Source organism: Scaptodrosophila lebanonensis, unplaced genomic scaffold (assembly GCF_003285725.1).
Source record: "Scaptodrosophila lebanonensis strain 11010-0011.00,11010-0021.00 unplaced genomic scaffold, SlebRS2 tig00000096-arrow-pilon, whole genome shotgun sequence".
NCBI lineage: Eukaryota > Metazoa > Arthropoda > Insecta > Diptera > Drosophilidae > Scaptodrosophila > Scaptodrosophila lebanonensis.
Window position 1 is genome coordinate 1,544,109 of NW_022060567.1, and position 142,844 is coordinate 1,686,952.

At 39.0% G+C, this 142,844-nt stretch overlaps 10 protein-coding genes across 11 annotated transcripts; 5 read left to right on the forward strand and 5 right to left on the reverse strand.

The window, feature by feature from the left end:
* Window positions 1-16,433: 16,433 nt before the first annotated feature.
* LOC115627619 lies at window positions 16,434-19,438 on the reverse strand. Its single transcript, XM_030523351.1, has 2 exons — window positions 19,258-19,438; window positions 16,434-17,025 (listed from the first exon to the last, which is right to left on the reverse strand). Exon 2 carries the CDS (start codon window positions 17,012-17,014, stop codon window positions 16,499-16,501), a length of 516 nt encoding a protein of 171 aa, XP_030379211.1. The 5' UTR covers window positions 17,015-17,025; window positions 19,258-19,438; the 3' UTR covers window positions 16,434-16,498.
* Window positions 19,439-23,151: 3,713 nt separating this feature from the next.
* On the forward strand, window positions 23,152-24,325 carry LOC115627678 (solute carrier family 35 member B1 homolog). The gene is made up of 3 exons (XM_030523420.1): window positions 23,152-23,356; window positions 23,413-23,874; window positions 23,940-24,325. The coding sequence occupies exons 1-3, from the start codon at window positions 23,152-23,154 to the stop codon at window positions 24,323-24,325; spliced, it is 1,053 nt and encodes a 350-aa protein (XP_030379280.1).
* An 8,813-nt stretch (window positions 24,326-33,138) lies between these two features.
* Window positions 33,139-33,959, reverse strand: LOC115627652 (ubiquitin-like protein SMT3). Its single transcript, XM_030523392.1, has 2 exons — window positions 33,841-33,959; window positions 33,139-33,643 (listed from the first exon to the last, which is right to left on the reverse strand). Exon 2 carries the CDS (start codon window positions 33,634-33,636, stop codon window positions 33,361-33,363), a length of 276 nt encoding a protein of 91 aa, XP_030379252.1. The 5' UTR covers window positions 33,637-33,643; window positions 33,841-33,959; the 3' UTR covers window positions 33,139-33,360.
* Window positions 33,960-45,347: 11,388 nt separating this feature from the next.
* LOC115627679 (serine/threonine-protein phosphatase PP1-like) lies at window positions 45,348-46,405 on the forward strand. The gene has a single exon (XM_030523422.1). It carries the CDS (start codon window positions 45,386-45,388, stop codon window positions 46,403-46,405), a length of 1,020 nt encoding a protein of 339 aa, XP_030379282.1. The 5' UTR covers window positions 45,348-45,385.
* A 2,706-nt stretch (window positions 46,406-49,111) lies between these two features.
* On the reverse strand, window positions 49,112-103,358 carry LOC115627680. Its single transcript, XM_030523423.1, has 17 exons — window positions 102,920-103,358; window positions 102,463-102,874; window positions 78,022-78,399; window positions 66,556-66,739; window positions 63,550-63,732; window positions 62,662-63,471; window positions 62,197-62,457; window positions 61,078-61,480; window positions 60,704-61,015; window positions 52,311-52,406; window positions 51,809-51,971; window positions 51,144-51,204; window positions 50,885-50,940; window positions 50,449-50,746; window positions 49,951-50,199; window positions 49,686-49,894; window positions 49,112-49,571 (listed from the first exon to the last, which is right to left on the reverse strand). The coding sequence occupies exons 1-17, from the start codon at window positions 103,356-103,358 to the stop codon at window positions 49,211-49,213; spliced, it is 4,875 nt and encodes a 1,624-aa protein (XP_030379283.1). The 3' UTR covers window positions 49,112-49,210.
* On the reverse strand, window positions 58,745-59,794 carry LOC115627553. Its single transcript, XM_030523271.1, has 2 exons — window positions 59,645-59,794; window positions 58,745-59,584 (listed from the first exon to the last, which is right to left on the reverse strand). Exons 1-2 carry the CDS (start codon window positions 59,682-59,684, stop codon window positions 59,010-59,012), a joined length of 615 nt encoding a protein of 204 aa, XP_030379131.1. The 5' UTR covers window positions 59,685-59,794; the 3' UTR covers window positions 58,745-59,009.
* Window positions 103,359-103,626: 268 nt separating the features above from the next.
* On the forward strand, window positions 103,627-104,778 carry LOC115627595 (uncharacterized protein C9orf85 homolog). Of its 2 annotated transcripts, none has more exons than XM_030523318.1 (2): window positions 103,627-103,771; window positions 103,843-104,778. In XM_030523318.1, exon 2 carries the CDS (start codon window positions 103,870-103,872, stop codon window positions 104,572-104,574), a length of 705 nt encoding a protein of 234 aa, XP_030379178.1. In that variant the 5' UTR covers window positions 103,627-103,771; window positions 103,843-103,869; the 3' UTR covers window positions 104,575-104,778. The 2 variants fall into 2 exon arrangements, with proteins under 2 accessions (XP_030379178.1, XP_030379179.1); XM_030523319.1 differs by having other exon boundaries at window positions 103,635-103,771; window positions 103,846-104,778.
* On the reverse strand, window positions 104,698-107,052 carry LOC115627594 (nuclear pore complex protein Nup75-like). Its single transcript, XM_030523317.1, has 3 exons — window positions 106,958-107,052; window positions 105,372-106,901; window positions 104,698-105,304 (listed from the first exon to the last, which is right to left on the reverse strand). The coding sequence occupies exons 1-3, from the start codon at window positions 106,976-106,978 to the stop codon at window positions 104,822-104,824; spliced, it is 2,034 nt and encodes a 677-aa protein (XP_030379177.1). The 5' UTR covers window positions 106,979-107,052; the 3' UTR covers window positions 104,698-104,821.
* Window positions 107,053-107,189: 137 nt separating this feature from the next.
* LOC115627526 (3'-5' RNA helicase YTHDC2) lies at window positions 107,190-111,185 on the forward strand. The gene is made up of 4 exons (XM_030523225.1): window positions 107,190-107,962; window positions 108,021-108,228; window positions 108,440-110,551; window positions 110,724-111,185. Exons 1-3 carry the CDS (start codon window positions 107,264-107,266, stop codon window positions 110,464-110,466), a joined length of 2,934 nt encoding a protein of 977 aa, XP_030379085.1. The 5' UTR covers window positions 107,190-107,263; the 3' UTR covers window positions 110,467-110,551; window positions 110,724-111,185.
* A 28,759-nt stretch (window positions 111,186-139,944) lies between these two features.
* Window positions 139,945-141,232, forward strand: LOC115627596 (mitochondrial glutamate carrier 1-like). Its single transcript, XM_030523320.1, has 4 exons — window positions 139,945-140,006; window positions 140,062-140,196; window positions 140,270-140,896; window positions 140,965-141,232. Exons 1-4 carry the CDS (start codon window positions 139,978-139,980, stop codon window positions 141,116-141,118), a joined length of 945 nt encoding a protein of 314 aa, XP_030379180.1. The 5' UTR covers window positions 139,945-139,977; the 3' UTR covers window positions 141,119-141,232.
* Window positions 141,233-142,844: the final 1,612 nt, after the last annotated feature.

The window sequence follows — 142,844 nt, forward strand, 5'->3', positions numbered from 1 at the left end:
TTTTTGTTTTTCAAGTGGCCCTTCAATTCAAACTTAAAGTTTATTCAAATGAATTTTACAACAAAAATATTCGTTAGTGCATTAAAGCTAAAGTTTAAAGGCATAATAAGTAGCTCTTGTTGTTGTTGTTGTTGTTGTTCTACTCCTGAAAAAGAATGTAATGAAAAGTTTCGGTCTTCATGCTGCTGGCACATTCATATTTCCATGGCTTATGGCCGCCTTCGCGGACGCCCACTTGCATATTCAATTCAGTTGGGGTCCTGCAGCCAAAGCGAAGGACTGTAACTTATTTGGGAGCGTGACAAGAACGATGGGGTCGACGACGTCATTACGAGCATTCATTTATTCATTCGCTCTTCTTACGCGTTACGCTTAATCAAGTTCAAAGCCATTTTGTGCGTCTTTGTTTTGTTTATTGGGGATTTCGGTTTGGCCAGCCCCGTTTATTTGATTCGCTTTTGTTTTTGTCAATTACAGCGCCAGACAGCGTGGGTGAGCAGCGTGCGTGAGTGGGTGGCTGTGGGTGGATATGGGTATGGGTGAGCTACATACTGCGCCATAATCCGTTTTGCTGCCCTGCTGCAAAAGCGAAAGTGTTAGTAGATTAATGAAAGTGGTATTTGGATTTTGGTCGGAGCCAGCAACAGCGCAAATGGAGCGAAACGCGTTGATTGGTCAGAGCAGCACAAATCCTTGCCATTTATTGGGTCCATTGAAGGGCAAGTGAGTAGTATATATGCATATTTATATATATATATACTATATATGCATCACCATTTAACCTTGAGTAATAATTTAGTTATTCTTGTTGAGCTTTGCACGAGCGACTTCGAGAGTTTAAAGTAATGTTTTCCAATTCCCTGAGCGCGCTGTAAGTATTAGCTTCGATTTAATGGATGGCCCATTAATTAAAGTCCTTCGCACTTGCCGAGGGTGCCAAATGAGCGAAACTATTTAAATATATGCATTATTCATTTGTATCTATGAATGTGCAGCACAGTTAATTAAATATAAATGAATCAACACAATTATAATGCGCGTACAAACACATACCCACATACACATCTATGTTTGTGTATGTGTGTGTGTGTGTGTGTGTGTGGGGGGGGGGGGGGGGGGGGGTTCGTCTATGAATCTTAAAAGTGTCTCTCCACTCTTCCTATCTGCGTCTGCGTTTATGTTTATTTTATGCAATTTGCTCATGTAAATTATATTTGCCTAATTTCGCGCATTTTTTGCATATGAATGAATAAAAGTGAATCTAAATGAGTGAGTGTGTGGGTATGTGTGAGTTTGTGGGTGTGTGGGTGTGTTGATATGCGGGTGTGGGACACTCACTTATGCGCGCAAAATTATGCGCCCATTCGTGCATACAATTAAAAGCGAGCTAGTATGTTGATTCTGGCGTTTTGTCTATGATGGCTCTCCCTCTCTGCTCCCTCTCTCTCCCGCTCTCTCTCTCTCCCTCTCTCTCTATGCGTTTGAGCATAGGACTACACGCCCTTTTATACATATTTATGTGTGTGTGGGTGTGTGTGCCTGCCGCCTAATTAATTCCATGCAGCACTGCCTTCATGTTTGACAAAATTGCGCACTTAAACAACAGCAGGGATTAACAATTTAAACCGTTTCCATTCCACTCCTCCACCTCCACCTCCACCAAACTCCACACCTTCTCTGCTTAAATATAACATTAAAACTCTGGAGTATATAATAAACATATACATTTATATCTAGTTGTATGTATTTATATATAAAATTGGAGTATGTGGACCCCTCTATTTTTGCATGTCTTCGCTTGTAACTGAAAACAGTCCCGAAATGTTGAATTGTTAAGTTGTTCGCAAACAAAAACATTTCCGATTTGGCAAAGGCTGAACAAGTTTCATTTGCAATCCATCGAAGGCACCTGCAGAAAGACGAACAAATTCAAAATTATAATAAACTTCACTACTTGTAAATCTTAATAAACTCATAAAGATGTCTTTTTCTCTCAAGTTGGGTTTCGAATTCTACCAAAATAGTTAACTGGCTGTATGGGGAAAAAGGGGGGCTACTTTATTATCTCTTTCATAAATATTTCCGGTATGACTATAAGTTACAAGTATTGTACGTGGCCTTAGTGTCTAACCTCTGTGTCCTTCGGATGTACAAAAGTACATACAAGTACATACATTTTCAGGGCTCGTTGTTGCTGCTGTTGTTGGCTTTGCTGTCTAGTGCCATTAATTTGCAATAAAATATTCCAAGTGAATTCTAATGCACATTTCAGGCCAATTGAAAGCAAATATGTGCGAGCACTTGCTTTGCTGGCCAACTTGATGGCTTCGGCTCTGCCATTGCCTTTGCCTTTCTACTGCTCTGGCATTTACATTTTTAAACGTCCTTTCACATCCACATGACAAGTGCACAAGGAGCAGCAGCAAAAACAACAGCAGCCCACCCCCACTGACCCTCCTGCATATCTACTATATAGCCATACATATATTGTATGTACATATAGTAGACGTATGTACATATATAGAGTGTCCTTACATGGAACACGCGCTCAAGTCTAAAATAATGTTGATTTTTGAACATGTGCCGGCAGCTGGGAGTCGACTTTAAGCGCCGTCAAGAGAAAAACCGCAAAAGGGGGGAGTGAAAAAAAAGGAACGACCAGTGCGCCTGGCCAGGTCCTTAGCCAACACTTGCAGCCAAAATGAAAGGCAACAATAACAACAACAATAACTATAGCTCAACTACAGCAGCAGAAACAACAATGGACACAGCTGGCGCATTTCTGAGCTCCTGCACTCTGACATTGAGCGCTCGGAGCAGCGAGAGCGAGAGGATAAGCGGGCCGAGGAAACGGGAGGATGGGCTTTTCTTTAGGTGTTGCACTGCCGGACTTTGATGACAGCCAAACATTTGTCAATGACAGCCAGCACTGAAAGCATCGGCAACAGTCCCAACATCCTGGCCGTGCTCTTTCTCTGCCTGTGCTTTCTGGGTTTTCTGTTGCCTTTCCTGCTTTGCCTCAGGCGGGCCGCTCAAGCCGGCGACCATGGCTGTCTAACGGGTTCCAGCAATCGTCATCATCAGCATGCCAAGGAAAACAGTGTGAAAGGCTGCCTTGATATGCACTTGACAGTACGCTCCATTTCCCCAGCCTGCGTTCGCTTCAAAGCCTCCGATTTGTTGGCACTCGTTCTATGTTCTTTTTCTTATTTGTTTTAATAAATCAACGGCTTTTCCTCAATCGACACTTCAAGCAATACATTGCCAATGCGTATACGTATTGTTTATTTTGTAGCCAGAACGACAATATTTTTAAATTGATATAAAAGAGAGAAGTGAAGCTGAATATTTCAAATAAATCGTGTATCTCCCCCACAAAGTGTATGTGAGCCATTATTTATATCATATCTAACAGAATTTTGTAACAATTTCGTATCAATTACCAAAAAAAATGATACTAGAAAGTTTGATTTTTTCAAATATTATTTCTTCGCCCTCTTTGAAAACAATCCTTGTACTTGGCTAAGAAAAAGTTTCCAAGAGTTGAAAGGGACCTAATACAAATTAAAAGCAAACGGAAGCTGTGTCCCATGACTCATGAATTCCCTGTACCCACGCCTTTATCAGGCTTCAGCCTTTTACTGATATAGCTTACCGATTTCTATAACACTTGCGGCGATGATGAGGTACTATTTAACCCTAGATGGTTGTTCGTATTTTACATACACTACTTGTAAGGTTGTTCTTGGTCGAAACGACTACGGCTGATTTGAAATTGTCCTTGTTTGATCCTTAAGTTCTAAATTCTCAGTTTATAAATGTTTTTGTCTTGTTTAATTTATTTATTATGAAATAAAATTATATTTCAATTCTTTAGACTTTAACATTATATAAAAAAATAAAATACAACAGCTTGATCTTATTTGATCGTGAAATATAAAAATATACAAAGTTCTACATTTTCAAAAGCGATTCGTCGAAGAACAACCATCTAGGGTTAAAGCTTACAAGTATAACAAAGCAGTTTGGTTAGGCACTATGCTAGACACTAGATTTACTTAAGATATCTGTATAAGCTAAAAAGTGTTCATTATAAGAGTGGCTTAAGCACCGATCTATGGAAGCTACTTCTATAAAATAAGGGAGCTATTATGGCTTGTCATAAGCTGTTATTTTTCAAGACTTCTCATATAAATGAACCTGATGATTTGTCCTTTAATCCTACCGGACTCTCACACTTCTCAAACTTCACTAATGGCCGCTCTTCTCAGACTTTTAGAATCATTTGTTGTAACTACAGCTAAATTTCACCTAACTTTGTATCGGTTATGGGTTTTTGTAAACTTGATAAGTATAAGAAAGCTAATTTTTGTGGAGGAATGGCTCTTGCCACACTGTGAAAGCCCGTCTGCCTTATCACTGTCAATGCTCGGTTCATCTGTCGAAGGACTCATCCAATTGACAGTTCATTCACAAATGTAGCCGCACAGTACTTGTATATGCTTCTGTTTGGCTCTGATTCTCTCTGTTCTATTTTGTTCTGTCCTGTTCTGCTCCCGCACCCCTCCCGCTTTCAATTGTCGCAATTACGTGGCAATGTCGATTGATTGCCACTTAACACGTGCGCCCACTTGAGTCAACATGTCAGAAGGCTGCCAGTCTAACAGTTTACCAGGCATCCTTGCTTTCGCTACTATTCCGCTCTCGCCCATGCATTAAGCCGGCCTGACCCTTTTCTTCCTTTTGTCATCATCGTCGATGTCGTTGTTGCGTCTGCCTTTGCTCTCCTAGTTGTTATTGTCAAATAAAAGTGAATGTGTAAGCACAGTTGCAAAAGTCAAGTGAAAATTGCCTACACTCTGGCCGCCCAACTGTCCAGTCGCCAATCCGCCCACAATTGCGCTGCAATTTGCAATTCGTTTGAGCCACAAATGTAACAAGACAGATGAAAAATTCCACACCAGCAACGACACAACATTTTTTGCGCTTAGATGGTTTTATATTTGCCTTTGGACCGCTGCCAGCACCACCTGCTGTTACTCGTCCTTTGTTCCACTTAGTGCACCCCCACTCACGGCCCTAGCCAGTCCCGAAGCGCTTTCATCAGATGGGGAAAGAGATATACAGGATGCCACACTATCAGGCCATCATCCTGACAGGGCCAAGTTCTCGCCACTTCTGCTTTAAATGCTCTCTCGTTTCGTCAAAGTGTCGAAAAATTGTACTTACCATATGGAAGTCGGCTTTCTTAGAAAACCCTTCAAATAAAATCTGCATACCTGTCGTAAAATTGTAAAACATACGAGTATTTTATACAGAGCTGGTGGTCTTTAGAAAATCGAAAAATTATTAACACACTGGCTATACTGGCAGCGCGCCTATTGAGCTGTTAAATGAAATGTCCTAAGATTTTTAAAAGCCTTGGAACAATGCTTGAAAAAATTGCTGCTGCTGGCTAAAAAATAAGAAGACTGAAGACTGATGTGTGGAGAGAGGAATTTTGCATTTGGTAACTGTTCCCCTAGTATATCTATATTTGGTGTAAGCAAGAGCCATAGTTTGGTACAAGATTTGTTTTGTTACTACTCCTTTCTTAACTACAGCCTGTTTGTTGTTTTAGCTTTTTAAATGTTATGTTATTATGAATCGGCCTGTAGATTTAGGCCATTGAACAACAATTCACATACATGTAGGAGAGCAAAGACAGCCTATTTGTGGCCCAAATTTCAATAATACTCTACTTAAATCCAACTTATTTAAAAATATATAACAAGAATATATGAATAATAACGCTGTGGCGATATAAGCATTTAATAATGAAAAATAAAAACAAGTAAAAAAGCTAAAGTCGGGTGTCCCGACTTTGAAATACTCTGTACATATGTTTACAATAATTATAGAAAATAAAAAAAATTAGGAAAAAAAAAAAAATTGATCGATTTTACCTCTCTCGGTATTCGCACTCACGTAAAGGGTGTATAATTGCACATTTACATAGCAATTGCGTCTGTGTGAGTGTATGTATGCCTATTCGCATCTATTCGTGTCTGTGTAAACATGTGTGCAGTCAACCAAAGCACCAGCATCAACAGCCGCGGGCAGCGCTGCAGCAGCAAATATATTTATGGCTATAACTTCTTGTTAAATCGGTCTATCATAGTGAAACTTGGCATACGGACACATAATAACTAACTGGGGTATTTGCTAAATTTTAGTTCGAAATTCCAAGAATTACGGGAGTTAGAGGGGGAGAGGAGGAAGGTAGGGAAATTCCAAAATATACATTTTCTGCGTATTCACACAAGGCATCTTGGACTAAAATTTGGTGTTCCTAGGTATTATAGTCTCCGATATATAGGCGATTATACAAATGGAAAATCGGGAAAACCCCCATAGGGGGGAAGTGGGGGGGGGGGGGGGGGGAAATCAAAAAAATAAAACAAACTCGTATAGCGTACACACATAACGTATCTTTGTGCAAAATTTTGTGTCTCTATCTCTTATAGTCTCTGAGATCCAGGTGTTCATACGGACGGACAGACTGACAGACGGACAGACGGATAGACAGACAGACAGACAGGGCTAGATCGACTCGTCTCGTCATGCTGATTAAGAATATATATACTTTGTGGGGTCTCCCACGCCTCCTTCTGCCTGTTACATTTTTCAGCTCCCGCAAACCTAATATACTCTTGTACATTTCATGTACAGAGTATAATAAAATTGTAACGCATTGTATGCAACAAATCTTTTAATTCGTGCAAAATATAATTTATCGTTTGCAGGAATAGCCTTGTCCAGCATATTGAACAAATCAAAGTAGTACAAGTATTTCTTTATTGGAAATGAATAATTTGTCTGCCTTTTAAAGGGGTTTTGGATGCAAAGACAGCTTGCTGCATTCGAAAAAAAATCATACAAATCTTCGGTTATTGGAGAACAGACCTCAATACGGTTCAGTTCGTTAAAATAGTCAATAATATTAATATACATACATATGTACATACATATACTCGTATGTATGTATGCATGTATAGAGCTGTGCAACAACTAATTATGGCAACATGGCACGGGCCTTTCGCATTGACTTCGACTATTGATTTTAAGTGTATAGCGTCGCGAATTCAATTCACGTGGTTGTCGTTGTTGCTGTTGCTGTAGTTGTTGTTGTTGCTGCTGTTGTTGTTGTTATTGTTGTTCTTGTGCGTTGCCTTCAAGCTGTCCCTGCTCACATACTATATGATTTATAGCCGAGCAGAGTCAAGTCATTTGGCTTCAGTCAAACATGAAATTGTTTGGTGGCTCTCACTTAATAGTGCATTAAATGTGCGCACTCACACTAAATCACATATACATAAATAAACACACACGCACACATAGTCAAAAGCAATCAACAATCACGCACATTATATTATTATTATATACATACATACACATATGTATATTTCTGGGGCTTTTTTTCTTTTTTGGCCGGCTGGCCGTGGCCCAAAGCAGCCATAATACATATCTTCATCAAATATTGACATATTGGCGGCATGCGCACACACAAGCACTTATGTTAGTGTACGTATACATGTGCATACATATGTATTTATATATGTACACATACACATAGTACATGGACATGCCCCGTCCAATGTAATAACTCAAAATCAATTGCATGCCATTAGAGGCGCGCTGAAATTTTTCATCACAACCAACAGTAAATTGAGGGCCTTAAATACAGACTGAATTCGGAGAACAGAAAATAAGAGCAGCGCTATTCGTAGTCGAGCATATCAGGCTTTCGTATACCCTACAGACAGCCCTTAATTTTAACAAACAACAGCTTGTCAATAAACTGGACAGGAAACGATATAAACTCTTTCGTAATTATATTTTAAGATGAATCCTCAATATTTATACTGGCTCTCTCATAAATAGTTCATAGCAAGACTGTTGTGAAGAAGTTTATTTTTGCTATATCTATATGAATTTATGATATCGGAAATCGGACAGAAGAGCTGTATTTTTCAAAACATATTTTCTGAAACCTTTACTATTCGAAAAGCTGTGCCGTTTAGTGACGGACCAAGGCAGGTAGTCTTCTAAAAATAATTATTTTCCAAGTAAAAAAATGATCAGTAAATAAACGTACGTTCTTTTGTTCAAGAAGTTTTTCGAGAAACGACTACACCTCTTGAGCATTCCAGACTTCATAACATATTTAACATGCAATACTTTAAAGAGTATTTAATAAAGTCAAATTGAAGAGCATATAATAATTTACAGTACACACACACACACAGAGAGAGAGAGAGAGAGAGAGACAGACAGTAGCAGTCATTATCGTTTTGCCAGCGTGCTTTTTAAGTCGAAATTATGGGCTGATTTTCTTTGAGTGCCCAACAGCTGCAATGGCTTTCAACTTTGCAACCGATGGTGAGGCATCATCGTCTTCATTGTTTTCAACCAAAAGATCGATGTATTGCCATTTATTGAGACTGCCCGTCTGTGGGCTAACAAAGCAACAGACCATCATTTTTTGCTGCCATAATCGTTGATGCAGCTGTCTTAAAACATGCGATGTTTATAAGTACATACACATATATCAACGGCACATCAACAATATGTATATACATGGCCGTACCGAGGGGGTGCAAAACGGGCAGCTGCCCCCTCCCCCCACCCCTCACATTCTAAACGGAACAAAAATTTGACAGACACATTTGAATTTGTGCCGCGTTGTACAAAAATCATGTAAAAATTACATCCATTTTATGGCTACGCTTAATTGATCAGCTAGATTACTGTGAAGATAATGTTGAGAATATATACCTATATATATATGGGCATGAAAACGAATCTTTAGTGTGTTAATAGGCTAAACCTATAACTCTTAACTAGCCCTATATTTGGAGCTAAGGTTGATTTTGGGCAACGGGACAAACGGGTCAAAGAAGTTGTTTTTGCGGGCACCAGTTGGTTGATTTATTTTTATTATATTTTCATACTTATAATAATATCAGACTTAACTTCATAACAAGCGAACACCCTTTATGTACTATAAATTAATAAAATTAAATGTAATAAACAGTAATAGATTTGTATGCGAATAATATTAGTAAAATTAAATATGTTTTCTTTTTTCACAAAATGCAGTCCTAACTACTTTCAGTTCAGTACTGTCGAAACAAAATGATTTTATATTTCTTTATCTGCTATAACTTCCCTTTGATAACTGTCTCGACCCCAGATACGGCTCGATGCGAGCTTGCAAAAAAAATTGCAAAAAAATTCCCCCCCCTGAACTAAATCCAGGCTACGCCCATGTGTAGATATACTAGCATTGCTATTTGAAACCTCTGAGGTACTTCGTCAGACGGTCTTAAATTCCGTTCAAAGGCATATCCTAAGCCATCTACAAAAGTCCAACCTTGAGAGCAGATGGAAGACCATTTGAAGCATGCGAGGGCAGGAGAACTTGAGCTCAAATTATAATTGAATTTGCTTCATAAAAATGTTAAATTAACAAGGACTCTATGCTCAAAATGTAGGCAAACGAGAGGTACAAATAACTTTAAAGAAAAAAGAACGCGCTTGCCATAATTAAGATCATCAAACAAAATACAAAAAGAAGAAGTGAAAAGCGTTCTCTTTCCAGGTCTGCAACAAGTGTATGAATGATACGATCAGGGGGTGTCATATGTATGTGCGATTATATTAGAGATAATAATTCAAATGTTGAGTTGTGGGTTGCATTTAAAATTGATCACAACATTATATATAGTATGTTTGTACATTAAGGTGATACTCTTTACAATACTCGTATAGCATTTTTATTTTTCAATTGAATTAATATTATTGTAAGGGTGTGAACAAAATGCGATATGGAAGCTACTTATGTCCAAATCCTGTGCCTGTGCCTGTGCTGCATGCCGCACTGCCCTGTCATGCCATCGCCATTATGGCTATCCGTGTCCATTCGCATTAAATTTGAAACGGATTTGGCAACTTATCATGCTTTATGCGCCAGTGCACGCCAACCTTGACTGGGCTTTAATAAATCAGTAAAACACATTGCCCACACACACATAGAAATGCTGGAGTGTACTTACATTTACGCTGCACACATACATACACACAGAGATCTGTCTGTAGGCATATTCAAGCAATTGTATATGTATGGCCATATTAATCTCTATATTTGAGCATATCTTCATTTTTTTATGCGGCCTGAACTAAAGAAGACGCCATAGACGCATACATCAAGCCAAAGGAGCGTTAAATGTGCTAGAGTCAATAACAACAATGCCGTCATTTGTATATACACCACCGCTCAACTGAATAGATCGCCTCTTCCTTAAATTCCATCCAATTAATAGCACGAAGTTGTAGGAATTAACTGTCTGCGGAACACCCAGTAATCACTAAGAGCTATTCGAATCGAATAGCTAAGTAGTGAACAATAATTAACAGTGATAAATAATCGTAACAGTGATAACTGATAGACGAATTTAATTGAGATTGACCAGCGACAAGAGAAGGACGTTTTGTGAAATATGAACTTAACCAGAAATTATAAATTGCTGTCAATTGTATTGGCTTAGTTCACAACAAACAACAAAGTGCTTACTTAATTATTGACTAGCTTGCAGAGATCCAACAAACTTTATTACAAAAGTATAGAACTAACAATTGAAATCAATAACTTCATCCTAAATCCAACTCGAATCTCGTAATCACTGGTGGCGATTTGTAACGATATAACAAATAGATGAATTCAACATATTTAAGCCACCATATGATATTAAATGTTTTAAGCAGTTCTGCAGCAAACGTTTCCATAAAATTCAATGAATATTTCTTCTCTCCCATATAGAAATTCTATCTTAATTCAAGATATAGGCATAACATATACTATTGTAATTGCACAAAACTGTTCAAATAGGTGGCCGTAAATAATACTTCCTTGTATACTTGTTTTTTACGCATTTGATCATGCTTCCCTGCAAAAAGATGATTGCCTTCATTGGGAGCAATTGTGTCTTTTCCAAAGGCAGAACTTATTCAGTTGAGAGGAGGTGTACGGGCTTTCGAATGCTGAAATGGCTGATTCGTTAAAAACTCGATGACAATTAATTACAGATGCGAGTGTGGCGTGAAAAAGGCAAATCAAAGAAGTAACGGCAGCAACGACAGACAACAACCGTAAAGGGCTGCATGAATAAGTGAGCGTCAACAAATTATAAATTAATTCAGGCAACGAATTTGATGAAAAAAAAAAAACAAAAAAAAAAAAAAAAACAGGATGAACGAATGCGAAAGCTGAAAACAAACAACTCCGTCGGCATCGAGGGCGCTAAATGCAAATTCTGGATGCTGGCGTCGTCGTCGTCGTCGTCGTCCTCCTCTAAACAGAGCAGACGTATAAATTAAATGAATTAAATACATAAATAAAAACTGGAGAACGCTCAAACCGCAAGCCCAACAACATCAGAATCAGAATCAGAATCAGCAACAGTCAGAGCCGAATGCGAGAGCGAAAACAAGAACAGGCCATACAAAAGGAAAGCGAAAACTGGAAACAACAACAAATAAAAATTGGAAACGGCACAACAAAAATGGAAGAAAACAAAAACCGAAAACAGGAAACAAAAAACGCAAAGTCTACCCCAGCAATTAATCAGTGAAATTTCAAGGCGTTGAGTGCGTTGAGAATACGAGGATGTGAGGATGCGAGGATGCAAGGATGCGACGACGAAAGCCAATTGACAGTGCGAAATTGTAAGTCCCTCGAGGAGAAGCATAAATGTAGGCAATGTTTTCTCTCAATTGCGCCCGAAACGAGTGCGAATCAAACAACAAACAATCCGTGTGATATTTCAGAAGCTTCATTTAATTAAAATTTCCTCTCACAACAAAAGTATGCCAACAAATTAACAACGCAACTTGAAGCCTCGAAGTCTTGAAGCTGGATCTACAATTTTGGTCTCTGTATCCTTGTGGATGGCGACGTTCAAAGGGAACAACAGCAGAGCAGACGCACTTTGGTCTTGAAGTATTCGTCATACTATACTATATAGGAAGCATCTGGCAATATTTAATTTATTTAAAATAAATATTTCACAAATCAGCCTTTCAAAGTTAATATATAACATACTAATTTATTAATATAATATTCAGTCAATAATTTCAATTGCATCAGCTCCTGCAAAATGCGCCTTTAAGTATCTGAACTGAAATTGAAATTAAAATTTTAGTACCTGCTTATTGAATAGTGAAGTGCAGATTAAAGCATTTAATCCGATTAGTGTCAAAGCAGACAATTTTGTTTCATGGCTCCTAAAAGCCTGCAAACTGTGACAATGATTAATTACTCTATGGCATACATATTTGCAATTTAGTAAGTATTTACTATAAGGACATTTTGTCTGAATAAGCGATGATTTCAAATACACACATGTGCGGCAATTATTAATATGTGTGCAACTTTAAGGAGTTCTCACTCCATCGTTATTCCCAGCTAATTTGAGACTTTGTTAGTTTTTAGCTTTCTGTAAATAATTTTGTATGCGAAAGGCTTAAGCAGCCTGCAATTTGACTTGAAGTTGACCTTAAACAATAAGTTTCAAATGCACATCCACACCCACACCCAGGCACACACACACAAGGCGCAAAGGAAAACTTTATTACACGAACTCATGCCTTTTCTTGTAGAAATACATATGTATGTAAGTATAAGGCCCCCAGGTCTCAGGCATGTTTATCAGAACAACTTCTTTATAATACAAGTAAGAGGAACTTAATTGTTTTCTCCTTTACTTCGATTCTGCACATGCGCCAATTTCCTTTGACGTACATTTCAAAAATTATTTGTAGGAATTAAGATAAAATAACAAAAATTTCATGAGAAAATAAACGACTACTTAATATATTATGTGTTATGTATACAAATTGTGCGACAAAATGCTTATTCAATAAGAAGAATGTTATTTATTAGGAAATTAAATCGTAATTAGAACAGTGTTATGATTTTATTTTAAACTTTGACAAGTAGTAATGTTGCAGGACTGAAATTTAAGCTAAAAATGAGCCGACTGAATTTTAATTAATTCAGCCCAATTAGAAAATAAATAAATGTATAACCAAAATAAATAACGTGCAGAATCATGTTTAAAGCACTGAATGAATTACAAATGACTTTAGATTATCCAAATTATATTAGGATTGAAACAAAAGTATCATTATTTTATTTATTGAAGAGAAATTTTGAAACGATGGAACATTTCAAAAGGGTGGAAGTCTCAGCTTTCAATGTTTGTCGAAAGTGAAATTGTAAGTGAAATTGTTTGTCCTATGAGTGCATTGCCGAATCGATTGCTCGTAATTATTCCGTTCTATACTTGAATCAATTAACGACGCGCAGTAATAAAAATTAGCATTAAACAAATACAAAACATAAAACACCAAGTGAACAGGAGCAACAACAAATATTCTAGCGGTATGGAATTACGAAAGCCTGGCACTGCTGGCTTATGAACATAAATCCAATCACAATTAAATGAGAATGGGAATTAGAATACGAATGCGAATGCGAATGAGAATGAAAACGATGCAAAATAGTATCTCTGTGGCTCATCAGGTCCCCTAAATGGGCAAATGGCAAGCGGCAAGAGCGCTCGTAAATCGTTTTTAGCTGTCGGCAATCATTTTTAGACTACGAGTCGCGGGTTACTGGGGAGCTCTGTAGTTCTGGGCTGTGTATTGTGGGCGTCTAGGTCGGTGTGAGTGCGGGTGTTGGTGTGGGCTTGGGGGCTTGGGGGAGGCGAGGCGAGGCGAGGCAAGGCAAGCGGCAAGCGACAAAAACACAGCCCATGGATTTATGATACAAAATCTCTGACCATTTTCCATTGCCATATTTGTGAGTTATAAAATGGCTGACAACGTTTTATGGTTGTTGTTATTATTCTTGTCGTTGTTCTTGTTGTCGTAGCTGCTGTCAGTTTTGTTTTTCAGCTCGTTTTTCAACGGTTGTCGTAGTTGCTGTTGTTTTCAACGCACTTTCGACAAAGTCAGCAATTCACGTTCGCCTCCTTCATACTACGAAAAAGATTCCCATTTTCCATCTGCTTCCGAATTTTCATTTTCTTGTACGCGCTTACATAACTCTTGTGTCGTTGTCTATCTCGTGTTGCTGTTGTTGCTTCAATCTTTATCATTTTGATTTTAATGTGCTCTGGCAAAACTTACAAATTTCCTCACATTTACATTTTGAGAGACATTCGCCAAATTGTCATGCCGATAAAAACGCTTGTTAAATACTTTGGGCCGTTTTTTCAATTAGCCTGAGAAATAAATTGAAAAACGCGCATTAATCAACTTTTCACTCGAATTGAAGCCGAATATTCAAGTCCATGTCCATTCATTTAATACTTTGCTGGCCAAAATAATTGCATGCTGGGCATTCGAGCTCGTAAATCAAGCGAAGGGAATGCCAAGCACCAAATGCCTGTGTTTTTTTTTCGCTTCATTCAGATACACACCCTCGCCCTCGCCCTAGCCCGCCTCCTCATCGTTTGTCTCATTAATGTGCCTTGAGGCAGGATAAAAAGTGCAAAAATATTTCATTATGCATAATTGCAATACACAACATGATGCAAGCATTTGTCAAGCAGACGGCAATAAAATTAATTAAGATAACGCCAAAGGCTGACACGACCCGCCCACCAAGCAAAAATTTATCAAAATGAAAATTGCAAAAATATGCATTCATGCAAGCAATGCAAGCAATCAGTCCAAGGAAAAGCACTGCTGCATACCGATAAAGGAAGACCGTCCTTTTAGAATGTCAAGCTCTAAAGGCTTCACTTACTTCTCGCTCTCAAGCAGCATTTTGGCTCTACTAAATATCAGACATATACTTTAACGATAAATATGTTATATGTACATAGGTGTGGGGAATAGTTTTCTGATTCAAAAAATGCACCCCAATGTGATATTATAACATGCCTTCTGAAAATCAATGTTGGGCAAAATTAGCGACTGCATTTGATTCAGAAATATACGTTACAATGGAATTCATAAAAGAGAGAGCACCACTTAACAAAACTTACATTTAACCTGTCGCCAATATGCTCTAGAACTGCAAGCCAACTCGGACTTCAAAAGCCAATGCATATCAAGACAAGTCCCTACCATTGTCTCACAGTTTCCTCACAGATCCCACCCTTATAAAAGCCCGTCATTAAAGTACAGCTTATATTTATTAATAATAAAGAGCAGTACCAAAAATGTTATATATGGTTGCACGATTTTATTTCATTTAGCACGATTCAAAATAACGTATGATCAATGTTTTTTTGTTAGATGGTTTTTTAACACGACTTTTCCTGAAACCAATCTACCGTGTAAAAGCAGATTTAAGTGTATATTACTTTGTCTAGTCTAGTTGTACATACTAACCTAAGTTTACTTACTTTTACCCGCCGTTCAACGTCACCGTCAAGTATGCGTGCACTTAAATGTACACGATTAATCGATACTCAACAAGCAAAATCGATGTTTAAATTCGATTAAATTAAATAGATTTTGCATCGATTTTTTTTCGCAGCTCTAATTGGGGATGTAAGTCGAAGGGAAAACATCGATGTTGATGTACATCGATGTCTCGTTATAAAAAATCGATGCATTAACTTTCCATAGAAAAAAAGCTATTATTAGGAAGCTAATCAGCAGAGAAGCTTGAAATAAAAAGTGTTTATATATCAAAAGAGACTGTCATAGCATTTTACTTAATGTAGTTAATCAAAATAGTACTCGTAATATTGACTTTTGATGAACTTGTAACTTATTATAACAGTTTTTAAAATAACGACGCGTTGCAGCTACACCTCTTAGGCATATTAAGTTTGACATTACATACGAAAAAAAGAAGATCAAATACTTAACAATCTAAAATTTATATTATAAAATACACATTTTAACAAAAACATCAAATAATTTATGATATAAATATACATACCATTTTCGGTAAGCCACACAAAGAAATGTGACCGTCAAACAAAACATTAATAATGTTCGATGTTTGGACAAACATCGATGGATCGACGATGCATCGTTAGCAAAAAAACATCGGAAAACATCGATGCATCGTGGTAAAAACATCGTCGATGCTCGATACATCGATGTTTTTTTACATCCCTAGCTCTAATATGTATAATTGTAAAGGCCTAACGTATACCGATATATATATCGATAATATTGTAACGTATATCTAATATTGGAAACTGGGTAATTATTGTACTGCGTGGGTGTATGGACACACTGATAGAAGAAGAAGCAGAGAATAGAAGCAAAGTGTGTGAGAATAATTTAAAATCGTGTTAAAGAAAACCGTCGCTATTAAAGCTTACAAAATATAAGAGGTTTACATAATAATAATACAAATATTATATTAATGCATACAACGCGTTTTCAATTTATTCAAATTCAAATAGAGATGGCAGTATCTGTCCTGCTATGTGTGGTCCATTACGTTCGGATTATTCAGCAAATGATGCATGAAGGTGCGCGAGGATTTGAGAATGGATCCATAAATAGCGGATAGCTTCAGGATCAGTATGGTCAGCATGAGGAAACAGTAAAAGTCCGCGTCAGCAACACGCCATCTGTACGGTATAACAAAGATGGCCCAGATGGGACTGTAACAGACCGAGGCAATTGTTGCCCCAAGGCACCAGGGCAGCACCCATACCCAAAAGCACAAATAGCTGCGTCGCAGAGACGGTATCTTAAGTACTGATGTATGATTGCACATATAGTTAGTGGCCAGAAACTTGAAGAACGTAAAACAGACAGATACATAATATTCCTTATCAGATGGCCATTCCACAGAGACCTGCAGGTTGGCACTTTCCTCATACCACATACCCCAAATGTTAAGTGGCTTGCTCATGGTGAGGGGTAGACGTATAAATGAGGTCCATATTATAGCAAAGTCGAGGATGTGGTAAAGCCATTTCCAATGATCCATTTTCGGTTCAACTATGGGTTAAAAAGAAAAGAGTGTTAGCAACCAAGAAAGGAATGCTACAGTTGAGCGGGCTGAACTCTTAAATACCCACTCCCACAAAAAAGAAAAATAAAAAACAATATTTTAAAACAAAATTCATGATGTTAAAAAAATAAAAAACTTATTCAATACATGCATTTACTATAGAATCGTGTCTATGTGTGTTTATGCGTATCTGGAGCATCACAAAACCTAGAATTGGCCTAGATTACATTTATGGCTACAACTTTCTTCACAGTTGATCTATCATGATAAAACTAGGCATACAGACTCATAATCACTAACTAAATGTAACTACCAAATTTGAATTCAATATTTCACGAATAACGGGACGAATCTGATATTTCTAATAGCGGGGTAGTAGGGGAGTGCACCGGAAAAAATGAACAAACCTGTCCTCCCTCGGGCTTAGCAGTTCCAAGCTTGGTTATTCTAGCTCTTATACTTAGATGTTTGCGTTCATACAGACAGACGGACATTTTCAAATCGACTCATCTTGTTATACTGATCAAGAATATATGTATATACTTTGTAGAATCTGCCACATCCCCTTCTGTGTGTGTATCCCCTTCTGTGTGTACACGCCCACAAAACTAATATACCCTTTTAACATTTGGGTACAGTCACTAACCATACAACATATGTATGTTGTACAAATTAGGAATTCTGTAAGCTTTTTAACATTTGTTAAGTTTAGTTAAAGGATTGCCATCTACCCATACATTTGTTCATTATAAGTCTGTATCGATAGCATGTATTGCAGCTACAAATTAGAAACTATCGATATGTAAGTAAAATACAAAGCACCGATGTTTCACACAATCGATCTATCGTCAAGTGCCATCGATTGTACTTCGATAAGTCGCGACAAAACACCGATGCATTGATTTATGTATTTTTCCGGTATTTATGTGAAATTTATAGTTAGTTTGAACTTTCTTTTGAATTCCTATTATGTAAAGGTCTAACGTACATCGATATGTATCGATGTTATCGTAACGTATAAGTAGTATTTAAATAAGTGTGTATATGGATTTGTCGTGGGGGTAGGGACGCACTGAATGAAGAAGAAGAAAAAAGGAGAAATATAAAGTGTGCACGAAGTTTAAAATCGCAATAAATATAAGCCATCCGTAGCGAATAAAGCTTAATAAATATACGAAGTTTAAAATTAAAATTAATGTTTGGATGTTTTTGCCTAATCGATGAACGACTGTGCAACGCGTTCAAAAAAAAAAAAAAAACAGCGGACAAATGTAATACTCATTATCAAAACATTGACGATCTATGTACATATGTACGTTTTTTACAATCCTAATTAGCACGCACTCTTTCTTGGTTCCGTTTCTGGTGGAAAAGTTGCGGAGACGCCTGCCTTTTACACACATACATATGTATGTATGTACGTATGTACGTGTTGTTGCTGAAGTCCTTTGGAAAAGTACAGCAACAAAAAAAGAGCACATTTATTTGATATAATTCCTGTTTCAGTGACTGGAACTTCATGCCTGACTGGTCCTGGCCATCCGTGCTTCACTGGCGCACCCAAAAACGGGTGCAACAGTGTCTCTCCCTCTGCGTGTGTGTGTGTGTGTGTGTGTGTGTCTGGTGCGGTTTGGCACTGCCTGCTGTCATCATGGCAACCATTGTCGTGATTGTAGTTGTTGTTGTTGGCAAGTTGGGCAACACCACTAATTTATGCGCATTCAGTTTAAATTGCAAATGCGTGCGACATGTGTGCTCGTCTATGCCCTGCACGCACATACATATACACACATACGCACTCTTCAACTGTCGCCAGCAATGAGTTGAAGCCAGCCAAATTGGCATTTGGAGACCGACCATGACCATGACAGCCTTTTGACCATCCCAATGGCAGACCCCAAAATTCATCGTTCTCTGCAATCACGCACACTTATGTACACACACGCACACCCACATTTACACATACATACATACATTGGTATGCATTCAAAAGTGTATTTCATGTTTATTGTATTGCATTTTGCTGTCGTTGTCACTATGCTCCAGTCCCCCCTCCCCGCTCCATTCGCCACCCTCTCCAAATAGAGCAACAACCAACAGACTTCAGCACAACACGACTTCAGCATTATACACACATACATACACACATACTATATGTATGTACAATATGTATTGCATTCTCGTTGAATGGCATTTTGTGGAACTGTGTAATTACGTACCCTAATTGTTGATGCTGCATTCGAATTTGTAGTTATTGTTGTTATTGCTCCTGTGTCCGTTACTCAGCGCACACTTTGCAGATCAAAACAATTGAAGCGCACACGCTGTAATTTGGTTTGGTCGAAAGTGCTCAAAAAGATTTTGAATTTGTTTTCTATCTTTTTACTTAGCCGAAAGCTGTTTGTGATATAACAAAAACTGACTGATAAAGGTGACAGATAAAGCGAAGCTTGCGTACAATACAGCCAGGACTGTCGAACATTCCAATCAAGCTAAATATTTGCAAACCAACTAGCTCCCATACCTATGCAAATATTTACTACCGACTATTATTGGAGGGCAGTCTGAGTTTGCATTGTAATTCCAAGGGTTTTCATTTAATGGTCTGTAGGCAGTTATTTCGATTGACAACACAGTAGTGTGAGTTCCTATTCGAATGCTCTGTAGCTACTTAGCTTGTGATGCTCGTGACATAATCATTCATTTTGAAGGCGTTTATTTATTATTTGTGGGACTGCATTTTCGAGCTTGTTATGGCAGGTGTGTTGCAAGTTGTTTGCCACAATTTAGTGATTGCTCGAACGTCCTACTATAATTGAATTTGTTCAGCCGCAAGCGATCTGGTTGGCTGGCTTTGATAAGCTTGCTGGGAATATGCAGATATTCATGTCGAACAAATTGACATATACAATAGGTAGTGAGCTGAAATACTGCCTAATTATTATTATTATTATCTTATTAGTAAATGGGCCTAGAGCCGTTTTGACTTGTTTCACTAACCATAAAACATATACATACGTGCATACATACTTGTAGATGCGTCATTGTGAGCAAATTTCATTTCATATGCAGAGAGGCATTTGAAATACTGAATGAAAGCTTCGGTTACGTTAATGGAAACCTTAAACGTAAAGCTCCATTAAAACACACTTTGATGTTTTTCTACCCTGTATCCGTAGGGTAATTAGGTTTGTGCAAAGTATGTAACATGCAGAAGGAGGTATCTCCGACCCCATAAAGTATATATATTCTGAATCAGCATGACGAGAGAAATCGATCTAGACATGTCCGTCTGTCCGTCTGGATGAACGCAAGGATCTCAGAAACTATAAAAGCTAGAATAACCAAAGTTGGCATCCAGATTCTCCTAGGTCCGAGAAAGGACGAGTTTATTTTTTTTATTCCCCCCCACCCCCCCCCCCCCCCTTCACCCCCTTCAAAATTTCGTCAATAGCGTTCACATTTCAAATGCTACCTAAACCAAACACACATAATTAATATATAATTATATACTGTTGTTTCAAATGTTATTCAATTCGGTCAATTCTAAGAAATTCTCGCCAGTACAATCCCCCCAAACTTCTTCTTCCTCTTTTTGCTGATGCTATGGGCGCATATACCTCAATGTCGGAAGTTTACCTGGGTACAGGGTATTTCACTGTCGGGCTTGCTCGACTGTAGCGTTCTCTCTTGTTTTTTTTTTTTGTAATTTTGGCAATATTTATGTGAAAAGCGTGGAAACGTGGCAGCTCGCTAAGTAGATAAAACCCTCTTTATTTCAAGTGTGCGTAATTTGCAAAGTTGTTTGGCTCACTTACAAAAAACAAACACGTTCTATTGTGTGGTATGTGCTATTAATGTTGCACTCTGTTCCATATTCTGAGTTAATTTATATTATTAGCGCAGGCCGCGTCTGGATATTTGAAACCACTGGAGCAGTAAAGAAATGCTGCCCGTATACTGAGTGCATGAAACTTATGTTGTGTATTTTTTAGCTACCAAGAAAGATTTTTGAATAAATGAAATCAGTCTGCACTCTGATTCCAAACGATCAAAACAAAAAAATGTTTTCTGTGAAGTAGAGTTCCACACGCGGCTTGTTTTTGGTCGTGGCACTTCGTGTTCGTGTTGCAAATTCCGATATCGTGCTCATGTTGAGCAAGCACGAACATAGCACGGAAAAAAATTAACAACCCAAGTAATAAAACAAAAAAGAAATACCTGATACCCTCATTATTTGATGGGGTTCAACTATTCGGAAACTGCCGCAAGCCAGACTAAACTAAAAGTCGCCTTCAACAGCATTGCGCGATATGTTTATGACATTAAAAGAAGAGACTCTATAACGACATACGCTAACAACCTTTTTAACCTGACCCTTCACTCGTGGATAAAACTTAGGACTCTAATTTTCTTGCATAGAACCATTAATCGTAAAGAACCGAATTATCTGTATGACGAAACTTCATTTAGTTCATCAAGAAGAACCAATAATATAGTTTGCGAAAGATATAGATCTGTATGACAAAATTTCATTTAGTTCATCAAGAAGAACCAAGAAAGATATACAAGTAGATTATCCAGTTCAGAAAGGCACTTTTTCATCTTTGCTCGTCTGTCGAACGAGCTACCACATAACTTAAAAATAATCAGTATAGAAACGCATTTTAGAACTAGGATTGAAATACATTGTCAAGAGTATAACTAATGAAAAACAGTAAAAAGCACCAAACATATACTAATACATTTATATTCAGTAGGCAATACTTATGTACTAATTATAATGATAACAATAAGATTAAAATAAATTAATAAACAAAAAAATAAAAAATATGCTAAAGTAGGGCTGAACTCTTAAGTACTCTGTACATTACTCTGAAATTAAAAAAACATAAACTCGTCCTTACTCGGACCTAGGAGAATCTGGGTGCCAACTTTGGTTATTCTAGCTTTTATAGTTTCTGAGATCCTCGCGTTCATCCAGACGGACGGACAGACGGACGGACATGTCTAGATCGATTTCTCTCGTCATGCTGATTCAGAATATATATACTTTATGGAGTCGGAGATGCTTCCTTCTGTATGTTACATACTTTGCAGAAACCTAATATACCCTTTTTACCCTACGGGTACAGGGTATAAAAATATAACTATATAAGTAGTGCTGGTTATCCAGGAATTGTGTGTTTGTGTACTGGAAAAAGTAAGAAGCCTTGAATTGCTAAGGCAAATATCAAGATATATACTCAATATGCCTGTCAGCTCTGCAAGCAAGTGAACGAGTTTTTTCCACTTCTGGCCACATTGGAATTGAGAGACAAGCTCGGCTTCTTAGCTAAAATATAGATAAGACAATCTACAAATTAATACAAATTTGAAGGTCTTAGAATGGATATATTTTTCGCTTTTACTTCTAATGGTTATAACAGGTCTGTGCTTACAAAAATTTCAATCGTGCGTGCGCGTGCGTGTCTCTAACAGTTAATTTAGTGGCCGTGGCCGAAGATAGCTGTGAAGCCATCGGAGCAACAAAGCAAAATGCGTGAATACTATTTTAAATGTTTACCAAAACAACTTGTAAATACCTTTTCTACGCGTTTTTTGAAAAAAGAAATTAGCATTTTTTTTTTAAATTTTTTTGTAAAATTTTTGCACTCTCCGTCCCATCAAAAACAGTTCTTTTTTCTCCTAAAAATTTTGCAGCACTGGATGTATTAAATGACGCATCTATGCATACAAGGGGGAAGGCAAAACATTAAAATTTCGACTCAATAATGCACGATGCGTTTAAACAATATTTTATACATACGTATGATCAATAAAAAAAACTTCAACAAATCCAGCTCGGTTCCTTTTCCAGGCGAAATAGTGCGCCATAATAATGAAAGTTTGGTTGGCTTCATACTTTAGGAAATTTTTCTAGCGTCCTTGAATGTATGTATGTACATATATGTTGTATGGTTAGTGGCGAAGACAAAAACGTGGTACTACAGTAATACCCGCGTAAAACGAAATAAACAATTTGAAATGTAATTTAAATGTTACAAGAAGCGTGAAAGTTGAAAGCAATTTGCAATCGAATACATACTTGTACTAAGTAAATGGGACACATCATGAACATGCCGGAGAATAGTCGTTTTGTTATATACGCAGCCGGCATCTTCTTCTGTTATTTTGTATATGGAATTGTGCAGGAGGATATAACACGCGGGCGGTATGGCGATCAGGTGCAGCCGGATGGGAGTATTGGCGAGAAATACACCCACGCCTTGGCGCTAGTCTGGATACAGTGCTTTTGTAATTCTCTGTTTGCTAAAGGTAAGAGCTGCTATAAATTGTTAAACGCCCGCCCACACTTCCATTGCCCGGAAAAGGTATGCTGATGGGGAAGCCGCAAAAGGAGGACACCACGCACACTGGTTCCTATGCAGCGAGCGCCCTCTCCTACTTGATTGGCATGGTATCCTCAAACATGGCGCTGCGTTGGGTTCCATATCCAACGCAAGTTGTGGGCAAGTCTGCCAAACCCATACCCATCATGATACTGGTCGTGTTGATTGGTCACAAGACTTATAGCTGGACAAGATACGCCTGTGTGCTGACCCTAGTTGTTGGCATCATTTTATTCATGTACAAGGAGAGTAAAGTTTCGGATTTGCCAACTGAAACAATGGGGCTGGGTGCGCTGCTGATCTTCCTTAGCTTGTCGATGGATGGCTTGTGTGGTGCTTTTCAGGAACGTATGCGTGCCGCCTCTGCGCCATCAGGCCAGCATATGATGTTGGCCATGAACTTCTGGAGCACTCTAATGTTGGGTGGTGCCATGATACTGACTGGTAAGATAATAACATACTAAGCATATATAAATATACTTGTATATATATTTACGTAATTGTTGCAGGTGAGGGCAAGGAGTTTCTACATTTTGCTACTCGCCATCCACAGCTGTGGGCTCACATCGCTTTGATTGCTTTATGTGGCGCTATGGGCCAATTATTTGTCTTCCTGATGGTTGCTGGGTTTGGGACACTGGCCTGCTCTATGGTGACTACTACGCGCAAGTTCTTTACTGTTCTATGGTCCGTGTTGATATTTGGTAACAGAGTTGTTCTTCGGCAATGGTTTGGTGTAGTTTTGGTATTTGCCGCGCTCTTCGCCGATATACTTGTACTGTACGGAAAAAAGCAAGTTCCTTCTCAGAATTCGCCTAGCGATGCCATTTTGGAGGGCAAAAAGGAGGCGTTGCAACCACCGGTTGCTATTCATAGTCCAATCAATATCCCATAGCACAGCTATGGCTCATGGTCACGTGGTTCACACATTTTGTTCAGTTCAGTCGCCAAATCTCGCCTCAAGCCAAGCAAGAGGTGCAATCGTCAGAGTTCTTGACAACCCAAAGGATGATTTGTGTACCGGGTGTAAAACTTCAGTGACCCACGAGTGGTTTATTATTCATATTATAATTAGGATAATATTATAATTAAGATGTTTTTCTTTTAAAGAATTTTTCAATTGTCGCACAAATAAATCAAACGAAATTAAATGAAGCCATTTGTCTTAAAAGGACGCGCTGGGCAATACCTGTGTAATACGCCCCAGTATGTATTTAAATTTCGTCTTTCTTCATTTAAAAAGGCACATGAGAAAGAACAAGAAAATTGTGTCCAAATAATTTACCTTCGGCTTCTGTCTATTTTTATTGATGCGGCTCGGCAAACCCCTTTTATACAAACAGAGCCATGGATAAGGCCCTTCGGCGAAACAAGGGTTCCATTCCGCATAATCGCGTCTAACAACGAGCAAGTGAATAAATGAAATATATAGATCGTGTCTCTCAATAAACAAAATAATATTAAAGGGCAGCCATTAAAAAAAGTGTTCGACCGTGTTTTCCACTTCCCCCCCCACTTACTGGCCAGCAAAAACATGTGCAACATTTTGTATATCACTTCCAAATAGGCTTCCTCAATAAATAACGAAACTGTCAAAGCGCTGCCGTTGTAAAATATTGCATATATGTATGTATAAATAAGGAACAAACCGAATAAACAACAACAGCAATAACAACGAGGAGTTGCCATATGAGTGCCGCTGTCAAATATGGCTTCGCACTTTCTGTCGCCAAGCAAGAAAAGATTTATGTTAAGCACCCCTTCCTATGGCCGTTATCCTTGAAGCTCCGCCTCAGCTATGGCTTTATGGTGGCCACCCTTCATTTCATTTCCCATTTGTTTTAATAACAATGAGTGAACAGGAGCGGCAACAAAAAACAATGCAAGGAAAGAGTAATGCAAAGTGCTTATTGAAAAGAAGCGGGCAGCGCGGAGAGGGGAAGTCCTTGCAACAACAATTCGTTAAAAACATAGTGCGTCCAAGTGGCTCAAGCTTGTCAGCGAGTGAGCGGAAATGCAGTACATTGATTCGCAATTGTTGTGTTTCCGTTCTGGGACACATGGTGCACACACACACACACACACATACACACAAACAGACGCTTGTAGGAGTGATTGATGTGGAGCATATCCTTTGACAGCGTCAGGTCCATTTATAAATTTTTCCTTGTGCTCGTTTGCCACTTGTCCAAAGTGCCCAAAGTCACTTGCGACATGCGGCACGCTCCTTACTGGGTCAGACCGTGGCCCGAATCGGCACTGACAAGTGGGTGAGGAGGAGCTGGCAGGGGATGGGGGCCGACAGTCCTTGCCCATCACTTAATCAATGCGAAAGCGCTGTGACAGTTGCCGGGACGTTTGCAAGTGCAAGACAAACACGCTGCAATTTTCACACAACTGTGGCCGAGGCGAAGGCTTCGGGACGCCAAAGCCAAAGCCAACGCCGCGCCGATGCCGATGTCGACGCCGACCCCAACCACAACCTCAGAGCCTCTGAAGGCTCCGCCTGAGCCTGTCTGCTTGCCCAAGTGGCCCATATGCAAATGCAAGGCAAACTGTTAGGCACACACAGGCACGACAGACGCTGATATTTTTCTTCGAGTGCACTCGTACGCAGGACTAACAGCAGGGTACTTGCGCACCACCGACAACTTGGCACTCTTGAGTCACTCCCGACAACGCTGAGGCTGCACTCTGACTTTCCAACTTTTCAAAATAGGTGCACAGTTCGTCAAAAGCGCAGCACCAGATATGGCTTGTAGTTTTTCAATATCTCTTTCAAGACTTAAATTTGGTCTCCGAGATAAAGGTGGTTATATGAATAAAAATCGAGAAATCCCCCATAGGGGCAAGTGGGGGAGTAAATCAAAAAAATAAAGCAAACTCATAAAGCGTACTCTCATTAGGCATCTTTCTGCAAAATTTGGTATCTCTACTTGTTATAATTAAATTAAAAAGTTTTATAGAAATATTGAATGTGTTTTTTTTTTGTTTTCTTTGAGAAGCGTTTATCAAGAATACCTTCCTGAAAAGGCAATACGAGTATCTAGTTTTGTTTATGACTTTATAAAAACATAATAGAAATCATTATTTGCGCCTCTTCTCAGCTCCCCATACAGTCATTAATGCAATCCGAGTTAGTCTGTTAATTAGTTGATTTAAAAAACTGAAACGTGTTTCTAAATGTTCCATGAAGCACTATTGAAGATTTCGTAATTTAATCCAGAAGCAATATCCTTAAGCAATAGGTAGTTCTAATTAAAGGCCCATTCAGACCTAGCCCCATAAGTTAATTCCATATATTCGCAACATAGAAGTTATACTTATATATAATGTCATTGTTTCAATACTCAATGAAGAATGCTCTTATTATAACTTATTATGGTTATAAGAAATATTTTGACATTTACATGTTATTATTAAAAAACATATTTCGGCTCTCGTATGCAGTTGAAATACTCGACATCCCTCCTTTTTACCTAAAATTCATGTTCCCCAAATACAATTTCAATCATCTATATCAAATTCTTGAAGAAATGAAGTAATAATTATTTACCAAAAACCAGCCAAGTAGTACTATAATGAATGAAATTGTATTATTTGAACGAAATATGAGATGGATTGCAACGAAAAACAAGTCGCTTACATAATTTTATAAACACAAATAGGAATCACAAAAATGGCCGAAAATAACTCTTATACTGGGTCTCTTATATCTGATATTTGGAGCAGCTACTGGAGTAACTGATGTGGTCCATCTCGTGTCTATTATCTATATAGTAATAGTACCGGAATCTCTACATACAACTTGCTACAGTGCAGTGTGTAAGGTTCGTCTCTCAAAACAGCGTCCCATTCAACAACATGGCGTATGAGCAATTTGGCGTTGATGAGCGTATTAGCAGTTGCTATAACACAATCACCGCCATAGAAGGACAGACACCCTCACACACGCACACGTACTCATATCATATTGGCGCATTGACACATTGACACACAATAGGATAGCTGAGTGTAGAGGAGAGAAGGAACTACTTGTAATGCTGACTGAGGGCCTGGCAGCAACCGCAGAAGATGTAACTCAACAGCTTCAGCTTGGCATTTGAGCAGCTGTTGCCAGCTCAACAAAGATGGTTGCATTGTTGTTGTAGCTTGTGTAGCTTTTGTGGCTGTTTTTGTTGTTGATGTTGTTGATGTTGCTATGCACACATAACTGTCTGTTTTCCATAATGCTGCTGCCCCCCCCCCCCACGCTATTGACAGCGCTCGAGAGCTGCGAAAATTAAACATACCCTGCACTCGCCTATCAAGTGCCCATCTTGAGTTGCAGTTACGCATACGCCATGTGTGCCCATCGATCCTTCAAGCATTCAAGTCTTCAAGCAGACGGCAATGAAGTGGAAAAAGTTCTAGCAAAATTATTTTATACAGCTAGCAAACGGGCAACGAAAACTGGGAAGGAAAGCGAAAGGAAAAATGCTGTGTGCGTGCGTATACTTAGCAGAACTTTTCCCGGGCATTTTCGTTTGCATTTTTTGCCCTGAACAGAAATTTGCAAGTCTCTCGGCAGCCAAACATGCCAAAACACTTGCTCCTCAGTTTACTGCTCAGTTTCGGCTAACGGGCTTCTAATGCAGCAACCACAACCACAGGCGTGGCACTACCAGCAGCGAAAGCGACGGCAACGCCTCTGGCTGTCAGCCACAACGGGCCAAAGATATTTTGCGAGGCGTGTGCGAAGCAACGAGCTGCATATCGCATATTTAAGAGTTCGAGAGAGTGTGTGTGTGTGTGTGTGTGTGGTTGTGTGCTGCGCTGTGGTTGTGTGGCTAGCTGCACATAATTATTGGCATTAAGGTGTGATTAAGGGCATTGTAAAAAACCTAACCACCAAATAGAGCGCTGCGCAAAGAAGCCTCGACAAGAATCTAGCAACAATGGAAGGACCGAGAAGAGCAAGGATACAAATTCAAATTCTGACAAACTTATAATTAGCACATGAGCACGCTTTATGATCTGTAAGTCGAGCTATACGTCTTTGGTATGATGTTTAATTCTCCACATTTGTGAGTTGACATCTGAAAAATCGTACCATTATGTGGCATTTGTGTATAATTGAGCAGAAAAAGGCATAGCTAGGCGCTGATCTGAGCGATCTTACAATTAATTTGCTGCTGCTGCGAACTTCCAGAAATAAAGCCAACAATTGAAAAATAACCTAGTCCATTTCCTTCATTGTTGGCGAGTATCTTTCTACAAGTATTCCCCAACAGTGTTTCCTATTCGGCCTTAAATATAAAACAAACAACACCATTAGGTGTTCTCTTTATTTATAAATAGTCTGTTGGATCGTTTTTGTTCTTAGCCAACACTCTCCGGTTTATAAAATGTCCTTCTCTTCTCTAATTTTCTTCTAGTGTTTCTTAAGCTAATCTCAGCCTTTTCACAGCCAATTTCAAATTGATTTGCAAGCAGCAGCAGTTAGCATCAATTTGCAGCCGCCCAACGAGCAAGTGGCAATCAAACTTCAACACCCCCACCCCATTTCTCGGCTCGTACACCTGGCCAAGATTAATCACTGGCCATAAATCAGAGCGCGTAGCTGTGGCTAGCCAACCGGCCAAGTGACTTGCATAAGTTAGTCAGCGTCCAAGTGGCTACTATTCTGACCCCACCACCACCACCCCCCCCCCTCCCCACCAACCATCACACTTTCAGAATCTCTCGTTCTCTTTATCTGGGCACTGGGCATCCATCCACTTTTTATGGGCCGCACTCTAATGAGCGAAGAGTGAGGCTGAGTTTGTGGCGTTCGCGCGGTCGCGCTTGTCATTTTTCAACTTTGCCCGCCACTGTCCGCTGCCATATTCGCCAGCGTCTGACAAATGACACTAATAAGTTGGAACCGGTGTAGGTGGAGAGAATAGGGATGGAGGTGGAAAGGCAGCGAGGCAGGCAACAACGATGGAAAAGGCAATGACAATGACGATGACGATGACGATGGCGGGGTTGCCTGCATGCTCGCTTGCCTTCATAACAAATTTTCCAATTACCAGGAGAAATCCATGTACTCGATAAAAGGCAATTAAAAATGACTTATGTTTTTGTTGTGCTCAATGCCTGGCCCTACAGGACTCATATGTAGAAATACATGTGGAGGAGTCGACGTAATTGATGCAACTAAGAGCACCGATGTAGCGAACTGAAAAAACCCATAGAGAGTAAGAAACAAAGACAGATAGAATTCTTTAGTGAAAGAACTCTAGTTGAGTACAAACAACAAATTGCTGTTGAGTTCTCTTTATTTTCATCCACTTGCGGTCTATTTTCACAGAACTCCGTTTGTAATCTCGCACCTAAATGTAGATTTGAACTTTTTGGAAATCAGATCAAATCAAATAGAGTGTCCCACCTACTACGTAGACGAATAAATAGCAATAATTAAATTGAAAAATTGCATTTCATTCTCGTAATCACTTCATCGTCGTCGCCCATAACCCATAGATTTCAGTGATGGTGAGCACCTTGCTGGCTGCTGGCTGCTGGCTGCTGTCGCTGCTATTGTTCATGTTTGATGACCCCGAGTCGAAGTTTTTGCAATTACCGACAGCTGTTGCTGGGTGCTCGCTGATTTGTTGCACAACTTGCTCGTAACTCAACGCTTTTAATAGAATCGAATTTATGAGAAGCGCTCACGGCTTTGGCTTTGGCTTTGGCTTTGATCGCAAAACGCGCATATTTATTTAATGGCACATCGTGCCATCTACACGGGCAGCCGCATAACCGAATACCATTAAATGCAAATGTTTATCGCAGTGGCTGACGCTGCACTTTGGCTTGCCATACTTGTATACGAGTATGTGCCATAGTTGCTACATGGTTGCCCATGGTTCAGGAGCCATCATATTGCAGCACGAGGCAAGCAGCCACTTTGCATTCACTTTAACAATTTACAATTTGCATTGCCGAATGATTGGCATTGCTCGTTTGTATTTATGAGTGAGCAGGTTAGCTGGCAACTTTGATATGCAACTCGCGCCACATCCACATGTAATGTGAGACAATTTGTCAGCCACAACCAATTAGTTGCCACCATCATCATCAGCATCATCATCAGCATCATCATCAGCATCAGCATCATCATAATAATCATCGTGTAAGCTACTTGTCCAGTCTCGAAGTGGAGCACCACCCTTCCCTACCAGACCTGCCCAGCCCGGCCGCTCAAACGACCCGATCATTGCATTTAACGCGCATTAATTGCGCATAATTAAATTTCTACAATTTTATTATGCACTCTGTAGCACGGGTTGGGATGTTGGTGATAAGGCCCGACTCGCCGACTCGCCGACTGGGCGGTGGACGGCCAGGTCGACGGACGTGTGAGTGTTGTTCAATGAAATGCTTGACATTAAATTCAGATTAAATGTTCGACAGCTTTTGAAACATGGCCAATTGGGGCGTTGCCGTCCATGGAATGAAATGCAAATGCAAGTTATGAGCCAATGAGCATTTTTATGGCCACCGCTTAATGCCAGCGATAAACTTCTGCTCAATTGCATATGCCATGCGATCCACTAGATTTTGGAGCACAAACAGTAGGAAATGAATGATAGTACCACAAGAATATACCATAGGCTAGGTATAGATAAATAATCGAGAAACTCAGAGAACGCAAGAAATGGGGATCGAACAAAATGGAAATAATATAACCTTTTCACTGCCGTTAGATAATTTTAGCAAACATTATTAATCTTTTATTTCATATTGAACATCATTGACATCAAGATATTATTATTCCACAACAACATCGGAGCCACTTGTATTTCAGAACCTGATATGTAGGATTTGTTTCTTGTTGCTAAAGCATGTAGACCTATATTTAGGTCGAAAAAAATGCATATAACAAACGGTTTATTTGAAAATTGCAAATAAATTGATTTTTCCACTTGCTATTGTCTGTTTCAAACAAAACCAATTTGAGTTTGTCAGTTGAAAAAATGGAAAAATATTTAAATCAATTGCAAAGGAAACACAATAGAATGTTGGTGCTACAAAAATTGTTGAACATTGCGATTCACAAGGATTCGTTTTCAATGTCGATACGACCTTTTGTTAGTTAGTATTTATTTAATGTTTACTATTTAAGTCCACACATACATACATATATACATAATATTTGACATTAATTATTGAAGGAGAAGGCGTACAAAAATGCATGAATCGATGAGGGATGGCTGATTTGGAGAAATTACTGCCTTAATTGGTTTTTAAGTCAACTCAACCGCTCTAATGCGCTTAGGAAAATGGAAAAAGTCTTCCAATGCTGTTGCAAGGATCTTTTTTTTTGTATGTGTGACCAGTACTAGTCGTACAACAACTACCATTTGATTGAATACACACTTGGCAGCATATCGCTTGAATTAATGACCATCTGGGCTTCTTAGCGCTCTCATGTTAAATTTTTAATTGGATTATTTATCTTTGCATTGCACACGCTCAGACCAGACCTCTAGATTTCCCTCCCTCTCTCCCCCCGCCCTCCGTCAAACTACTTCTCCGCCAGACACATATACACACACATACATATGTACATACCAACACTCTACACTCTCCCACTCGTTGTGTCGCCTAAGTTCCACAGCCAACCCGCCAATTGCCAGTCGCCATTTTGTTGCGTCTGTCCTGTCATTTTTTATCTGTCATTTAACAGCAATGACAGCCAGACAGTTGTTGTTATTTTTGTTGTTTTTATTGTTCTGATTATTATTGTTGTTGTTGTTGTTGTTGTTGCTTTTGTTCTTGCTGCTGCTGGCACTGCTGTTGTTTTGCAGTTAAACTTTGTATGAATATTTAATTTCATTTTAATGCGGTTTAAATGCCATGAAATTTTGCACGGAGAGGCATCAAATACACGCACACACATACACAACCCACACACACACACACACAGCTGAGTTGGAATGTGGGCGTGTGTTTAATTTATTGCATAAGCGCTTTTGCTGTAATGTTTCTTGTAATGACTAACAGGATTTAATTGGCTTATGCTGAAAAATAAAGAAGTGCCTTAAATTCAGCTTTGGGTCCTCAATAAATCAAAATTCCATAAATAAACCAAACTTAGAGCATCTGCAGCGATAAAGGACGCACATCCCGGACTTAATTCTGTGCATAAATATATACCTAATTACTAGGAGTCTTAAATGATGCTCGCTACTCAAGTGTTTCTCCAAATCAACGCATCTTAGCAGCCACAGATGAATATATGTACACACCTCTGGTCAGTTCTTTCCTTGCAAATTTTCATTCCATTAAACTTGGCAATAATAAATAAACTTGGCAACTCGATAGCTTACACATACTCGCACATACATTCATACTATATGTGCATATATAATAGCATATAAATATTGATGAATCATTTAAATCAATACGGGAACTCATGTACATGTACTATATACTCGTTAATTGGATCATGTGACACGGATATCAGAATTAATAATTTTCCCAACATTCGTTGCGGCTAGTAGTTAAGGATTGCAAGTGGGCATATTTCTTTGACTCATTGGTAGAGGAGTCATCATCAGACTTAGACTTAGAAAAATAAATAAACTACTACTATGAATAAATAGGTTCAGACGACCGGACGGGCAGACAGTCACAGTTGTCGAATATGAATAAATACACTTTGTACAATCCGCAACAAGTCCTTTTGGGTGTTATATTTTTCAGGTAGGGTATACAAAATTCAGTATCAGCTCTTCGTCATCCGTCTTTGAAATAAATTAAGCGCTTCTACACTCTTTGGGGACGAATTCAATTTAAATGTCTTCTTCTAAGACTGCAGAATATCGGTATTCTCCAAATCCAAAACTGATACTATTATTTTTTTATTTTGTCTGTTGTGCATATATAATAGTTGGAAGATATTTAAACAGACCCGCCGCCAACTTGAGGTTTGTGCACCTCAATGGTATCGCCATCGTTCATCTCTAACGACGCTGGCGAGTCTTCGGCGCGTACCGGAAGTCCGTGGTAGAGGAACCGCACTAGGCGCCGCTTATTGCCGCTAACGCAGCAAAAGGTGTCCATAAGGCCGAGCAAGGGATTTGTTTTCAAAACCAGAAAGCGAATGAGAAAATTATATCGGTCCAGCACGTTTAATTGAATGAATTGCGATCCGCTGTCATTGAGTCTGTCGGCCATCTTGATTCTGTATAATAAGAAATAATGCAACGCCGGTAATAGTTGATTACATTATGTCTGAATGTATGTATGTATGAATGTATGAATGTATGTATGTATGTATGCATGTATGTATGTATGCATGTATGTATGTATGCATGCAAGTATGTATGTATGTATGTATGTGTGCAGTTTCTTGCACCGCTTCACCAAGCTTTTGCACACCTTTCAAATTTTAATTAAATTTAATTCAGATATCAAATTCCAATAACACGTGCCTTCACTTTCGTTGATTGTCTCCGAGGATTGATATAATTAGACGGCGATTAAATATTACTTTTAAGTTCTTTGTGAAGTTTTCAGAAGAGAGTTCTGTCCAATGAAGAAGAAAAAGAAATCTGAAATGTATCGATGCGCATGCTGCGACATTTACTGATACATATGTCTTCAATTTTTAAGTGTGTGAAAATTGCGTAATTAACTTCGACTATCGATAACGAATTCTGGACAGCCAGAACAGGGTGTTCCCGAAATCGATGTTGTTTATTATTTACTGCAATACTGATGTCGCATATAAGTTGCTTGATCTATTGATCTTTAGCGCTGCACTATCAATGGCAGGTAAAACGGGAAAATATACTTTTAAATAAGGCGCACAAAAAAGAAATGTTGTGTCTTTATACCTCATTCAATTAAGGCATCAACCGCGATTACATAATCCTAAAAAACCGAAATAGATTTAAATAATTTCTTTTATAATCTACTATACGTTCTTCGAAATATCGAATGAAGCTGAAATAGAACAGCAAATCGAATACATAGTTACAGCAGATTTATAAGGGACAAAAAATACAAAGGTAAGTATTTCCTGGTCTGCCATTTTAAATTAAAAAACTCGAATCACATACATGTAGTTACGAGTATGTATGATGTCATATTTTGAAGCGCCCTTAGAAACACCGTGTAAAACATTTGGGCACTTGTTTGACATTTTACAAAATGCAACAAATTGTAAATGACTTCTAAAAACTATTGAAGACAAGACTATGTACTACTTATAATTAAGCTTCATTTCAATTGCTTAGGACATTTATAAATATATAAACATATTGCTAGAGAGTTTGACGTTGTGTTCCAATTGTGTAGTAAATTTGTTTTTATCTCCATAGAGATTTGCTCTGGTTTTGCATAAAAAATAAGTTTTGTGGGGCTATTAAAGAATGTAATATTAAATGCTTTCGCATCAATTATGTATTTGTTAACGAGAATTTGAACATTTTTAGCCCAGGATCACTTTTTCAAAGGCGTTGCTCAGACTTGTAAGCCACCGCACTATTCAAATGAAATCAAAAAATAAAAACATTGCACGAGTAGCCTGCGATGATGATGGGACGCCCAGCAGTCGTCGTTCGCCAGTGAGAGGCGAGGGAAATTCTCTCACGGGCACGAAGTGCAAAAAGCACCAGGCGCAGGAAATTTTGCTGGCCGATGGGAAATTAAGGTAGGGCGGCTGGTGGGAGCATGTTTCCGTTACTCTGCTTTTACGCATTTCTTGGCGCCGGTAAAAGTTTTGCTTTCAAAGTTGAATGTGTGTGTGTGAGTGTGTGTGTGAGTGTGTGTGTGTGCTTCCCTCTAGCTTGGGAAGCCTCGTTTGTCTCGTTCGCACGCATTCACGCATCATGCGTGTAGATTTCATGGCTAATTAGACATTAGCCAATTATTAATATACATACATTCTAGGAAAGGCAGCATCAACAGCAACAACAACAACAAAACAAACGCAATGTATGTACATATGTGGGAGTGGGCCCGGGGCTTCAAAGTGTTTGCCTGCTGCGTCATTAAAAGCGCCTGTCGCCAGTTTTTTTTTCTAATATATTTTTTATTTTATTTATGCATGTACACAAGTGTTGGGTTTTTACACTTTTCATTTATTTTTATCGCTTTTTTGTTTGCATTGTTGTTGGCTTCCGTCTTAATTGTTGCTGTTGTTGTTGCTGACACAAATCTCTCAGTCGGACGCTTCTGACAACGTGTGTCTCGTTTGCTTTGTCGTCAGTCTTGTTCATTTCAATAATGGCGACCCACATTGGCATTTCATCTTCTTCCGCCACTTCTTCTGCCTCCGCCACAGCCCCGCTTTAAAGCCCCACCACATGGACTCGGCATTGGGCACCATATGGCATTCATATTAGCCATTATGACGGCTGGCGCTAAGGATGTTGATGCTGGCTGTCATGGAAAGAGAAGGAAGCAAAATCGATAATTGCCTGGCATATGATATGGACGTTCAATTTGAGTTCATTGTTGTTGTTGTTGTTCAAAGTAATAACAAAACAATGTTTGAGACGACTATTTAAAAAGGAAACAAGCTTATCAAGTTGTGGTTCAAATGCAGGTATACGATGAAGCGTTTGATTTATCAAAACAAAAACTGACTCCTCATTTTAGTCCAACAGGGTGAATCTAATGGCTCAAGAGCATTGGAGCATTTGATTTTATCCTTTCCGTTACACTTGCGATTATACCGTTAAACAAACAACAACAACAACAACAACAACAACAACAAATATATATTTATACAATATACACAGTGGTGGAAAAAATAATAGAAACGACATTCCATTTTTAAATGAAAACTTCAGTCTGAAATTTCTGGCCAAGGTATAGGCAGTTGTCCTACTGTATATATGCATATATGTATGTTCTTTAAAACATCCTTATTTTTTTGAATATTCGATACTCGTATATTACTTGCACAATGGGGTTGGACATCCCCACAGTTTTTACCCCTTTCGGTATATCATATACAATTGTTTCGCCCGGATCATTGACTTTTGGCACACACTCTTAAAGAAACCCAAAATCGATTAGTAAAAAGGCTTTTGTAATTTTTTTGAAATATTTCATTAATATTTCCTGGTAATTCTAAAAGCTTCGTTCGATCCAAGCAACCGAACTTATTGACGACAATATTTGATATTTGGGTCATTTGTATTACACCCAGGTTCTCATACGAAATAATTTCCGTATCAAACGAACAGGAAACATCTTCCTTCATCGGACGAAAGGTGCTCCTAGGCTATGTTCTTGTTATGTGGTAAAGTTTTATATTTTATTGTCAACGAATGTATGTGGCATTTGCAACTTGACCATTGTCTCTGAATCTGAAACATTTTTTTACAGTTCTGGAATGGCTTGTGCTCTCCTCTAACTGGTGCCTTTTTAATCGTTAAAGCTTGAAGTTTGTGCAGGGCCAAGCCCTCATCTTGCCAGCTCGACTTCTCATCAGCTAAGGCCAATAAGTTTGAAGTCGCGCTCTTCATTCACACACTTAGACATACATATGCCAGCTAATCAAGCTAGGCAGCAAACAGGGCATGTCGAATAACAAAAGGAAATGAAAACTGGCAAGAGGCCCGAAACGGAACCTTCTCCAACCAAGGCAAAGACCCATAGTAGTGCCTTAAAATCGTTTTGTCAAGTATATGTCATGACCTTACACACACTTTCGCACACACACACACACACACACACAGCTCATATGCATAATGCAGACGGCTCTGATGGCAGACACACAAAGAGAAAAGTAAAAACTGTCAGTCAAGTGAAAAGTTATGGCAACATTTTGGTTGATGCTTTTTCTTTTTATGTTTTTTTGTACTAATTCAACGACAAATGTTTATATGAAAAACTAACAGCGGGCGACTAAAGGAAGCCAACCCTTTTACACACACACACACACACACACACCTACACACACGCATGGGGCTACATAATAAATGAAACACAGACACAATCAAATATTCAAATATGTTTCTTGCCAATCATTCACCCAAGTGTTCAACCGCAACTAAGACGCAGTCGAGGCTCATGACAAACAGCAAGCACACAATTACAAACGCACACATACGCATGTTTTGCTTCTGGGCCCCCATAAGTATGCTGCAATATATTCGCGTCAATCTAGCAACTCACAAAATGTTAATCAAATCGCATTGCGGTCTTTTTGTAGTTGTCTATGTCTAGCTGCTTAAATGCGTGCGTGTGTGTGTGTGTGTGTGTGTGTGTGTGTGTGTGTGTGTTGGTCTATACTCGTTGTCAATGTCGCAAGCTAGAAGCATGTGTTGATTTTTGTTTTATCCGTATATGTACGACAAAAAAAAATCCAAGCCAAGCCCTCAAGCTGCCTGCCACAACCAGCACGGCCCCCTCTTCCTTTCTATTCGCCAGCCATCGGCAAAGTGAAAAAAAGGAGGCAAAGCTGAGCCTCGCCTTGGAAAAATTCTTTTGCTCTTTGCCTCTTGCTAATGAAATAGTCGGCTAAAATTTTATGCGCATTTGATGTGTGAGGAGGACGTATGTGTGTGTGTGTGTGTGTGTGTGTACTTATGTGTGCATGTGTGTGTGTTCCAAGCATGACAGCAAACAAAACAAAACAAAAAGCATTGCAAGAAAAAAGGGTTCTTCTTCCTTCCTTCCTTCCTTTCCACCCACATTAAAATTCAAAATACGTTCGCCAAAAGGCAAAAGCCAATTTCAACCTTCGCTGACTGACAAAATTCATTTGGCAATCGACTCAACTCGTCTCAACACGACTCGACGACTACTGGTTCTGTTGCTGATACTGGCGCCGAGTACCGGGCACTGGGTATTGGCTATTGGGCAGTGATACCGACATCCAGGACTGTTTCGCCTTTTATCTGGAACTCGGACGCAATAGCCTCATGCATAGTCAAGCGCACCCACCAAATGTTGTTGGCAGCGTTGGTCGCTTTGGTTGTAGGCTTCGTTTGCCTCGCTTTGGTTTGATTCGCTTTGGTTGGGTTAGTCGACTGACAGCTGTAAGCTAAAAATTGCACGGCGCCAAGGAAGCTAAAATAAAAACCAAAAAATAGCGCCAACAAACACAAATTGTATGGGTGTGTGTGTGTGTGTGCGTCAGTTAGTGGAGGGAGGGGTGAGGGAAGCTTATCTGACATATACGCATTGCAAAATGCCATGCTTCATGTAGTTTTGTCATCAATATTCCACTGCCCGTAGCGTCGGGATCGGCGTCGGCGTTGGCGTTGACGTTGACGTCCGATGGTGTTATGGGCACGTTGTGGCGATAAATTTTCGTCATGCTGCGTTATTGAACTCTTGAACCATATAAAAATTTATAAATGTCAGTCAACTACTGAAGGTCAATTACTGAGGCAAACTTTAGCTTTATGCGCACCTACCGTACGAGCTTAACTTTCAAAATGCAGAATTCAGAAAAGCCACTAAAGACCTCATGGTTGACTTTAAGTTGCTGAAATAAATGGATATGTATTGTATATATTAAAGAGCTGCAGACTTACAATAATTTCGCATAATTTGTAGAGTTACTCTACATTAAGAATACAAAAAATATATGTAGTATAGGTAGTGGAATGTAAACTTACATGCAATAATTTCACATAATTTGTGTAACTTATACCGCCGGTACGACAACGAAGCCCAAAGGAAAATGAAGCTCAAACGTTTTTTTTTTTATCCCACATACATAACTCTCATCGGAAATTCTTGCGCTTCTCTTTCCAAACTCCCTAGCTGCTCTCCAAATGAGCCGAGACCTTGCACTTGAAGTCGGTTACACGTATATAGATATATAATTGCAATGTGATCGAATGAGGCAATAGTAAAAAGTTAATCTAGAGGTAATAAAAATTCCATTCATCATTCATCAATAAAAGAACAACAATATTTCTAAATTACCACACCTGTGGATAAAAGATATTTTCACTGCTACTCGGGAATTTATTTCATAATATCTAAACACATTCTATAGGCTTTTTAAACAAACAATATTGTATCACTTGATTTTACAATGCCGTCCGTTTGGGCTACCCTTAGAGCTGTGGCACCTCTTCCATTAATATGGGAAAACCATGGCCAACAAGTAACTTGATTATAATAGTATGAATGAATAAAAAATGTACAAATGAGAAGCTGCTGGCTTTACAGTATTTTCTATTTCAATTTATCCACTGAAATGAAAACAAATGAAATGTGTTTCTTATTTGCTTGGACCCTTAAGGACCCTTAGCCTTAAATCGCAGAAGGAAGTCGACTTCAACTTCGGGCAGTTCAGGTTGATCAGTCTTAGAGAGACCAACAAAAAAGAGACTAAAGGACATAACCATTAACTATTGCTTTTTGAATATATTCGTAAATGTACGACCAATCTGTGCTTTTCAGATTTATTTATAAGTTTGAATTTAAATTTTATACATATGCTACTCGTAAAGTTGAATAATATAAAAATAAATAAAGAAATAAAACAAATTTAAAGCTCATAAAAGCATGTTTAAATATTTGACTACGTTTTGAAACTCGAACGTTAAATAACTAAGACATTTGTACGAAAACGCTTAATAAATTGTTCCTCATGATGTTCCAGTTATATAATTTAAAATTGAAAAATATTAATCACCTCATATTTATTCCGAAGCTTTTTTCAACATCCCTTTTGTAGTGCTATAAATATTTATGCATTATCAAAGAATTTTCAGCTGCGAAACTAACACAGATTTCTCATCTTCTGAGCTCGTGTGTATGTGTGTGTGTCAGTTCCATGACTAGGACAGTTGCTTTGATCATCTAGTTTTTGTGCACCACAAATTCCAGTCACAGCTGCCGCATTCTAAGCTATTTAAAGGCTTTAAACTATAAATGTGAGAAACTGCTGTAGCGCAAAAAACTACTATATAGTATACATACATACATATGTATGTGTATATGAAAAAAAGGAGGAACTAAGCCCAGTTAAGAGACACACTGAAGAGGACCCGACGCACAGCTGTTGCTGTTGTTTTTGTTTTTGTTGCAGAAGCGGTGGCAGAGACAGACAGCAGAGGCGGCACTTGAATGCGCAAACACAAAGAGTCGCATATGAGCGAATTTTTAGCCAGGGCCAGCACGAGAACACAGTGAAAAAGAGTGAAGACTGATGGTGCCTACACACACACACACACACACAGACACACTCACACACATACATATGTACTCATATAAACTTGAACATAATTCGCTTGCGTTGTCCTTGACGGAATCCTCTTTTACTTTAAGCAGGCAGCCAGCAACGGCCTGTCCAGTCAGTCAGCCAGCCAGCTGTTTATACAAGTGCTGCTTTATGTACTATACCTCATACATAACTATATACAAACATACAAACACACACACACACACAACATACACGCAAAAACTCACACATGAGCGCTGGCTACAGTCAGAAGCGAATATTTAAAAAGGACAATACGTTTTTTGCTTTGTTTTTTTCCTGCCCCAATGCCTGCTCCATAGAGATGGGTCAGCCCCGCACTAGGTTCCCAACCCCATATGTTAGCCCCTTGGTTTTGGTTATTACAAATGGCTGGGCACGCATCTACACTCTACAAAAATCAACTAAATCCTTGGCAATCGTTTCTCAACTCAACAACTTTGTTGAGCATTTGCTAAGGAATCGAGTCTCTCATTCAAAGATCCCTCGGTTATGTTCAGATGCAATCTTCTGTAGCTCCAATGTTGGCCCTAACTTTAACAGAACAGGTCGCTAATACTCGAATAATAATAATAATGGCTCCAGTAGAAGAAAAGATCAGCAGAGCACTACCTTTTCATTTAAAATACACGTCTATATTTGCTTAACCTTTTCATATCGAACTCCAACCATTAAAATACTATATTGAAGAGCCCAGAAGTTGTTTATTAATAATTATAATATTTGGTTTATAGGCCAGCATTTTATAAGATTAAAAATATAATATAATTTCACAGCCTAACTAGCTACGAACATACTTATCTATTTTTAAGGATGATTTAAATAGAAGTTACATTCTCCATTCCGACATATTTGGGACTTCTACTGAAAGCAAATGGAAATAAGGAAGAGCAGTGATAAGAGAAAAAAAACACACACACAGAAGGAGGCGTGGCAGACCCCACGAAGCGTATATATTATTGAATAGGATGACAAGCCGAGTCCATATGTCCGTCCGTCTGTATGAGCGCAAGGATCTCAGAAGTTACAAGAGCTGGAACTACCAAAGTTTTTATTTATTGAATATTTGATATTTAATTGAATTAATTGAATTTTTATAAAGTTATTTTTATTTTTTATGGGTTGGTACAGGGTATTTAAGAGTTGAGTCCGCTCGACTTTAGCATTCCTTTCTTGTTTTATTTCGCTCAGTGTATTCCATAGGCAGCTCCAGGGACGCTGGCAACAATGAAATGGCTGCCCTTGTCCTGTGCCTAGTCGACTGTGGCGCATCGTTAAAGAAGTAAAACCGCCTAGCCAAGCTCATTCGAGTGAGAAATTTGAAAAAGTCGAGGAGAGGCGAAAAGACGCTGCAGACCCATTTGGCAGTTGGCAGTGTCCAGTTGGCAGTGACCAGTTGGCAGTGGCCAGTGGCCAGTGGCCATGTGTTGCCATTCATTTGCCATTTGGCAATGGAAGAGCACTAGTCGGAAGTAGTCGTGCCGCGCACGTACGGAATATTAAATAAATTGGCATTGCTATGTGCTGCGGTAAGACTACGACAAGGGCAACGATAACGACGCCGACCCCAACGAAGGGAGCTGGAAGGGTTTTTTGGGGGGTTTTTGGATACGGATTGGCGGATGGGAAGGCGGTAATGCTGATGGTGCTGGCGGATGCACGCGCGCAAAACGAACACGTTCCATAGACAGTGGCTTATAAAGTTGGGCAGCTGCGGCCTCTGCTGAGTGATTATGTGTTATGGTTTATTTATTTTTTTTTTTTTCTGTTCGGTTACAAAACTAATTGGCCACCCATTTATAAGTTGTAATTGCTTTTCACTTGTTGCTGCGCCTGCCAGTCAAGCATCACAGTGACAGGCAACACATATTTTTGTCAACCTGCAGTTGTGCGGGAGGATTTCGTATTTAAAATGTGAATTTTTATTAATAACATGGCGAAGTTCGACAGCACGAAGGTAAAAACGAAAAAACTTAACCAAACGTTTGTAAGTCTCTCCAAATAGTGAACTACTTGTATTTTACAAAATCGGAAAAAAAATAAAATAAAATTATATTAGACCAACTTAGTATGTGCTTCATAATGAGGCATCTCAAGAGATGAGATTGATTAGATTTCTCCTTCTTAGGCTTTGCTAGCTTATAAGATGCTTGTTATAATTTTTATATATTTTCCTGCTATGTCGACCGTCAATGTTTGTTGACATGAATAAATAAATAAAAGAGATACACATACATACGTCTATTTAGGCATCCACTTATGTAGTTGAATTATCTGTGAGCTCCTTTGGCTTCTTCCAGATGCTCAAGCATCAAATTTAAGAAGATTCCCTGCACAGTCGAGAGTTAACAAGTTGCTGCACAGACTGAAGCCCAAATGCTATCAATTGACACAAAGCAGCCAAGTCAACTGTCCAGCTGACATAACACAATGCCCTCAAACACACATACACACATAGAAACACACACACAGACATATACTGCAAATCGCTTTCTAGGCAAGTGCAATAACAGCCACAAGCGTTCAAATCCCAGCCAACATCAACATGCCCATCAACACCAACACACAATCGAATTTATGTAAGCCCAGCATCAGCACACACTCACACACGCACACACACACACACACACACACGCACACACACACACACACATACAGATACCCACAAACACACACCTCACTCACCTCACTCACCTACTGAGCGCTACAGGAAATGTACAATGAAAAGTTACCGCTACTGGTGTTATCGGTAATTATTTGGCCACTTGTTCAAGTGCTGCCCAAAATCCCGACGGCCGCAAGCACAAAGAGAAGAAAAGAAAGGAAAGTAGAGAGGTGGGGGACGACAACGAAGTTTATTTATTTGCCGCTGCTAATGGCAGCATGGACTGAACACTGGCATCTAAAGGCTGCAACTGCTGCTGCTGCTGCTGCTGCTGCTGTAATGTAATGCAATAACCAGCAGCACCCTCCCCACCAAATACCTCAGTTCCTCAATTGCTCAATTCAGCAGTACAGGGTGCGCCTTCTTTTATGTCGGTATGTAAATATTGAGTGACTTTGTCATTAGTGAACCGACTGACCGATTGATGTTGTTTTCAAAAATTAGTCTGAAGAAATTGTACAGAACCAAATTAAATAAAAATATCTCATACTTGAAAATCGGTTGTTTATTTTCAAAGATGTTCAATGTTTACATACCGACATACAAGTAAAACATGGCGCACCCTGTACCTTACGGGTACAAAGCTAGCCATCCAGCACTCCCATTGGCTCTGCTGCTGCTGCCTTTGTGCTTTAACTCTTAAGTATTTGCAGTGCAATGCGTTTGTTTGCTTGTTTGCTTGCCTGCTCGTACTTGACAAACTATGCAAGGCTCTTGGCTGTTGGATTTTGGATGTTGGCTCTGAACGAATCGGACCTCGTGTTCTTGGGCATACTTCAGGCGGTCGGTCTCGAAGGCTGGAGCGACAGGGTATTGAAATATTCATGCATTTGATCACAAATGCATTCAACAATAAACATCATGCTTAGTATACTCATTTACTATTTGCCTGACATTTTTGTTTCATTAACTTAGAGAGAATCCTGGCCCAATTGTACTTCTACTATATACTATATATTTCATTTCATTTATTCACAAAAATTGGCACATAAATTGGTGAGTATCCATAATTAGTAAATAATAAAGAGTACAGGTTATAAAACCTTATCAACTTGATTATACTTGTATATAAAGTGTGTTTTTACAGTTTATGAGTGAACGGTCAGTTTCTAATATGTAACAAAAGCGGGGGGCAAATGTAATCAAAAACCCATGAATAGCTTACTTATAAGAACCTTCAAAACTATACTAACACTTAAGAATAAGTATTTGAAGCAATGCTAATAATATGCGAATATGTAGAACAAGTACATCTGTTAAGAAAATTACGAGTTGAAGAATACAAGTATGAAGAGGGCATATTATTAATGTCTGAGTCGAAGGCAGCTAGCCGCTAGTGCTCGTTAAACTATTATTAAGTTCAGTATTGTATACAAGATTTAATTTGTTAAAATAAAAATAAAAAACCAAAAAAAAAAATATATATTTTTGTTATTGATATGTAAGCCTGTGAAAAATATATTATAATTAAGTTTTTTCTCACAATGATTTTAAAACTAAAAGCAGGCAGTTATTTATTGTAATTTTCCTGGAGCGAAATTTCCCCCAATTGCGGTCTGAGTTTTCTCAGGCACATCCCTTTCAAATATTCAGTCATTTGCGCCTGTACGCTGATAAATCAGTCTGAAGTAATGAATAACAAGTTTAATTGAGTTGTTTAACCCGTAAAGGGTATTTCAGTATCTGCGCACCAAAAACAACACTGCCCCTATTTACACGTTTTATATAAAATGGATGAAGGTTTATACTTGTAAGTATATACTTGTACATATATTTTTATCATTTGTTAGCTGCTGATTTACTAGCAAGCGACAAAGACGACAGGCAATTTAACTAAAGCAGGGGCTAGTAGCAGCTGCTGCTGTCAATGGTCTGTAGATAGCAGAGTACTGCAGGAGCTACGAAAAGAACCCTGTTCCATAATGTTGGGTGGAAATGTTTCGCAGTAGCCGTTTCTTGGATTTTAAAAATAGTTTTGGAGGTCGCAGGCGTCAGTTACTTTGTTATCATTTTTGATGTATGTTTTAAATTAAACTAAGTGTAGGATCATAAAATATTTTCCAAAACTAATTGAAAAAATGCCACGCGGGCGATTGCAAGCGAACTCTGAGGGAACTTCCATCCGGAGCACATTGTCCGGACACACACTATTGAAAATTGATAAAATGATACAAACCCTTACGTCCCGGCGCAGAGGATCGTCCAGTAATTTGTCTGTTGACGATATAAGTTCAGTCTGCATGAGGGCGCGCGAGTCCTTTATGACCCAACCAATGTGCTTGAGTGTAAAGGAGCCGGTTTGTTTGGTGGGCGACATACACGGCCAGTTCGAAGACCTAATCAGAATATTCACACACAACGGCCTGCCGCCAAAGAAGAGATACCTCTTCCTAGGAGACTATGTCGATAGGGGCAAGAATTCTGTCGAGGTCATGACACTATTATTATGCTATAAGGTGAAATTTCCAGACTGCTTCTATCTGCTGCGTGGAAACCACGAGAGTGAGGGCCTCAACATGGAATATGGTTTCTTTGATGAGTGTAAGCGGCGCTTCACAATCAAGCTCTTCAAGAGTTTCGTTGACTGTTATAATTGCATGCCAGTTGCTGCAGTAGTCTCAAAGCGAATATTCTGTTGCCATGGCGGTCTGAGTCCGCATCTGGCAAACATTGAACAGATCAATCATATAAAACGGCCCACAGGAATTCCAAACAGTGGGCTTCTGTGCGATTTAGTTTGGGCCGATCCGGAGAACATATTCGGCTGGGGAACAAACACTCGTGGAGTGAGCGTTACTTTTGGAAGGAATATAGTCGATAACTTCGTAGCCAGAAACGATTTCGATTTAGTCGTCCGCGCACATCAAGTTGTCGAAGATGGCTATGAGTTTTTTGCCAAGCGCCAACTGGTAACGCTCTTCTCGGCCCCCAACTATTGTGGTGTGTTCGATAATTCAGGAGCTACCATGTATTTGGATGAAAATCTATCGATATCGTTTTGCAAATTTTTACCAAATAGTGAACCCAGGCCCTCCTTTGTCATAGCAACGGTCCACTTACACGTACGACCCACTCTCCCAAGACTTTTTCAGGGATGATAGGCTATAAAAAATAAATCATAAATGCTCTTTTACATCGGCTTGGATTATTCACTTTCAGTTAAATGGAAATGGAAAAGGTTTAACAGACAGATACAGAAAAGTTATTTTAAACTACAGACGAATCCCTTCCGCTTTGTTTGCATTTAACCTGCTCGACTTCGATTAATGGTCTAACCATTTTCCGGAATGGAAATTGGATGAAGCAGAGCTGTGCATTATTTGCGAGAACTGTATAAAGAACATCTAGGGATCAGGATCACACTCGTTAGTTAGCAGTTGAATGGGAATGCTTGATGTAGCATTGTTTAAAGATCTCTTTAGGCATCTAGTGGAGGTGTGCAGGAGTCTAATGTGAAGGCCACACATACACACGCACGTACACCCAGCCAAGGACGCTGTGGCCCCACTGTGCCGGCAGGGGGTGCCCCATTAGATGGTGGGGGTGGAGTGTGGCAGAGCTTTTGTCTTCGCTGTCATTATCAACACCAACAGCGTCGTTGTTGTCGTCATCATCTTCATCATTGTTGGTATTGTTGCTGTTGCTGTTGCTGCTGTTGTTGTTGTCGTTACGTTTCTTTTGGCTTTTCTCTTTTTTCTTGTTGCCTTCATTTCCATCATTTCAAGTGTTTTGCATTTTATGCTTTGCGCGCTCTCACAAAAAGACAACATTTGTTATAGTCTTGCCACGTCCTCATCATTATCTTAATCATCATCAGCATTATTGTTATTATCATCAGCATCATTATCATCTGAGCTGCATCTCATGACAGTTGGCGTCCTTTTTAAAAATTAACAACAGCGACAGCCGTGCCAGCAACCAGCAAGGATAAACGCGAGCTCAGCTAAAGCAAAAAAAAAAAAAAACAAAAAATACATAGTATATACGAGTATACATATATGTATATATATATATATATATATATATATATATATGTGTGTGTGTGTGTGTGTGTGAAAGTATTTATATATAAAAATGTCATTTATCACAATATAAAAATTTTATGTTAAATAACATGGAATGACCTGAATTAAAAGCAAGCAACGCGAAAGCAAAAGCAGCGCAAAACTTTATGCTCATTATGTGGAGACTTTTAATGCACGCGGGCCCTGACTTGACTTTTTCTTGTTCTTGTTCTTGTTCTTGAAGGTAGTTGTTGTTAGTTGCTGTTGAGGCTGAGTCTGAGTTTGAGTTTGAGGCTGAGGTTGTCTTGTCCTGTTCCCACTGCTCGGCGCATAAGTTACTTAGGAAAATTTCCGAGTCGGAAGGTTCGGCATGCATAAATAAGTTAAAGGCATTAAATTGTAAGCGGCCTTAAAAGTTAACACGCGAACGTGCCACCAACAACAATAAGAATAAGCAAAATGTTAATCGAAATAAACTCGGATAAAGGTCGCAGGCGGCCGCTAATTGAAATACTTGTATTCAGGGAGTGTGTCATGTTCATGCATGTATGATCCAATCAAGCAAAAGCCGAAATATCAGATCATATTTATTTATATTTAATATTATTTAATAATAGTAAATTATTAAAACAACCCTTCGCTGATATAGCCGGCATGGGAATATATTTTTGCGTATAGAAAAGAATCACCAATTGGAGCAGAGCCGTCAAATTGTCTATAAATGCAGCCATATCAGTTATCAGCTCAGTTAGGGGGACTAGTTCGGAAATGGAGGTGACATCCGCAGCACTGTATAGGTCTCTACAGAAAAGTTCCCCCAAGTGTCCGAAAGCGGTTCGGCAAAGCAGGTGAGGGACCGATTGGTAGTTTGATATTGGGTTGTTTTGTCCGACAAGACAAGAAAAGAATCACCTGCTTCAGTAAAAAAAATACTTGAATGCAAAACTTTCAATCAAATCAATTATATAGTATTAGAACTTGTGCAAGTTCCAGCTTTAAACGCATAAGAAATGCCAATTGTTTCGAACCATACCAATCAGTTGGGCCTGGAGTCAATATATCCAAGCGATTGGAAGTATTAAACTTAAAGATACCAAGATTTGGGAGGGCAATAAAATGAACTACAACATGATATTTATGTTCAGATAAAAGGGGATCCCTGTTGCCATATAAATATTCCAAAAACCCAACGAGTGCGAGTAGTATGAATTAAAAAAGATGTTGTGTTTATATATGCGTAGTATATGTATTTTTATGCGTATCCGTATGTACGTTTATTTATAAGTATATATATTTTATATGTATATTATATTGAGCCAAGTATAAAAACAAATAACAATAAAAAAATGTCTTACGCTAGATTATCAATTAAATTTTAAATTCATTTTGCGCACTCAAGAAAAAGGAAATGATAACCAGAAATGAATTTCAAAGCGAAATTCGCCGAATACGTTTAAATAGGTGTTCAATGAATATTTTTTTGCGGCACTACCCCAAACATTTAACATGAATATAACAATAATAAAAAAAAAAATATAATATACACACACATTTGAATGCTCCCAAGTTTTGGGTCTAGAATCTGCCTTGCGTGTTCGCTTGGTTGGAATTTATTGGGCGTTTATTAAAGTAATGCTTAACAATAGATTTATTATGTATTTAGGTATTATATTGGTAATATGATTGCACATTAGATTAGTTTTACACTTTATTTAAATAAACAAGCCATTGCACAAAAAAAAAAAACAAAAAAAAAATGCACTATAGAAACTTAAATGACGACACAAACTTTCACCCGATGCCACGTCTGAGGGCCCCCTCCCGTAGCTGCTTCCCGCCCAGAAACACGCACTCATCACTCATAAGTACTACTTGTATATACGTACAACCCAAATACCCTTAAATCAAACTGAGACGACTGTTGGTTTTGCGCAGCTGTGCCCGCCATGGAATAATATTCTCGCTGTCATCCTCCTCCGGCTGATCGAGCGGATCGCGCGGCGGCTGTTGTTGCTGCTCCAGATCGCCATTGATCGTCGCATCACCGTTGTTGGTATTCTCCTTATTCCCCATTTGCTGTTGTTGTTGTTGCTGCTGCTGCTGTTGTTGTTGTTGCTGCTGCTGATGCTGTTGTTCGATGGTCAGACCACCACTGCAACTGGCCAGATTGATATTGTCAATGGACATGGCGCGATTCTTCAGCCGCCATGTGTCCGCAATGCGATTATTCTCCTCCACCTTGGGCGTGTAGATAGCCGCTCTGGAAAATTCGACATTGCTGTCAGAGAAGAGGCCATGTTGCCACTCCGCTCTCTCTCTCTCTCATTCTCCCTACAATGTGCTCTCACCCTCCGAAATGAACCCCGACACTTACTTCAGTTTGTTTTCGGTTTCCTCGCGACGTGCGAGCAAATCGCGCTTCCATTGCGGTATCTGGGAGAGACGTCGTGATTCCGCTTCCTGGGCCATGCGCTCCTCAAAGTCCTTCTTAGCACGTTCGGCCGCTTTTTTGGCCATCATCTGGCGCTTCCAGTCGGGTATGGCATTGCCAGTCTGATCCTTTTCTGGTATCTGTAAGTATATCTTTGAAACACATGACAGTCCGTCCAACCGGGCTACCCCCAACGCCCTCAACTCACCTGATCCACATAGTTGTTGGCCGTAAACTGTTTAGTTATCTCCATATAGTGCTCCGAGTCCATCCGGTTCGCCATCTGCTGTTCCACCTTCATCTTCTTGATGCCGGGTATGTCTTTCGATATCTTCAGTTCCGCTATCAGATCTGTCTTTAGATAAGTATCCGAACCGGTCGTTAGACACTGCATGCTCAGGCTACGGGCAGGCATCTGATACGGTTTCGGCACCTTCTGGGTGTCCGTGCGACGCAGCTATGTGCCGAGAGGGAAATATAAATAAATAAGTAAATATATACTTGTATGAATGTACTATTTTGGAATTATTATTTTAAACTATTGTGCATAGTTTTCTATCCAGCTGCCAATACTAGCAATGTATTGGAATTAATTATAATCGAATAAGTTGAGTTTTTTCTGAAAACTTTTTACCAACAACTTTTATAAAAAAAAAAAAACAGTTAATTTTTAGTGCGTCCTGTGCGGTCTTAGCTCACTACTCACCTGCACGCTGTTCAAATCCTGAATGGAAATCGCCGATAGCGGCTGATGCTGCTTGCGAGAGGCTGTATCCTGGCTGTTGGGCGCCGATCCGTGTGACTTCTTTGTCGATTTATGCGACTTGCCCGCCTCGCTGCCATCCTGACCGATCATCGGGGGCAACATCATGGGCATGGGTGGCGGTATGATGTGCGGCAAGGGAGGCGGCGGCGGCGGCTGCGGCGGCTGCTCGCCCATGCCCATGGGATGATGATGTTGCTGAGCTATTTGGATTTGCATGTAGTCCTCCGTATCCGTGGAGCTGTCAGGGAGACAGAGAGATCGACATTAAGACTTTCACTGAACAAAGCTACGCGTATGTTTCGTAAGTAAGCTTTTATGCCAGCGTGTGTGTGTGTGTGAGAGTGTGTGAGTGTGTGAGTGTATTGGATTTCCAGACCTGCGCCAGGCGTGGCGTGTGCGCAGTATCATCTTCGGCACAGCGTTGGATTGCAACTAAAGCGATGGTTGGCGCTGAAGCCGTCTGCTCGGTGGCTGGCATGCAGCACGCATAAAATTTCATGCACACTTGAGCGACGCAGACGAGGCGCAGCGCCAGAGGAAGTGGCTGACTAACTGACTGACTGACTGACTGATTGACTGGCAGACGGAAAGAGAGACAGACAGAGAAGACGTCTGCCTGCTAATTGCCAAGCCACATCCATGAGTTGTTTAAGCTGGCGCTCGTGCTTAATTGCGAGCAACTGTACATCTCTGCCACTTTAAAGCAAGGTAATTATGTTGCTGCTGCACGAGATGAGCAACAAGCCACACACATGCCTCAGAGGGTACAGTCAAATCTCCATATGGTTCACTCAAATATGTGAACATTTACGAAGCAACAACTTCGTAATTAATTGCCAAAATATATCGATGGGGGAGGGAGAGATTTCAAATGATAAGACAGCAGAGACAATTAAAATTTCATTTGCATAACAAGAAAACATTATTTCCATATTGTTAAGACGCTGCGTATACGAGACGCAAAGGAGCTGAGTTTTTCAAATAAGTTACTTCGCATACTGAAAGAGCTTAGGTTCCCATAATCTCTATCTTATTCAGATCTGAAAGACCATTTAGGAACAGATTGAAATTAATTTGGCAACAAATTTGTTAGTGGCAGTCAGTTAACAAGTAAACAAAAGAAACTCACTTCAGCTGCAACCTATTGATGTTAGTTGCATGCAATGAGTATTTACTGTACACACAACACACACACACACACACACATAACTATGCTTGGCAATAAATCAAATCGCTTGCTACTCGACATCAACGCAATCAACGCAGGCGACTTCTTTTACTTAGACCACTTTTCACTTACCGTGCTGACGATGAACACGAACGCTTATCGCTAATGCTCTTCAGATACTCGGACGGCTTAATGAGATGCGTGACGCCGTCTTGCGACTTATTGGGAAAACTGGGCGGCACGAAAGGCAACACCAGTTGCTTGTTCACCAGATTTGGGCCGCCAGTGCGCATGCCTGTTGCCGCGATGCCGCCACCATTGGCAGCCATATATCCATATTGCGATTGCTGCAGCTCGTAGTGATCCTCTGCCGTGGAGCCGCCATAGATGGAGCCGCTGCCATAGGGTTGCTGCTGCTGCTGTTGTTGTTGTTGCTGGTGCTGGTGCTGCTGCTGTTGTTGTTGTTGCTGGTAGTGCGTCGGCTGGTAGTGATTGCGCTGCTTCTGACCACCCTCGCCATAGCCATATACATTGCCATTGTGTTGTTGTTGCTGCTGCTGCTGCTGCTGCTGATGTGAATGTTGCTGGTGATGCGCCGGCAACTGCTGGTAGTGGCCTGCAGCGCCGGGCACACCGTTGGCCAGCTCCCCATTGGCGTTGCATGCGCCGCCGCTGGCGACGACGGCTGCGGAGCTGATGTTGCCATTTAATAGCTTGGCTTTCTTGTTCGCTGAAATTGAACAAATTTATTAATGAGATTTTAGCATTAACATTTCGCTTGCTGGTTGCTGCTTCTTGCAGCTTGCTGGTTATTTATTATGAGTCTGGCCTTAAAACGCTTTTCAAGAGTTATCTCAACAGACACTACTCTGGTCATGCTAACTTGAGCAAATTCATTGCGTATGCAGCGCACGCCTTTCACCTGCCAGAGTGGGTGAAAAAGCGGGTAAAGGGTGACGCGCACGAAATTGGCCAAACTCATATACTATATAGTACATATTAAGGTAGAGCCAAGCAACTGGCCATTGATCGCATTACCCCATAAATGGGTCAATTAATCGGGAAGTAGATAAATAATTGGCCGTCAATATAACATCAGAGCAGAGTTGAAACAGAGTTCTTTCTCAAACCCAAGAAAAGAAAACCTCTGGAATACTTGATGTGAGAAGCGCAGAGAAGAGCTCAAACAAAGTAAATGTATATTTTTCCATTAAGAAGTCAAGATTCATTTCGTTGAAATAAAATAGGAATTGATAGTTGCTAGTTTGATTTTTTTAAATAAACAACTCTCCATCAATAATACATATTTTACAAGTATATGAATGTAAATTGAGTCGATGTCTGCGATGATTTCAATATGAACAACAAGTAAAATTTTAACAAACAAAGCCTACTTCGGACTTAATGCAGTGAATGCTTTTTTGTCATTGAAAATAACATTATGTTTCGAGGATTGTGCAGGAATGGAATTGTCAGCTTTTTTGACAAAACAAGGTATGTCTAGGACAGTTTTCTCATGGATGGCATCGCCAGAACCGCAACAAATTGAAATGGGACCATACGGAAAAATACAAATACCAGAAAAAAAAAAAACAAATACAGAATCAACAAGAGAGAACGCTACAGTCGAGCAAGCCCGACAGTGTAATACCCTGTACCCAGGTAAACTTCCGTCACTGAGTTATATGCGCCCAAAGCAGCAACAAAAAGAGGAAGAAGAAGAGCGAACTTGTTGCTGCAGTTTGTGGGGGTTGTACTGGCGAGAATTTGTTTCGCTAATAACTTTTCTTAGAATTGACCGAATTGAATAAAATTTTGAACAACAGTAGACAATTATATATAAATTATGTGTGCAAAGTTTGGTTTAGGTAGCATTTGAAATGTGGACGCTATTGACGAAATTCTGTAGCGGGGGAAGGGGGGGAAAATTAAAAAAATAAAATAAACTCGTCCTTACTCGGATCTAGGAGAATCTGGATGCCAACTTTGGTTATTCTAGCTTTTATAGTTTCTGAGATCCTCGCGTTCATCCAGACGGACAGACAGACGGACAGACGGACGGACATGTCTAGATCGATTTCTCTCGTCATGCTGATTCAGAATATATATACTTTATGGGGTCGGAGATGCTTCCTTCTGTATGTTACATACTTTGCACAAACCTAATATACCCTTTTTACCCTACGGGTACAGGGTATAAAAAGAAGAAATAAAAAAATACAGACGAATTGATAACCTCTTCTTTTTCTTAAATCGGTTAAACGAATTACAACAATATCCATACTAAGGAAGCATTACCTTTCAAATACGAAAAGAATCATCAAAATCGGTTCACCCAGTCGAATGTTCTGAGGTAACAAACATAAAAATAAATTAATAAGCTCTTCTTTTTTCCCACAGAGGCGAGCTTAGCAACAATATCCACACTAAGTACTACTTATACTACCTAGGTATATATTTGGGAACTCGATTGGAATGTCACGTAAATGCAACTAACATTGCTAGTCGCACATACTAAGTAAATAGTTACGTTGCGAGCCGATTCGTCGCTGTCATTACTTGAATATACTTGTACATTTTGTAAAGTTAATTGCCCGAGCTCTTTGTAATGCCAACAAGCGACGACAAATCCTCACAATGCGATTTGTGGACAACATGCCGCATGCTCAACTTTCACGGCTATTGTAGCAACTATATCAACAACTGCAACAACAACAACAACAACAACTGCAACTGCAACAGCAACAGCAACAACATCAGCGGCAACGGCAACTCGTTTCAACGGGAGCCACTACCAAACAGAGCAACGGCGGTCATTACGTGGCTATCTTTTTGGGCGACTCGCCGCTGTTGCATTTGCCGTTATCATCGATGCAACGCTGACGCTGTCATGAGGCATTGTATGGCCAAACAACTCAACAACAAATCAAAAGCCAAATCGAGTCGAGCCGGTTTGGTGAGGCAGCGGGGCAGCGGGGCAGCGAGGCAGCGAGGCAGCGAGGGGCTAGCGCCAGCAGCCTGAGCGACGCCGAGCTGCCAATTGATATTGTCACATTTTTCACAGGTTTCCCAACGATTTTTCCAATACATGGCCAAATTGCTTTGCTGCTGTCAATTTTTGTGCCTGTGCATCAACTTCACGGAGAAATTGCCAATGACTAACGATTTTCGGCTCTCGCTTTCTGCTGTTGTTGCTGTTGTTGTGGCTTTTAGTGTTTTGTGCATATCTTGTTGTTTATGAGTGCGCTCCAGCGCTATTGACGGCCAATGCCACTTTTGAGGATCGGTTTTCAATTGCGGACACCTTGACATTGGAAAATGTTGAGTGCACAATAACTGGAATTTCCATCAAAGCGACTTTTTGTTGTGCCTCTCAAATGGTATTTACAATCAATTCATTTAGCAGAGTTCAATATTTAAAAACAAAAGCTCAGAAACAAGTACTCATATGGCAGCCATTAAAAAAAAAAATAAAAAAAAATTGAAAAAAATCGAAGTCGAAGTGTAATTTTTGGTAAATGCTTTAAATATTATATTATATTAAATTAGTTATATATTGTTTTTTTTTTTCATAAATAGACAAATTAACAAATTCAATTTAAACAAATACCAAGAATCTTAAATTATTCAAAATTATTTAGTCAAAGATTACGAATATTTTATTTGGATGTCCAACAATATTCTCAGCTTTTCTCTACATAATACATATTTTTTCGACTTTTAATTGGATTTATAAGAGACTGTCGAAATCTACACCTAGACGGACGGCGATTATGGCATGGAGATGGAAGAATGATAAACAAAACTTATAATCCATACCTTTCGTAGAGAAAGACTACAAAAAGGTTAGAGACAAAAGAAAGGGAAATTAATTAAATAAATTACTTTCTTTCAGTTCTTGATCTATTAATCGCGCAAGACTTACAGCGAAATATATCGAAACGATGAAAACGCAAAGTAAAGTAGTTGCGACGTGAATTTTTAGGCACTTTTATCGAGCTGAGCATATTCATGATGCAGCTTTGGACGGGATCCAAACGAAAAGACGCGACGCACAAAGCACTGAGGACTTTACATATTTGAGTAAAACATGAATTATGTTACACATTTAGTGATTGGTTGCCACAGACAAATGCAGGGCATGACCATGTAGTTGGCTTAGGATCTTGCTGACAAGTTCAAAGCGAAGTTTTCAAATCCAGACACGGCACAGACACAACAACAACACCCGTTAGAGTCGCAGAGCCCGAGTTACCGATGTTACTTTGGCAAGCGTCGCTGGCAGCCTAACTTGAGTTCAAGCGATCGCCAAAGTTATTCACCCAAGACGGTAAAAACGATGGCGAGGCCTCCAACGCCAAACGCCAAACGACAAACGACAACACCGACGATGCCGACCGAGTTGCGAATGCCTTTGGCGTTCGAAGCAACCAGTATGAGCCACATTAGAGAGTGTAAGTGTGTGTGTGCAACTGCAACACGTTCACTTTCGTTGGGTAAAAGTTTTCAACAGTTGTTGCTGTCTTCAAAGCCGATCAACTGCAGCGAGCGCGGGCGATAACGACCAGGTCCCCAACTCCTAAGCCAAAAAAAAAACGAAGAAAAAAAGTCGCTTGCAGCGTAACATTGGCAGCAGAGAGTCGACGCGGGCAGAGCAAAAAGTATCTCACGTAGTCGAACACCTGCCACGTATCCACAGGATGTGCCCTTGTCGTTGTGGGTGCAGAGACCCATTAATTGCACCTTGGCGCGCATCGAAAACCCGCTTGCAGTGTGACTTCCTCACATTCCGGACGACGCGTCGTCACTTCGTCACACAATGGATTTATGTTACGAACGTATTTGGAGCTTGCTGCATGAATAGATTAATGCATGTATGCCGTGTTTGCCAATTGTGTACAATTTTACAGTCGAACCGCGCTATAATGGACCCACACACAACAAAACTAGAACAAATTATGAGTTTATTTCACATAAAAACTTTTCGTCCCAGGTGGTAATCGAGCGATGTTCGAAGGAATTTTTATTTCTCTTCTAATAAAGTTTCCACGACACAGAAATAAAGCATTATTTCGCTGGTGTGGAACTGCTAACCTAAACAAACACTAATTTCAATAATATTATATATTTATCAATCACTCTATTTAATAAAAAGTTCTTGAAGAAGCTCACAAATATTTATAATCCAATATTGGGAAGAATGGTATGCAGACCTACAAGTATAATGAACCCACACACAACAAAACTAGCAAAAATATATGCGGATTTACAGCTACCTATGAGTTTATTTCCCATAAAAACTTTTCGTCCCAGATAGAATGGTGGAATGGAATGGAAGGAATTTGTATTTCTCTTCTAATAAAGTTTCCACGAAACAAAAATAAAGCATTATTTCGCTGTTGTGGAACTGCTTACCTTAAACAAACACTAATTTCAATAATATTATATATTTATCAACACACACAACAAAACTGGAAAAAATATGTGTGGATTTAGAGCTGCCTCCGTCCCAGATAGAATGGTGGAATGGAATGGAAGGAGTTTTTATTTCTCTTCCAATAAAGTATCCGCGATACAGAAATAAAGCATTATTTCGCTGGTGTGGAACTGCTAACCTAAACAAACACTAATTTCAATAATATTATATATTTATCAATCACTCTATTTAATAAAAAGTTCTTGAAGAAGCTCACAAATATTTATAATCCAATATTGGGAAGAATGGTATGCAGACCTACAAGTATAATGAACCCACACACAACAAAACTAGCAAAAATATATGCGGATTTACAGCTGCCTAGGAGTTTATTTCCCATAAAAACTTTTCGTCCCTGATAGAATGGTGGAATGGAATGGAAGGAATTTTTATTTCTCTTCTAATAAAGTTTCCACGAAACAAAAATAAAGCATTATTTCGCTGTTGTGGAACTGCTTACCTTAAACAAACACTAATTTCAATAATATTATATATTTATCCATCACTCTATTAAATAAAAAGTTCCTGAAGAAGCTCACAAATATTTATAATCCAATATTGGGAAGAGTGGTATGCAGACCTCTCCAGATTTTTGAAAAAACAAGCTGAATTTCATCATACTGGTATAAGAGAAGATGTTGCAAATATTGTAAACATGTCTCAACATTTTATTTGATAGCGAAAGTTGATTAGGTCGAAGTGTCACTGTGGCCTGCAGGCGGACTTTCGTGGCTTTGGATTGTTTTCCATCATTACGTTGCCGCAACTTCCACTTCTTTGTTTGGCAGCGATGTTTTTCCGAGGTTTTCCGCTCGAACGTGTGAACGTTTATTTCGTTAAAATATTTTGCTCTTCCAGTTCTCTTTGTATGTGTCTGTGTGTGTGTCTGTGCGTGTGTGTGTGTGTGGATGTGTTGCAAATTTCACCCAATGCGTAAATTAGAAACGCCAGGCGGACATGCGACTCGTACAAGTGCTTGTAAATCAACTCAATTGCGTTGCGGTGTTGCTTGTCTGCCTTCTTGTTAGCTTTCATTAATTGTCTTAGTTACTGCATTTCCTATTAATTGGGAGGCTCGTTTGACAATTCAATTAAATGAGGCGAAATGCGATCAGTTCTAATTCGCTCCATTTCATTTGCCTGCAGACAATCAAATGAAAGCCGAAAGGCATAGGATCCCATAAGACTATGTCTTAAGCATATACTTTTGATGACCCCTTGCACTAATTGTTAAATGACAGGTCTTTAATATACAATTATTTAAAGCGCAAAGAATGTAGCAGAAGCCTGAACATTAACATGATAACGGGATGAACAGGGAATCTCACAAATACCAACACAAAGATATTACAATTGGAACTTGAATTGTAACACAAAAGCCCACATGAGGCCACATGAGAGGGCAACTAGAAGACTTTTTAATTATAAGCATTAAGGCAAAGACGTCACTCTCTTTCTATTTATATTAATAATATTAACATTTTGAGCGCGTAGAGTACTTCAGACACACTGGCAAGCGTTTTCAAGGCTTTTCAGGATTTCTCTTCATATCTAGGTTATATTTCTGTGCGACTATAAGACCACGTCTTTAGTTTAAGTTGAAGGTTTTGTTTGTAAAAGTACTTTTACTGAAAATTTCAATTCGAGGTATTAAAAATATGTATCATTTCCAAAATATTTAGCTCATCTGTAAATGGTATTCGTGCCATCAGAATTTAGGCCTCTCTAAATGGATTTGAGCACGAATCTTGCAATTGAGGGTTTGTGCTGATCTGGAAAAGTTTCGATAGCTGTACATAAAGTAGTAAAATAAATAAATAATCTCCTTAAATTTTCAGCTTTCAATTTTGTGGTTCACTATTTCGGATATTTAACCAGGTTCAAGTTCTTCTTCTTCATGCTTTCCTTTGTCCTGGTCTGCCGGCTAGGATCGGCAAAAGTCAAGGCTAGCTGGGCAATCACATTGTTCTGCTCCGGCTTATGCTTGACCGTTCGCTTTCGGCGCAACTTGTTTGGGATCGTCGATGGGGTGGCATGTGGCATACGAGAGATGCGACCCTTTCGACTGGAAGGCACAACCTTTGCGGATATCGATATGTTGGCAGCTGCTGCAGCAGCCGCCGCAGCGCTTGTGCTGGGCATTGTGGATGTCCTGGAAATAGTATTCGAAGCGGATTGCATGCCCATTGTGAGGACTGCCGGATTGGGCCACATGGGACCCGCATGCTTGGCCGTTTTAACGCCCGTCAGATGACGGTCCAGCAGTGTGCGCTCCGACTCGGTAGCCAAGATCGGATCCAACGAGTTCAAGAACAATGTGGGATTGCCAGGACTGAATATAATATAGGTATTATCTTTGGGCTTCTGATTAACGTGCGACGGTGAGCGCGCCTCGGCCGTCTTGGGCCTGTACATGGCTGCGATGACTCGATCTAACGAGCTCCTCGGAGTTTTAAAACTACTGCTACTGCTGCTGTTCTGAAAACTCTCACCTAGCTCAGACCATTCAATACTCGTCTCATCAGTGCTCATAACCAATCGGGCAACGAAAACTTTGCCAAAATCCAAGGTGATGGGCTGGATAGTGGACAGTTTTCGAATAGTGGCAGCTAGCCAAGAAACTTCAATTTGGGTAATTGGTCGGTAAATAGAGGTGCAGGGAATGTTTTTTGGGAATATTTGTAAGCCGAAATTTGGGTGTAGCCGGAATGCTAAAAATGTCTGCCTGACTAAAATATAGCTCTGATATGATGCCTAAAATTATGCCTACTTATTATTATCTACAACGATTTTAAATCGGACGCTGTTTGGCAAATATTTATTTATATTTAGCTATTTTTTTAAATGAAGAGACGTTCTCATTATGCAGTTTGGTTCACATTTCTTAAAAAATAAACAAGTTTTTGAAACACTCAACTACTTATATTGAAATGACAATGGTTCTTTGCCTTACTCGAAAGAAAGTCTGCGTTTAAAGTTGGATCACGGTAGTGTGGTAGGAGAAGTGATTCTGATCATATACATATACTATATGCACCTAGAATACGTTTTATATTATTTCTATTATTATGATTATTCTATAATATCGACTGCCGAGATTTATATTTTTGCACTGGACTTAAAAATTATTGGATATGGATATAGAACTCCTGTTAATCCTCCAACAGTAAATAAAAATACAAGTCTTAAGGCTCATAAAATTTCTGGTGAATATCAAAGTTGTGCTCCATGTAATGTAGCTAATCAACTAAAAATTTTAATTCCTGTTGGTACAGCAATAATAATAATAATAGTAGTAGATGTGAAATAAGCTCTAGTGTCAACGTCTTCGTACTGTAAATATGTGATGAGTTCAAACAATGAATCCTAATTCAGTATGTTGGCAAATTCTGATTGAATTTTCATTGAAAATCGGTTGAAAAGAAATGAGAAATGGTTTTCGTTTTTCGACTAAAAAGACAAACATTTACATTCGATTTATGACGACTTTAAATAAACTTACGTACTAAAGTTAGTTGAACGAATGAATCGGAACATAATGCCCTACTCACCCGATATGGTGGACATGGTGCGATTGTGATTGCCGCGAACCAGCTCCGATGGTCGCAGACTGGGCTCCTCAATAACTTCCAGACCGGAGTCAGAGTCCACAGCGTCGGGAGCCACAGCTCCTCCGACAGCTGCTGGGGCGGCTAGATTAGGATTCGAATTAGTGTTCGTGTGATTTCCAAATGAGTGTTTCTTGTATGCACTGTTGTTGCTAATATTTTTATTATTATTATTATGCTCGGCTGTCGAATTGTAATTATTATGGACAGCGGCACGAAGTGGCGGCGGCAGGGGCGGTGGTGGCGGTCCATTAACTGAAAAGTTAACAATTACGAATGCATTCATTTATTCGGGAATGAAATTGTGAATCACTTACCCACTGCCAGGTTTTGCATGGGAGGCGCTGAAGAGACGCGTTTCAGATTTCTGTTCGACTGATAGATGTTGTTGTTGCTGCCATGATGACCATTCAGATTGTTGCTGCTGTTGCTGTGAGCGGCCGCATCAATCAGATTGTTGCGAATCATTGAGTTCTTGTTCGACAATTTGGTGCGTTCGGCAACATCCTCGGGCGGACAGACGCTCTCGTAGGTATCACTTTTGATGCCACCGTTCAGCTGATTCTTCAGATTCACATTCTTCGCACTATAGCTGTCCTTTGACTCGTATTTGCTGCTGTGCAGTCCAATCATTGAGTGTGATTTATTGCGATTCAGCATATTGTTATTGCTACTGTTGCTGTTATTGCTGCCGCTGGTGGCTCGCTTATTGTTCAAGTGCTAAACATTTGGGACAAAGCAGGAAAATTGTAAATATTACATATTTGCTGAATATTGCCTAAATATATATTTAGCCATTAAGCGCCTGTTTTCACAGAAGTTGGCCGATTTTTTCAAAACTAGTTAAAGTATTAACTATAAGCACACAATATTGTTGAACGACCATTCTGGCTATAAGGATATATTTCAATGTTCGCAGAAATGTAAGAATTTGTATTATAAGCTTTAAAATCAACTTGAGTTTCTTCGTGAGAATGATTTTACATTACATTTTACATTTAAACAACAGTAGATAATTATATACTATATAAATGATATGTGCAAAGTTTGGTTATTGTAACTTTTGAAATGTGGACGCTATTGACGAAATTCTGTAGCGGGGAAAGGGGGGCGAAATTCCAAAAAGAAAATAAACTCGTCCTTTCTCGGACATAGGAGAATCTGGATACCAACTTTGGTTATTCTAGCTTTTCTGAGATCATTGCGTTCATCCAGACGGACAGACGGACGGACGGACGGACATGTCTAGATCGATTTCTCGCGTCATGCTGATTCAGAATATATATACTTTATGGGGTCGGATATGCTTCCTTCTGCATGTTACATACTTTGCACAAACCTAATATACCCTTTTTACCCTACGGGTACAGGGCATAAAAAGTATTTATTTATGAAGGGGGATCCCCCGTTGCCTGCTTTAGATGTTCAATACTCACATGGTTGCTATATTGGAGAACCACTTCGGTGCTGCGTGTCGAACTGGCGCTCGCCGATCGTGAATGCGAGCCACTGTCTCGGGAACGAGAGCGACCCACATTATATTTATTGTGCTGCTGCTGTTGCATTTGTTGTTGTTGTTGTTGCTGCTGTTGATGTTGCTGCTGTTGCTGTTGGTGCTGCAGCTGATGGTGCTGCTGATGTTGATGCAAATGCTGCTTGCGCGACTCTTCACGTACCAAATAAATATCTTCGTAGTCATGATCATGATTATTATTGCCATTGCTGTTATTGTTATTATTGTTGGTCACCAGGTTCTTGTGGTGCTTGTAGTTGTTGTTGCCATTGTTGTTGTTGCAGTTTTTGTTGCTGCCACTGCTAATGTTGCTGTTGTTATTGTTGCTGTTGCTGTTGCTGTTGCTATTATTATTGCAATGCCTATTGAAGCTCTGACTGCGCATATGATGATGATGGTTGTGACTGTTGCTTTTTGGTGAATTGAAACTGGAAGACATGGAAACGGATTCGTCGGAACCGCTGCCTGCACCGCTGGAACTCGAATGGACATCGGCCTGTATGGTGAGCGCATTGCCGGCTTTTGGGGCGTGCTGATGATGAAGCTGCTGATGTGGATGGGCGTGCGGATGCGGATGCGGATGATGTTGCTTTACGCTGCTACAGTCGGAATCGACAAACAGATCCCTTACACGATTATAGATGATCTCTTGGGGATCGTGCAAGAAAAACGATTCCCCAGATACGCTGCCATTCGGCGAGGGAGTATTATACATCCCACCATTGCGCATCGGATTCACATAGAGTCCATCGTTAGGCAACATCGCGCTGCTACCTCCGCCTCCAACGCCATTGTAGAGTTTCTCCGATGAGGAAAGCGACTGTTGCGAGTGCTGCGAGTATAAGGCATCGCTATTCTTTCGTGTCACGAGCCCAGCGGCAGCAGCGGCGTTTACCGCTGGTGGATGCAAATAGAAGGGTTCCACATCGGAGCTTAGCGTAGATGAGGATTTCGATTTGATGGTATTGCTGCGACTGGTTTGCTTGCTCGAATTTGAATTGCAGCTGCTGCCGTTGGTCAAAAGTTGATGTTGTTGTTGTTGTTGCTGTTGTTGTTGCTGCTGCTGCTGCTGCTGCTGCTGTTGATGTTGTCGCTGCGAGACACTCTTGTCAGCAACAGCGCTTCCCGAACTACCAGTCGCGCCCCGTCCATTATTATAATCCACCGATGTTCCATGTTGCACCAAAACATTTAAGCACTGTAATTGGGGTGGGGGGAGAGAGAGCGAGAAAGTTAATTACATCATCGAGAGATCATTATGGCACCGCCCACTCACCTCAACCTGTTGATTTTCTGCTGCATCATTTATCGGCGATTTTCCATACTTGTCCAACGACAGTTTGGCTCCGTGGTTCAGCAGCCACCGCACCACAGACAAATGGCCGCGGGAGGCGGCAAAGTGTAGTGGTGTAGCGCCATCGCCATCTCGAAGATTCGGATCAACGCCCTGGTCCTGAACCTGAAAGATTACAGCTCGATTAAATATCGTAAGCAAACAATACTATAGATATGGCATGTGGAAGCAATCCAATAATTTATGTTGTTTATTTAATTATTATTATTGAATGAAAGATGAATGCTATGCACAATTATGCGCCCACCAGCGCCAGGATAGATATGTAGGAGTGCAAACGAACTCAGTTTGGCAGATAAGGCCCAGCTAGGAAGACGATAGAGTGTTGTGAAGACTAGGTAGAAATTTGGCACTTAAAGAACATGTGGATTCTTCAACTGATCGGCACTAAAATGCACGACCAGTGCGTTCTCTTCAAGACTCAGCTTTTTCTGCACCAAATTTTAATTTGATGACTACCAACTGTTTTGCTTTATTGATCGAGCATTCTATTCACCCAAAATGATTGATTTTTAAGCTTATGGTTTCTTGCAATTTTCAATTGAATTTAATAAATAAAAAAAGTGAGTTCAAGTTCAAGTATTTTCTCGGAATATTCCAAATATTCGTCGCATGCCTTCTATGGGTTGTACATCAAAGACTGGAAGACAAACAAACGACAACATACTCGTATGTTATACAAATTATTGGAATAGCATATCTGGTTCAAAAGTAATCGAAGCTTGACGTTTAAGGAGGCTGTTTTATACCTTTTGATTTCGTTACATTTTGTTTAGCAAACAAGTTTCATTGAAATGTTGCATTTACTTTATTTTTTTTGTTTGTCCATTTATTTTATTCCCATTGTTTAATGTCAACTGCGCTTTTCAATTGTGGAAAGTCATTTCGCATACAGACTCGCAGTCGCACACGCACACGCACGCCAACTCAATGCAAAGTATTTAGTTCAGTTTAGAAAGGTGATTTTCAACTTGCACCCAACCTGCCTGTCTGCAAACCAATTGCAGCCTGCGAGTCGACGAGTGGACGAGTCGGTGGCGCGCCGTCCAGTTTGTCCCAGCTGGCGTGATCTCAAAAAATCAGCACCATTATTCAACCTTTCAATCGCAACAGGTTGCGAGAGGAAGCCTGGCAGTCTGGTCGCATAACAGTGTGGAACAAAGCCGTGGCGCGGCCAGAAGTCAAGGCCGCGTCAACAGAGAACTTTGCGCCCACAACTGAGCACTTAAGGCGGAAGAATTCTCATTTAGCAGGCGCAGTTTCTTTGCAGATTTCTGCAATGTCCGATTCAAGTGGCAATGCTTAAATTAATTATCCTGACTTTCTAATCACATTGGCCATACACAATGGACAATTGTGTGCTCGCATACTTAGGCACCTAATGGACCGAATACATGGACGAGTATACGAGTAGTAAGTATACTATTGGTTGTAAGTGTGTGTGTGAAATGCTAATGGCTGCAAATGCTAAGCCGATTGCAATTGATAAATCGTTTGCCCGCGACACATTTACCGAAAAAAGAGCACAGCTCGCTGGCTGGCTGGCTGGCTGGTTGGTTGGTTGGTTGGCGAGAGAGTAACAGTAACGGAGCATTTAACCGTTAGCAAGCAGCAGCAGCAGCAATTGCAACAACATTTTTATGACTCGTATCAGCCATACAATTGGTGGATGGTGCATAGTGGATGCTGAACGTGCCTGCTGTTCTACACTGGGCGACAATTGTGTGTGGACAGCTTCAATGCCAAGTTTCCTTTATAAACGAAAAAATACTCCATTGAGATAAGCTCAACCTAATCTGCTTAAAAAAAGAGCTTTCTGTTGTGCTGCACAATTGTGTGTGGACAGACTGAAGTGTCTGATATTTAAGCCTTTTATATATTGTATTTCAACGGATCGGTCTATTAATGATAAATGGTGGGTGCCCGATGTTGCTCCTGTTCTACAGTGGTCGACAATTGTGGACAGACGAAAATGCCTCACATATACTCGCATTTAAGCCTTTCTACATTTATTTCTCCACGAAAGTTGCATCAAAAATCTGCATAATAACTTCTTTAAAAAGTGTGTTTTTATTATTGTTTAGCAAATGCTAGACCAACATTATAAATATAATTATATTTTAATTTTCCCTCTTTTAGTTTGCAAGAATGATAATAAATTGGCTATTATTGTATTATATTTCTGATTTTAGTTGCATTAAAAATCTGCATAATAGCTTTTTTAAAAAGTGTGTTTATATTATTGTTCAGCAAATGCTAGACCAACATTAGAAATATAATTATATTTTAATTGTTGTTATTTATATTTTAATTTTCACCTTTTAAGTTTGCAAAAATGATAATAAATTGGCTATAATTGTATTATATTTCTGATTTATGTAGTATGTTCAAAAGAAAATGTAAAGGTACTCAGAAATAAGGCATAACAAAGCAGTCTAAAAATCATACTGAAATTTAATTTATAATTGCAAATTCTTGCAAAAGTCCCATTATTAGCTTTTAAAATACTGTATTTCTTTTGCTGATATTTAACATTGCCCATTTTTCATTTTCCTAGTGATATATTGAAGCTAAAAATAATTTGTATTTATTTGAATTGGTTTTATATTAATTTGGTCAATATACTGTTGCCTCTTAGTGTAGGAGTTAAAGCAGGATGCTAGGTATAGCAGCTATTTGTTAAGCGAGACGCGAAACTAGCTCAGCTTGGCTTTTCATTTGTCCGGGGATATGGAACTAGCATACGAGTACGTGGTCGTATCCACCTTCAAGTCTTTTGTGACCTCAAAAGTGGCAGCGGCAGACAAAATTTAAGCATTTTTGCATCGCATTCTTTATGGTCGCCTTTGGCGTTGGCGTTAACGTTGGCCTCACAACCAAGCTTCTAAGCTTCTAAGCTGCCAAGCTGCCAAGCTGCCATCCACTTACCATCCATTTGAGGCAATCCAAACAGCCCATTTGTGAAGCGGCATGGATCGGTGCCATGCCGTCGCGTGCGCGCACATACAATGAGCCGCCCGCTTCAAGCACCAGAAACTTCAGCACCTCCAAGTGCCCCTCCTGCGCCGCCAGATACACGGGCGTGACATCATTGTCCATTTGCGTATTTGCGCTGCAATCCAAAGAACGAACGAGGCACGACCACAAACGAAAGAGACAATTTAATTAGTTCATTTAGCCAAAAAGTGTTTACAAATCAGTTTAATGAAGCCGCCCAGAGGGTAAAATAAAACCACAAGTCAACTTAACCTCCCAAATAAGCCAACTTTAGAGCCTGTTTCGTATTCACATGGTCGATGTAATGCACAGTGAACAGATAACGACTTTAGCTACACTTTTCTGTTCAAAAATAGTATAGGTAGCAATAGCTGTAGGCACTTTTTCCAAAATATTCCTAATTACTAATATTTATATATTATTTTTAATTTAAACGAATGTATATGTATAATATAAAATTGCAATTCTCAAGATAATTACTGCAGGTGTTATTTTATAATTAGTTTTATATATATTTGCCGAAAGGCAATACAATATTCCCCCATATTCCCCCATATAATTTGATTAGATTTCTGCTTCTTAGGCTTTTCTAGCTTATAAGATGCTTTTTATAATTTTTATATATTTTCCTATTTATTGGACATAAATAGATGAATAAAAAATAAATAAAAATAAACCTATGAATTCTATGGCTCGTTTTTGGAATCTATTTCATTATAGTCATTATTAAAAATCCATCAACATTTTCATTAATATTTTAGTTTATATGGCATGCCAATAAAAAAATTTTCTATAGCGAACGTGTAATTAAAAGATAATCGACAATCGTTGATTGCGACTCGAATAATTGGCATTCGTTTTAGTTGAAATATGTTGCAAGGGGGTTTTTTTTTTCATCTATCACCTCTCTTAAAGATGTAAATATAAAGTGGAAAGGCTCTGAAAAATATCCAATTAAATTTGTTGTTCGATTTGCTAATCATGGTAATTGAATTCATTTGGAAATTCCCAAATGTAAAAAGCTTTAAAAATTGAGTTCTAAAAGCCAATTCGAATTGATTCAACTATTTACTACTACAACAACGACAACAACTATTTACCAATTAGAATGGCCAATAATATGCTTTTGTGTTTTCATTAAGCTTAAAATTTTCAAACTGAATTAGAATAGTGTGCTGTTTTCCAGGGTTGAGCAGGCTGGGTCCGGTTCAATTTATCTTAGTTTAGTTAAAATGAAATGAGACCTTCAACTTCAACTTAGCAATCGAAACTCTAGCATCGAGTAACAGTCTATTTGAATGATACGCGTCTTGACACATTGACTGCATGAACTGAACCAATGAAGCACGCACATTGAATCAGAGACCCCACACAAGCGACTCACAAGCATCTGTATATTATACAAATGTATGTATACACATATGTACTATATAGTAGGCAGAAAACATATGCAAATTATTGTGATTTAAATGAAAATGTGTATCGGCATTGCACATCGAACGAAAGTGTGGAGAAAAGTTTACATAAAAAGCGCACAAAGAAGCTGACATATTGACAGATTGCTGGAAGTTGTTGGCACTAGCCGCCTTCAAAAAAAAATAAATAAATAAATGAGAAAAAATATTAAGCGCAATATTTTGATGGCGCTTCACTTTTTCTAGCGGGTATAGCGGATTGCTATTGATGTCGCTGATCAATGACCCACAATGGTGGTGATTTCATTTCCCCTCTGTCTTTCACCACATATTCTTCCTTGTGTTCTTCTTCCTCTCCATTGGAGCGATTGTTGCTCACCTTACAACACTGCGTCGATTGTTTTGCTCCTTGCGACCCTGTGTGGTCAGATTGATGTTCCCATTTGGTTCGGTTTCATCATTGGAATCAACCTGCGCTGCAACAGCCAGAGATTTCCTTTGATGGGCATCCATCATGAGCTCACTAAGGTCTGCAAGTTCGTCGCTGAATTGTTGTTGTTGTTGTTGTTGTTGCTGTTGCGTGGATTGCTGTTGATTGCTGTCGTTTAGGGTCGCCGCTTCCGATGCGTTCTCCACTTCGTTGTCGATATCGCTGTGACTGTGACTGCGGCTACGACTTCGACTGCGACTGCGACTGCTGCTTCGGCTATGAAGTATCGCTGCGGTTACACAGTTGACATCGGTGGCGATAATGGTGTGTATATCATTATTGGATTTGCTCTTCTGTTTGCTGCGACGGTATGAAGTCAGACTTGTGGTCATGCGACCTAAGAGGCCCTTCTTAACGCTGATGGTGGAGAAGTAGCTACACAGCCAGAATGAGAGAAAGAGAGGGGAAAGAGTGTGTCCAGGGGGCGGTGTAAGTGGGGAGTGTTTTTTTGCGTTTGTGCTTGTGGACGTGGCAGAAAAATGCATTCGAAAACTTGCAGTTGAAACATTATTTTTCACAAAAGAATTGCTTTTTTTCTTTTTTTGCTGTGCCTTTTTGCTCATTTGTGCAACGTGTGGTAATATTTGTGCTTAAGAAATTGGGCGATCAGTATATACATACATATATTTTTATTTGCCTTTACTTACAGTCCAAATATTTACTTTCGTTTTTTCTTTCTTTTCACATACAAACACACACACACTCACAATTTTTGTAACTGCTGTAACTTTTTCAAATGTTTTATTTTCGTTGAGTCTTTATTATAATTTATTCTTTCAACTGGTTTGGGTTGCTTTTGTTATTGCTCGGCTGTCTTGATATTTATGAGGCTTTTTTGTTTTCTTAATACCGTTACACGCGTCTGACACAAAAGAAAGAAGGAAAAAAAATGAAAAAAATTAAAACTAAGGCAAACATCGATTCATATTCTAGGCGCGAGATTTTGGAAATTGAATTCATGTTGCTTGTTGTTGTTGCTGTGTTTACTGTTTTATGCTTCCGTTTATTTGCATATCACACACACACACACACACACGCACACAAACACATACAAACACATTTGTATGTGCATAAATCACTTGTGATTTTTCTGTCACTTGATTAGCATTCGCTCGAAATTGAAAGTTGGTCAGCATCCGCATCTGTATCTATGTATGTACAAGTATGTATGTATATCTGGCATAGTGGCATCTTCTGGACACCCGCCTCGCTTTTCAAACATCGCCGGCACTTGCTGCACAATTATAGCCAGCATCGAACATTTCCTCGACGCGGCCTGCACACGATTAAACTCTTTCTGAGCTTGTGAGCAGACTTCTAGCGCAAATAGCTATTTTTTTTTTTTTTTTTTGCTGCTGGTTTTGTTTTTCGGGTGAAATTAGCGCTGAAGAAATGGCGCAGACGCAGACACAGACGCCGACGCTGAAGCAGACGAGCAACAAACTTTTCTCTGTTACGCCCGGCCAGGCTGCTGAGCTGATGGCTCCAGTAACTGGCAACTGACAACTCTTCCAACCATCAGCTGACAGCATTTGTTACCATTTTGTTACCAGTTGTTGTTGTTGCTCATCTCATCACTTTTCACACAGCACAGTGGGCTGCAGCTGGCGAAAAAGTTCATCAACTTCATTTCTAATTCTATAGGTCCTCATATAAGTAAGTGTGTCTGATGGAAGCAAATTGCTTTGCACTTTCAATGGGGTTTCTAAGGGATAGCTGTCGTGTTTCAAAAAGTGAAGTGAAGCGTTCAACCGAAGTCGCAACTTGAACGCCTATGTTAATGCCCGGTAAAAAACCAGAATTGGAGATCAAAATGCTTCTAAGCATATTTCGAAAAGTGCAATTCAATTGTTTGTCTACGCATTTTTTTTATGTTTTTAAAACAATATATGTTTTTTATTGAGAATTGACTCGTTCTTTAGCTTGTATTTTGCTTTATCTATCAATCAAAATTGAAGTGCCAGCATCATGTTCCAAATGTGAAACATTTTGTATTTGAGAAACGATTGCTTCGCTTATTGTCGGTAACAGAGAATGCGACAGATGTCTTTCTCAGACAGGGCCATCTTCTGCTAGTTCCCCCTTTATACTCTATGCAGATATTTTTGAGCTATTCTGAAACCAGTGTGCTTTCCCTAAAGATGCTCGGCGAGCTTGCTACCATGATGTACTGGTACTGGCAGAGGCACACGGGTGCGGGAGTGCCACATCGACTGGCATGATGGCTGGCTATGACGCTTCATGGATATTGCACACACCAGAGGTGTACAAGACTGCCCCACTTGCTTTCTTCGTCGGCTCTCTGCTTGCGACTTGTTACATTTTTCCATTACTTTTTGCCCGGCCGACTTTTCGCTTAAGAAATGAATTGTAAACCAATTAAAGTTGATTTTTCATCTTCTGCCACTTCGGTTTGTTTGCCACTCGAACACATACATACAAGTAAATACGGGTATGACTGATGTCTGCTAAATTTTGATATGTGTATTCGAATATGCCTAGATATATACTATATATGTATGTATTTCATGCACATTTCTGCTCGCTTCCCTGCCCGCATAGCCGTTTACTCATAAGAGTGTCTTGTGCAAATCTTCAGCGACTTCTTTGGCTTTGTAGGTGAAAATACAGTAAATTACGAGTACAAACCAATGCAGTGTCTCTTCTTGTCGTTTTTCGCCGCAATTTAATAACTTTTTAATGTGCGCTGCTTATTATTTGTACGCTGTCTATAAACAATCGAGCAATTAAAACAATACTGAAACGCAAACTTCGAAAGGCGTTTAATTGAGCAATTGCTGTGAAATCTTTGACAGTTAAGCCATGATTTGATCTTGAGTGTATCATAAAAGTTCCCATCAGCAAATGAAAGTTTTGCGATATGCAGAATGGAATAAGCATTAAGCCATGAACAAAGAGTTAGTCCGATAATAAATGTTTTAATAGGAACGGGGCATTGAAATTTGAGGCATTATCTCCAGAAGTTCAGTTAATTAAGACCCACACTAAGTAGATGGAAAATTATATAATAGTGATGAGGAATAATAAATATTTTTGCTGCCTTTTCGCAACTTTATAGAACTGTTTTTTTTAACATTTATTTCCGGTTTATGGAAAAGGTCTTAAATTGGGAAAAAATCGTTATCCCCTATGTTGTCCTAAAAGGGTGTACACTATTTTGTTAACCAAATGACCTTCAAATATTTCCGGAATTTTAATTGCGTTCCTATGTGAGGTGTGGTGTACATTCCATACAAAGCTCCAACACATGAATGCGTTTGCCCTTGAGAGAGGCCTTCAGAGCGGTTACGCTTGACAATTAGATTATGCAGAAATATATAGAGTATGGTAATTCTGAAGCATATCTATATGCATGAAGGTGAAGCCTGATTTGTGACTTCATACACTCGTTTGCAGCAGTCATTTATATTTACTATATGTAAATGGCAAATATTTATAACAATTCGAGCAAACATTTTCTTCATTTATTGTCACACTTTCATGCACAAAATCACACGCTGCACAGAAAAAAAAATAATAATACAAGTAGTAATAACGAGCCAGCCAGCCAGCATAGTACTCGTATTTACAAGCATTTTTCGCATTAGGCAAATGCATACTTATTTTTGAAATTTCTTTTTTGTGTTTTTGTGATAATTTCAACAATTTTTAATGCACTCGGTCAAGCTTTCTTTAAACGCATTTAACACCCGCACAGGCAAATAAAAAATACACAATAGCTCAACATTTTAGCCACAGCATAATAAACAACAAATTTCAACTGCAAATAATTTTGATATTTCAGTAGTGGTTGTTGTTGTTTTTGCTATTTTGTAGCCGTTGTTGTTGTTGTTGCTGCTGCCAATTGATTTTCGTAATAGACGAGAGAGATACCTTTTCATGGTTGCGGCTTGTTGTTGTGCCACAACAACATCCAAGCACACACACTTGCGCGCACACCACACTCACACACACACACGCACACACACACACACTTGCAAGAGGTTGTTGTAGTTCTGTGCTACACTGAAACTGTTAATTAAATCGCGTTACGATTCGTTAACTGCATTCGAAACACTGTCTTGAAGCGCGCAAAAAAATTGTAATAATACGGACTCTGCTGACCAGCAAGTGGGTGCGCATGCGCGAAATTTTAAAACGCGAGCACGAGCCTTCTTCACTGAAGACGACGGGCACGATGACGACGATGAGGCAGTGGCAGTGGCAGGCGTTCCGTGCAACTCGACGACTGTGTGCAACGGACGTTGCAACGGCTACAACATTCGAATAGTTGCATATTAAAGTGGGTTTAAGCTAAATATTCCAACCACAAGACACACGAACAATATATTTAATTTAATTTCGTGTATCGGACGCTGCCTGTCTGCCTGCGGTTTGTGGTCACATTTCTTTGTTGTTGCTCTTGTGTTGTTGTTGTTGTTGTTGTTGGCGTTGTTGCTATGTTATGGTAACGGTTATACTACGATCGGTGGTCGGTCAGCTTTGCAACGGTAACGCGACGATGCAGCAGCTGATTCGAAACGAAAGCACCGTTCGCTTCGACTTACAAAATGCGAATAGCCGCGACCACGATGAGACCAGCCATCGGTAACCAGCATTGTGGACAGCAGCCAGTAAAGCAGCAAACCAGCAAAGCAGCTTCAGCCCCAGCCCCAGCCTCAACTATAGCTATAGCTATAGCTTCAGCTTTAAATTGGCGCCGTCGTCAACATCGCACGCTGGTGCTTCACAAGACCCACAAGCGTTTCTCCCGCTCCATGCCCCCCCGACATTTAGTCGATGCTGATGACGGCCATCGCTCATCATTTGCTTGTCTATCGCCGACCGTGTTCTTGCCACCATTTGTGTGTCTGTCATTAAATTTTTGATTGCCCTCAGCGCGACTAACTTAATAAATAGTTAAATTCTTAGGGCCATCCAATTGGCATTACAGCGCATCGAACTCAAATTGATTTCCAATATTTATGATTATAAGATGGCAATCAGATTGATTACCACTTCAAGATTCTACAAATCGTTCTAGAATTGTTCAAAGTATCACTTACAATTCGTGCATAGGTTTTCAATTAGATGGATTTTAAATGTTTGTTCAAAAACATACTGTATTGAAATCATTTTGTACTTTACTTTCTATATAGATTATGGTTCTACAAGTATCTAATTGTTTTGTTTTCTAATTGTTTTCTAATTCTTTGTATTAACGAGCATTTCATTTTCATTGCAAATATATACTTTTTTTATATAAATATCATAAACGTGCGAGTACGTGCCAATTCTTTATTCTTTTTCTATTTGACAAGGTATTGACATTTCTGCAAAGCTTTGAAATATTATCCATCATGACAAATAAGCTTAAGTATTTCTGGCTTAGATTTTGTTAAAAAAGGCTAGGCGGACTATTTGCAAAATATTTAAACATTTAATGTAAAATACTTTATGCTGGTTAGAGAAATAAAAGATGAGCATCTCTAAAGCAAGCACATCCTACTGGATGTTACTACATAACATAACATAAAAATATATTTTATTGCAATAGGTAGTACTGATATTTGCTTTTCAGTTAAATAAGCCCGACTGCACTTGTTGCTCTGAAAACTCCAAATACTAACTGGTGGTCCTACCTATAACCTGACTAGCTTCTTAAGTCATACATTTCTTGCTGGGTAGCTGTTCCCACTTGGATCTTATTTATAATAAGTGTATCAATAATGGTACCAAGATGAGACCCAATATGATAAGTTATTAAGTTATTTTCTTTAAGCAAATTACACGATACGCTTCTCTAAGAACGAATTCAGACGTAACACTCAACTCAACCAACACAGAGCTGCAAAGTTTACGACAACGGATCTACAATGTTCGACAGCTGAGATCTACAATAATCCTGGCTATAGGTGTATGAACATATATGTACAATTATTTATATAAATACATAGATGAATATACAGAGATCCACAGATAGTTTTGTTTTCAAAACATAAAGAGACAATCACAATTTCGGATCGATTCGATTGCCTGCTCTATATCTATCGCCTTCACAGCTGCCCTTTAAGGCCTTTCTGGTCCAGTTGCCCCACATGCCACATGCCAGTTGTCAACGCCACTGCGAATCAATGCAATGCGTGTCGCATTTTCGATTCCACACCGAAATGGAGCAGACAACTTGCTCCAACTTGTGGTTGTTGCTGCTGTGGTGGCTGCTGTTGCAACGGTGCTTGATGCTTGCTGGTTGCTGCTTGTTGCATTTCTCTTTCGGTCCAGAATTGTTGCTGTTGCTGTTGCTGCTGGTGCTGCTGCTTGCCACAATAAAAGCGCATCTATATGATCATATAGTTGATGCAGAAGAAGAAGAAGAAACAGAGAAACGAAATGACACGGCTGGATCGGGATCGGGTTCTTTAGCTGACTTTGACTTTGGTTGACTGCCTTGGCCATTGGCTTGTGCCTGTTCCACACTAGCTGATGTTCTTGTTGTGGTTTTTGTTGTTGTTGTTGCGGCTTCTCATTATTTAGGTGAATAAAATGTTGATACTACCAGGTGCGCACAGTCCGGTTGGTGGATCAGCTTGCATTTGGTCCAATTCCAAGTGGCTGTGGTGCCTGTTGTTGCTGTAGCTGTGGTTATGTTCTTCTGGTTCTATATGTGGTTCTAATTGTGTGCTCATCAGTTTTAATTGCAACATTTAATTGCCTGTCTTTGTGGCTTGTTGCTCTTGTTTATCGCATGTGAATGTGAGTTTAAAGAGTCATTAAACGCTTTCTACGCTTTGCCATAAACAACAATGTACTGATATACATTTTAAATATTGAATTCTTTGACTAATCGACAGCTGAAGTAGTTGGAATAGTCTCAGCTTTGGCGGCAAAATTTAAATAATAATTAAAAGCTATACAAAGCATTGAGCAATCAATAAATCAGCTCCAAAATAAAAACTTAAAAAAATATATTATCAACGAGAAAAGGAAATTCAAATTGTCATTTTCTCTTTTGATGGAAACTTTCGACATAAAAAGGACATGAACGTGTTTCAAGTTCGGTACGAATTTAGCACAGAGGATCATTAGAATGAAAATAAAAATTTGCGAACTAAGGCGTCTGTCTTATGATAAACTGGAACTGACATTTTCCCTAACCGAATGAAAAGTGAACTATTTTGAGAACAATGAGGGACATGTAGGGATATATTTAATGCTTCAAGTAGAAATAGCAAAGCGAATGCATGATTTTTTTTAAAAAAGACAAACAAATTAAATAAAGAAAAAAAATTAATTTAATATTATAAAATAAATAAAAACTTTTAAAATACTATTATTGAGAATTTGAAGCTGAAAATCCTCAAATTGAAAACGAATTTGTCCTATAAAAATGAAAGACTTTGAACGATTCCCTACAGAAGTAGAAGAAGAACACTATATGAATTTAGAATGATATGTTCAATGAATTCGTGGTAAGATTTGGAATTAGAAAACTAATATACTATATATTGCACGCAAGACTGAAATTATCTTATCATTTTCTTCTTTCCAAAATAGTTTCCAAAACAGTTGAATAGAAACTATATGAACATTTAGATATTCAAGTAGTACATGGAAAGTTCCGCATTGAATTTAATTTGAAAGCACTTTGCAAATGGCATTCTTACCGAGCTTGCACGATCAATTAAATAGCGACAATGCTGGAGACAATAAAACCTCAATCAATTGTTAAACGAGCGCTACAAACCCAATAAATATACATTTATAAATACATACGAGTATAAAGAAATCCAAGCAAATGAGTTGCAGGAAGCGCGCAAACTAATTTGCAATCATTCAAGAGACACATCACCACCAGTAACCACTTCCAGTCGCCTAAAGAGTGCTGGAGCCGCACAGCGTCTAGAGTGGCAAGTGAGGTGAGTTGGAGATTGCACGGGATGGGGAGAAATAGTCTTGGTTGCCGCCATTTGTTGTGATCATTTAAATGACGTCGCTACTGCGAGTGGCCGACTTTTTGTTGTTGTTTTGCTATTAAGCAATAGTTAACGATAATAATAATAAAGAACACACACCAGCGACCAATGTGCCTGGTTGGCTTATCTTGGCCAGCCACTTGGCTTGGCTTTCACCCCAAGATTTTGTCGTTTGATGTTCGGTGGCGGATTTGCGAGCTAGACTCGAAGCTCTGTGCGACTTTTGCTTTTCATTTCTCATCTGCTTTCGTGCAAATTGATTTGTGCTTTTCTTTGGGACACTAGCTACTCATCTATATTTACAAACATACTATGTATATGTATTCATGGGTATCTCTGTCAAACATCAATGAGTAGAACTCTGTTCTAAAATAAAAAGACACTTTTGCGGAAAACGTATTTGATATTTGATATCAATTCCAGTTATCTTGAAATCAAAATTGGTCGCTCAAAGTCGAATTTAAATGAAATGTTACAAATTGAAATTCGGGAGCTCCAATCATTTGCTGACATTTTGATATTTTTTTGTTGCAGCGCCGCCAATTTTTTAAAACGCAGGTAGGATGAATTTGGGAAAGCTTTCTGACCGACATGTTCATGCTTTTCGTTTTTAAGTATCGCTCACGAATTGAATTTTCGAAAACTTGAACATTCAAAACCATCTATGCTTCCTTCTTTGAATACAGAAAATAATACAACACTTTTAAAATAATCACATGACTAACAGATATACAAAACAATATCACATTTAATTATTGAGAATTAGTTAGGATTTGAATTTTCGGAAACTTGAACATTCAAAACCATATATGCTTCAGGTACAGAAATATAACTTCTCTCATTTCCTTACTTGAATGCAAAATAGAATACAACGCTTTTAAAATAATCACATGATCCCAGATATACAAAACATTATCAAATTTAATTATATATTGATGTTAAGAATTAAATTTTCGGAAACTTGAACATTCAAAACCATCTATGCTTCAGGTAAAGAAATATAACTTCTTTCATTTCCTTACTTGAATGCAGAATATTATACAGAGCTTTTAAAATAATCACATGATCCTAGATATGCAAAACATTATCAAATTTACTTATATATTGATGTCAAGAAATTGTTGAAACCTAGAGTTCAGTTCTTGTCATACAGTTAATATATTGTACGAACACTTTTCTATTATTTATGAGCAAACAAATGTTGACTCAGGGCCTTAAGCTACAAACATATATTTAGTTGCATTAATAGTTTGTAAATAAATGAAGCATTTAAGCAATATATTATTTTTTATATGATTCCGAAAATGGAAAACCGTTTTTATACAATTCATTTGTAAAAAAAAAATAGTCGAATTCCACACTAACATTCTTATACGAGTATTTAAGGTAAACAACTCAAACAGTGTATTACTTCATCTACCCCTCACACATCTTTAGAATGTGAGATAAAAGTTGACCAGCTGGCTAAGTTGACTTTGTTTTGGGCTTCTTATGTAGTCGAGTTGTGTATTCTACTCACCAAATATCTACCGATGCAGCGACCAGCAACTGTACGCAGTCCAAACAGCCGCGGGCAGCTGCGTAGTGCAGTGCCAATGCTCCTCCGTTGGGTCTTTCGCTAGCCGAAATATTCCCCGGATGCATGGAACTGGGCATGTTGATGGGCAGACCGTTGATGGCTCCACCAACGCCTCCAATTAGATATGAATCATACTGATGGGCATGCATTCTGTTGATGTTGTTATTATGTTTGTTAAAATTGCTATTATTTATGTGGTTGATGTTTTTGTTGCTGCTGTTGTTGTTGTTGTTGTTGATGATGTTGTGGCTATGAAGATTGTTCAGTTTGTTATGCTTTGGCTGAACATTTGGGCTCAGTGCATAGTCGTGAATAGTTCTGTAAACAACAGGAAAACAAATTAATTGTAAATAAAGAAATATAGTATTTCTTATTTAAATCTATTATAAGTGTGAGTGCAAAAGATCGTTATTAAGAGACACAAGGGACACATAATTCTTCGCTGATCTTCAGATGAAATATGTGCATATTTACCCCAAATTGCTTTAATCTGCTATTTGTAAGGTTATTGAGAGCGATTTCTAACATTTTATTGCCATGCGAAATCAAAACATCGTAAAAAGTCATGATTAGATTTATGCGATCTTATTTATTTGTTGGCTGTTGACGAGGTGGGAGAAGGTTTTTATTTAATTAATCATGTGAAATGTAAATAAGTGGAGGAATTTGAATCATGAATAGCGGCAGTAAGCAGCATAATTGATAATTAAATTTCTCTAAACAGAGCGCTCAAAAAAATCATTCATTCATGGCTCTTTACACCCAAGTAGTAGAGATCAATGGTATTGCATACCAACAGGCTGCATTAAAAAGTGTTGCATACTTTTAGATGCGCATTTAAGCTAGCAGGGCAGCTTTGAATTTTTAAAGCAGCTTTGCAAGCTAACCGGTTCGTTTAAGCAAACGAAAGACTCAAGACACGAACTCTTTTAAATTACTATACTTATTAAAACGCTGCAAAGCAGGCAACAGTTTTATCTTACAATATTCTGATGAGGAAATAATCAAATGAGAAAATTAAATGTATTCTTTGTTGTCTGGTCAAGCGATCGGTCATGGCAAAAGCCGGAAAGATGGCATGGCTGCTTGCACCCTGCAACAAGCTGTCTCTGCACAGTAAGGTGACAGTATACAAATCCATATTAAGTCCAATATGGAAGTATGCGCTACCAATTTATGGCATTGCCGCTGCATCAAACCTAAATAAAGTATGAGTTGCGCAAGCTAAAATACCGAGAAAAATATGCAACGCTCCCTGGTATATGCGCACTAGGGACATCGAAAGAGACTTATGTGTCCCCAAGGTTGGCGATGTCATTCAAGTGCACGCAAGCAATTACGAGAAGCGACTCGGCAGTCACCCCAACGCACTAGCGAGACGGCTGCTCTCCAGACCCAGGAAGAGAAGACTGAAGAAGTGCCATCCAAAGGATCTCCCCACGAGATCCCTTGCGTAATATAAATATAGAATAAAATATCTTCAATATACTTGTATATCCTATTAAATCTAAAATATTGTAAATATATGTACATAGATATAAGTGCGTCCTATGGCTGCATACTATAGACAACTGTTGTATTCCCCATTAATTTTCAACTAGCTTAAGCTGCCATATTGGTAGCAGTATATATGTAAATAACAAAAAAGAAAATTCTTTGTTGTCAGTGACTTTTCTAAAAGATTGATTAATATCCTATTGCACATGCATGGACGGCAGACAAGAAAGCAAATCACTGTAGCTGGCAATGCTAATTAATCAAATAAACTCGTTTACTCGTAAACGAGATGCTGCGCCAATGGAATTTTATTGGACATTTCGAAATGATTGCTGAAAATATTGCTTTGCCATTTAATCAGTTAAATGTTTCAATTTATTTCGATATACCAGTAATTCTAATTTTGATTAACAAGGTGACTTCTACGTGATAGGAAACCTGCTCGTTAAACACATTTTATTGCAATTTCCTACTGAACTATTCATATATGCGCATTTTAGTGTCAAAGTTGTGCAAATATATTAGGCGCTCTATAAATTTAAATTTTTCCTCTATACAAATCAATCGCATAAAAACAAAAGAAATGAGATCGGAGCCATGAACACCCAAAACAACTTTTGCAATTTTGTCACGGAAGTTTTGTTCACAGCTGTCGTATTTGGGTTGCGCATAGATTCGCACAAAGATCAGACGCAGAAGCGCATTTAAATATGAATCTAATAATATCTATGCAAATCCAATTTTTCTATAAAGAGACGGTCAACATTTTTATTAGTGGCAGAGCTACTTTACAGTCTTTGCAACTAATAAAACATTTCTTATTGTTATAACCTAGATAAATCGGTAGAGGCTTGTCAATTTCCTTTTCGTTTCCATCTTCATTTAATTAGATTAGTAAAGGTTGCTCTACGAGCTAAGAATGTTGCGGAGATACCGAGTTTTTTATATATATTTTAAAACAGATGTATCAAACCAGATACAGGAAATCGGATCGGTAGTTCTACAATACAGCTTTTGATTAAGATCGAATAAAAAAATATAATTCATAAGATCAAATGAAGGAAAACTCGAAACTAAATACTCCAAAATACCCTCTTCTTTTTTTATAAATACTTATGTATTATTTATGATTATTTGGTGGATACATAACATATTTAAATACAATTTCAATTTCAATTCAATTTGTAAAATTGAAATCTATGCTAATAAGTTTCAGATATAAAAAACAAATTCATTACTAGGCGCTAGCAACTGATCTACCCACTAGCACAAACCTTCCTGTGACCTTATGAGTTTAAAAAGCCAATTTGCCATTGCTGAAATAGATATCCACAGGTAGTTGCCTAATTATATTATCGTTTTTTCTCTCTTTTATTTCCCCATTTCTTAAGCTTCTCCAAAAACGAAAATTCGGTTAACTCGTTGCTATATTATAAGTAAAAGTACTTTACCTAGAATCATCTGCTCATCTACATTTTCTTAATGACAGCCAAAAATTTAATATCACCTGCAGTGCAAGGTTTTCAAAAATAGACGAAGCACTACCTTCTACCTTGCCCGCATGCCGCGGCATTATGATAGTAACAAGTGACACAAAAAAACCGCACATACATGCGAGTATGTAGACCAAAATAGTTCAAGGCAAGTTGGAAAAACAAGTGGAAAAGCTAAAGTCGGGTGTCCCGACTTTGAAATACTCTGTACATATAATTATGCGTGTCTCTGCGTGTTTGTGTGTGCCTGTGGAAAGCAGCAGCAACAACAACAGCTGCGGGCAGTACTTGGCCTGAGATTATATATATGGCTGTTAAATCGGCCTTTCATAATGAAAGCATACGAACTCATATCAACTAACTGGAAGTATTTTCCAAATTTTAGAATTACGGAAGCTACGGAAAATCTGTGATTGCGGAGAGAGGTGGGAGGGAGAGAAATTCCCCAACAAACAAACTTGTACATAAGGCATCTTTGTGGGAAATTTGGTGTCTCTAGCTCTTATAGTCTCTGAGATCCAGGTGTTCATACAGACGGACGGACAGACAGACATATATCGACTCATCTTGTCATGCTGATCAAGAATATATACTTGTACATATACTTTGTATACCTGTTACATTTTTCAGCCCGCTCAAACCTAATATGCTCTTCTACATTTCATGGAGAGAGTACAAGTATAATAAAAAGACTTGCTAAATACGAAACCAGGTCGTAGCAGGTCTATGACTCGCCCGCTCATGCAGGCACTCACCCAGGCACTTCAGCGCTTTGCGACAGGTCCCATAACAAACCCATTCTACAATAACTTGCCACTTCCGCACACAAAATACACAAATAGCACAACAAAAACAAAAACAACAACAACGGCAATGGCAATAGCAGCAAGCACATCAAAAGTCACAAAAAGACAAATTAATTGAAAGTAGGCGAAGAAGCGGTGGAAGGCGTGCTGAGGGGGAACGCTGATGGGGCGTCGACTGTGCCGACTGCTTGGCTGGCTGTCCGGCTGTCTGGCTGTCTGGCTGGCTTCTCTTTTGTAGTCGGAACGTTAAAACAGAAAGCCACTTTCTTTTAATTTATTGCGTCAACGCTCTCAAATTATTCGAAATGAGTGAGCAGGCAGCAGCAGTTGCAGGTGGCAGGTGTCAAAGAGGCAAGTGGAGCACCCAAACAGTTGCAGGTGCCACACACGCACGCTCACACACACACACGCACACACAGACTGACAATTTGATAACATAATTCGAAAACTACTCGCAACAAAGAGGTTAGCTGCACAGTGAACCTGTGAATGACCCTACTATGCGAGTGTGACTCTAGAGATGGACGACCCATATACATATGTACTTGTCTGTATCGACATGTGTAGGGGGTATATATCTCATAGATTACAATTATTAAAAACTAAGATTTGCACCCGCTTTGGATTCCCGCATTCGTCACAGGAGATCCAGAAAGTCAAGCATGGTTACACAAAAAAAAAAAGACAGTATCAAAAACTATTTGGGTCATATCGCCAATGTTAATGTTTCCATTCAACTTCAGTAAGGAATGATCTTAAATCATGTCTGTAATTGAATTCAATTGAAGTATAGTATGTATTAAAAACACACTTAGTCCTCGTTTAATGCAGGCTCGGTCTACCACGATTTAAAATTTGCTACCTTTCTCTCTTAAAACTCTGAAAACTATTTTGAAAAATGTTTTTACAAAATTATTTGTGTTCAATTTGTAGGTACGAGCATTATCTCTCTGCATCAACAATACTTGATTTAACCAAACAAAATTCCAACTTTAAAAACGTTTCTTTTGGTTAGCCTTGAAATATTATTGTATTCAGGCTATAACTTTTCCAAATATGCATTTCTCCATTCATGAACGGAACGGAATGCAACGAAATTGAGGCGTTTTCAATCTAGTTTCTTGTTCTAATGTTCCCTCAGTATATCTATACAATCTGTAGAATACATATGTATATCATCTATAATATATATACAATCTATAATTTCTATACAATCTATACATTTGCACTTGGCCATCATTTTTTTTTACTTTTCTTTCTTGCGATACCCATAATGAAGAAGAGCTTCTCACTCACGTGAATCACGACGTGAATACATGGTATTTATTCGTAGAAATATAAGCATCATGTATTCAATAGCGAAATATTAGCAATGTGGATAAAAAGAGAAACAAATTCGTCGAATCGTTTTTCACTCGCGTAACAGAAAATTTCGTAATTAAGTAATTTTTCGCAACTTTGAAAACTTTGTGTAAATATTTGTAGTGTCCATAATGTTTGGTTTTTTTTCAAAAATTACTTCCACGATCATTATTGAACGCCCATCTCTAGGATGATGGCCCATCTAGGCCAGCAATTAACACTAGTTATTATTTATATTTTTGTTGTTGTTGTTACCTCAATTTAATGGCAATATCGCGACACTTGACGCATGGCACCTCGGCGACTTTTGATTGTTGCGTTTGGGTTTGCTTTTGTGGATGTTGCTGCTGCTGCTGTTTTTGTTGTTTTTGTTGCTGTTGCTGTTGCTGTTGTTGTTGCTTCACATCCTCGGCATGCTTTGGCGGTGTTGTAATTGTGGCATAAATGGCTGGCTCTGTCTTAGCCTCAACCTCTTCATCTTTTGGCTCTGCTTTGTTCAGCGGCTCCTGCTGCTCGACGTTCTCCTCCTCATCGGGCTCCGTTTCGCTGGCAAAATCCACAACCAGTTGTTGACTATCATCGAGACTGCAGGCGCGACGCCTTTGGGGCTGCAACTGCCTACGGCTGAAGTAGCCGACGTGCTCCTCCACCCCCGCATTGGCGTCGAGGAGCACACGCTCGTAGGCTGCACTCTCGCCCTCGCTGATGGCGAACCGCTGCTCGAAGACGCGCGTCGGCAGCGCGCTCTGCCGCAGCACCTCCATTCGCTTGTGCCGCAGCTCAATGGAGAAGATCAGACGCACTCTCACAAATCTTCGCAAGCCCTTCTGGGTGGAGCGCGCGCGCTGCAATCGCCGGCGATTGTGTCGCAACTCGAGCTTCTCCAACCCTCGCAGAGACTTTGCGGCCAGCGCGGCTCCACTTCCACTATAGTCGGTCACGTTGCTCAGATTGAGAGCGGAACGCGTGCGTCGCCAGGGCACGAGATCAAAGTGCGAGAATTTCCGGGGCACGGCGGAGCTGGCAGCGGCAGTGGCAACTGAACTGGCATAGGGAGTGGGCGCTGGCGCCCAAGGATGAAAATTGATGGGCGTACGCTCGTGGCCGTCACGCAATATCCAATCGGAGCTGTTGGGCGAGACAGTGCCTGCGTGACTCGTGTCGTGTCGTGTCACGTGCCGCACGTGTGTGTTGCGCGCACTGGCCTGTGGCTTGTGGCGTTTATAGCGCGGCACCAGTGTTGACTCCAACATGCGCGCATCCAGGCCGTAATCGCGACGCAATAGCTCCAGCTCCTTAACGCTGGCCGTGTACTGGGCACCGTTCCAAATTGTTGCCGCACCGACGACCGTTGGCTTTGGCAGTGGCGCGTTCAGTGTTGACGGTGGTTCACACGCGACGCTGCCGCAGCGACTGCCACAGCGACTGCCGTTCGGCATTTTTTATTCTCACTCGCTCCCTCTGGCTTTATTTCGTTCAGTGTTGTGTTCTATTTTGAGGTTCTAGTTCTCCTTTGTATATGGCCACAGTGAACTAGTTCCGTTGTTTCAATCATTTATTGAATGGCCGACGTAAATATAGATGAAAATTAAAAAAAATTATAGAACACAATAATCATTGCCAATTTTTTTAATCTTCACATTTGGACTAGACATTTGGCAACAATAAAATAACATTAAAACAACAATGAATATGTTAACATTCATTGCCAATTTAGGTTAACAATTTATTATTAAGTTATCATTTTTTTCAATCCTGTGTTAATATTTAAAAAAAAATTGATTTAAAAACAAAGCAATGGCTTCACTTTTTAGAACTTTTTATTGGGGCTGTTAAAAACTTATTGCCAATTTATGTTAACAATTTATTATTAAGTTATCCTTTTTTTTCAGTCCTATGTTAATATTAATAAAAATTGAATTTAAAAAAAAAAACAATGGTTTCACTTTTTTGAACTTTGAAATGAAATAGAAACACTTTTGGGGCTATTAGACCATCTATTTAATTTAATTTTTGTATACACTTATGATTGAATGCGTTTAGTATATTTGGAGTATTATACAAGCACTTGTGAAAACTGAAGAGGAATTTTATTAGGTTTGGTTTGTAACGGTATTTTTAACCACACAGCGATGTAAGTATAAATAGCTTTTCAAATTGTATTTTTGACCCGATTACATAAATAGCTGTTGAGAAGCGTCGTTGTCATATGATATGGCGGAATATTTTAGGGCATTCATTTAGTTGATTTTAAGGCGATTGCACATTATTTGCTTAGTGGAGCTATTTTGTGTAACTTGGTGTGCATTTTGAACTAGTTCGCAGGGCACAGAGCTAGAACTTCACTCTCTCAACAGTTCTGGAAGCTCGACATGTTCTCGTTGCCTCAATTTCTTGATGGCTTTTTAATATTCGCTGCTGGTTTCCGGTTATTGTTTGCTCACGCACTTCCGATTGGTGAACGACTGGTCGACAATTGGTCAACCGATGAGTGAGCAGATGAGTGCTGCTGCTACTGCAGTTTTACGGAGACGACTCACGTGTGTGCGCCGAGACGCGTTTGCGGCAAATGTTGGCAAAATTCAGACAAACTAAAAGGGGGGCGCCTATGCAAAACGAGACAGATGTCAGCGTTCACGTCGACGTTGACGTGGACGTGGACGGTGACTGCGCAGTCGGCACAACGATCAAAATAATAAACATACTAAAAGTGTATAAAACGAAATAGGAGAAAAATAACAAAACAAAACAAAACAAGCAGCAATATGCAAGCGCGGGCTTAGTTTATACAATATTTTAGATGTTTGCTCAACATTGCCACGAACTGCGCCCCGAACCTCGTGATGGCGACGCCAGCGCTCAACTAAGTAAGTGCACAACTAACTAACTGACTGACTGACTAACTGAGTGACTGACTGACAAACTAAAAACTGAAAAAAAGCAACAACTAACAAACTGACTAACTGAATGTCTGGAAGTTTTGTATGCTGCTGTGTGTGTGTGTGTTTTTTTTTTTGTAATTTTTTATTGTTATTTATTTATTTTCACGCTCACTGCCATGTCACCTGTTGAAGTTGCTGGCGTGCGCGGCGCTCGTTCATTTCAAAATTGTTGAGACCGCCATTGGAATTGCGACTACAGCGGCGACTGCGACTGTGACTGCGGCTGCGACTGCGACTGAGCTGCCCATCGTCAAATGTTTCACTTGGCTGCGCAGGCTACAATAACAATAATAAAACATCAGCAGCAACAACAATAAAAACAATAAGCAACTTGCTACAACTGCCGTTCAACCGACCAACCAACCACCAAACTGGCCAACTGAATGCTGCCCATGATGCCGATGTCCGATGACCATTTCGATGCCGTTCTCGGGGTCGTATTTATTTATTGTTGTTGCTTTTGCTTTTGCTGCTGTTGCTATTGTTGTATGCCAAATTCGAAATGCTCCACAGTTCTATTCTAAGCTAATTGACGCTGCCAGCGCTGGTCATTGAATGTGCCAGCCACCAACAAATACAAAAGGAGAGACACAAAGCGACACATAAAGTTGTTGGCCAAAACATTAGCCATCAACCAAATAATTGCACACACAGTACATACATACCTACACTTATAGATGTATTTATATATACATACTTACATACATATATGAACGGTACAGTGCAACCTTTCGAAAGGTAAACTCCCACACCAGAGAGTGTATAAACTAAACCTACTTGGGGAAAGTCCGGTGTTTTCATCTTCACAGACTAGAACCAAAAAAGTGCTTAACTGAATGATTAGGAGAAGGGGTGGCTACAGCGATATGGGTCCCCAACTAGATGAAGGCCGAGTGCCTGATTCAGAGTTTTCAATAACTGAATGGTCAGGAAAAGGGGAGGCTACAACGATATCGGTCTCCAATTAGATGAAGGCCGAGTGCCTGAGTCAGAGTTTTCAATAACTGAATGATCAGGAAAAGGGGAGGAATATGTAAAGGATATCGGTCTCCAACTAGATGAAGGCCGAGTGCCTGAGTCAGAGTTTTCAATAACTGAATGGTCAGGAAAAGGGGAGGAATATGTAAAGGATATCGGTCTCCAACTAGATGAAGGCCAGGTGCCTGATTCAGAGTTTTCAATAACTGAATGGTCAGGAAAAGGGGAGGAATATGTAAAGGATATCGGTCTCCAACTAGATGAAGGCCGAGTGCCTGATTCAGAGTTTACAATAACTGAATGGTCAGGAAAAGGGGAGGCTACAACGATATCGGTCTCCAATTAGATGAAGGCCGAGTGCCTGAGTCAGAGTTTTCAATAACTGAATGGTCAGGAAAAGGGGAGGAATATGTAAAGGATATCGGTCTCCAACTAGATGAAGGCCGAGTGCCTGAGTCAGAGTTTTCAATAACTGAATGATCAGGAGAAGGGGAGGCTACAACGATATCGGTCTCCAATTAACTGAATGGTCAGGAAAAGAAGAGGAATATGTGAAGGATATCGGTCTCCAACTAGATGAAGGCCGAGTGCCTAAGTCAGAGTTTTTAAATTTCATACATTTTTTTGTACAAGGTTCGCACCAAGTGAAGGTAAAACAATCTACTGCGCCATCAACATAGGCTTGCATAGTATATGCATTTCAACACATTATTGAATTTACTCTTTGCTGATGATTCTTTGTTCATTCTCAAACATTAGTTAGTCGACAATGGGATAAAACAATAGCCCTTCCTCTAAGGTTTCTTTTACAAAAATGTTTCAATTAGGCAAACAAACCAGAACGCGCAGAAATGGGGGCAAACAAACATCTATTATTTATACTTGTAGTTTATTCACTGAACTCTTCGAGAGAAGTAAGCCACAGTTCACAACAGATACAATACGCCCTAAGAAAAAAGAAGTTACCACCAACACACCCACCTTCCCACTTGTCCGCCCATCTACTGACAAAGTCTGTTTGTTTTTATTGTGAAATACATTTTCGAAATTTAAAAAAAGAAAAGATTATTAACATAGGCCAGCTGCACTGTATATTATAGTAACTGTTAAGTAGCTTCCAATTATTGCGCAACTTCAACACAATCCTGAGCCCATTTGCGCGTCTCTTTATCACAGATTAGCCTCATCAGCATATTGACGATCCGCATTAGTCATTGATCAACCAAAAGACGCGTATTCGATATTTGCATGCTCCCCGATATATGTGCTGTCAGCCTTCGGGGGACTTGCGCAAATCAAAAAAAAAAATAAAATAAACGTTCAAAATTTACAATACAAAAGACCGAAACATGTTCAAATGCCAACGCGCCCATCAATGAATTGGTCGATTTTATGCATTTGCTTTATAAAGATATCGTATGGAAAAACCTTCAGTTTGTGGAGCACCTTTCTAAAATCTGAAGATTGCTCGAAAATTTCCATTTTCCGAACCACAAATGCAGCCCATAACCCACCATCACACAATTGTTTTTGTTCTCAAGGCACTAAGCTCCTAATGCATAAAGCTAGGTTACCAAATATGGCAATAATATTTGGCCTATTGTGTCAATTTCTTATGTTAAATACGTTTAGCAACTTATACTCAGTTATGAAAACGTAAAGAGTGGAAAATACGTATGTTGGGCTGATGTCAAGCGCTCTTTAAAGCTTATGAGTATGCCCTAATGGACCCCCAACTCTGACACTGACATTTAATTAGTTTTTTATTTGCTGGCCGACAAATGATTGTGCAATTAAAAAAACATTTAAATCCGCAATAAAATGCATAAAAGGAATGAATATTGCACTCATTAGACTAACTGTTGCCTAACAAGAGTTGGAGTTGGCAAAAACAAAAAAAAAAAACAAAAAAAAAAAATTGAAGGCTGATTTAAGCGGAAGCAGTCCAAATACGGTCGGTGACATTCAAATGGAGCCACTCATCTATTATGTACGAGTATGTATTCGCGAACGAGTGGCATGGAGTTTAACGCCATTGAACCAGAAATCATGAAAACTCTTCACGCTATTTGAGCATGACTCACAGATAATCGTAGGCAGTCCGAGGAGAGGGACCAGCTGCGGACTGAGATCGGGTTAAGACTTGGCATATATACATAGCTCGAGGGGTTCTCCCCAACCGATCCATTCAATGAGCATGCGCATGCAAGCCGATGACCGAAAGCGCATAAAGCAGCATGAACATGAACTCAGACCGAACAAAAGCTACGATTCTTGCTCGACTCCTGCTCTGGTCAGAGAGGAGATTGTCGGAAAATACGCGTGCTGCAACGCTTGAGTTGAGCGTGGAGCAAAGTTTCGAAGTAAAAACCAAGTTTTACAAATTGCCTGCATTGTTATTATTGTGAAACAAACGATAAACTTAATACATTCGTCATTTTTCATCAACTACTTTTGCAATTTAGTTATATGCTATATATATATATATGTATTGATAATAACTTGATTTAATCAAGTTGATTATGAGAAGGATGAGAAAAAAGAGTAAAGAATATTTCATCTATTGAAACAAAACAGTACCTAAATCCTAAAGGTCATACTTTATTATATATAAGCATTATCGACGCAAAAACATCTTGACGAGGTGGGAAAAAGCACTAAGCCTGTTTAGTTCTATTATTATGAAGCTAGTAATATAGCAGATAAGAAAATATATATTTAAGAATAACATTTTCCGGTTTACAATGTTTTAAGCACCAAGGGAGGAAAGGAAATAAAAGGGAGAAATGTCACTTATGTACGCCATAAAGTATAAACGTATAAATATGGCTAGTGGGAGCCCAAGAGAAAAATTCGACAATTACCCAAACTGAAGTATAAAACAAAATACAAGTACATAATATAAATAAATAAATAATATAATGATAAATAAATAATATAGTATTAAAATCTACCAAAAAGATATTTTATAAGCAAACAAAGAAACCAACCTGAAAGCAGAAAAAAACCAGTAACGCACATTCTATTACATATATTCGGTGTCTATTATGTACATTTATATATGTATGTACATACAATATATAGTATATGTTGGTTGGTTGCTATACTTGTACATGGTGCTATTGGTGTTTGTGGTCGTCCTTTACAAAGCACAACCCCAAAACATAACCCCTCTAATGAAAGCCATGAGAAAAATGAGAAGAATACAGGGTGCGCCATATTTTATGTCGGTATGTAAATATTGAATAACTTTGTCATTAGTGAACCGGTTGACTTGAGTAGACCAGTGTTGAAAACCTCAGTTCAAGAAATTGTACAGAACAAAATTAAATAAAAATATCTCATACTTAAAAATCAGTTGTTTATTTTCAAAGATATTCAATGTTTACATACCGACATAAAAGATGGCGCACCCTGTAGTGTCCATTGAAACACCCGCTCGTTTTAAGATCATAATTCTGGGTCCTTTTTAAACGCAGTAGTATGTAGATATTTTGTATCGTACTTGAGCCAGCTTCTTACTTATGAAAAGCAAAGTGTATTTAGCAAAATAAATTTAACATTTGGGTTACGAAGCTCTTCAGAAGTTGGGCTCAGGTATTCCTGTAACATCAAGGTGCTCTTAAAGTATCACTCACATTCATAGTACCTTGTGACGTATGTATGTATGTAGGTCGGAAAATGAAAATACGAGTTCATGTATCTGAAAATTCCCTGCATCTAATTCTTTTTTAAATCGTAAATTCCACACAATGTGTTCTTTATTATGAAACTCTACAAATCATAAATAGTAATTAATCAAAATGATTTTTTCGCACCTCACCTTTGCTTATATTTTAGAATTTACATCAATAATGCTGAAACTGTTAAGGAAAACTCAATTGGCTGCCACAAAAACTGTTGCTAGTCATATAACTGAAAAGTTAAACTAATTGTTGGATAAACTAATGGCATATAATAGTGTTTTGTCATATATTTGTTAAATTCATAAATATGGCTATTACTTTCGCATAAAACATGTAGCTGCTTGGCAGTTGTGTAACATTTACGTTAAATATTATGTAGTTCTTGGTTATTCTTTAAAAAATTCTGATCTTCTTGGCGACGGTTCAATTGTTTTGGGGATCGACTTGCATCGAAACAGAATTAGAATTTTTCCACAATTGTCTTTTAAACTCAATTCTGTTATTCTGTCACCAAATATTTCGCATTTTCGATGATTCTATCTTCGTTCAATTGTACAAATTAATAATTGTTCATAAAAAGATATGTCTTAAATAAACTAATATAAGCTGAAGGGAGTTGTTATTGATAAGTTTTAAAAGTTTACTTTTAAAACCCCAAATAAGTAATAGAAAACGATTTTTTACTTATGATTAAATTAATAATAAATAAATAATTACTAAATGAATTTGTATTCTTTTGACAATTTGACAATTTGAATTTTAGGGCTGACTATATCATTCAAGAATGAAGAAAATCAATTTCTTTTGCTTTTATGTATTCCCTTCTACTTTTGTAGGGTAAAAGCCCTATAGCCTTAACCCACAAAATTGTTGACTTTCATTTTTCAATTCGGCACTTCAAGTCTTCCGTAAGAAAAGTGGAAATTTTCGCTGCTGTATAGCCATAGCCATAGCCACAGCTTGGAACGAAATGGCTAAGTGCGACTGCAGTTCAGTGAAGTTGTGCCAAAAAAAAAAGAGAACGCTACAGTCGAGCAAGCCCGACAGTAAAATACTCTGTACTCTCCACAAGAATAAGTCGAAGCAGCAACAACAATAGCTGCGGCCAAATATACTCTCTTTATGGCTATAACTTCTTCTTCTTCATAATTAACCTATCGTAATAAAACTTGGCATGTGGACTCATAATCACTAACTTTAAAATTCTAAAAATTACGGGAGCTATGGCAAAGATACGAATTGCGGGGGAGTCGAACAAAACTTAAACTCGTACTTTACCGGTCTTGGGAGAATCTAGATTCCAAGTTTGGTTATTCTAGCTCTTATACTTTCTGAGATCCTTGCGTTCATACAGACAGACGGACAGACAGACAGACAGACGGACGTAGCCATATCGACTCGTCTTGTCTTACTGATCAAGAATATATATACTCTGTGGGGGGGTCTGGCACGCCTCCTTCTGTGTGTTACATATATTCGCACAAAACTAGTGTACCCTTTTACCCTTTGGGTACAGGGTATAGGAAGGGAATTTAATTTCCAGTACTCGTACTTATGTGTATGCTAAACAGCTATACGATATGAAGAAAACAGCAATAAGAGAGCAACAAAAACAGATATAAACAACAACAGCAAATGCTTGAGTGATTTTAGGTGCAGTCATCAAAAAAAAACAAAAATAAAATGAAATAAAAAAGAAAAACAGAAGTTTCTACTGGTCTGGCACGGCACCTTACTGGGCAAGTCTTAACTGTTCAGTTGGTAACTGTGTCTGCAACGGATGTAAATCATCATAAAACCGACGGCACCTGCTTTCAGTGCAGCCAGGTAGGCAATAATTAAAGATAGTTTTGCATTTTATGTTTTGTGTTAATTACAATACTCGTACTATTCTGTGGTTCCATTTTCTCCACCAACCACCAGACCTGCACTGGGAAGTATAGTACCTATGTATGTATGTACTATATGTAGTTGCAATGGTGGGCAGGGATTGTCCCAGCTGGAGGCCACGTGGTAGCCCACAAGAAGTGGAACCACATTCACTTTTTGTTGTTTTTTTTTTCCTTTTTTTGACATGTCAACAATGCGACCAATTATCGGTCAGCCGCAACACTTTTACTTTTCCCATTTGCTCGCACACAGAGGGCCGCTAGCTTTGGCACCAGCCGCAACAACAACAACAACAAACTGAAATACAACGGCAGCAACAACAATAACTAATGATAACGGTAACCAATTGTCGTAGAGCATCGGCCATCAGCCATCAGCCATCGACCATTGAAGCATTCAAATTTAAATTGCGATTCCAATTCAAAAGAATGAGTGTCACGTTATTTGTTTTTAACTTTCGGTGCCGTTTTTACAACAAAAGAAAGCAAAAGTTGATACGAGAAATTTTTAACTTGAACTTCTGACCTGTAAAGTGAAAAAGTAAAACCAATAAACTGACAATACGGCAAGAGAACGACAAGAGTTAAAATTTACAACAAAAAAATCCGAAAACTGGAAATGGTTTAAAACAAGAGGCGCTCACAAAAATTCAAGTTCAATGCTGAAGACAAACCATTGACAAAAATACCGCTTTACTTTCATCTTCATTGAACTTTCCTCAATCGAATTAAATTAAATTAAAGTGTTTAATTGGCTTTTTCGTGTTTCATATAACCTTGAAATTAGTTAAGACAATAGAATTGTTTACAAAAGTAATAGCACCTTTCTTAATTGAACCATTTTTCCAAACACTATTTTTTTCCAACCCAATTCATAATACTAGTTGTACATTATCTGGAAATAATCAACAAAAATATCACACCTATCCCTTTCGAGCCCCATGCCAAACCACTGAATATTTGCTTATTTACTTTATATTGAAGTGTCTTCTATTTTGTCAAAGCTGCAAAGTTTCACGAGAAGTTTACCCATGGTCCAGTAACGGTAAGGGGAACCACGGAACAATGTGAGAAACAAACTTAAACAATAATAAGCACAATCGATGCATTTAGGTCTTATAAGCATTCGTCAAATATGAATGGAAATATTTTGAACAGAACCTACCTGTCCAATTAAAGCACCTAAACGACTTTGAAGTAATGTGAAATGAGTAGCTGTTATGGGCCTTGAGAACGAATCGTTCATACAGTCAAACAAAAATCAACATCCTAATGCTATTTTGTGAATGATATGTATTGACACATCAGATCATGTATCAATAACATGTTTCCCAAAAGTGCTGTGTGTGCTGGCTTCTACTTGTATAGTGTTTGGCAACAAATCGTACTACTCTATACTCTCTCCGTCATTAAAATCTTTGATTAACTGAAGGCATTTGAAGGCAATGCTCAGTGTGATTATTTGCCATATCTAGGTTATTTATCTCTATCTCTGCTGCCTTGTTTTGTTAAGTAGTTTGTGTAACTTTTTTGGCATGTGCTTTGAGACGCGTGCCTGCAGCCCAGACCGTGAAAAGTCAGTCACTGAAGACAAATACCGCTGCAACTTACAGCAGCTGTGGAAATGCAACCACACGAGTATGCATACTAAAACAATAAGCTTATCATCTTATCATTATGCAAACATCAGACGCGTTCAATGGCTCAGTCGTGAAAGTAAGCCAAGCCATGTCCAAGCCATGCTGACAAGTTTCAGGCTGCACTTTGTTTATGGGCAAAGAGAAAAGCCGAAAAGGCAAACAAACAATTGACTATTTAACAACAAACAACCGCAAGCGCATAAAAGTTAAAGATGAAGTTGTCACGGTGGCCCAAGTAGCAGTCCATAAATAAATAAAACATTTCCAGCCGCCGCGCCGATGGAGATGTGCCTTCCCCGGCTAATATGCAATTTGTAGCTCTGTTTCGGCCAAACCAAATGGGCAATTGCGGTCTCATGCATATGCAAATCGAAGGCAAATATTTCGAGCAAGACTGTTGCAACTACTTCTTGTTGTTTTCGTGCTGGCCTCCATGCCACCAAACACAACGGAACTTCCACGCTATGTGTTGGGTGTTACTTTTTGTAGCGATGATGGAGGGGCATGGGTTAAGTGAAAGGGAATATTTTATTGCTAATACTAGTTAAGCCAGCCAAAAATACATTTTTCCCTTCTCGCATTGAATAGAACCTACTTGTACATCCCAAGTGTGGTGAACATTACGAATTGTTGAGCTCCATTTTTCTATCAATATATGGCCAGCAATTATAAATTATAATAATAATATATTATTTCACCTTTACGGAGTTCTAGCTCTTGCTTTTCTCGATAAATAAAAAGGGAGTTTCAGAAAAATTGAAATTATTGTCCACTTGGTAAGAAGTACTATACAGAATCGAACTGAAAAGCTTGTCATTCGAGAGTCGGGTTCATATTTTAGAAACATTTTATATTTAGCACTTTGTAAGCCCAAGCCTAACATAGGAACTCACACCATATGCAGATATGCCTCGAATCTATAAGCATGTTTGAAGTTAAATAAATGTGATTTATGTATTTTATAAAACACTTATATACTTGGGGTTTGCTTGCAGCTGAAATGAGTTCGTTTTGAATAAAGAATTACCTTCAATTTAACAAAATAGAATTATTGACTGCCTAATGTTCGGATCTTCTGCTCATGTAACGTGAACGTAAATTATTTGTGTTGTAAGTCTATTTGTGTTGACAGCATGACTGCACTTCAAGGCCTTTTAAAATGCAATTTCATACTTTGTATTAAACACGATGCGCATAAATTCCAATTAGGTTTCTTGTTTTACTTATTGACCAAATTTGCGCAATGGATTAGCAACGCAAAATGGCCAATTATGACGGCGACACTGTTGGCGATGGCAACAACTGGCAACAACAACAGCTATGGGGGAAACCAGTTGGCAGACAAAGCCTCGACTGCAGTTTGATATTGAAAATGAAAAGCTGTTGGTTGTTGGCTGTTGGCTGAGGCTGAGACTGAGACTGAGGCTGTTTTCTAGTCGCATGAGCTAAAAATATGTAAACGCTTTGCCTTCATAATTGACATTGGTGGAAAGTTGGCGGGTATTACGAAAAAACGAAACAGTGGCAGCAACAACAGCGATAAGTGGCAACAGGCTTGTGCTGCTCGCCTGGTTGTTGACCGACGACCATGCAAGATATGTTAACACGGCTAATAGCTGGGACCATTCCGTCGCGTCGCGTCGCGACGCGTCGCACCCGCCCGCACTTTAAAGATTCAGCTCGACACAAGCCCGTCGCCGGCTTGTCTGGCTGGCAGAGTAAACGAAAGCAAAAGGCTGCAGATACGAATACTCGTACTTGGAGGGGCTTGGCATAGAGATGATCACAAAGTGAGATGCAATGGCACGAAACGTACTAATTGTTCCACAATTCTTTGATTTCCGAAACGTGAAAAAGCAGGCAACATTCTATACTCTTCTAAAGATTTTGCAACTTGTGCCAGATCTGGGAATACATATACATTAAGGTAAGAGGTCCACTATAAATTAAGGGGCCTATCTCAACGAGCCAGCAATGTGAGTTCGTTCCTTGAGTAGAAGCATGATTTAAATAATTGTATTGTCATCAGTCCTTGACCCCTGTGCACATTTTCAAGCTGATCAGGACTACTGGAAATTGGTAAAAGATTTCGTTACATACATACATACAGGCGAAGCTAATAAAACCATGTTAAAAATGTCGAAGTTATCATAAATTTTAATAATTGTCCAACCTAGATCAGATCTTAAATAAAGATTTAAAAAAACTATAATTTAAACTACATTTTCATTTCAACACATAGAAAGCATAATGATAAATTAAAATAATTTTATATTGCGATTGAATCGAAATCCTGAAACAATATTTCAACAGTGCTCGCAAAAGCAAAAAATATATTAATAATTATTTAATTTTCAATTCAATTCAATTTCAAAAGTGGAACAAGGGAGTGACTTACTGCAGATTTTTAAGAGATTTCTAGATCAGTTATGTCAATGCCTGGCAAATTGATTTTAATTCCACGTGTGAAATATTAATTATCAAACGACTTGTGCAGATTTTTAGCTTTTCCCACTCCTTACGCTCACGCTGCGATAGCAGTCTCATCTCTGGTCTGCATCTGGGAGCAGAAACAAGTTAAGAGGCCCGCCAACTTAACTTTGCTTTCTGCTTTCCACCGCCGCCGCCACCTTGCGAATTTCACTTTTTCTTTTGCTCTGTCGCCGTCTTAAACTGCAACTGTGACTCGAAGAGCTGCAACTTCAACTGCCACTGCTGGTGCAACTGTTGTTGCCACAATTGCTGATTGCTGTTGCATTTTCTCGATGCGAAATGGAGATTCGTTCATTCATTTGACCGTTTAAAAAATAAATTAAAAAACAACAAAACAAACGGCGCTTTAACGTCGCACCGAAAAGCCCAAAGCTAATTAACGCAAAAATAATTACATTTATACCATATGTCCATATCTATACATACTATATACATATGTGTGTGTACATTTGTAATGCAACTGCAATTTGCTGTTGCTCGCAATTATAATTTAAGCTGCAATTGGCGGTATATTGGCAACGGTAACACCAACAACGCCAACAGCAAGTGCCATTTATTGGGCGTCTGGCAATTATTTGGCCACTTGTCCATTTACTTTTTAATTTTTTAATGCACGGCGTTTCGTTTGTTTTATCATTTGCTTAATTTGTGCGCGTCGCGAGTTGAATGTTGCGAGTTGAATGCACTCATTTGAAGGAGGTATTAGCAACTGCCGATTTCAAAGTGTTGCAAAGAGAGAGACCTTACGCTTTGGCAACAACAAGTTGAAATTTCCAAACAAATCTCGTTTACTTCAGGTGCCCTCACTTTCGAATTAAATAAACTGCCATCTCTGTAGCTCAAAACTGAACAAGAGGAAACTCTTGTTGTACATATAAATTATGTAATTATATATAATCTATAAGCTCTCCCTTTCAATAAACAGGACAACTGTTTCCAAAAAGAAGTAGCGTTGCTGTATTCCACAAATACAATTTTTGATAGAATTTGTGTTTGATTAACGTGCTTAGAAAATAATACTTCTTATACAGATCCCACTTTTTGCCAAAATGGATGCTGCAGATTGTGCTTTTTGGGAGGCATTGAGTAAAGGAATTAGAAAAGTAGAGCTCCCATAGAATTTGTGTTGAAGTGTTTTCTTAATTTAGAAAATTTGAATACGAGCATCAGCTTAGACTTCATTGCATTGCATTGCATTGGGAAGTTAAGATGGGTTCATAAATCTATAATCTTTGGCCTGGTATGCAAGATTAACTGTAACTAACAACAACAACAACAATAACAAAAACAAAGAAGCGGCAAGCTCCACAACAACAGCCAAGTGGCAGCTGCAACGGCAACATCAACAGCAACAGCAGCAACAGCTCCACATAATATGTGGCAATAGAGACGAATTTCAAGAAATAAAATACATACGTACATACATACATATGTATGTACATACGTACTCGCATACATACACAAAAAAAAAATAAAAAAAAAAAAAGTGCAAAGAAAATTAATAAACACGGCAGTGCGGCAATAATCGCCGGGCCACGAACCGAAACAAACTGAAATTTTTGCGCGCTTTTTGATTCTACGAGTTGCGAGTTGTTCAACAACTGAGTGAGCATGAGGAGGGAGGGATAATGCGATAAGTATGTATGTACATATAAGTGTAGCAAAAATATGGATGTGTATGGATATAAGTAGCACTTGTTCATTTATCATGCATATAGTAGTATGTACATACACACCATCTGCATTAAAATAAAAACAAACGCGGTGCGCTCTATGCTTTGGACAGCCCATAATTATAGCTGAAATGTAATCATATATAGGTACAATTAATAAAGCTGCACACACATACAAGTACATCCAAACATATCTACTACAAGTATGTACACATGTACAGGCTCGTACATGTGAGAGATACTAGCAACAATTGCCTGAGTCTATCTCGCTTTATAGCCCTCTATCTCCCTCTATATCTTACTATGCAATCGACAAACGTTTCAAACCACCCAGAAACTTTTCAAATTAGAATTAGAGAAAGTATTTAGAGCATTTCAGACTTGAAGTCGAAAATGACCGGAAATCGAAAAAATCAGCAACAAACTTTTGAAAGAAAGAGTATTTAGATTTAGACTGTGCGGATTATTTTCTTCTTAAAACATATTTGCGAATCAGTTTTTCTCTTTTGGAATCGATAGCAGCGGCCTCTTAGTTATTTGGCCAAACCAGCTATTTTAATTCAATGAAATGGAATTCCTTTTTTTTTTTTATTTAAATGCGTATATTTTGGGATAGAAGTATTTAAAAATAAGTCAGATATGCAGAAACTTGATTTCACATATTTTAAAGCATTAAACAAATATAGCAAATGATTTAATGATAGTTTTAATGTCAAAAAATTAATATGTATTATATTTTAACAAGATTTTGCTTGAATTTTTATTTAACGCCGTTACAAAAAGTGCAAAGCAACTTGCAAATACGAGGAATTAGGAAAACCTAAAACTAAAGAACACGCTAAGATCTTACCCAAAAAAGTCTTACTCATTAATCCATTGATCATCGAACATAGGCGATTTGCTTGAACTTCCACTTCGAGAGAAGTTTGTCAGCGAATAGCTGGACATGTGTATCTCAGCTTGTTTTTCTTTAACGCACTTTTCGCAGACACTCACGCACACACGCAGACTCGCGGGAAAATCCAGAATACAAGTTAAAAAAAAGAAGAAAAATAAATTCGCACTTCAAGATTGGCGCAGCATTGAGTCACAGATTTCTGTGATTTCTGGATTAGAATGAAAACGTCTTTTTCGTCGCGCTGATCGTGGCGACCAGTCGTTATCAATATACGAGTATGTGCATACAAGACAACAGACTCCAATCTATACGCGTGCTTTGAAGATCGAGCGCGGCACGTGCTGAGCGAACAATGGTCGTCGGGTGTTTGAAAGACAATCTTCGGCCAGTCCAAGCTATCAGACTGCGCCGCCAAAAGAAATGCTAAAGCCGGAGCCAAACGAGAGTTAAACTCGAAGAAAGAGAAGAAGAAGCAGAAGCTGCCACAAGTCGTCCCAATGCGCGCATGCGCAGCAGCAGCAACAACAACAACAACAGCCACGAGAAAGCCAAAGCCGAACACTATCGTTCGTTCGTTCGTTCGTTAATTTGTTCGGCTTTTTGTTATTGCTGAATATGTTTACAAACACACAACCGGCGAAAGGGGCGTAGTACATATACTTATGTATGTCTTGTGTGTGTGCGTGTGTGTGTGTGTGTATGTGTCGGTGTATTCGATGCGCTTTTTGCGCATTGCTGGATTTTTTTTCTTAGTTGCTTTGTGTTTTTATCTCAGATTTTTTTCACTTTAATTTTATTCAATAGATTCCATATCTGCTCTAAACATAGAAGCGTGAGTATTATAGCTGTTCTATGAAGCCTGCATTGCGCATATCTATTTAGAATATTCATTAATATATTTGATGTCCAATTAGAAGTGTTTAATAAACATTAAAGGGTTCAGCAAGTGCTTAGCGTTTGGAAGAATTTTAAGTCGGTTCACAAAATTGTTGGTAAATATACGACTTTTGATTTATTGAAATTATATTCATAAGGAAAGAAACTCAAAGACTTCGCATAAAATATTTAATGCTTTCTGCATAAGTAGAACAAGTATTTTTATAATCATATATTTTATAAAAATCAATTGATTTTACCTTTTAAGTACTGAGTAAAAAATGTTTGCTATTATTTCTATTATCAAAATAGCTGACCGTTTGGAATCCGAGTCGGATTCGTTATTAGATATTTTTGTCATTTTGTCAAAAAAGCCTATTTTATTTCTTTAGTTTTATTTAGCTTAAGTTCTCTATTGTATTGGCTATGTAAATATATATACATATATAGTTTTTTTTTTCTTTTTTCTTTTACATCAACTGCATTGTTTGTCGATGAAATAAATAAATAAATAAAAAATATTCAATATTCTTTCCACTATTGTATGCCTTCCATTAGTATTGCCTACATAGAGTATTTCAACTTCGAAGCGCGAATGGGGAAACTTGTGTTTTATGTTTTTATGGTCAAGCGACTTCTGCTGCCTGCCTCTTCATGGGCTTCTTGGCAGTGCGCGCTTCTGTGCTGCCGAACTTTTGTTTGGTTTATCGCTGCTAACGGCACTCGATTTCTATTAGTTGTTGGTTAAGAGTTTGCATTATCCATTGTTTTTTGTTGTTGTTGTTGTTTGTTTTTCACCAACAAGCGAAGTATGAAAATGTTGCCTTTGCCCTTCTTTGCCAGTCATTGATCTCCGTTGCAACAATTAGGCGACAGCAGCCTCAACTTCAAAATGTCCAACTCAAAATATTCATTCATGATTGCCGGCAATTTAAACGCAATCAATCAGACTTCAACGGGGCGCTCTAATGAGCGAACATCGTAGCAACAACGACGCACTTTCGAGCGCATTAGCTTTTAATTCGAGACGATTGACAGTGCAATTTATGTAATAGAATTATGAAAACACTTCATTAGCGATGCCAATGTCGATGTCGATGCCAATCGCGATAAAGATGGCAATGGCAAAGGCTAATAATGATAATGACCATATAACGACGCAATTGCATTCGTTTCATCGGTGGGAGGGTATATGACCGATTTTATTGGCACGCGTCTCCAATTGGTGACCGACGAACCATGAACTTTTAAATGGGAAACTCCGAAACAGAAATCGAACTCCAATGCCACGGATTAGCAAACAAAATTGTATCTCCGAACCCATAAAGTATATATATTCTGATTCAGCATGATGAGAGAAATCGATCTAGACATGTCCGTCCGTCCGTCTGTTCGTCTGTCCGTCTGGATGAACGCAAGGATCTCAGAAACTATAAAAGCTGGAATAACCAAAGTTGGTATCCAGATTCTCCTAGGTCCCCCCTATCCCCCCCCTTCTCCCGCTACAGAATTTCGTCAATACCGTCCATATTTCAAAAGCTACCCTAACCAAACTTTGCACACAGAATTTCTATAAAATATCTTTCCGGCGTCACATCTTTCCCAATACCTCTTTCGCATTTTATGGCTTCGTCTTTACAAAAGATATTCATCGCCTCCTGTTTGTGTTTCTTGGATCAGAAGTGGATGCCCTTTCGCGCATTGTCGAAGCCGCGACTCTCGTTCCTGTTTCGTTTTTATGGCTCTAGATGTGGATTAGCGTTCATCGCCATTTCCACGAAACTTAACAGGTTAGACTATATTGAATATTGCCACAAAATTTGCTTAAAATCGTGTGAGCGGTTTCGGGGTTTCTAGGGAATATACATAAATAAACACATACATAAAATCATAGTTGGTTTAGATGTTACCCGGAACAACTATTATTGGCGCCAACATTTCATATGTATAAGTACATATCGTTCTTTAAAATATCTATTGAAAAACTCTGAAATAAATCGTAAATTTGTATCCCAATTTGAAACAAAGTTATAGACGCAATTAAATTAAATATTTATATATTATGTGGTATGCGCAATTTTTAATAAATATTTAAGGTATTTCCTACAAAATACAACTAAAACAACATTTGTATTGAAATCCACCCACCTCATGGCCATTACGGGCGTTTCTGCAAGCATCCGCATACTACCGCCGAAGCGCTGTTCGCCGTCGATGCCCGCCATCATGCCGAGGCCATTGCGACTGAAGCGACTGGCATGGGATCCACGCTCTGAATTACATTTGGAGCCGCATAGCGAATTCTCGCAGTAGCGACAACATTTATTGTAGCTAAACGTTGAGGTGCAGAGAGTGCAGAACGAGTCCAGCTGCGATTCAGCCTGGTCCATGTCCTCCTCCTCCTCCATGTCATCCGCATCCATTTCCATGTCATGCATATCTGGCAAGAGTTCATTATTGTGTCGCTGACTTCGGAGTATCAACGTATTACTGCTCTGATCCTCATCTGAGCAAAAATTGTATTTCTCGCTCTCCGTGTCGTCTGCTAGACTACTGCTGGCTGCGCTGTCTATTCCGGAGGGCAAAGCAGGATCGTTGTTGGTGCAGTTATTGTTGCCATTGGGGTCGGAGGACATGTTCATGTTAAAGCTGCCTATGGGACACGAAGGATATCGGGCAAGCGGAAATTGGCGCACATTATACTTGCTGGTCATTGACAGATTCTCATTGAAATAGATGACATTGGCGCCAGCGCCCAACGTATTGTTGGGCTCACGCTCCCGCTCCCGCTCCCGATCTCGACTAACGCCAAGTTCATGATATTTGCGCAAAAATGCCGCATTGCAATCGGCGGCTGTATATTCATGCAATTTTTTCGGCTTGTGTATGGATTGCATCTGTGGGTGATGGTATAGTTGTTGTTGCTGTGGTTGACGTTGTTGTCCATGAGTTGCACTGTGCTCGGCGCCGGCATTGTTGTTGTGATTGTGCTGGTTGCCGCCGGAGCGTAATAGATCGAGCAAGCGCTGTTTGAGGTCGCGCATCGCAACATGAGCGCGTAATTTGATGACAGAACAGCTTTAAAGACAAGAAATAAAGACATTCTTTAACAAAAGTTATTTAACAGATACAAAAATCACGAACGTAGAGTACCTTCATGATTAGAAAAGTGTACTTCACAACCGTCTAATGAAGCTTTTCGATTAAAATTGCAGCTATCGATAGACGGACAGCTGGCCTGTGCACTTTGTGTTTCATAGCGTCGAGCTTTGAAACGCGTGCGCTCACATGTGCGGGCATTGCGCACTAGTTAGCAAACAATTTTTATAAATTAAACAAGCTTTTGAAATAAAACCATCAACAAATATTACATTAAAACATTATAAATAAAGAGCTTAGCACATTTAGGTGCCAACACCAAGTCGCGCCAAACACAAGTTATTGGAAATAATAACAGGTGCCTCTTGCGCTGCAATATTTGGGTTTTTTTATTTAATTTTTCTTAAACTTTCTTATTTCACAATATAGCAGGACTTGTCACCCAATCAGGACATAATGAGCTCTCAACGCGGCAATGTAAGTCGCACACGTGCACAGAAGCACAAAAACCGGTATGTCTTCAAAAACGATTTGCACGACAAGACGCCCCAGCAGATACGGCTCAACAAGATGCACGTGTCCACAGTCTGTCAGCACTGCAAGGATGTCATCGAGTGGAAAATCAAGTATAAGAAGTACAAGCCGCTCACACAGGCGAAGACGTGCACACGGTGCCAGCAGCGCAATGTTCGCAAAGCATATCACGTCATTTGTCGCGACTGCGCTGTTCAGGCCCGGGTTTGCGCCAAGTGCTTAAAAAGCGCTGACGAGGTGCCTATTGAGGCTCCGCAGCCAACACCACGGGAGGAGCAACAGCTGCAAGCGGAAATGGAGCGTCTTATCAAAAGCTTCCCGGAGCGTAAGCGACGTGCATTTTTGCGTTTCCAGGCCAAAGGTCGCAAGCTAGAACAGCAACATGAAGAGGATCCTGCCGATCCTGAGGCGCGGGAATTAGCCCAGTATGTGAAGCACACACGCGAGGAGCTGCTAGAGAAGATTGAGCAAATGAAGTTGGCAGAAAGCGATGAGGACGACGATGACTATGATGATGATGAGGACGACTATGAAGGTTCCGATGCCGACTCTAAGCAAAGCAGCGACAGTGAAGATGAGGAAAGAAGTGAACTCAAAGATACAGGAAGAAAGAGAGCAGAAAAGTAATTAGGCTGAAATAATATTTTTTCCTAGATAATTTTCAATAAATGATGTTGAAGTGAAAGCGAAAACTCGCAAAAACTAGCATAGTAATGCTTGAAGGTGTATCTAATTCCATCAAATGTTATGGTCAACTAAACTCGTTTATTGTTCTTTGAACAGCTCATACTTTATATTATATTTTAATATACGCAAATACAAATTCATAGCTAAACCTAGGGTGTCATAACGATCGAAACAAAAATCAATTATTTTATTTATTAGACGATGCTGTGCCCTCTATTATGAATGTGCGGGCCAGGTTGCGGGAGCAGGCATAACGCAACATGCGGACAAGCTCCTCTATATTCTCTACACGATAGTCCCGCAGGACGGTCTTTGAAGTTTGGAATGCGAACTCGGCCGTCTCGCGTTTGTTGCGCTCGATAAGCGGCTCAAGCTCCAATTCCAAATAACGCAGGATGGTGATAGTTTCCTTGGAAAAGAGCTTGGGATCTTTCGATTCGAGCAGCGGCAGGGAATCCATGAGCAGCGAAGGCCAAAAATAAGTTGGTGTTATTTTGGAATCCAATAAATTAATTAGCAACTCGGCCGCGGGCAAAAAATCACGTTTCCGATAGAGTTCATAAAACTCAAAATACTTGCAGAGGAAAACCAATCGTGGGGAGATAAACATGCGAGCACCGATATAGGTGATGACATCCTTGCAGAGCATAATTCCCGTTTCGGAATAGTTCTGTAAAAGATAATAGCAAAACTGTCACTAATTGAATTCTTTGTCATCTATGCAATGCTGCTATTACCTTTAAAATAAAATCGGTTATGCCATTAACCAACACCGGATCCTTAGAGCGTATGGCCCATTCTAGGGCGCTGCTAAAACGCTGTTCATCATAGCAACGTCTAGCGAGTACCTTGCAGATCGTTTGCTCCACATCCGCCAAGTTACGCTGCTTGGCCAAGGCTATCAATTTAAGGGATAGCCGCTCTGACTTCAGAGGTATATGAGACAATATTGTTTCTATGGCTTTGTAACCCTCCTGGCCACAAGAGTCCAAGTAGTCAATGCCCAATTGCCAGAGATTAAGGGAAGTCATCAAATAGCTGCCAAACTCCAAGAGCATTGACTGCCGCAACGATGGCAGATCGACTTTTTGTTGCTGACAGTAGGCATTTAATTGGCCGGAGTGGTGAATAAGATCGATTAAATGCGTAGCAAACCAATGGCTATCGTTCAGTCTTTGCGATTCATAGAGAAACATTTTAAGATCGTGCTGCATTAGCTGCATGATCATGCGACTCATGCTCTTCATCTCCCAATCTGGCTTTACGCGCGACCAGCGATTCAGCCAGGCGGTTGCGACCATGCGTAACTCAAAGGGCTTACAGGTTGGATTGGTATATAGTAGATAGCCAGGTAGAAATTCGTACCAGTCGTTCGACTGGGCCAGACCAGCATCCCATTTCTCGGTATTTCCAACAACTAGCTCCATTAAAATCTCCAATTCCGGCTCGGCAGCAAACATATTGGCAGCTATCTTGCGTTCTCCTTCTGCTCGCCAGAACTCCCATTGCGAGCAAAATTTTTGCATTGCGTAGCCATGCTGGTACAACGGCATGGCCTTCAACATATTTATGGCTGCCTCAAATGGGCCACGGTTTGCTTTTCGATTCTGAGTTAGAATAGCGGCTGTGACGCCTACTTCACCCAACATAATCAAGGTCTTCAGAGTGCTCCAATAATCATCAGAGTCGCTGGCCTCCTCTGCCATTAACAGCAAATCTGTGGCTCGCCCCTCGGTTAACGGAAAGTGAAAGCGAGTCCAGTCCAATAACTGTGGGACAATTATTTGCTTCTGCAGTCCCTGAATATAGAGTATCTCGAACAGCTGCCACAGACATTCGATCGCATAGAAAGTTGTGATCGCATCCGAGGTACAATGAAGACGTTGTTCGTCCATCAGCACCTCGGGTGTTGCCTTTGCAAGCTCGAGCTTCTCAAGGCAGGCGCGCACAATGCTGCGATAGGCCTGCGATATATTAACAAACTCGGCCTTGGCAGCCTTCTGGTCGAGCTTCTGCAATGTAGTGAAGGTGGTGTTGGCCTCGGCCAGCAAGCTGCGAAGGAGCGGCTCGCCATAGAGCGATGTTTCCTCCGCGATGTAGATGAGCACTGGATCCTCGGAGATAGCTCTTATGGCTTCGGGCTCTTCCGGCTTACCGAAAGCATCGGTATTCTTGTGCCGGTAAGCGCTCAGCGCCATTTTGTTGTTCGGCAAAAATGTGCCGGACAAGGTGTTGCCACAACGCGTGGCAAGCTTGTCCCCAAGCTCCTACAAATATAGAGTATTATTGTTGACAATGGACTGCAATGTCTGTACAAACTTACGAAGACAGGCGGATCGCTCATTTTAATTAACAAAACAAAAACCGTGCAGGCTCGAGGGCACAACGCGCAAATATGAACAAATATGTTTACCGGGCAAACCACTCGCTCCTATCAAATGATCTAGTTTTTTTTTTTTGAATTATCGATATTTTTTTGGCATCAGCTGTGAACTCATTCACACATATCGACGCAATCGTTGCGATTGCTGCTTACTTTAAATTGTCCGCTGGATGAGTTGTTGGTTGCACAAAATAAAATAATTTGCCGCAAAAGAAAAGGAAGCCAAGCTAAATAGTTTGAACTGCGATGGCAAGTAACATAACACAGGGTATCAATGGTCTGGAAATAGGGTCATATGATTTTAAAGCTGAAGCGACAAGCTGCGAAAATCTGGATGAAGCGCAAACTTCCCAAAAAATCACCGGCACCGGCGCCGGCGCCGCACGCTCAAGAGGCAAAGGAAAAACAAAGCGCGGCAATTCGAATTCATCTCACGACAGCAATATTGAAAAGGCAGGTGAGAATTCCGTATCACCTGCCCAACGTCAGCTGCTACACCGTACCCTAAGAGACTTTCTTCAAAGTGATGAGCCTGAAATAGAAATGGTGGGCCTATCTGCGGGAGAACGCCGCGTCGTCCACTTATTTGCCTTACAACTAGGCAATCTCAAGACACGAAGCCATGGCAAGGATAAAGACCGTGTCCTCGTCATTACGCGCAAGCAAGATGTCACGGACCTAGAGGAACAGGCTTCCACGAAATTTAAAGTAGACGAGCGTGTGTTGCAATACCTCGATACTGTCATGTCACACGGCCCTACGAAGCCGCTGGAGTTTCCAAAGCCGGCAGGTAGAAAGCAAAATTGGGGCAATGGACTCATTGGAACGCCAATGGTGCCCCCACGCAAGGCCCTCAATTTGCCACGTGATATTGTTGAAGAAGCACGTAATCTACCCATTGCCGAGCATCGTAGCGAAATTCTGCAGCTGCTAGACGAACATCAGGTAAGAGATGGAATTCGTCTAAGATTTGCCGATTTTCTGCAATTACCATCATTTACAGGTGCTGATTGTTAATGGAGCCACAGGATCCGGCAAGTCCACACAGTTGCCTCAGTTTTTGCTGGACGACGCCACCGGCTCGAACCGTCCTGTGCGAATTGTGGTAACACAGCCCCGCCGCATAGCCGCCATAACAGTCTCGTCGCGCATTGCCAAGGAGCGCGGAGAAGCATTGGGACAAACTGTTGGCTATCAAATACGCATGGAGAGTAAGTACTCCTATTCGAAATGGAAAATTATGATAATTTCCAAACCTATGGCTTAAAATGGTTATTGCTCAAGCAAGTAACAACTATAAAAACTTTTTAATGATGCCTAAATGTTGAGTAAATAAAAGATAAAAGCTTTGACTGAGCACTTCTCTGATAGGCGTCTATAATGAAAATTCTTTACTTCTAATTATAACTCCTCCATTTACAGATAAATGCAGCATAAATACATTGCTGACATTCACCACTGGCGGTTGCATGATGCGTGTGCTCGGCGTGGATGCCAAAAGATTCTTCAGAAAAACAACGCATCTGATAATCGACGAAGTGCATGAGCGAGATGTGGATACAGATTTCCTGATGCTGGCCGCCAAACGTGAACTGCAGCGAAATAGAAACTTCAAATTGATAATGATGTCCGCGACGATGGATTTGGAGAAATTGTCTACATATTTTAATAATGCACCCATCATTAATGTGGAGGGTCGATGCTTCAAAGTGGAAGTTATTCATCTGGAAGACACATTAAAATTGACTGGTTATATGACCGAAAACATGAAATGGTATCTGAAGAACTCTTGCACCAACGACCCACAGGAGTTGTTAGAGGCTTATTTGAGGAGTTGCCCACAATCCGTGCAGGATATAGACAATGATTTGATCATATCAGTGGTGGAGGTGCTCCTGAATCGTGGGCAGAAAGGAGGCTTGATCATTTATTTGCCTGGGTTGCAGGATATAACCAACTTAATGTGCCGCTTCCAGGAAGCTTTGCCGCATAAATCCGTGCGTTACATACTCCTGCATAGTCAGATCGACCACAACTCGCACAGCCAAGTGTTTCGAGTACTGCCAAACATCCAACTCAAGGTCATATTGTCAACCAATATTGCTCAGACGTCGATTACTATACCCGATCTCATTTATGTCATCGATTTGGGGAGAGCAAAGATAAAAACATATGATGCTAAAACGGACTCATCTGTTTTAGCCTGCGACTGGATATCAAAGGCTGATGCTGAACAGCGAACGGGACGTGCAGGGCGTCAGAGAAGTGGCATTTGTTATCGTCTCTACTCTAAGGCGCAGTACGAGCAAATGTCCGACTACCTGGTGCCAGAAATTATGCGACGCACACTCAATGAGATCTGCCTTCTGGCCAAATTGGCTGCCCCCAACGAACGTATCGCCACCTATCTGGGCAATGCCTTAGACCCTCCCAAGCCGGAGCGTGTAACACAGGCATGCGAGAAGCTCCAACTGATCGGTGTGTTGCACGAAAGACATGAAAAGGTCACCGAGTTGGGGGAGATTATTGCAGAACTACCGCTGGACGTGCAGTTGGGCAAGTTCCTTATTTATTCATTGTATTATCGCTGCTTTGGCAGTGTGAGCATTATAGTGAGCTTCTTTACGGTGCGCGATCCGTTTATAGTGCCCACAGATCGCACAGAGCGGACGCAGCAACAACTTAAGCGTTCGCTTTTCGGCATTGACCAGAATAGCGATACACTCGGAATAGTGAATTTATACAAGGAGTATAAAGGCCGGTCGAAAAGAGACGCTGTGGCTTATTGCAAAGAAAACTTTTTGAGTTTACAAAGCATGGACATGTTTGTTGGTGCCGTAAGAAAATTGCGCGATACGGTATTCCAAATGTTTGAGATCCACATTGATGTGTTTGAATATGACACTAATAAGGATATTGTGCGGCTTGCAATGGCAGCAGGCCTCTATCCTAATGTGGCTAACATTGATAGGTCTAGAAAGAAACGTACGATCGTCACGGGCGGAGACACGACGGTACAAATATCGCGAAACTCCTGCCTACAGAAAATAAATACAAAAAATTCGTCGCCGTCATCAGAGGACTGGATTTGCTTTGTTGAAAAAAGACACAATATTGGTCAAGTTCTATCTATAGAAAACAACACCTTAATAACAACATTAATTGTGGCAATGCAATGCGGAAAACAGTATTTCCTACAGCCGTGCGATTCAGAAAAGGAGACATTGCTCTGCCTGGACTCGTGGATACGCATCCAAATGGATGAAAAGTTCTGCTTGAAGTTGCTCAATTTGCGGGCGCAACTTGAACGCGAGTTTAACATACTTGTGAACTTAAGAAAGCTGACCCATGAGCATTCGAAAGCCCCCGAATTTGCCAGCAAGCTCTTGTCCCTGCACTCTACTTATCGCATACCATCTGCAGCTTCATTGAATGAATTCAATGAATAAATACACCTTCCCAACGCACCATTTCAAGACATCAAGGAGACCAACACCCAATCACATAATAGTACAAACACATTTATGTTTCAATGTAAGTATCTAAATACGATATACTCGTAGTAGCAGGACAATTATTTTCTGGTCATCTGTATATTTTATAAATGTTAAACTAAATGTAAAACTACGAAAGGCCCGAGAGCTCACAGAAATCTACGCTCTCAGAGTTTATGCTTAAGTTGTATTTATATTTCTTTTTGTTATAGTTTACTGTACTCACGAAGGATGTGGCATTGGCCTGATTCTTATTCAGAACCAGCCAGTGCATGTGGAAGGTAAACAAAAGAAATGATGATGTTGCATTCTCATAAAGAATTTATGATAAACACAAGTATGAAATGTACATACCTTATACATTGGTATTGGTACACATACTAAGGATAAGCTACCGAGACTGTATATATAGTATAGTATGTACATACTATGTGAAATATCTTGTAAAAGATAAAAGATTCCAGCGTACAACGCAGCACAACGTGCCAAATAGCATCTCGTTGTTGCAATCGATTTAAGGAGTAGAACATACATATACAAGTATATAGTTGTAGAAGTGATCAATTTTGTTCGTTTAACAATGTTTTCTTTAGTAGCCAAATAGCACTGAACATTTATGAGTTTCTTATTTATTACTTGTATTTACACTCGATACGAAAGAGAGCACCAATGTAAAATGGAATTTTTTTGAAATGTACAACAAATAATGCTAATAAAATTGTTTTACTCCAACTATGGATACTGGGTCTGCTATTAAGTGTAGACTAGAATCTCCCTGACTGACGACTAACTAAGTATTCGTAACTGCCATACTTGATACCGAGGAAGATTAAAGTTGAAATTCTGCAAATGTGATTTTCGGATGTACTTTGATTAATACAAGTATGTATATATTTTGACTTTGGATTGGCACGACTTGAAACTTGGCTCAAAAACCCATTTTAAAGCCTGCACCTTCTATATGCACCATAATTGTCGTATGTTGCAGGCGGGAGTGGATGTTGGCGTTGGATTTTGACGCAAAGTCAATGTCATTGTCAGTAGCACCCTGAAGCGACTCTCTGAGGCATGCAGTTGTGCTCCAGTGCTCGACTTAGTTGAACTGCCCAACTACCAAGTTATCTTGCGGTGTCAGATCACGTCGTCGCAGTTGTTGTTGTTGTTGTTAATGTCACTGCTGTCGGTTGGCAGTGCAGGCCAAGCCCCCGATTCGAGGCCAGAGACAGACAGAGACAGCCTCAGCCCATTCGGGCGCTAAAAGTAGGGAAAAGCTAATTGCATAGACGATGAGCACAGTCAATAAACTTGCCCCATTGTTGTTGCCGCTTGCTGTCTTCAGTGGCAGGCAGAAGGCAGCAGCCAGCAGGTTGGCCCCCAACAATGGCAAGACAGGCAATGTTCAGCGATAAAGAAACAAGACACCGAGACACAACAGCCGAGCAACGAGTGTGTGAGCGTTGGAGGAGCTTCGACATCAAATGATGCAAAGAAAGTGAAATTAAATTGTTTCTTTGGCCCGGGGGCGGCTGCAGTAATGGGTGGACTGGCAAGTGGGCAGTGGGCGGGCAGGTGATGTTGCTCGTGTATGTAGTGCCTGTCTCTCTGGCAACTGCACGGACTCTGTAATTTGGAGGCTTACGACTAAGAATGCTTACAATAAGATGAAAAGCAAGATATACGATCAGGGGGGCAAATTATTATACACAGACTCGTTGGATTTGAAACTACAAGTATTCCTAACTCTCAAAGAGGCCTATTAAAGAAGAAAGAAATGTTATTGTTTTCTATTATATCAGCCTTAACTGGCAGATATTTTTAATACCCTTTACCCGTATATTCAGAATCAGCATGACGAAAGAAATCGATCTAGACATGTCCGTCCGTCCGTCTGTCTGGATGAACGCCTGGATTTCGGAAACGACCGAGCGTACATAAACAAAACTTGGTATGCAGACGCTCCTAGTTCTTAGCCTATACGAGTTTATTTTACTTTTTTGAATTCTTCCCCCCTTCCCCCGCCCCAGAATTTCATCAATACCGTCCACATTTCAAAGTTACATTAACCAAACTTTGCACACATAATTTATATTTAATTATCTACTTTCGTTTCAAATTTCCTGAATTTCCTGAATCTGTGAATTATAGGAAAAGTTATTAGCGAAATAGTGTCACTCCGGTACTACGCCCACAAGTTGCTGCATCAAGTGCGCTCTTCTTCTTCATTTTGCTGTACATTTTGAAATCTTCATACATCTTTTGAAAAATTTGTTATTTATCGTATTTATATATTTTAGTATCAATCGGATTGCATATACAAGTAATTTGTTGTATTGGGATCGTACATTTTCAGGGTACTTTCCTCTTTTTTTTAACCATTTGAGCCAAACCTCAAGTCCTCGCACACGGCCTAGAGAACTTTAATCTGAAAATTGATAAGCCGGATATCAAACCATAAAACTTTAAATCTATGTATAATGAAATGTTATCTAAGAAAATTTTATGTTTTGTGATTAGTGCATTAATTTATAAGATTTTTTCTTATCGCACCAGGAACTAATGGTAAATAAATAAAACTGATGGACAAACATTTTTATACAAGTAAGCCCAATGGGTTGCACTCTGTCTTTTTTAATACGCCAGTCGGAGAATGCGAAATAACATGTTGCTGAGAAGTCGCGTGCCGCGAATTCAATTCAATGCGCCAGTAATTTCAGCAGCTCTGTCATTCTTCTCTTCAAGGTGCATTTCGAGAGCGAGCATTATGGATAATTTGAATAAACTAACAGTAACGGTTGCCACAAGACCACAACAAAGCAAATCAAACGAGATGAGATGAGGTCTCTGGGGCGTTCTGCCATTTGGCGAAGTCAGCATTTCTTGGCTTTGTCTCCTTTTCTCCAACAACAGACACTCGCATGCCAGTTCAATTTTTTTCAATATCCGTTGAACAATTGAGCAATTGAGGAGCAGAAGTAATGAGTAATGATGACTTTGGCAGCTCCCTCAGCATTGTCGCAGATGCATTGAACTTGGCACAGAGGCTCAAGACCTGTCCCAAGACTAAAAGACCAGACAATGCCACAAAGAGCAGCAGTTAATAAAATTCAAAATCAATTGACGCGCGCTTTGAATGCCGCAAATCGACTAAATCGCACTCATTGTGCATCGAATCCACCAACAATGGAAAACAATCACAAACGAGTTGCACTTGTGCAGTGTGCAGTGTGGAGTGTGGAGTGTGGCAGAGGCAAGTGCCAAGTGGCAAGTGGCAGTTGAATGCACTGCAAGCAATGCAATTAAGTGGTAACTGCTTTGTGGCAAGCGCTTTTCAAGCTTTACAAAGGGCCAGACAGTTTATCGGTTTTAGCTCAGCATTTTTTTCAATACTGGGTCAGACCAGACATGAAAACCAAAAATGGTGTTAGAAAATAAAGAGTGTCCAACATTGATCACAAAACAACATTTGCTGATAGCGTGTGGACAGAGATTGCATTTATGGCTTTGACTTCCATAAGAGTTCACCTATTTTCGAGTCAAAATAGTCCAAAATGATGAAAGTTATGAAAAAATCACTAAAAACGGAGCAATGGCGAGTGCTTTGAGGGAAATAATAAAAACGTTATCTGCCTAAGGATTGGGGGAATATGAATACCAAGTTTGGTAATTCTAGCTCTTATGCTTTCCGAGACTCTAACGTTCATACTGACGGACATGGACACTCCTCCAGTCATATTGATTCTTCTCTGTGTTACATATATTCGTACTGAAAACAAACATAGGACTATGTGGAGCACATATTCAAAAAGGAGTGGTTGCCTCGATCTGGTCAGGAATCTATCGATGAGGTGTCGGAAAATTCATAATTACTGGCGATGAAATGTGGGTTTATGAAAACGATATGCCAACCAGTTTACAATCGTCCGGATGATGCCATAACACTGCTACCAAAAGGAAAGATATTAATTTTGAATCTTGAATAAATAACAACATTTATAACAATTTCCGGGAACTTTGTAATCACAACCTAATTGGGGACTCTAGTCAATTATTGTCTCTATTTTACATTTAAGATTCAAGAAAACTCAAGTACAATCTAAAGTAGTATGGTATGTACTTTAAAAATTAGGTAACCAGCCCATTCGATCTAGATCGTATCGTTCTAGTTTTTGTCGAGTGTAGCACCTTATTTATTCAATATCAATATGCTACTGTATAAATTAGATAGCTCCGTATACTTACTATATGCCATTAAATTCAACACGCTTCGCTTTCCCAATTTCCCAATTACTTGTACGAATATGTTTTGTGTACGTCATGTGGCGCCTATTAAGGTTTTTGGCAACTAATGAAGCTTTGGGCCCATACAGTCGCACTCAATCGCTCTCTGCTCAATCAGTTACAGTTATATAAGCAACCAAATTGATTTTGTAGTCGTCGCCCTCGGGCCGACGGGTTGCTGCCACAGTTGCCAACACAGACAGACAGTTCGGTCAAATAATGTGTGAATAATGACATCACCATGGTGCCGCAGGTGCTGGCGAAGAAAAGCGGCGAGAAGACACGAAACGCGTTTTGGTAATAGAGAAATATTTTCCCAGATGCATGTGTCGCATGAGCTGCCTTTAGGGGCGTGGTACCATCAACATTGTGGCACACAGTGGAAATCGCTTAAATGCGACTGCATCGAATCCAAAACTCTTTAAACAAATTATCTGCGTTTCTTTTTATGAAGACATCTTTTTTAAATGTCCTTTCCGCACCAGCAGCAAAGTTATAAGAGTCTACAATTCTAAATGTCACGGAATATAGAAAAAGCATATGGAATCGGATAAGAATTTCTTTTTTGATTGATTCTTTTATTTGGTTCCAGTGCAGATGGAAATAGGCAAAGAAATGTCTCTTAAAACAGAAAATTCTCAAATCCAACATCAATCAGTTGATGACAATCATATACAATTATATAGAGATATAGATTAGATATATGTAGTTTACAATCGGAATTGATAGGCTTCGTATAGACCTTGGAAATTAGGTTCAAATTTTGAACTTCAAACCCACTGGAACAATCATTTCCCCCTTTTTTTTTTTGAATAAATGCTATTAAACTAATAAATGTATGCAGCTAAATTTGTTTTTACACGGTAGATTGGTTCTTAAAAAAGTCGTGTAAAAAAAACCCAATTCTCTTTTTAAACGGTTTTGATGTAACACGGATAGATAATTTAAAAATTGCATATATCTTTAGAGATAAGGAACCAATCACCAATTTTTCCATATGATCAATATCTTTTTTTCACGGTTGTTTCTGGAACCCATCTACCGTGTAAAAATAGAATTAGGTGTAGTTCCTAGAGGTAAAGCTGATTTATTTCACAAGTTTCAAAAACTGTCCTATCTTGTGCCTCAGTTTTCTTATAAATTTCGATAACCGCATATAAATTGTATCTATCAAAACTGTTGTTTTCATTTTGTATAGCATAAGGTATATTGCGATAAGAACTAATTAAAATGTTTTTTGCTAAACTACAAATTTTTGAGTTATGACAGCCAGGGATCGACAGACATCGCTTAGCCTTAGAATTAATTGTGTTGGTTAAATTATTTTCAATAATTACAATAGAAATGCTCGATTTCTCGTATAAAAGCAAAGGTTTAGTGATGCAAGTATGCATCGATACATGTATCGATTTTTACGTAAGCGATAGTTTTCGATTTTAACTCGATGCTTTTAGATTCGATGTTTCGATCGATTTTTATAAAAATATTGATGTTACGGACATTCCTAAGCAGGGAAATCCCTGCAAATACATAAAAGTAACAAAACTGTAATATGGCTTTTACTCCTGCTGTTGGCAGTTTATTAGTTTGAATGAAAGGAACGTAGGTGTTTATTGGTTGAATTCATAAGGCGAACTGCGCGCGATTTTCACATACAATCGACGCGCATCTTATCGATAGATTACAATATATATCAAACTTAGTATGACAGGGTTGCTTAGTGCAAATTCAAATTAACTGACATTTATGTTGCTTATAATTCCAAATATTTCAACACCTCATCTCAACAAAAAATGTTACTTTAAGCCTGTCATGTTTAACAACTTCATATGTTTTTGCTTACTTAAATTTTTAGTACAAATATCTGCTATCATATTTGTTGTATCAACATACTTTAAAATAATTTCATTGTTATTAACTAATTCTCTGATGAAATGGTATCGTATGTCGATGTGCTTGCTTCTTGCGTGGTACATGTGATTCTTGGCCAAGTGTTGCGCGCTGAGATTGTCGCCATATACACATATCGGTTGATCGGTTTGGAAACAGTTGAGCTCATTCAAAAGACGTCTGAGATACACCGCCTCTTTAGCCGCTGCTGCCAACGCCATGTACTCCGCTTCAGTAGTACTTAGAGCCACAGTCGTTTGTTTATGTGACTCCCACGAAAAAGCCGCTCCAGCAAGGAAAAACATATAACCTGTGAAAGATTTACGATCAATCAAATTACCACCCCAATCTGCATCAGCGTGGCCTTCCATGGGTCTTCCTGTCAAATGGTAATGTAACTTCATGTTCTTCGTGCTTGACAAATAACGAAGAACGTGTTTTGCTCCTACTTCGTGCTCGACAGTTGGATTTTTGTTCATCTGGGATAGCTTGCACACCGAGTGCAGTATGTCGGGTCGCGTGGATATCGCTATATACATCAGGCTGCCAATTAACGCCTGATACTTCGTCGCATCCACCAGTTTTGAGTCGTCTAAAGGAGCTTTTATCTGGTATCCTGGTTCTAGTGGTGTTGCTGCTGCTCTACAGTTCTGCATATGGTATTGTTGCAACAACTCTTCAATGTATTTTGTTTGGCTCACAAACATCTCTCCAGTTTCTCCAATGCGCTCAACATCAAATCCCAGAAAGTTCTCTACTTTCCCTTTGTCGATGGACTTAAACTTTTTACCAATGTAGTTTTTGATGCTCTTCATGTCTTCTTTGCTTGTACTTGCGATTAGTATATCGTCCACGTAGACTGCAATAATGTTTAATTTGTTGTTCACCATTTTCGTATACAAGCATGGCTCGCTGGTACATGGAACACATCCATATTCTTTAAGAACCGCATCCAATTTCGCGTTCCATTCTCTGCCAGACTGCTTTAACCCGTAGATAGTTTTATTTAGTTTTGCTACTTTATTTGGATATTCTTTGCTTATGAACATATCCGGTTGTTTCATATAGATTTCGTCGCTCAGCTCACCGTTTAAATAAGCTGTACATACATCCATTTGATGCAGATGTAATTTCAGTTCCGCCGCCAGAGCAAATACCATGCGTATTGTCGCATAACGTACAACAGGTGAATAGGTCTCTTCGTAGTTGATTCCATATTGCTGGCTGCAACCTTTTGCAACTAGTCTTGCCTTATATCGATCGATGTTGCCGTTAGGTGCTCTTTTTAAACTGTACACCCATTTGCTGCCTATAGCTCTCTTGCCAGGAGGAAGGTCCACCAGTGACCACGTTTGGTTCTCTTTTAGTGAATTATATTCTTGTTGCATTGCTTTCCTCCATTTATCCGATTCGTTGCAAGTCATCGCCGATTTACAATTTGTAGGTATTTGTACCTCATCTATTTCCTGTATGACATTAAGCCTGTGCTTTTGCTTTGCCGGTCTACCGCTTGTGCCAGTTCGAATGATACGTGGTCGCCCTGGACCATACCTTGGAGTGTCGATGCCCTGGTTGCTTGCATCTACCATTGTATCATCCTGGTCTTCATTCTGTGAATCTTCTTCTGATGGAGTTTCATCTTCTTCATCCGACTGGATAAACTCTTCAGCATCTTCATAGTCTGTTTGTGGGGAGGGAGTGCGTGGTGGTTTTTCCATAATTTCTGACCCATTTTCTCGCCCAATTATGTAAGAAAAATCAATGTTATTTTTGTTTCCCATAAATAAATCTTCATCAAACTTTACATCTCGCTTTATTACCACCGTGTTTAGTTCTGGATCATATAACCTATATCCCTTTACTTGACTGCTATACCCCATAAATAAGTATTCTTTGCCCCTGGCCTTGAATTTCCCTTTCTGCGTCTTATCTAGCCCAATTGCTAAACATCCGAAAGTTCTAAAATGTTTCACCCCTGGTTTCCGACCATACCACATTTCAAAAGGTGTAGTATTTTCTAACGCTTTTGTTGAAGACCGATTTTTAATATATGCTGCACAATTAATTGCTTCAGCCCAAAACTTTTCTTCTAATCCTGCATGTATCATCATTGACCTAGCCATTTCTACAATTGTTCGATTGTACCGCTCGGAAACACCATTTTGTTGGGGAGTATGAGGCACTGTAAGTTGTCTTTTTATACCTTGGGCACGCAAAAATTCACTAAAATCTTTGCTCACATATTCTCCACCATTGTCACTTCTGAGTGCTTTTATTTTATAGCCAGTTTGCTTTTCTACCTCATATTTGTATGATTTAAAATGCTCAAATACTTCACTTTTATTTTTTATAAAAAACACCGTAGCATATCTGGATTTATCGTCAATAAATGTCAAAAAATATTGTGATCCACCAATTGACTTTACGTTAAAAGGTCCACACACATCTGAGTGTATTATCTCTAACAAATTATTAGCGCGATATTTTGATTCTTCGAATGGCTGAGAACAAATTTTACTTTTCATACATGATACACATTTAAAGTTTTCTTTTGCTTGTAGCTTTTCCATTCCATACACCGTTTCATTTGACGCAAGTTTATTTAGACTTTGTGTATTAATATGTCCGAATCGATTATGCCATTTCACCATGATTTTATTCGCTGCTAAATTCACCGAATTGTAGATATTTTTGAAAAAATATAAACCATTTTGTTTATTTGCCACCGCAATAACAAAGTTTTCATCGATTATTTTTAAAATCGCACATTTATTATAAAAAATTACTTGTAGTCCATTTTCAGCACCTTTAGCCACTGAGAAAAAATTTGTTTGCAACTCCGGTATGTGTAAAACATTTTTAAGGTTAAATTCCGATTTATTAGTTTTTATATGCACCGTACCAATTCCGATTGCATTCAACATTTGATCACCCGCAATAACCACTTTTTGTTTTGTTTCAGTGTAATTTGTGAATAAATCACGATCGTTTGCCATATGGCAACTAGCACCACTATCAACTAACCAACCCTCGCGAATACACGGATAATCACCACAAAATAAATTGACGTTAGCTGCTGATACACCCAAAAACGATCTTTCGTTTTGTTGCTTATGCACATTCTTTTCTTTTTCGTTTTTTACGTTGCTCGGCCGCTGCCGACACACTGCTGCATAGTGACCGATTTTGCCACACACAAAACATTTACCGTTCTTTTTCCGTTGGTCATTTTCAAGGACAGATTTGCTATTCCCTTTTATCATGTACGCCTGTTGTTCACCGTTTGACCGTTTATCTATTGTTGCTTGGTTTCTACGATTTGCTTCTTCCAGTAATTTATTTCGCAAGTTAATGTAATTTGGAAGTTCATCTCTTGTTTCAATTGCAATTACAAAATTCTCGTAAGATTTTGGTAAACTCGATAATAGAATAATTACAACAATTTCGTCACTTAGCGAAATTCCGACTTCATTTAATTTATCTACTACGCTTGAAAACTCATTTAAATACTGCACGACACACGTGTTCTCTGTTAAACGAAGGTTTACTAAACTTTTATACAACAACACTTTTCGAGCTGGCCCTTTTGGCTCATATATTTCTTTTAGTTTATTCCATGCCTGCGCCGACGTTTTACAATGCTTTATATAATTTAATTGTGTTGGTTTCACAGATAAAATTATTGACGCGAGTGCTTTCTCGTCTGCCTTTTGCCATATCACTCTATTTTCCAATGTCTTTTCATCTTCGCCACTTGCGATTTTCCATAACTCTGAGTGAATTAACACGCCACGCATTTGCACACACCATACGTCATAGTTATTTTCGTCTAACTTCTCAATTGCGTACAAATTGCTTGCCATTTTTGCAATTTTTTTTTTTTTTTAACTAACAACACCGTATTAACTTTGGACACACCAAGAATTAATTTTTATTCTTTATTGTTTAACACCGAATTAACTTTGGACACACCAAGAATTAATTTTTATTCTTTATTGTTTAACACCGAATTAACTTTGGACACACCAAGAATTAATTTTCTGTATTATTTAGCCGGACATATCGGACGCTAAATTAACTTGTTTAAAAAACACCAGTTTCACCGAAGCCTTTCATTCACCGTGTGTAACTGTACCTGGGCCCATAACCACTGTTGGCAGTTTATTAGTTTGAATGAAAGGAACGTAGGTGTTTATTGGTTGAATTCATAAGGCGAACTGCGCGCGATTTTCACATACAATCGACGCGCATCTTATCGATAGATTACAATATATATCAAACTTAGTATGACAGGGTTGCTTAGTGCAAATTCAAATTAACTGACATTTATGTTGCTTATAATTCCAAATATTTCAACACCTGCCACCTTGATAAGGATATGCCAGGCGCCAAATTTACGATTGAAATGGGAATAACAACTTACTTTGGAATGGTGTTTTAGCAGTTATTAAGCAATATTCATTTTAAATATTAGACTTATTAATATAACACATATGTACATATTTTTGAATTAAACATTTTAAAATTAATGCAGCTTCGTTTTATACCCCGTAACCAAAGGGCATAATAGTTTCGGGCGCATATAATATGCATAGGAGAATTGATCCCGCTCGTCGTTTTCATTCACCTCTTGTTTTGCATTACAAATTTTTAAGAAAAATCGATGCATCGATGTTAAGCTTTTCGAAACATCGCTGCATCTATGTTTGTCATGGCGATTTTCGTTGCTGAAGTAAAAAGAAGTAAAACATTGATGTTCATTTCAGACTTACATCACTAATTTAGTTGTTTATATACATACATATTTCTTGATTCAATTTTTATAGCCTGTACCCAAAGGGTAAATGGCCAAGGGCGTAGGCAGCTTTTACCAAAGGGGGGGCCCAAAAAATTCAAATTTTGATTAAATAATGCACGATGTATTTCAATTATAACTTATGCATATGATCAATGAAAAAACTTCAACAAATTCAACTCAGATCCATTTTAAGGCCAAATAGTGCGCCATAATAATGAACGTGTGGTCGACTTTATATGGCATACAATTTTCTAGGGGGGCCAACTGCCCTTCCACCCCCCCCCCCCCCTGCTTACACCCTTGTAAAAGGCCATATTAGTTTTGTGCGAATGTATGTATAACACACAGAAGGGGGCGTGGCAGACCCCACAAGTATGTATATACATATATTATTGATCAGGATAACAAGTCGAGTCGAGTCGTCTGTCCGTCCGTATGAACGCAAGGATCTCAGCAAGTACAAGAGCGAGAGTAACCAAACTTAGCATCCAGATTCTCCTAAGTCCAAGAAAGGACGAGTTTGTGTTTTTTTGATACACCCAACGTCCCCGCAATTCGTGTTTTTCCATAACTCCAGTAAATTTTGGAAATTGATACTTGGATTTTGGCAAATACCTCCAGTTAGTGATTATGAGTCCGTATGCCCAGTTTCATTAATATAGGTTAAATATGACGAAAGTTATAGCCATAAATAAGTATTTATTTTTAAATAATTTAATTTTTTTTAAATTTTTGTTTTTTGTTTGGGTTTGCTCGACTGTAGCGTTCTCTCTTGTTAAAACATACATATGTGTAGGAATAAATGTGTTGTAAAGTCTCGAATATCTGATAATGGTTCGTTTCGTAGCTCGTTGGTTGGGCACCATCTGCGATCTCGTCTGCAAATCCCTGTGAACGATATGCACACTGTATACAGTATATATACATACATATCATGAGCATCATGTCGCGGCAACATGGCATGTCAAATTATAACGCCATGCTCCAGACATGATGCGCTGGCGACGACACAAAAGTGCATAAGTCGTCGTTGCGGAGAAAGTCGGGTCAAATCAATCAGACGCCCTGTTGCCTGTTGGGATCAAGTCTGTATTGAATAGATTATATATTCGCTGAAAAGGGAAGGGCTCAGTAGGAGTAAAGTAAAAGACAATAGTCGCGGACCGCCGTGCGTCTGTTCGCTTTAGAGTTTTATTGGAGACTGACACTTTTGCTATACATATTCTTTATGCTTACATTCGTATGCAACAGTGACAGATAACTTGTAGATAACATAAGATTATTATCTGCTTATATTAACATGCGTGCATTGGTACTTATGTTTGTATTGATTTTCAACACCCTTCCTCAATGCAAACATGTTTTACAAAAATTTTCAAATCAAATTTAACAGCTTTGTAAAATGAACATGCTTCGCTTTAGGGAGATTTTTCGTTAAAATATCAGCTATCATTTCATTGGTTGATGTATACTGTAAAACAATTTGTTCTTCGTTTACAACCTGTCTTGCAAAATGATATCTAATATCAATATGCTTTGTTCTTTCATGGTGTACAGGATTCTTAGCTAATTGTTGAGCACTTAAATTATCGCCATGAAGAATAGTTGGAGTACTCGAGTCACCGCAGCCAATCTCCACTATAAGACGCCGTAGGTATATGGCCTCCTTACACGCAGTTGAAAGAGCCATATACTCCGCCTCCGTGCTGCTAAGTGCCACGCTGCGTTGCTTTTCAGATCGCCAGGATATGGGTCCTCCAGCCAAGTAGTATACATAGCCAGTATACGACTTGCGATCGATGCGGTCGCCACCCCAGTCTGCATCCACATAGCCGGTAAGGGGTTGTCCACACTCTTTGTAGTGCAACTTCAGGTCCACAGTTGACGCCAGGTATCGAAGCACATGTTTTACACCCACTAGGTGCTCTGCATGCGGATCTTGATTCCGTTGAGCTAACTTGGCAACGGAATGCAATATGTCTGGCCTTGTTGTAAGCGCCAGCCACATTAACTCGCCAATTGAAGACTGGTAGGATGCAATGTCAACCTTTTGACAATGCTCGCTGGTACATATCACTTGGAAACCAGCATCCAGTGGGGTCGCTGTAGGTCTACAGGTCTCGCATCCATGTTCACGCAATATGTCTTTGATGTATTGCGAATTGCTTAGCGAAATTTCGCCAAGCTCACCGTCGCGCTGCACTTCCATGCCAAGGAACAAATGCAGCTCTCCCTTGTCAACACATTCAAACGATGTTGTAATGGCTGACTTGATGTTGGCCAAGTCCTCTTTTGATCGGCATGCTATAATTATATCATCAACATAAACAAGGATTAATGATAAGTCACCTCTTCCGTTCCTTTTGTAAAGACACGGTTCATTTTCACATGCTACAAAATCTATGCCTTGTAGTACACAATCGAGCTTGGAGTTCCACTCGCGCCCCGACTGCTTCAATCCATATATTGCCTTTTTAAGCAATAAAGCCTTACTTGGATTATTGGGATCTGTGTATCCCTGTGGCTGCTTCATATAAACAGTTTCATGCAGGTCGCTATTCAAATAGGCGGTACACACATCTATCTGGTGAAGGTACAGCTTCAATTCCGCTGCTAACGCCAAAATAAACCGCACGGTTTCCAATCTGCAAACGGGTGAGAACGTCTCTACATAGTTCACGCCATACTTCTGGGAGCACCCTTTAGCAACGAGTCGTGCCTTGAAACGTTCGACTTTTCCATCAGAGTCACGTTTCAGGCTGTATACCCACTTGCAACCAACTGCTCGCTGATCTTTTGGTAAATCAGCCATCTGCCAGGTTTCGTTTGATTGTAGTGCCTGATATTCCTTTTGCATCGCCTCTTGCCAGAATACTGCATGTGTGCTACCAACGGCCTGATCATAGGATGTCGGAACCATTACGTCACTAGCAACCAATGCTCCAAGCACATTGTATTGCTTTCTTGGACGACCAGGTTTACCATTTCGAACAATTTTAGGCCGGCCTGGCCCAATCTTCACAGTATCCTCGTCAGAGTCTTCTTTTTCGACTGCACTCTCATATGCGTTGGAGCTGCTGTCGTCAGAACTGTGCTCACTGTCATCGTCGTCGATGCTTCTGTCACCATCCGTGTGAGTGACATGCTCTTGAACCTCGCATGCAGGAAAATCTACCGTAACGGTATCTTCATTGGTATGACCACCACAACGCTCATCAAATAGAATGTCTCGTTTTTCGACAATCGTCCTCGTCTCTGGGTCGTATAACCGATAGCCTTTGGCTGCTACCGAATACCCAACCATACGGTACTCATGCCCTTTGGGTTTGAATTTGCCTTTACGGGGACCCTTTGCAAGTGCAACTGCAATGGAACCAAAAACTTTTAGATGGCTAACACAGGGTTTCTTACCTGTCCACGCTTCCATTGGAGTCAGGTTGTTCAGTGCACTGGTAGGTGATCTGTTTCTTATGTATACTGCTGTGTTGACTGCTTCGGCCCACAAAGACTCGCCTAGGCCCGACTGCACCAATAAGCATCTGGACATCTCCGTTAATGTCCGGTTTGCTCTTTCCGCCACGCCGTTCTGCTGCGGAGTATAAGCCACGGTCAATTGCCTTGCAATACCATGGTGTTTCAGGAAACCGTTGAATGTTGTGTTGACAAACTCGCCTCCATTGTCGGTTCGAATACATTTGAGCTTTTTATCTGTTTGCCGTTCAACCAAGTTTTTAAATTCGACGAACTTACTGAACACTTCATCTTTCTTCCGCAAAAAATAAACAAATATACGCCTGGACTTGTCATCGATGAAGGTCAGAAAGTATTTGGATCCAGCAAGTGACTTCGTGTCGAATGGGCCGCATACATCAGCATGAACCAGTTCCAACAGCTCTTCGGCACGGTTAGTGCTTACCTTTGGGAATGGCTGTACATGTATTTTGCTTAGCATACACGTTTTGCAATTCAAGTTGTCTGGGAAAACAACCTTTCCAATACCACGCACTAGCTCTTTGCTGATCACTTCCTTCAGACTGGTAAAATTTAAATGGCCATAACGCTTATGCCACAATGTACCATCTGATTCAGTTGCGGAATAACACCTATTTTGTTTGCCTTGAAACATATAAAGGTTCCCAACTTTATTCGCTTTCAGTATACACTCGCCGTTTTGTATAACTTTAGCAAAATGTGGCCCAAAATGTATAACATTGTTCTTTTGCACTGACCGGCTGACGGACATAAAGTTGCCATTCATTTTCGGTACATACAGTACATCTGACAACACCAAGGTACAAAGTTCTGTCTGTAACTTCACCTCTCCTCTGCCTTCGGCCTTCAGGAAACCAGCGTCAGCTAAACCGATCATTTCAGTGTGCGCAATAAATTTTGAAAATAACGTCTTATCGCAACACATATGGCTTGTTGCTCCGCTGTCCAGACACCACATGTTGTTCTCTATCTTTCCAACGTCCAACGCATTTAACAAGCTGCTCTGCTTTTCCATCTCTTTCTTTGTCGATTGCTTTTTCCCTTCACCGCGAATTTTCTCACGCTTGCACTGTGCCTTGTAGTGCCCTTTTTCGCCGCAGTTGTAGCAAACGACGATTTTTGAATTCCTTTTTGAATTCGCTTTGGAATGCGCGACGATCTGCTGCGTAGCTATAAATGCTCTTGCATTCTCGCTCTCTCCATCTGCATTGCCTCTGCGCTCTCCCTCTTCCATCAGCTTGATACATAACACATCAAATGACGGTAAATTGTCACGCGTCTCAATGGCGACGACAAAATTTTCGTATGGTTCGGGCAAGCTTGACAACAACACGATTGTTTTTAACTCATCATTTAATTCGATGCCAACTGTACACAAACCATCCAGAATTTCGTTAAATTCGTGTATGTAACTTGAAATGCTTTGGCCTTGAAACATGCGTTTGCCTAGCAATTTCTTGTACAGCGACACTTTCCGTACAGGTCCACTCGGCTGATGAACGTCCTTTAACTTTTTCCATGCCTCGTACGAAGTGTTGCAATTTTTAATGAAGCCCAATTGTGAAGCTTTTACACTTAGCGTTATAATTGCTAATGCCTTTTCATCTTTTGGCCTTGAACTCTCAGTATTACTAGGTTCAGCACCTGATGCCACACTCCACAATTCCGCGTGCACTAAGACAGATCGCATCTGTATGCTCCATGAGTCATAGTTATGCTCTTCCAATTTGTCTATTTGATATAGCGCACTCATTTTTTAAATGTTATATTTCTTGAGTCACCAAACGATTACTATTTCACAATACTTTGAACTTCTCCTATGAGCCTATATGCCCTGGGCCCATAACCTATTGAATAGATTATATATTCGCTGAAAAGGGAAGGGCTCAGTAGGAGTAAAGTAAAAGACAATAGTCGCGGACCGCCGTGCGTCTGTTCGCTTTAGAGTTTTATTGGAGACTGACACTTTTGCTATACATATTCTTTATGCTTACATTCGTATGCAACAGTGACAGATAACTTGTAGATAACATAAGATTATTATCTGCTTATATTAACATGCGTGCATTGGTACTTATGTTTGTATTGATTTTCAACAGTCTGCACACACTCGTATCCATATCTATTCATATAATACAATATGTATGTACAAGTACGTGTGTTTACTCAGTTGCAGGTGTGAGCTAATGAATTAAGTTGAGTTTAAGCGGCGCATCACCTTTCGCACATTTGAAAGCAAACCTCGTAAAAGAGTAGAAAGAAAAACTCTATGCCTAATTATGTCATTAAAGCATTTTCAATCCAGAGTTGCCGCTGCCGCCGGGGGGCGATATTAAAGCCATTTTGTGGCTCAGAGATGTGTGAACAGGGCCATAACTCACCCATGGATCACAGAAATGCTATAGCTTCTGCATTTCATTCATCGTTTATGGTTCATGTTTATTATTAACTCATTACTTTCGTTGGGCACTACATTTCGACTCTCAGACTTCTTCTTCTTGTTTTTATTTTAATTTTATTTTATTTCTTTTTTTTTGGCTATGACGCAAAGCTGTGCGGTAAAAGCTGAGTGGAGCGCTCGTCATTATCGTCTCCATCATGAATGGGATGATGATCATTATGGCATGGAATGGCATGTGAGCGCATTTTCGGCCGAAAGTAAAAGCCAACAAAGTCAAAGCCCCTCTACAACAACTACTATTACTGGTAAGTGTGTACAGATTTCAACTTGCAATCGGGAGCAGAAAACAAGGCAAGACCAATTGGCAATGGCCGGCGATTGATTTTGTTTTGATTTTGCTTTTCTTTTCTTTTCATTTTTATTCGGTAGACGGAAACTTGCAAAAATATTTAAGCCACGGAAGCCTTGTTGTTGTCATCTGTCAATCAATAGGTGTTCAAATAAATCATCTAGAGTATGTGTGTGTATCAAGTTTTTGCATAAATTGGCAGCTGCGTGATGACAACGGTTTGGTTTTTTTTGTTTGGGCCAAAGAAAAACCAGCATAACGACATTATTTGCAAATCTTTTGTTTTGCTCGCTGCCGGATTGTCTTTTTTCTTTTCTTTTCTTTCCGTTTCTTATCTCGTACATACACACCTATGTATGTACAAGTATGTATATATACGCACCAATAGTCAGTTATAATGACCCGAAAATGTGGCTTAAGCCGCAAATTTGAGCCGCTATTAATACAACAACTTCAAATTAATTTTAATAGCTATTATGCAATCGCCCAAGTAGCAGAAAACATTCAACAACAGCATTCGGCATTGCGAATTCAAAAGAAATGACTTGATGTAAGTTTTAGATAATCTCTTGCATCGTGTGACCATTTGTTTATGGGCATATTGTATATCCGGTCACACCTTAAACGATCGAATGCTCCAACAATAATTGGTGGACATCTTTAATGGAAATCAATCGAAGCCACAAGAAATTACATTAAAATGGTGATGTATGCACAGGACTAAAAGTTTGTTGGAAACAAACGGTCATACATTCGTCCGTATGAACGCAAATAACTTTTGAAGCACAAAAGCTAGGCACACCAAACTTAATGTATAGACTTGTCTTATCCAACCACACACTATATACACCAAATTTAGATTTAACACGGTTTGCAAATTAAATATTGTATATATGGTTGCACGACTTTATTCCATTTAGCATGATTAAAAATAACATATGATCAATGTCTTTTTTCACACGACTCTTTCCGGAACCAATCTAATTAGGTGTACTTAGTCTCATTATTTTATACAGCTACCATTCGAGACTCAGCAATCCCGTAAAAGAAAACCAAATGAAGGAACATTATAAACAAGGCTAACCTTTTTCAACGGTCGAGTTTCGACCGATCACTGTAAACGGTTGGATTATACTTGTATCTACATATGGGTCCAATATTTTACGAAATATTTCTTTATGAGCAACAGCTTACGATCTTAAAGGACAATTTAGTTCGTTCGTTGCAGACACACTTTCAGATGTTAATTGTATTTTAAGTCCCGTCCATTGGGTGGCATTCCATTTGGGGAAATTTGCCATCGGAATTCGGATGTGCAGTACATAACCAAATATTTTAAGCGGCTTTGTCGTACGCCGAACTTTAGTTTGTCTGTTCGCATTGCGCATCCGACAGGTGGGCCAGTCCAGACCAGACCAGGCCTGGCCAGCATGCAAGCAAATGTCAACGCACTTAATTTGTGTGCATAATTAAAACGTAGGAGATTAGCCGATTAGCCATACTATTCGGAGATGTGGCAGGCTATTCGATTGCAGCTCTCGTGCCACTTTCTCGACCGAACTTTTCGTGACCCATGCACCGTTAAATGCGACTTGCATCGCCAGTGGCCAGCAGAGAGCAAATAGCGACTATTGTCTCGTGTCTTGTTAGTTGACCTTTGCTAATGCCGGCCTTTGTCTCTGCCACATGCCTCCTCTGCTTCAAGCGGTCGCATCTCAACACATGACTTGCCACTCGTGACGAGCCATAATTTCGCCTATTGTTCTTCCAATAAATGGAACTACTTTAGAAGATGAAAATGATATCATTTAGCAGATATTCTGCATATTTTCAGGACTGGCTTGAAAAATAAATAAATAGATAATTTTATTTATTTAATAAACCAACAAATAGTGCTGTCCATACATATTATAATATTATAAATTAAAACAAAGATATGTAATAATATTACGTTATAATTGCAGCTTAAAAGATAAGAAAGCCTAAGAAAAAATTGTACAACAACGTCTGTTAATGCCTCCGACAAGTTGGGGGAATCACAGCCATACTTGTATGTGTGGTCAGAGACGTTACAGACCTAACAAACTAAAAAAATAGTTGGAAGAGGAGGAAAATTAGTTCTATTTAACAGCTACTTAAGCATTAAAAGATTATATGGTGGGATTTTTCACTTGCTCTTGCACATTTCTAAACATTATTTTAATCGTGTGAATATCGAAAAGAATATTTGTAGAACACACGTGAAGCAACGCTATTAGCTTCCTTTAGACCTATCAGCTTTCTCTTTGTTTCCTAAACCTCCTCGTACTAACTACGTTAACTACGATAGGCACAGAATTGTAGGTTAAGGTTTAATTTCCCAATTCAATTAAATTGTGATTCTAGAACCACCTACCATAACTAATATTATATTCCAGCCAGATGTTTTCTAACAACGAACTGATTTATTTCTACGTACTACGTCTAGCAATCCGAGTGGGCAGACGGTTTACTTTTCACTTTTTTTTTTACTTTTTCTTTCACTTCAAGAACCCGTCAGCAGCAGAAACAGCAGAAACAACAACGAAACAAGGTGACAATAGAAGGCATAAAACCATAAGCAAAAGTTATATAAATCGAAAGGTTTTTATTATGATTTTGAATGGTCAGTTCGCGGTCCGAACAAAGTTTACAAAGAGCGTGTCTGGGCATTGCCTTTCTTTTGACGCCACTACAAAAATTTCACTCGCCTAAATATAATAAAATATAATAAACAATTTGAAATAAAACACACAAATTTGTTTATAAATATATGTAAGCCACAATATTTATAAATGTATTTTGCATTGTCGCCCTGACAACAACGGTAACAACGGCAAATCTATAATTTATTTAAGCCTGCGATGACATGGATGGTCAATAAAAAATAAATACAAAAAATTGTAAGTTTACGAGCGGCCTGTCCGAAACTGAAGGGGGTTCACAATGCCAATGAAATCGAATCGAAGCAGACCCAGACCCAGAGCCAGAGCCAGACCCAGAATCGTTTGACATGCTAACTAAAACAAACAAACGAACGCTGGGTGATGCGATCGCGATAGAAAGAGGTTTAGTATATACATACATACATACATACATACATACATACATATGTATGTATGTATATAGTATAGTGGATGAAGATTCGAAAGCGAAGCAATGCCGAACTATAGTAAACAAAATCTTTTTGATAAATGCATAATTTGTGTGACAAATGAGTCGCAGCTTGAAAAGAAGAGTGAAAAGGTGTTGGAGACCCCCGACCCCCCCCCCCCCCGGAAATCAAAGCGGTGCGACCCGCTGGGCGACCATTCATAATTATGATAATTGTCGAAAATTGTGAAAAGCACTGCACACAAATGAGAAATGAGAAATGTGCAGCATGGAGCAAGAAAATGGGGGGAGGGGACAAGAAAATGAACCGTTCACTATAAGCAGGGATCATGTCATTATTATTACAATTTCAACTTTCATTCTTAACATTTGGAACTGTTGTTGTAGTTGTTGTTATTGTTGTTATTTCTGCCGCCGTTGCTGCCATTATAACTGTCACAAATTTTTAAAGACACATTTTGTTGCACGTTCCACAGCTAGCTGTGGCAACTGTTTCTTTTTTCTCCTCTCCATCACCACCTTCTTCTCTTCCCATTTCCCAATTATTTTTTTTTTTTTTTTGTTGTTCTCGACTGCTTTTTGGGTTGCCACTATGCCGTTGTTGCTGTTGTTGTTGGTGTTGTTGTTGTTGTTGCTGCAACGACTGATTACAAGGTACGTGCTACACATCTAATTTGATGACAGATGCTCACATACAACAACATCTACAACAACGACAAGGTGCAAGAGTTTTCGCATAATGGGCGCAGCTTCTTGTTTTTAACACCCTAACAAAACGAGCATCCCCACTTGAATACGATATTTGGAATGGAATGGAATGGAAAGCACGACCTACCCGCAGTCTGTGTACGAGTATGGAGTATTATTGTTGTTGCAACAAAAACAACTTTCAAAGGAATGCTTCATTTGAAGTAAGGACTATGAGGTCTTTCAAATAATGATAAAAATCAAATATATAAATAATAATTATTTAAAATAAAATAGCTATAGTTCCACTTCAGCATCAAATATTTAATAACTAAATATACTAACAATCAAATAGATAAATAATAATAAAATAAATTAAAATAAAATAGATATACTTGTAGTTCCACTTCAGCATCAAATATTTAATAACTAAATATAATAATAATTATTTAAAATAAAATAGCTATAGTTCCACTTCAGCATCAAATATTTAATAACTAAATATACTAAAAATCAAATAGATAAATAATAATAAAATAAATTAAAATAAAATAGATATACTTGTAGTTCCACTTCAGCATCAAATATTTAATAACTAAATATAATAATAATTATTTAAAATAAAATAGCTATAGTTCCACTTCAGCATCAAATATTTAATAACTAGATATTGATAACAAAACTGGCGGACACATACTTGTATTGCAGTAAATCTTCAAAAGAGTTATAATTATTATTATTTATATTTTATTATTATTATTATTTGCAAGTCTAGAGTATACTTGAATCTTCAAAAGACTACAGCCTTAAGTATTTTATATTCGTACATATATTTCACATTTTTTTATTCTACACTACACTTTCTTTACAAGATCAGAAATGTTAAATAAATCTTTCAATAATCATTGCGTAAATATATGAAAATCTGTTTACCACTAGGAGACCAATTTAAACTGAAATGAAGTGTGTGATTCCAATATGCCCAAGAAGATAGAATTAAAATCATGTTATTAGATGTTTTCAAACAAATTAGCGTCAAGTTTGTAATAAAAAGTGCGTAAATTTCTTAACAAATCCTACAAATATTTAAAAAAAATGTCTATAATAATATAAATATCTTCTGAAGAGTTCAAAATTCTTTAAGTATTCAATTTCAATTTTCAATTTTTCCACATTATACCAAACATAACTTTCACTTTACTTACTTGGATTTCTAAATATTTCACATTATTCGTATTATTCTAGTACTTTCAGAAAAAAAAAGTAAAAGTGTAATTATTCTGAAAACTATTTCTGCCTCTGAAGCGCATTTGAAGTGCGCGCTCAAAGTGTTCTGAATGGACATAGGTATGTATGTCTAGAGAACACCTTAATAGGCATTACCAGCTACAAATTGCGGCTTGCATGCACACTTACTATCTAGCTATAGCTATACTATATATGGAGCGACGACCCTACTCGGGCGCACGCCATGAGATTGACAGCTATGTTTTTTTTTTTTTTTTTTTTTTTTTTTTTTTTTTTTTACATAGCAAGTGCGCAGGCGCGAATGAGAAACGGCGCTTCCTAGGGTTGGCTGAAAGGTATTTGAACTCAAATATATGAACAACATATGCCATCTATGGGAGCCCCAAAATATAGCGCAACATCTGTTCAGTTTTTGCAGAGTTACTGATCCGAGGTGTACTTAGAACTATCACGATAAGCACAGTGGATCTGTTTTTGATAAAACCCGGGAATACTAGTATGGCTATAGAACGATTTTTTAGACGGAACCATCTGTTCAGTTTTTGAAAAGTTACTCATCCGAGCTGTACTTGGAACTATCATGATAAGCACAGTGGATCTCTTGTTGATAAAACCCGGGAATACTAGTATGGCTATAGAAAGATCTTTAAACGAATTCATAAGAGATACAGGTACCGAAACATAAACATTATAACATAAATGTGCTTTAACATATATAGTAATTAATTAATTGTAATTAAATATATAAATAAATTGCTGTCTTTCTAAATAAGTCTTCATTATATTAGTAAGGTGGTTATTAAAACAATGAGTTTTGTTTCGGTAGTTCGTTTACCGTTTACCGGATAGTTATGACCATAGTTTTGAACTACTAACGGAGATAGCTCAACAGTAGACAATTCTTTGATTGAAACGATACAAATTTGGGATATGAAACCATAAAAAACTACTACCCCTGCAACCACCGACACGACTTCCTGAAACTTCTTTCGCTGGCGATCGAATTGAAAGGATTGAAAAGTGGAGGGGGGAATAGAAAATTCTGTTCAGAGGGGCTAGATAGTCTCTGACAACTGAATGATTTAAGAGTGATAGGAAAAGGTGGAACTGTTGCTAAATAGTATAATTGAAAAATAACAGCTTGCATTTTTTAAACGGCTACCTTTCTTTCGATCAAGCCTCGCATAATTAAGCTGCTGCCGCGGTGGCTGATGTTTATGTTTATGTGGAAAAACGCAGGAAAAATTGTGCATAGCAGAAAAAGTTGCATTTATGCAAAATTAATTGTAAATACATTGTCTTTGGAAGAGGTAATGCAACAACTACAACAACAACAGCAACAGCAACAAGAGCCACAACAACCACAGCAGCCACAGCAAGAGCAACCGTAAAAAGATTTATTTTAATTATTGCGGTGCGTGGTGTTATTTGCAAAAGTTGAGCGGGAAAGTGAAAATAAAGTGCACAATGCAGCTATAACAACAACAACAACACAACTCAGTGACAACTAAAGCCAGTTGTTGTTGTTGTTGTTGTTGGCGTGCGTTGGGTGGCGCAAATTATGAAATTAGTATTATGTGAAATGGAGTTAAAAGTGTGATTAACTTGCGCGTATGTAAAACTGGAGCTGCACAGATAAAGTTAATATACATATGTACATACATACATACATACATACATACATATACTATACCCGTACAGTACATGCAAGAGCCAGGGCATAAGCACAAACAGAAATAATAAGCCAACGGCAAATGGCAAAAAGGTAGCAAGCCAGCAAACGGCTAAAACAATGAAAGTCAGTTACTCATGTGCTTGTCTGTGAGGGCAATTAATATGAAAAGTACATACAGCAAGATATCCAAAAAAGTACCAGGGAAAATGCTATCTTCATCTGCGCCGAAGCTACATACTCTTCAGACTGTGTCTGACAACAAAACTTGATTCCTCCAAGAAAGTATTTGCTAACCTTTAGTGGGTTTGGTCATCCATGGTATGAATACAACATTCTCCCAATATTGAGAATGTTCAGCTCCTATATCCTTAGAAACTAATGGTTTCACACACAAAATCTTCTTCTTAGTCATAGACAGCTACTCTCTATATACTCTTCAGACTGTGTCTGACAACAAAACTTGATTCCTCCAAAAAAGTATTTGCTAACCTTTAGTGGGTTTGGTCATCCATGGTATGAACACAACATTCTCCCAATATTGAGAATGTTCAGCTCCTATATCCTTAGAAACTAATGGTTTCACACACAAAATCTTCTTCTTAGTCATAGACAGCTACTCTCTATATACTCTTCAGACTGTGTCTGACAACAAAACTTGATTCCTCCAAGAAAGTATTTGCTAACCTTTAGTGGGTTTGGTCATCCATGGTATGAACACAACATTCTCCCAATATTGAGAATGTTCAGTTCCTATATCCTTAGAAACTAATGGTTTCACACACAAAATCTTCTTCTTAGTCATAGACAGCTATCTAATATAGAGACGATGTCAAAATATTGAAACACATCCTAAAAGTAGGTTTGTTTCCTCATTCTGCTTGTGACAAACTGACACACCCACAACAATATGCTGCAGGGTACACAAGTAAAATAATAATCATGCCGAGTTTTCAGTAAGGCGACTCACTCAGTCAGAGCGACTGCTTGTCACTGCCACTACCTTCAGCCGCAGCCGCAGTCTCAGCTCAGAGTCTGCCACAGATTGTTTCCAAATGAGCTGCCAGCAAACAGCCGAAACAAAACGCAGCCAAGGCGCATGCCACAAAAGCACACACTCACATACCTTCACTTAGAACTGTCATCAGCACAGAGAAAGCATTAAGCCACTAACTAAATAAGTACAGTCTGGCCTCGCTGTTCAATTCGCAAGCAATATTCAAAAGCGCTCTTAAGAGCTATAAGGTTTTGAATTAAGAAAATACAGGAATTTAAAAATTGCACTTCTGTCTAAAATGGCTTTCATCTGGTTTTCAGCATAGATCAAAGATTTCAGATAATGCCACAAAGAAGTCTTTGAAGCCGTTGACTAACATCGTTTCAAACAACAATCTTTAAAGCCCAAGATTGGTTCCATTTCTACCGATTGTGTTGCCAACAAACGTCCTTTTGTTTGTCAATTACCAACTTGATTTATATTTAAGCGTTTTTTGATTTCAGAAATAAATTTCACAACATTTAAAAATAAATGAATTCTCAACTAACCCCATTTCTTTGCCGCGTCTTGCGAATATTTTAAATAGCTTAATGAAGGAAATTAATATTAACAAAAAAAAAATAGTGTCTAAAATTCAATCTTTGGATTCCTAAAGTAATTATGAAATTTAGCCATAAGCCCCAAAGTTCAACAATGTTTTATTACTCAAAAGGGTTTCTTAAACTAAAAAAATGTCATATTCATAACCTGAATTAAAAAGACTTGGACTTTAGTTTAAAATGTAAACAATATTATCATTATTATTACTCATAATTATAGACTGGAAAAGCGAGCAATAAAGTTCTTGTAATTAAGTTTTATTCACAATCAATCGACTCTTAGAAATGTTTTTTTAGAAAAACTCCCGAAATCTCACAGCGAATTCACTGTTCGAGGTCTGACTGTACAAAAAAAAGAAATTGCATGAAGACACTGTGACGTGTCGTTCTTACTGACGACCAAGTCTACAAGTACTCATGATTAACTGTAAGCGCACCAGCATTTCAACCTCCCGTCAACTTATTTTGAAATCTTGTTGAGCCCGCTGCTAACAGAAACATTTGGTCCGATATTCAATTTGCAGACGCTATTGCAATGATATCAAATATCGTTGGCAAATCTGAATTATGATGGCCGTCAAAACGGAATCGATCAACAGTTTTTGGCCAACAGCGATCTGGATCGAGGCGTTTGGCGCAACACCTTACGATGTGTTAAGCGAATCGCATTAGCGCAAGAGACACGCGAAATTCGATCAGCTTTTCATGATCGCCAAGAGCGATAACCAGCGAAAATTGCCAACAGAGATCACTACCACTTATGTATAACCATTGCGCCTACTGGGCAGTGCGAACTGACAGATTGGCAATAGAAGAGATTACTCAAGTGATTGCCGAAAGTCTTTATCTTTAATTGCCAATTTGAAAATATAAGTTACCCCTGAGTTAGTTAAAAGGATGGTGAGAGTAGAGCTTGTTAACAGAATATACTAGCTGTCTGATGAACAAAGTTAGGCGAGAATTTCTCACTGCAAATTGATTTAATTGAGTCTAAACAGTAATTGCTTTAAGGAATTTATAAAAGTGATTGCTTGAGGCGAATCTTAACAGGTGTTGCCACAGAGATTGTTTTCTTAATATGAAGATCAGCAATTGTTAGCAGGAAATCCCTAATTGTGCTGCGTCTGGAAGTCTTCTTATCGAGGTTGCCGAAAAGAGTTTCAAATACGTGCCTGTTATTCCTTAATAACAAAGGCTTTTAATGGAAGATCCACATCCAATTGTTTCCCAGTAGTCCTCTTGGTGTCAATTAACGAAAATAAATTGAATTGCAATAAATAATCCGCAGTAGCAGCAGGTATTTCTAACAAAACTTTTTTTTTTTCAACTTCCACTTCAGCGCTCGATCCCAGCTAAGACCATTCCCATCGCACCCAATGATCTCAGCTGATCCCAAAAAATAAGCACTGGTATACTATTAAGGCATCGCATGTTGACGTTCGACTTCGCTCTATTCACTCTCTCGCAATGGTTCGTATTTAACGCACTTAGTGCACAAAAATGAATAAATAAATAAAAACAAAAGCGTAATATATGTATTTCTAAAAGAAAATGGGCAGCGATGGGATTAATAGACCATGACATTTAGCAGACGTTTTTGTTGGACGAAGACGAGGCTGCTTCTTGAAAAGCGTGTGAGCGTTGGTCGCAGACTGAGGGGTATTGATTATAAAGGAAAATCGTATAGCGTACAAATTTTATAATGATAGCTTTGGAAAAATTTAATAATGTTAATAGGTACATGCTGTTAATTATGAGTTATGTGGAATTTTGGCAAAACATGCAACCGAAAGTGTCAGTCGAAAATTCGATTTGGATTGAATGAAGAATCGAGCCAGTTATGGGAGTTGTGTACTCGAATTTTCTTTCTATTTCTATTTACATTCTTCCTGAATCGGTGCTAACTATAATTCACTTCTGCTAACTAATATCTCGAATTAATTTTGTGGAGAAAACAATGTGTGAAATGTTCGAGTATTTGTATTGGAACCAAAACATTTCAATCCATGAGAAAGACATTATATAAAAATTAAAAAAAAAAATTTAACACAAAATATTGAATGGTTTTATTATAGATATTTCAAATGTTTTTATTACCTTTTGTCTCCTCTCGCTGCCAATTGTAGTTGTTTCTATGATCGCTGATTTAATTTCTCACAGGATTTTTGTTTCGTGTAATTTATGTGTAGAAATAAACTATTTGCTTTTTTTGACGGCATTCGTGCCAATTCCCATTTGCATTTTAATTTGTTTGGCACAGCGAGCTTAAAAACAAATAATTTTTGCATATGCTTTTCGTATTTTTTATTTAATTATTCACATTTGTCGCGTACGACGACAACAGAAAAATGTTGGCAAAAACAAAAAATAACAGACAAACACGAACTGAAGGAAACACACGCACGCACATAGACGCGAGGATTGCGATTGGGATTGGGTTTTGGCTAAGATTTTTGACCGGTGAACAACCGCTTTGGCGATAAATCAATTACTTAGGCCAGGGACCAGAGACAAGAAATGCGCGCGCTTGCAACAAAAGACAAACAAACTACCGAATGCAGCGACTAGCGTGTATGCCGCCAACGATCTGTCAAACACGTTTTCGAGTTACAACTTCCAAACGGAATGATTTGGCCAAATCTTCAGAGCCGCCAATGAAGCCCCGTGCCCGGGCCGGCAAGTCGGCAAGTTTACAAACTTCACGACGCGCTGCTGTTGACGTCGCGACGTCGCTCCAGCTGGCACAACAACAACAACAACAAAAACTGGCCAAAAATCTTTTGGGTAGAGCGAAGGAGAGCCAAATGAGAGTCTAAGAGAGCTAAGTGCTTCGCTTTCGACTATTGCAGTCGCGCATACGCATCGCGTATTTCCATAACAAAGAGTGAAAGAAAGAAAGCCCAAGAGCGCTTACTTTCTGCGTTGCAGAAAAAAAGAGGTGGCACCAGTGTAGCCAAATCAACTTTTTATTTTCCGCTAGTTTTGAATTTATTGATTGCAGACAGGGTGCATCAGTTTCGAATTGCCGCTGGAGGAAAGCCCAGCTCCCTGTTTAAAGATGAAATTCCTGTAGTATAAAGGATCTCTCCTGACAAGGACACAGCACTCCTACACTTGAAGCGGATTAAAATTTTCAAAATAGTGTGGCTACTTTTGAGCCAATGATCGGTAGGTTATTTAATAATAATAATGATAAGTATACTTATTTAATTAAATTATTTTTTATTTTATTTTTTTATTTTATTATTATTTTATTTAATTTTTAATTTAATTAATTAGTTTTGATTTAGCTTTTTTAAATGCTCCTCAGTGGGCAACACTAAGTGGCACAGTACAGTAAGGATTAGCTATCTAAACAAATATGAAGCCTCCAAGTTATAAACCTTAAACTCAGTTTATAAACAATTGAAAACTGTGATCAATTTTCCGTTCTTTACACAATTTAGGGACTGTAGTTATTGGTATTGGTTCTCCTCTTCTCCACATCACTGAATATCGTACCACAAATGGAAATTTTAGAAAATCCACCTAAAAGTAAGAAGACCTTAACAGAGAAATCCTCCCTTTGACCTTGGAACGAAACTTGTTTCTCTGTTCTATATTACAAATTTATTGGAATTGGATTAAGAAACGCTTAAGGAGACAAATACAAACCGTTTTATTAATGTTCTATAATCTAAATGATATAAATGAATGATAATGAATGCATGTTCAATCAATAACTGAAGAGTTGTTTCCAATTAAGTTAAATGGACATGATTTAGTTAGTATATATTTTTCTTTCGGCTACTTTTCAAACACTCAAGAAAACAAATTAAGCTTTGGAAAGTAAATCAGTTAAGAAATAAACACTTAAACACTAACAAAGCCAAACTAAATTCTAGATATTAATTTTTTTTTTTTGAACACTTTAAAGCGCATTAATGGCTGCCAAAAAGCCCTCAAATTTTGCGTAAGTTTTAGATACAAGGCTGTTCTATCAACTCATATTCCGAACATCCATCTAGAGTATTACCCAAAATTATAAATGGCGGAATCGCCGGTATTATTGGTGTAACATGTGTTTTTCCATTGGACCTGGTGAAGACACGCTTACAAAATCAGCAGATTGGCCCAAATGGAGAAAAAATGTACAACAACATGTAAGCGGGTCGAAAAATTTACAATCTATACGAATACCATATCTTACATAGCTGATTCGCTTTCGGAACATAGGTTCGATTGCTTTCGGAAGACGTATGCCGCCGAGGGTTACTTTGGCATGTATCGCGGATCTGCTGTCAACATTATCCTGATTACTCCCGAGAAGGCCATCAAGCTGGCGGCCAACGACTATTTTCGCTTCCATCTGGCCACTCCGGAAGGCAAATTGACGATTCCCATGCAGTGCTTGGCTGGCGGCTTGGCAGGCGCCTTTCAAATCGTTGTGACGACGCCCATGGAGCTGCTGAAGATACAAATGCAGGATGCGGGCCGTGTAGCTTCCGCGGCACGAGCCGCTGGCCGACAGGTGGAAAAGGTGACAGCGATGGGTCTCACCAAGCAGCTCCTCAAGGAGAAGGGCATCTTCGGGCTGTACAAGGGCGTGGGGGCTACGGGGGTGCGTGACATTACCTTTTCAGTAGTTTACTTTCCACTCTTCGCTACGGTCAACGACAAGGGGCCCCGTAAAACAGATGGTTCCGGAGAGGCCGTCTTCTATTGGACTCTAATGTCAGGACTATTTTCGGGCATGACGGCGGCATTTCTGGTGACGCCCCTAGATGTCATCAAGACGCGATTGCAGGCCATCAAGAAGGCTGATGGTGAAAAGGAGTTCAACGGCATTGTAGATTGTGTGAAGTAAGTTGGTGGCGGGCATTGAAATAATGTAGCCCATAGTGCAATAAGACTCTCATAAATCGTTGCAGGAAAACCCTGCAGCACGAGGGGTTGCCCGCTTTCTTCAAGGGCGGCCTCTGTCGCGTTATGGTAATAGCTCCGCTCTTCGGTATTGCCCAGACAGTCTACTTTCTTGGCGTGGCTGAGACACTGTTGGGCATCAAGCAAACAAAGAGCATTTAATGTAGTATTTGGTCGTATTTATAAGAATTATCAGAAAATTGTTATTCGTAGTATAGTATGTAGTAGTATCGGGAAATTAAATAAACGACTTCAATAGTCACTGTTCCATTTAAACAGACTTCACCGTACTTTTTCTCCAGAATTGCTTCACATTCTCTTTCCGATCAGCAATAGAAAAAAAAGAGAGTCGCTTTCTCTTAAGCCACCAATAAGCGGAGCTTCGAGCTTTACGAAAGCTTGCATGCCTCCAACAGCTGGAAAAATACCGCCTTTTTCAATTACTACCGAGCATTACTTTGGCAACAAATCTAAACATGTTCTCAAGCATTTTAAATGCAGAAATAAATTTTCGTAATCTGAGCAACACAATTTTCCGGGGCTACAAATACAAATTGTTTTAACAATACAAAAACAAGATATAATATGAGAAGAGCAGTTTGTGGTCGAAATACAGGAATAAAATTGTTTCGCTAAAACCTTTTCTTAGAATGAATCGAAATTCAGGCGTTCGTCCTAACGAGCGGACGGACGGACATGGCAAAGCGACATATCACCGCACTTTAAATATACCCTTTTATACAACATATAAGTTCAAGCCCAGATTAAAAACTCTTTAATTTAACAACAAAACTTGCACAAAGTAGTTTATTAGCGTTTCCTTTTTGTTTTTGTTACATAAAGTACTTTTCTTTACTTTATCTTTTATTTGAGAGACAGAGAAATTAGATGCGAATATATTAGAAAAAAGTAAAATAAAAGCAGTCAAATAATTGCACAGTGCGTGTCCTTAATCATGTACTTGTAGTTACACATAAAACCACATAAACAATATAGTTCCGATTTCGATTCTAGTTTCGTTGTTGAAGTGCTTGAGCCAAAATAGAGAGCATTAACAAGGAATTGTGACTAAGGGAGAGAGCGCATTGTGTCCCCTATGTGCGTTTTGATTTGTAAGTTTTTCTTCATAAATGCAATTCGAGCTCTTAGCCAAATTTAAAGTTTCTAAGAACCACACAATATAGCAACAAATCAACATTGTATTTTTTGATTTGCTTGTGCATATGTAATAATTAGTTAATAGCACATGCAATATGAAGAAAACATTTGCAGTTTAACAATTTAAGGTGCACAGCTGTAACCTGTAACCGGAGCGGAATGCAATCGGACTCATAGATATAGATATTGTATTGTATTGAAAAGATCTGAAAAAAGCATGCCTTAAGTATTTCCGTGTACAACACATTAGTTATTTGAGAGAGTCTTGAGAGTTCTGATTTTTAGCACTAAGCATTTAATTTTCTTTTGCTAAGATAGCGCGTTATATGTTTAGATTAAAACTCTTGTCTGTAATTGTTACGTTTATACGTTTATGTAATTGCATTTGAACACATAGAGAAATCGTTATTAGTTAAAAATGTGATGAATACGTCAGGTTTAAATAAATGGAAACTTGACTGAATTTTATGTAGTATGTTGTACGTACAACTAGTACATGGATGAATATGTAAATGCGCACGGAAGTTGGCGTACATTTTTTTAAAAGTTGACTATCTAAGTTGTATGCTAAGTAGTTACAAGGGATCTTGCGTTTCATGCACACATACACAATACGCCGAACATTAAAATGTAGTTTGTATTTCTTATAGATTTTATGCTGGCTAGGTACATTATAGTTTTACATTTAATATATGTTTATATATATATATGGTTGTAGTTTATAAATTTT

Bases quoted from the DNA above. Each gene is read 5' to 3' on its own strand.
- LOC115627619 (XM_030523351.1), bottom strand. From the start codon at position 17,014: ATGGATCATTGGAAATGGCTTTACCACATCCTCGACTTTGCTATAATA.
- LOC115627678 (XM_030523420.1), top strand. From the start codon at position 23,152: ATGAACATGCCGGAGAATAGTCGTTTTGTTATATACGCAGCCGGCATC. The intron at 23,357-23,412 runs GTAAGAGCTGCT...TGCCCGGAAAAG, and splicing joins TAATTCTCTGTTTGCTAAAG to GTATGCTGATGGGGAAGCCG. The intron at 23,875-23,939 runs GTAAGATAATAA...TAATTGTTGCAG, and splicing joins TGGTGCCATGATACTGACTG to GTGAGGGCAAGGAGTTTCTA.
- LOC115627652 (XM_030523392.1), bottom strand. From the start codon at position 33,636: ATGGCCGACAGACTCAATGACAGCGGATCGCAATTCATTCAATTAAAC.
- LOC115627679 (XM_030523422.1), top strand. From the start codon at position 45,386: ATGCCACGCGGGCGATTGCAAGCGAACTCTGAGGGAACTTCCATCCGG.
- LOC115627553 (XM_030523271.1), bottom strand. From the start codon at position 59,684: ATGAGCACTGATGAGACGAGTATTGAATGGTCTGAGCTAG. The intron at 59,585-59,644 runs GTGAGAGTTTTC...GGAGCTCGTTAG, and splicing joins TATTGAATGGTCTGAGCTAG to ATCGAGTCATCGCAGCCATG.
- LOC115627680 (XM_030523423.1), bottom strand. From the start codon at position 103,358: ATGCGCGACCTCAAACAGCGCTTGCTCGATCTATTACGCTCCGGCGGC. The intron at 63,733-66,555 runs GTAAGTGGATGG...GTAATCTTTCAG, and splicing joins TGGATTGCCTCAAATGGATG to GTTCAGGACCAGGGCGTTGA. The intron at 50,747-50,884 runs GTCTGGAAATCC...TCTCCCTGACAG, and splicing joins ACACGCCACGCCTGGCGCAG to CTCCACGGATACGGAGGACT.
- LOC115627595 (XM_030523318.1), top strand. From the start codon at position 103,870: ATGAGCTCTCAACGCGGCAATGTAAGTCGCACACGTGCACAGAAGCAC.
- LOC115627594 (XM_030523317.1), bottom strand. From the start codon at position 106,978: ATGAGCGATCCGCCTGTCTTC. The intron at 106,902-106,957 runs GTAAGTTTGTAC...CTATATTTGTAG, and splicing joins TGAGCGATCCGCCTGTCTTC to GAGCTTGGGGACAAGCTTGC. The intron at 105,305-105,371 runs GTAATAGCAGCA...TATCTTTTACAG, and splicing joins TAACCGATTTTATTTTAAAG to AACTATTCCGAAACGGGAAT.
- LOC115627526 (XM_030523225.1), top strand. From the start codon at position 107,264: ATGGCAAGTAACATAACACAGGGTATCAATGGTCTGGAAATAGGGTCA. The intron at 107,963-108,020 runs GTAAGAGATGGA...CATCATTTACAG, and splicing joins AGCTGCTAGACGAACATCAG to GTGCTGATTGTTAATGGAGC. The intron at 108,229-108,439 runs GTAAGTACTCCT...CTCCATTTACAG, and splicing joins CTATCAAATACGCATGGAGA to ATAAATGCAGCATAAATACA.
- LOC115627596 (XM_030523320.1), top strand. From the start codon at position 139,978: ATGGCTGCCAAAAAGCCCTCAAATTTTGC. The intron at 140,197-140,269 runs GTAAGCGGGTCG...TTCGGAACATAG, and splicing joins GAAAAAATGTACAACAACAT to GTTCGATTGCTTTCGGAAGA. The intron at 140,897-140,964 runs GTAAGTTGGTGG...AAATCGTTGCAG, and splicing joins GGCATTGTAGATTGTGTGAA to GAAAACCCTGCAGCACGAGG.